This window comes from Glycine max, chromosome 17 (genome assembly GCF_000004515.6).
Source record: "Glycine max cultivar Williams 82 chromosome 17, Glycine_max_v4.0, whole genome shotgun sequence".
NCBI lineage: Eukaryota > Viridiplantae > Streptophyta > Magnoliopsida > Fabales > Fabaceae > Glycine > Glycine max.
The window spans coordinates 3,857,071-3,987,585 of NC_038253.2; the positions used below are offsets into that span (position 1 = coordinate 3,857,071).

The following is a 130,515-nucleotide window of genomic DNA, read 5'->3' on the forward strand; positions in this document are numbered from 1 at the left end:
TTTGGATTTCCACCATCCTCATCCACTTCGCAGGCCTTCCCCTCGTACAATTATAGTATACGGTATCCATCCAACTATTCAACACAACGTTTTTTTATGGGAATTATTACAGACAACTTAACCATTAAATATCTTATTATCACCATCACTACGCCCACCGCACCAATCAATGAAAATAGACGAATGTCAAGCCCAACTCTCTTTCAATTACTCTCTAGAATTTAATAAAAATTATGATTAATTTTATTTCTCATTTAACATAAATCACCACATAAATCATTAAACCACAAATAAAATCTACTAAAAATTATGACTTTTAATACATTTTAATCAATTATATAAATTCTTTTTTTAAAAAAAAAGTATAACAGAAAGTGTTGTGTGAACCCAAGAGCAGTTTAGGCGGGCAACCCTTTAAGTTCTCATTTTTAGAGGGACACTAAATTTTTTTATATAGTTTATACAGATATCAAAAGAATTTTTATACACAAATTTAAAATTATATAAAAACACATTTTTCAATAGATTTCTTTTAGAGAAAAAATACAAGTAATTAGTTAATTAATAGTGATGTTTTCACTTCTCAATCAAATTTACTCTCAACTTTGAGAAAAAGAATCGACAATATAAGTATAATGTTAAATGCAAGAGAGTAGAATATGAGATTCTTTTCATTGCTTTCAGTGTTAACATAATTACGTAAACAAAGTTTTTAACTAAAAATTATAATGGTTATGATTCAAACTTCAACAATGAATCAAAATCAAACTTTATGATATTGATTTATTTGAAAATATTTAATTGCTTTTCTAATTCATATACAACTTATAAAATAATATTAATTATTGTTGCTATTACTGTATATACTAAAAGAAGCTAATTTTTCAAATTTAAAATTGTTAAAATTCTATTTGAAATTATGACACAAGATAGATTAAATAAACTTGTTTTGATTTCTATTAAATATGATCATTTATGAATATTGATTATAAACAAATTATTAATGATTTTAGCACACAAAATGCATGCAAGAAGGATAAAATTCAAATGGTTATCAGGATATATTTTTTTCAGTTTGCTCAGTGCACACAAAATCTTACAATCAGTTACGTGTTTGTCAAGATTTAAATTCCGTATTATTCATTAAATAAATTAATTAATAAAAAAATACCTTTAATTGAAAACATTAAATTATTAATCAATTTATGTCTTTCTAATATAATAGGTTAACTAATTTCAAATGTCTCTACTTCCTTTCGCAATAGGTTGACAGAGTAAAAAGTAAAAAAATAAATAAATAGAAAGTATTACAAATTATTAATCAATTAATGTCTTTCTAATAAAATATTTTACTATTCTTTAATTAATCTTTAGATGTCCAAATGAATACTACTTATTTTCCTACAAGTATTATTTAAAGTATTTATTTTAAATGTAAAATATAAATTTTGTATTCAAAATATTTTTTCATGTAAAATATAATTTTTAATTATAATATAATTGATATAGTTAAAAAATTATTGATTATAGATTATAATTATATAGAAATAACTAATTATTCTATGCAATTCACGAACGGAAATACTAGTCAAACTTTGACCAAAAAGCGAAATAATGAATATTTTAAATGTGCAATCAATTAATATTTAATGCTAAAAAATTGAAACAATAAATATTTCAAACTTTGATTATTTAAATGTTTATCTTATTAAATGTTATTTTTTTATTACAGTTAAACTTTATCAAAATAGTAAGGAAAAATTTTAAACTAAATACTGCACACAAATACTCACATTGTCTTTGATTTAGTAGGTTTTTATTTTTAATTTTCAACATATTTTCCTTTATTTCACTTTGAAATATTGTGATGATCAAAATGGAAGGACAACATTTTCATTGTCACACTCTCTTTCTATTACCACATAAGATTTCTAGATTCCAATTTATGAGGTAATGTTACTTATTCTCACGTTCCTATCAAGATATATACCAATTTTATGAGATAATGTTGCAAATGCTACCAATTTATGAGGTAATGTTGTAAATGCTACCAATTTTATGATTTTTTAAAAAATCATAAAATTTTGTTACATGAGTTCATTTTATTCGGTTTTCACATTTTAGGGTGAGTTTGTGCAAGATGGCTTTGCGGACAATGTTTCAACACCCAAAGTTTTTTCTATGTTTGGTAAAATTAGTTAGAAACTTACAAGCCATAAACTGAAAACTTATAAACTAATTGATTTTATTGAAAGTATTTGATAAAAATAATTGATAAATATCAAATGACATAAAAAATATATTTAATATTTTTTATATATGAATTTTATGATAGAAATAACTTGAATGCATTAATCTCTCACTTATACAACTAAGAAACATAATACATATCAAATATTTTTTTATTGAAAACTAATCATATATATTTAAAATTTTGTTTAAATTAAGTCATATAATTTTAAAAAATTTAAAAATAATTCAATAAATAATTATAAAATTGATATGATTCAAATTATTTATAACCTTAAACAACGTCATAATAATAATGGATGAGTTTATTATTGTGTGCATATAAAAATGATAAATTAGATCAGAGAAATAGTTTTTCAAACAATAAAAGATAGGATTTTTAAATTAAATAAAATGATAAAATAAAATTTTAAATTAGATAATAATGATAAAATTGAAAAGAAAAAAATTAATAATTTTTAAGCTAACTTATTTTTCATAAATTATTTTAAATAACTTATCAAAATAAACTTTTTGAGGGAGTTTATGAAAAATAAACTCATACTAAATTTTTTTTTTAATCATGATAGTTTATAAGCCAGTAAAAAAACTTATACCTGTTCGAGAGCCGTATTAAATCTAGCCATAATTAGGGAGGAGAGAATGCTACTCGTAAGAATTAATGGTGGTTAGCATTCACATTAAAAATAAAAATAAAAACGGCCGACACAATATTTTGAACTCCTGTCATCCGCCATCATAATATGTTTGATTATCAATATTAACGAAAGAATTGGTACATGGTTTGCTGGCAAAAGTAGGGTCTTTCATCATGGAAATCTTGACATTATGAACTAGCCACGTGTCGTGAAAAAAATATCGTTTGAGTGTTTCTTCCGAAGGACAAAGACTTTTTCCCGACACTTCTCAATTAAAAAAACAAATGAAATGAATTTTTTTTAAGTGTGTTTGGATGAGAAAATTTTAAATTTTAAGATTTTCAAATATTTTTATTAAATTTTTTTTGTTTTCAAAATTTTATGTTTGGATAAAAGAAATTAAAATTGTGAGGGTAAAATAAAATGAATGCAAAGAGAAGAAAAAATATGTTTGGTGTGCTTTTAAAGAGAATGATATTGATGTGACGTGGAAAGTCGCAGGAAAACCAGGACACAACAATATACACCATCACACTCGACTACAACATTCACTGAATGGCATAAGGCATCACCCAAGTCTTCTGTGCCGGCAAACACCTCCGTCGCGTGATGAATAGCTATGGTTGTTTCTCCTAACTGACGAGTGCAGTTTTACGTGTCCCCCTATGCACACACGATCGATGTTCCATGAGCTCAAACGATATTTCTTGAAGAAGAGGATCATCGACGTGAGAGAAGAGTCGCAAGTTCGAGAATAAGGATTTCGAAAACTTTCAGGTGAAATAGAGAATGAATGTTATAAAGTAAATACGCAAATTTTTAAGAAAATTCTTCAAGAAAATTTCAATTTCTCACATTTTAAAGGAAACTAAAATTTCACATTTTTAATTGCTTAAAATTTTATTTTAAAATTTCAAAAATTTAAATTATTCGTAAAAGAAATTCAAACAATAAATTTTAGATTACAGAAAAAATTTAAATTTTCTGATAAATTATTTTTCTCAGTTAAAATTCTTTATCTAAATGCACTATTATTTTGTAATCTGAAAAGAGTTTAATTTTGATTTTGATATATGTAAAAACTTTTACATAATAAATTAATTACTATTGATAGTATTTTTTAAATCATATATTTTTTAGTTGAGATAATTTTATGTAAATCAAATAAAATTACTGTATGATTAATGGTATTAGTATGATTTATAATATAATTATTACAAAAAGTAAATCAACTTTTGATACGTTAAAGTTATGATTGGATAATAATTTTTTTATATTATAACCGTAGATATTATTTTCTCTTCCGGTTATCATTTTTTACTCATATAAATTCAACTCATTAAAAAAATTTATAATAACTTGTATACATTATTCAACTAAATAAGTTTTTTTTAAAAAAAATTCAACTAAATAAGTTAAACCTTCCTATTAAAGCAACTCTCTTTCTGATTGTCCAAAATATTCCCCAATTTTTATAGATTATTTTTTTAAAACGATAAACAGAGTAATTTGTTTTTCGTTGCTCAGGGTATCTTTTTTATCAAACAGCAACAACTAATTTTCCGAAGGACACAAATTTATTTAAGAAGTTGTATTTTTTCAATAGATACTCCTTCATATATACGGACATGTAAATAAAATATCTTTAAGTGTTAGTTTATTTCACTAAAATTAAATACAAGGAGAACTTAAACTAATTTAAAATATTAAAAAATGAAACTTAAGAACCCAACTATTGGTCAAAAAAGAATCCTGGCTATTAAATGTAATATCATATGATACATGATGTGATTATATATAAAAATTTACATATTTTTATAATATTATATGTTATTAACTAAAATTAATGATTATTGAGAATCATAAATTCTGAAAAATCATAATTTTAGAAATTACTAAAATCTATTTGATTGATCATGAATATTTATATAAGATTTTTGAAAATCAAATATTAACATGTTATTTTATTAAAACTTATGTGTGTTTACTAAATTAAATAATATAATGACTAACATGAAATTTTTTATTTGTTTTTATCACAATAAAACTACTTTTTAACACAAAAATGTTATGTTTTCACCCTTTTCATGAGAATGTTAGTGGAAAACTCAATAAAGATAAATAAAAAACAATGATAGAAATGTTTGATTTTTGAGAATAATATTTTAAAATATGTATACTGAACATGGGAGTTTAAGATTTTTAACCTAAAAGGATCCCCTACCAAACACCCCTTAGCATATCATAATTATTGTTTGCAATATACTTTATAACAAATTATTCTTAATACACACTTTTTATTAGTTAATATTAATTAGAAACTAAAAAATCATAAAAAAAAGGCAATCAAATAAATTGTTAGATTCTAAAAAAAATATAGACTAGACAAGTAGTGAATCTTCCTCTTGATTTGATTGGGCTCTGCGACAAGGCGGGAGAGCTCGACCCTGGGGAGGTTGAGATCCAAATGCACTCGACGCTGCGAAGACCCGCATTCACATTATTCACCAAAAAATAGTGAGGCTTACATTTTTTTAAAAATCTTTAAGAAATTTCCATCAATAAAAAATAGTATATTAAAAAAATATGTCAGATATTTTGTCATTAACGTTTTTCTTGATTATAAATTATATATGTGGATTAATAAAATAAAATTTAAAATATTTAATGAAGGGTCCTTAGTAAACTGCGTATCGAAATTAATACTCCTATAGCTTATAAAAAAAAAAGAGAGAGTGAGAAAAGAGGTGGATATTCATCATAGAATAGTGCTAAATATTAAGACACAAAGGGGTCCGAGCGTGACTGTCAAATCTACATATTCTCTGTTCTCTCTTTTCTCTCTCTCTCTCTCTCTCTCTGAATTCACAGGACAGCCCCTTTGCTCCGCAGATTCGATTCAATCGCCGATCTTTATCACTCACTGCTCCTCGGGAATCCCTCGTCTCCCCCCTTTCAATCTCTGTCTCTTCTCCCTCAATATAATGTTCCAGATTTTCAAGGTACGATTTTCCATTCATTCCAATTATTATATTATTAATTATCAACAACAACACCTTTTGAATCATTTATTTTATTTTAACTTTTTATATGAATTTGGCAAAGCAAATAAATAAATAACTAACATCCATGCTTTCATAAAATGTGAATTTTGTTCTCTAGTCTTTGTTTCTATCTGACAACGTTTCCTCCACTGTTTCATGATGAGTTTCTTGATCTCCGTTTCACCGAGACATTGGTTTTATCAGCTCTTTTTCTCTCTTTCTTTCTTCTTCTTCTTAGCGGTTTACTAATATATTCACAGGGGATCTCAGATATTGTAATTTAGTTGGTTTTGAGATGCCTTGGGCTTCAAATGGATTCTTTTGTTTTTATTCGACCAATTTCTGTTTCCTACTCAAAGGAATTTATGCTATGCTGCTGCAAGTTTTCCGAGTTCGGTTGTAACATTTTAATTCCTGAGATATTAACACGTTAATTCGGATTTTGCTGAGTTTTAACTAATGCCAATCTGAGATTATTAAATGGGATTTTGTTTTTCTTCAACATTTGGACGGTTACTTCTTTAATTTTTTTTTGTTTTTTTTTCGTAATTTTGCTTGAAAAGGGTTAATGATACTGTCTCTGCTATAGTACTTCATAATATAACCTCCTCTGCATCATTGACTGTTTTTTCTTTTGGGTGGGGGTGGCTTTTAGATTCTTCTTTGGAACTCTGTGCTAAGTAGGTATTTTCTGAGTACATTAAAAAAAAGGTTCCTTTTATGGAAATGGGATCTGCTTTTTCCCATCTCATCATTTTTTTTAAAATTACCCTCATCAATATAAATAATAATAACAGCAACAGTACAAATAATAATAATAATAATAATAATAATAATAATTGATGTTTATAATCTGATTCCTCTGGAAAATGAACTCATGGTGGTCATGATTTCTACTACAGAGCTTGTCTCATCTGCCCAATGCCTTAAACAATTCCAAAACTGCTTATGTTTTGTCTCTCTGTTTAGGTTAGTGCAGGCAGGTACACATAGGAGGGATATGATTATGGATAAATTAAAAAATATCTCCAAATGCTTTCAATATATTCCACATCTGTTTTTGTTCTTTCTTTCTTTCTTTCTTCTCATCATCTTCTTTTCGACCATGATGCAGGGCTGGTTCTGACTCGATCAAGCTTTTGACTCCTTAAAAAAGAAAAAAAAAATATGGAGGGTGACACATTCTCTGGTCTTGGCAACGGTACCCAGATTGATAGCAAGATCTTGCAGACATTTAAGAAAAGCTTTGTTCAAGTCCAGAACATCTTGGATCAGAACCGGGTACTCATCAATGAGATAAACCAGAATCATGAGTCCAAGGTCCCTGACAACCTCAGCAGAAACGTTGGACTTATTAGGGAGCTCAACAACAACATCAGAAGAGTGGTTGACCTTTATGCGGATCTTTCAAGTTCTTTCACCAAATCCATGGAAGTTTCTTCCGAAGGGGATTCAAGTGGTGCTGTAAAATCTGATGGCAAAGCTGGCCACAAGCGACACAGGCCTCTTTAGGGAGCTCTTTTTTTTTTTATTTCTTCTTTTTTCTTTTTTGTTTGGTGGAGATGCACGACATAACAATTGTGTTGAGGGGTAGAACAAGATTAAGTTCTGTAGCAAAAGCCCTCTTGTATTACAGAACTTTCTTTAGCTCGTCACTTACTGCTTACTACATCTCAAATAAAAAGAAATGATTTTCCGGAATTAATTGCTCTCAATATTATTATTATTATAACCTTGTGACTGTGGATCTAATAGTAATGTAACATGTTTGTGTGCTAACTTAATCATGCTGCTGTCTTTCTAAAGGTAAATGAGAACCACCCTTTTCTTTCCTATTCAACATGATTGCTTTTCCCTTTGGATTTGAACATGTGATGGATTATAATGAGATGGACCTTTTATTGTTTATATGTTTTTTTTTCCCATGATATGATGAGGTTTTGCAAGAGAATAAGAGCTTTTAGTTTTGTTAAACTTTTCTTGAGTTTCTGCTTGTCAAAAAGGAGCTAAAGGCCAAAGGGTCTTCATAATTTTTTGTCCCTCGTTCTTTTTTCATGAGGACCATCTCTTATCTAGTTTTGATGGAAACTCGTGATATAATACCTTTATTCTCTTTATATCTTGAAACAAAATGTTGCTCCCAGCTCTTACTTTAGCCAAGAACTGAAAGTTAGAAGGGGTTGCAGATACTGTTTTTAGCCTATGCGCATGTAGCCAGAGTTTCCTTAGCAAAAAAACTACACCTGGTGGTTTTCCTGTTCATGTGTTTCCCTGTGGGAGTGACAACTGAGAACTGAAAACTGCATACATATGTGTTAAGATGCTCTGAAGCAGATGGAAGAAAGCAGCTTTAGAATATAAGATAAAATCTTTTTTAGTTCCCTATCACACACCACCACAAGAACAGAATCTCAGATAAGCGATGAGAGGAGCTTTTGACTAATTTTTTAATTTTATTTTCTTATGCCCAGTGGCTGATATTGGCTGGCAAATTAAAAGTGTTCTACTATTCTATATCTCAGCTTAAAACAAAACACTACAGTCCTTAGAAGCAGATATGTGTAAATAGTGACCCCCAACAACATGACAAGGGACCCAAAGGTTCTCTTTTTGGGATGGAACTGAACTTCTCCATGCTTATCCCTTCCTACTCAGGTTCGTTCCTTTTTACTTTCCAATTTCCCCTCCCTACTTTTTATTCTCTTATTATAGATAGATGTCCTATATGACATACTTCTAATTGATACTTGATAATTCCATGGTTGTTTTTCTCTTTCACTCTCTCTGATTGTGCAGATGTCTTTATTGGTGGACCCATTTTGTTTGTGGCAGCCTAATTTCCTGATCTTAGAAGAGGAGGCCCACATGAGTGATTGCTGACGATGGCCTGTTTCTTTCTGGTTTAGATTTTGCATTTTGAAGGAGTGGACCTTTTCCTCCTCCTGGCTGGTTAGATTCATGCCTTTGTCAATACTCTCTCTATTCATAATTAACTCACTCAGACCTAGCTATAACTGTTAGACCATCATTTCTTGGGTGATAATTGTTAGACTATCATTTGTCCATGACCTCATGGCCTTTTTTGGACCGTCACATATAAACTCTTTTACTATTAGATATACAATTATAAAGCTTTCGTGTACAAGACAAGATGCTGTAGTTACTCTCAACTCCCAAGAGTGTAAAATACAATGTGACATTTTTAGCTTAATTTTTATTTAGAAACAACATCTTAGTAGAAAATATGTCTGCTAGAGTTACTTTATTACATAGTCCATCAAAATGTCCACTTATATACCGAAGATGCTAATGGGTTTTCATGAAGTCATGAACTAATGGGTTTTTATGTAATTCATTACTTATATACCAAAGATGCTATAGTAACGTTATTTTATATATATATATATATATATATATATATATATATATATATATATATAATGCTAGAAGATTCTTGACCCAATGAGAGAGAGATTACTATAATAATATATTGGGATATTCAAATTTGTTAGGCATTATCAACCGGATTAATTCAGCAGAAGAAAAACAATCCCTATGTAGTACTTATAGTGAGCAAGTATAGAATAACACAAATATACTATGTTTGAGGAAATGATCAAGGGCTAGAATATCTCATATAAAAATGGAATTGGTCCCTAACCAAGCCAAGACAAATTAGACATTGTGTAGTACATAACATGTGCGGGGGGAATCTACTTTTGCTTTTCTTTCCCTTTGTTCCTTGCATTTCCAGCAAATAGGTTGGAAAGGAGCTCAACTCTAGTTTGCCCAATGAAAGTTAATTTTTTTTATATATATAATAATGGAACTTGTAGATATCTCCATCATTGGTTGGACCCAATTACAGCAATCCAACTATAATAATCCACGCCCCATGCCGGAAATGCTTAATTATGGTCTAATGACACTTTTTAATAATTTGACGATAATTTTTAATATGTGATCATCCTTTTATTCCCTCTCTCTCATGCCTTTTATAAAACTAAACTACATTGGGTCGTGGCTTCAGAAAGACACTCACACTTTTGAAAATTGCATGCTTTAAGAAAATCAACTTTACAATGTTGACATCACTTCTGTTAGGTGACCCGTTAACGTTGCAAAGTTGCGTTTCAGTGATTCTATATTGGATTGTTTGGTACAAAGATCCTGTCTTATTGAAGTTTCACCTGCCAACAGGTAACGAAACTTATCCGTAATTTTACTTTCCCATCAGAAAAGTACATCACTATCTCTTTATGTGTCTAATTGCTAGTGAATGCTTGCTTAAGTATTCAAAACCTAAGCCACTAATTATTATTAATATAAAATTGTGCCGAGTTAACTTGCTATGAGTTTCTGTAATTCGTAACGACTAATAAAGTAACAATTTCACTGGGTCGGCGATACCTTAGTTATAAGGAGAATTAACAGCCCCAATTCCTATTCTATTCGCTAGGTTGTGGGTGAGATTAATTATAACGAGAGATAACAGTCCAAACTCCTATGCTACTTCTATCCAGAAGAGCTTCATCAGTATCAATAAATGGTTTTGGACAGTTTGATCACACTTTTGAGAGCTTTTTGCCATCAATAATGACGGACGGTCTACCAAACGTTCAAGTCAGTGTACATGCATTCTCAAAATCCAAAGTTCATAAATAAAAGAGAAAATCCCCATCTGGGCCAAAGCTTTGAGTGGTTGATTATTTTGAGTCATTTTATAAACAAATTATTCATATGAGTGGTTTTTAAAATAATTTATTCGTAAATCTCTTTTGATATCAGAATTAATAATATGTTCTCTTTAAACCTATTGCTCAAATATGTTATTTTAATTTCTCAACGATCAAAGAGACTGATACTGATAAATTATTTAAAAAGAAATCATTATTAATATTTTGTTTATAAAAATGATCCAAAGTATCAATTACTCTCAAAACTCTAGGTCCAAATGAAACATACATCCAAAATCCTAATTATTCAAATATTAAATGTTCTTCATTTATTTGAACCATTGTATCAATGGAACGGCTGGAATTATAATTTTTGGTAAAATATCTCAATTAATCAAATATGTTTAACATAGATTCATAATTATTTCTTTCGATTTTCTGTAGATTGTGTTGTGTTTGATCCTTTCGTGTTGTTTGACATATATTAAATTAGTTAATTTATTTAGTAACATTAAATTTATTAATAATATGTATTGTTTTTTAAAATTGCTTTATAAGTTATTGAGACATGGTATCTCACTTTTTTCACTTAATTATTTACATCTAATTAATTAATGTGTATTATTCATCTTCTTCGATCTTCATAAGAGAGTAAATTAACTTATTTTATTAGTTTATAATATTCACTGAAAAAATAATTAAGGATATTTTGATAGAAAAAAAAAATATAAGAGACCACTTCAAAAGACTCTTAAAAAAGAGATAAATAAATTTTGGTTAACAGTCACTTTTGTTTTTAAATGTGTAAGTCGTTAATAAATGCGTCCATGAAATATGAAAATACAAAATTTAGTTCCCAAAGTGTAAAAAGTGTGACAAATATATTTAGCCGTTAAGTTTCGTCCGTCCATCGCCATTAATAAAAATAGTCTAAGTGGCACAGAGGGATGAATTTGTCACTGAAATGATTATCAACGTGACCATTTCTAATTGCTAACATAGGAACATATTTGTCATATAATATTTTATTGACTTTTCGTCTTTTCACCCTGCTAACAAATGTGTCCCTGAAAATATAAAATTTAGTTTCCAAGACTGTAAAAAAGTGCAACACATATTTTCGTCTGTTAATAAAATAGTTAAGATTAGAAAAAGTGAAATATGAAATATATTTATCTTTTATTTATAATAGACTCTGACAATTATTATAATTTGAGAAAATTTGTAATCATTGATACATTGTTATAATGTTTATTTTGGTAAATTGGTACAATATTTATTTTGGATAATTTATATTATGATAGATAAATTATGGTTGATAATCAATATTATCTTCATTATTATATTTGTTTTAAATTATGTTTGTCAATATATTTTTTAAGTGATTATTGTAATGTTATGTTTGTAACAATAAAAAATGACAAAAATTTATCCTAAAATTATGTTTTACCCTTAAATGAAATGAAATTTCGGGTCTAACAAATTAGTCCAATAAAAATATACTGATATTTAGGTCCAATAAAATATTACTGATATTTTCGTTCAATAATAGTATCTTGATAACATTTTGGTCCAATGAAATGTACTGATATTTACGTTCAAAAAAAATTATTGACATTTTTCTCTAATAAAAAATATTGATATTTTAGTCCAACAAAAAATTACTGACATTTACATTCAAAAACGGTATCTTACTGATAGGCTATCTAATTAACGTGACAGATGAAAATTAACGGTCGAATATATTTATGAAACTAGAAAGAATGAGGTGTAATAAGAGGAAAAATAATTCTGCCTGGAAGTTATTATGAAACTAGAAAGAACTTTCAAGTATTGGTTTTATAAAAGAAAATGGCTAAATGGATGATTTACCGTGGGGAAGGTGGAGCATTTCGGAATTAAAATTCTAAAACATTTTTGTTCAATCTTTCTTTCTGGAAAAGCCGAAAAGGTAATCCAGAGTCTTATAAAACTGTTCCAAAATGAGTATTATGGAAGATCAAGTGGTCTCCGGATTACAGCAAGTTTTCAGAATTATTCCAGAAATTGCCAATCAATCCAGAATATGAATAGCAATTTTCAGAATAACTATTCCAAAAGCTTGCAACACAATTTCAAACAGACCAATCTAAAAACCTATTTAGTCTTCCGTAATACTCATTTTGGAACAACTTTGTAAGGCTTTCGGATTACCTATTCCAAAATACCTCTTCTGGAATGTGCAATCCAAAAAAATAAACGTAATTAAAAATTAAAAATGGTGCACGTTAAAAGTTTCTACGTCGAGCCGTCGCAGAGACGAAATTGGAAGTACTCGAACATGAATGAAGCTGAAGCTGCTGGGAGGGGTGTGAGGTGAGTTAGGAGAAATAGGTCGAGGAAAAAACGAAGTTATAATCTGAGAAGGGTTGTTTAGGGATATTTTTAAAATTTGGGGTGTAGTGTTTCCACTCTTTTTGGGCTTAAACTTAGGTATTTAGCCCAAATTTGTTTGCATTTCTGGGCTATATCTTCAGCCCCATTTTCAGCTGTGGGTTCGGGCTCTCCAGAATCCGTCGTAGCCAGAAGAATTTATTGCACCAGCAATTTTCCCACCTAAAAAAATTGGCATAATAACCAAAATAGTAGGCATGTTGAAAATGTTTTCAACTCAATCACGAGACAAGTGAATTTAACCCATAATGTACTTACTGATTTTGATAAATCAAACCTACATTTAATTATTGAAGGGAAAATGTCGTGTTACATGTATATTAATTGTTAAATTAATGTTACTTTCTTGTGATATTGGAGATATAAGGTGAGCCGAGTGAGTAAAGAAGAAAAGATAAGAAAAGTCTTCGGTTCGATCCTCTCTACTAATACAATTTACCATTTTACACAACTAACGTTGATATATATTTTTTCTTGTGCTGCTCCATAAAATTTGTCCGACGAAAATGCCATGCTCCGCGGTTCCCGGTGAAGGGATTGGGCTTCTAATTAAAAAATGTAGAACATTTGCTTCGACTTTGGAGCCGATCCATTGAATAAGATTAAAAAAAATGGAAAAAAAAGGAGCTTGATTTATGGTTAGGGCAATACCAAATCATCTGTCATTTGATATTTAGAAAAAGAGAAACATGATTATTTTTCCAATTCTGGCAAGATATGAAAAATAAAATTCTAAGTACGTGAATTAACTATCAAGAGCTTAGTAATTATGAGTTCTAGTCTTAGGTGTCTATAGTTGTAGTAAATACTTGAAAGAGGAAATGTTATCGCACATAATAATTATACAAAACTTGAGCAGAAAAGATTTGTTGACAAAAAAATGATGTGGAAAATAAAGTGCACGCCCACTTCTTTTATCTGGATCCCCTTTTCACAACACAATGCACTGACTTCTAACTTTTCATTGAAAACGAAAAGATAAAAAAGGAAAGGAAAGGAAAGAAAGAACAGGAAATTCTCTTGCATATATTTTGTCAAAACGTCCCTACTGGAAATAGACAATACAAGGAGGAAACTAGTAGAAGGGTAGCCCAGTTCACTGGTGAATAAATACAATTCTGCTTTCTCAATGGATACAAAACCGAATTTATATAGTATTAATTACAGAGTATTACTATTACCATACCCGAAGGCAACGGGGAAAAAGGTTCAAGAGGGACAACAGACTTATCTTGACTTCTGGTCGTTCTCGCCCATCTCTGTATTTGCTACATTTCTCATCTCTCAGAACAATAGAATAAATATTGTTCCATGACAACATAACCACCACGGCATTTAGATAAACCACTTTACATTAATTTAATTTGATAAAAAAGGTAATGTCTATAATTGTATCAACCAGAGGCCCTAGCTAATAGATGAGATTTACTTTGATTGATGTCTAGTTGTCAACAACATATTCTGATTATTCCCCAACCCAACTTGTTCTTGTCTTAATTTCCTCTCCCCCTCACCCAAAAATCCAGAAATGGGTGATTTCCAAGGCCCCTTCATAGTGTCACCCCCTCCTTCACTCTCTTCCTCGGATAAATCCAGCACAACCATGCTATACTATGGGCTAGTAGTGGTGGGGATTGCAGCCATGGCATTAGCCCTATATAACTTCATCATCATCAAACGAAGTAGAAGGCGCCATATGCAATCACAGGCTGCAGGGGCAAATGGGTTGGTGGAGGGGGCGGTGATGGAAAGTAGTGGAACTGAGAACTGCCAAAGGAACAACTTCAACATGCTCTCAAGCTTCAAGTACAAGAAAGAAGGAATTGGAAATGATGGTGATTATGATTATGAATGCCCAGTTTGCTTATCGGGTTTTGAAGAAGGTGAAGAAGTGAGGAAGCTGCCACGGTGCAAGCACTGGTTCCACGCACCGTGCATAGACATGTGGCTCTACTCTCATCTCGATTGCCCAATTTGTCGAACACCTGTTGGGCAATTCTGTCACCGTTTCCATTCTGGTCTGGGGTTACTGGAATCCAGTGGTGGTGGTGGCGGTGGCGGTGGCGTCTCGGTAGTATGAATATGATTTATGGGAGATGTGGGACCTGCGGTTGCGCTGGAATTGTGACCACTCAGTCCTTCACAACTCAACTTTCTCCACAAGGAACAGAGTGAGATAGAGAGAGAGAGAGAGAGAGAGAGAGAGAGAGAGCTAAAGCAGCCAACTTTGGATACCTTGTTTCTGATGTTACGTGACAAAAGAGGTCGAGTACTACTACTCCTCACTTTTAATTTTTGTTAGTGCTAAATTTATTCATTCATAATCATACGTTAATACGGACCTCAAACCATATTTAATAATACTATAAACACTTTGATTTTGATTCATTACCATTATTGTGAAATTATACTACTATCATCTATTATTCTTATTTTCTTCTTCTTCTTCTAAAATACACTACTATTTCTGTCTAAGATGAGTGAGTAATAAAGAATAATATATACTATCTAATTTGAATTTAATAAATTAAGATAGCCATTCCCTTTATAAATAAACTCAGTTTAAGGGAATTTTGTCCTCATTTAATTATAACTTATCACGTCTTTCTTTCAATTATTTTTTACGATGACAATTAAATTCTTTGAAAAAAAAAATATTCCACCTCTTAGTTCTTATTTTAGTCTTCTAAAAAAAGTTGCTATTTTAGTTATATTTTTCATTTTTCTCTTTACACTAAGTTGGGTTCATTTTTCTCTTTACACTAAGTTGGGTTCATTTTTCTCTTTTTTAATATTCTGCAATCCATTGGTTGAACATAGGCCATTCATTTGATTCAACACGTCTCCATACCTCTCTCTCTCTGTTGTGTGGTGTTGTCTTTTTTTTTTTTTTTGTTATATTTATTATTTGGTTGGCTTTGTCCATCGATTCTGATTGGTACGATACCATTCTTGTTTGTTGGATTGTAGCTTTTGATGTGTATTTAAATTTTAAATCATCGCGTTTATCCGTAGAAAAAAAGAAAAAAAAAAACAAGAGACAATTTGAGATGTAGTAAAATCTGAAGGGCACAAGCCTCAGGTACTAAAATTATCTAGTCAGAACTCAGAAAGAAAGCCAAATTATGTAAAATTTAAAACGGACACGTTGCAATTATTATTATTATTATTATTATTATATGTAAAATAAGATTTGGGCATGCTTACCTGAAGCATTGCAAGGTTTATACATTTATTCTATGAATAGCACACGCCAAATGTCAATTTTGACGTGTATCGTTAAAATTTTGTTTGGCTGAATAAAGATAAGACATTCTTAGGGCAATGGGAGTTCCCCTGATTAAAACCATAAATAGCAACTAAAGAAGGTAGGACTTTTGTGTTATTGAAGGGTAATTCATGGGACTCACTTATACTTTGGATTGTTTTATGAAACAACCGATCCTCTTGGGGTCATGTGGTATATTTTTTAGGATAAAATAATAATATACTATTATTTTTAATTAATTGTTGATATGTGCACACAGTATACGTAATGTTGCTGATACAACTATTTGCATCTGTCACCGTTTGCATCTTTCAATGGTGCATGGCCACATCTCACACAGTGCCTGTGGCGGTGCATCTCTTTTCATATTAAAATTATTATATCATTATAACTCACTGTATGACCATTGCATTATATTTTTATGTATTTCAAATTTTAAAGTAAATCTCCTATTTAATTAAAATGATAGTATATATTTATTTATTATTTAACAATTGACATTCAAACAGTATATTAAATTAAAATAAAGATGAATAATGAAATATAACAGATTGAAATATATTGTGAGATTCAATGATAAATTTTAGTGAATTTTTTAGTTGAAAAAAATGACAAAAAGTATGAAATGCTATTGAAAAATGAAAACTGTAATATGTCAAATATCAAGTCTTATAAATTCCTTTTGTTAGAGATGTCCTAGGACGAGTAACTGAACATAAATAGCAAGTTACTGGTACAGAAAGAAAGCCTTGAAGCGCGAAAGACAATCATGATAAAACATCTGCTCGTAGACAGTATGACACACCTTCAATTTTTTACTATAAAATTGACCTACATTACGAAAATGCTTTTGACACACCATTTCTCCAGCACTAAATTTAGTTAATAAAGTAACAAATTAAGAACTCAATTATTGCTTGACAATTTATATAAATAGATTAATGGACTGATAACATTTTTAACTTTCATTTGCAAAATTATTTAGCTACAAAATGTGAAAGTAGAACAAAATAATCAAGCGTCATGTTTGAATATTAGTTAATTAAAAGGCAAGAAAATTATGTAACACGTGGAGAGCACAAGTATCATGATATGCTGAACTTTATTTCGCACACACATACACAAAACCAAAACACATTTCTACATATCTACGCAAATGTACTAGTTTATTACACAAATTGTTCCGACAAAGCATCAGTTTAGAACACGATCTGCTGGACTAGATTAAACTCGCACAAACAAAAATAAAAAACACATTACTCCATATCGACGCAAATGTACTAGTTTATTACATACAAATTGTTTCGACAAAGCATTATTCAAGCATTAGTTTAGATTTTAGAACATCATAAGAGTTTGTACAACTTGCAAAAAGTCTTAAGAAAAATTTTCTGCCCCATAAAATGTAACCAAAAAAGGACTCACAGCTTAGGGAATCAACAGTGACACAGAACAGGCAAATTAAAATAAATAAAATCCAATTTGTTCATAATCATGAATTCTACAGCTCATTACTAACACAGTTACACTGCATATATGTCACAAATGAGCTCCAGTTTTCCCAGTATAACTGGAATCCCTATATCAGAATGAAGATTACATTTTTCTTAAATTGTCTAACCTTGCCTGCAAATTGCTATCTATCGTGGCATCATCATTCCCAACAGTTTCAACTTGAGGCACCTTAGTCTTTGCAGCTGAGGCAGCAACTGCAGTTGATGGTGCACTCAAAAGCTGAATATCAAATCAGAACATGTTAGGTAACATTATGGTGACTAGTTCATATACTTACAGTTACAACTGTCAGCTGAAAAAAGAAGTGCAACGGGAAAGGGATTAATATATATATATATATATACCTCTTGGTTTATGTCAATTCCAATCTCATCAAGAACCTGGTTCACTAGGTCTTCTGTTTCTTCTTCTTCCTCATCCCCTTCCAAAGCATCATCTATTGCATCTCCCATCACCTCTGTAATCAATTCCATCCTCTCATTCTGTGTCTCAAATTCTTGTAAGATTTTCTGCAATGATGGCAAGTTCATCTGCCTATTCATATGTCCCATTGCCTTAGTCACACCTTTCATTGCCTCCCCCATTGCTTGTGTTGATTTCAAAGTCTGGACAATTGTGATAAATTAGAAACCAGCTTTTAGCATGCATATATTCAGTAAAGGCAATTGTTTTGATCAAGTTTTTGTAGCAATTCAATGACAGCTGCCAATCAGTTCCCAAGGAAAATGATAACTAGAATCATATAATTGATCATATGCTACTACAAACCAACAGATCAGTTACATCATCATGCACATACTTGAATTCTGAGGGATACACCCTGGAGCTGTGATTTGAGCTTATAAAACTTTTCAATCTGATGCTTTGTTCTAACAAGATCTTTTGCCATCACTTTAACAGCTCCCTGGAAAACATTAAATGAAACAAAATTTGGCATCAGAAAAAGCGTATATCAAGAATTATAAGCATAAACGTGAATTACAGACAAAATCAGGTTTGTCATAGAAATCAGTTCATTGGTCAAAACATTTACCAAACTACATTGCTAGAATAAAACAGCGTGCATATATCCAAAAACGGAAAGAGTTTATCATGTGTAAACCAGTTTCAATCACCCGCAAGAATCACACGTGGTTAAATTTCACATTTTAACATTATGGTAATTTCCAATACATCCCAAAGACAAAGAGACAAGTGGAGAGCCGCTGTTATAAAATGACAAATTTATTCGCTTGTAAGTCGTTTAAAAATGTGAAAATTAAACAGCACACTTTTTGAAAGAAGAGAATAAAACTCAAGTATCAAACACATTAAAGACACCCTAAATTTAACAAAAGAAGGATATCAACTACACAGCAATGTCAACTAGAACACTTCTCAATTCTCATCCATTGCTTTTCTAAAGGAATTGAGGCTCACTCTTCAACTTTTTAATTCACAGATGTCATTTTGGAAGCTAAGTGTGGATAGTTTTGAGCCTGCAACAGCATTGGGAAAGCAGTTGTTTGAAGAATAAGCAACAACCAAAGAAGTTTAATCCCCGTCATTAATGTGAATACTAGTGTTCATGTTTGTTATTGTAAGTTATAACACATGGAGAACGAATTTTCCAACCACATATATTGTTGGTAACATACACAGCAAAGTGAGTACACGAAAATAGAAAGTATATGAACAGAAGTGAGCAGCCAACATCAGGATACCCTTTGTGACTAATGAAAAAACAGATGAGCAGAAAACTCAAACTCCACCCTCAAACTTAGGGGGCAGAGAAGAGTATTATAGATTATAGATATGCAATAAAGAACAGCTAAGGTAGCATAGACAATGCTCTAACAAAAAAACTAAAGCAAACAAGGTAACAAATACTAGCAAAAGTTCAGAACACGATCACCATACCATCTGGCCTTGTTTGGCACTTTTCTTTATCTCCAATATCAGTTTCTTCTCCTGTGACTGCAAACCTTGTCTCTCTCGATCTATTTCTCTAATTGATTTGTCCAGCATTCTCTTATTTTCCCGCAAAAGTTCTGAAAATCACAGCTTATTTACAATCACGTACAATGATATCAACTGAGAGTGCATCAGCTTATAAACATTAAATTGAATATCATCATGTCAACCTAAAAGTGTACACACTGAAGGCTATGTAAAGGTGTTCATCATTTGCATAAAATGCCATATATAATAAATTTTGGATTGTGATAGCTACAAAAATTACAACACAAACTCCTCAATGTGTTATTTTCATGATGTCAAAAATAGTTTGCACTTACACGTGATTAAAATTGATGGGTAACTAGAGCAAACTTGATATTATGCCGAAGGAAATATTAAAAAATTAGATGCAAACTTTAATGACATCAGTAAAACAAGCAAAAGGCGGAAAATTTAAGAGGTGTTTGTTTTCTGTTTTTATTTTCCTGAAAATAGAAAATGGTGATGAAAATGTGTTTGATTGGATTGAATAGAAAATAAAAACAGAAAATGAAAATGAAAATAGAAATTTTAATTTTTTTCTGAAGAATGTAATGAAATAATTGAATTATAGGAGGGAACAAAAGAACCTGCAGGAGTTTTCCTCTTTCCAAAGATGAAACTCATGATGCCCGTAATCAACAGAATCGAATAAAAAGAATAAACGTTAATTGCATCGAAACGAATTAGATGAGATTGAGAAGCTTCTCCTGCGTTTGGGATTATTTGATATATATGCTTTCCAATTTCATCGTCCAGCTTTCTTGCGCTGTAAGCGTTAGTTAAGCCATGGAATCATCCACAAGTATCCCTCCATGGGCCTTGAACTGGGCCCCTTTTCTACCATATATACAATTTTGGGCCTAGAAAATCCATTGGACCTCTGTCTTTGACTACTATGAAGTAAAAAATTATTCTAACGTTGTCATTAATTAATTCCTTCTTATAAGAGGCTTTCTTTAAACGTAGACAATTTTCTATGATTGTTTCATTCACAATGAAAATAGATAAATTTTAAAGTTGTTAATTAAGCATGTTAAAGTTTATCTTTCTTGCTTTGTTTTTTCTCATAAATATGATGCAATTTTCATGGCTACTTCATGCAATGTTCTGAGAATTTTCATGTTAGATAGCAAAGGAATTTTTTTTATCATTAAGTTGCTAATCATTCTGTTAATCACTGTTACTTTATAGTAAAAATTCATTTTCTCAGGACTGTAAATATATAGCTTCTAAATTTTGTATTAAATACATCTTTTTAGAACATCAGTTTTCTTTGTAATTTTCATACTAATTGTTTCTACAAATGACAGTGCAAATAGAAAAAAGTGAATCCTATTTTTTCTTCTCTTTTTCTTGAAAGTTGATAAAACAGATGAGTGACAAGTGTATTTGTATCTTTTTATATGTTAGGATATAGAGATAAAAATAGTAAGAAAGATTTTTCTGAAATTTATCTTTTTTCTAATCTATTTGAGTGGAAAATATAAAAAGTTGAAAAGATATCTTTGAAAACATTAAATAATAATAGTAATTTTCTTTTTAACTCGACGTGGGACAAAGTTGTCTTAAGAAAGGAGCTGCTTCTAGGTGTTCAGATTTGTATATTGCAATTGTAACTTTGCATTACTCTGGTATGAGCCATAGAAAGCAGGAATAAGAAATAAGAATCACACGCACGTGAACACGTGGCTTATGGCAACGTGAACCATGGGATGTACGGATATTCATAAAAAAGGTTAGGAAAAGTTTACTTTATTCTTTGTTGAACTTAAATTTTTTACTAGAAATAAATGAAAAGTGGTTAACTTTTTTTATAAGTTGCTTTAACTAGCTTAAGAAAATAAGCTAATTTTTTTATTCTCATTAATTTATTTAAAAATTGATTTTATTCCAAGTAATTAAATATCTTTCTATGTTATTTTATTTATCAATTAACTCATTAATTAGTCTTACCAAGTAATTATTTAGTTTATAATCTTTTGGGCTTATATATGTTCAGAATTGTTGCTAATTATAAACCCAATTTTTTTATCCTAAAAATTGAAGACAGTGTGAAGGAAGTATTTATGTTCAGAATTTTTGTTATACTAGTATAGATAACAAGAAAGTAATGCAGAACACGTAACCATTTCTTTTTTCGATTATATATAAGATACAAATTCTATTGCAAAATTAATATTTTTTAAATAGAATGTGATTTTTTTTACACATTAAATAGTATCCACACCGATAAATTTTCGTTTGACGTAAAAAGTCTAACAACCTATTTTTTATATTATATATATCCCCCTCTTTTATATGATTGCGTTCAATTTATCTCCTACACCACAGAATTGAAGTGCAAACTCGGCCTTTCTTCTATGCAACCAGGACTAAGCGTGCCCAACTCCAAGGTACCTTCCTGTACCAACTAATTATTATTTTGTTTTTTATGTCTGAATTCCTTTAACTTAATATTGAATTGTTCTAGCAAACTTGATCTGATACTATTCCAATTATTTTCACATGTCAAATCATATAAATGTCAGCCTCAATAATTGTACGCCAAACAGAAATTAAGAACTTGCTAATAGTGCATGATTGATATTTCTTTAAAATAATTCTTGAAAGTGAAGATACAATATCTTAATTACCCTAAAAATTTTGATTTTTTGGGTTGCAAAATAAGGTAAAATTAAAGTGCGAAACAATAGTAAAAAATATTATGTTTATGTAATTAGTAGTATACAATTGTCGGTTAAGATTTGACTAAAAAAATGTGTATTTAATTAAAACATTCACTAAAAACAATAAAATATGAATTATCGTTCATCTTAATGAGATAAATTTAAGCATTACGGTTATGAGTTTAAGGTTTTTCTTGCTTTAGAGCACAGTGTCATCTCCTTCTTCTAATTATTTTTAATAAAAACTTTAGAATTAATTTTGACAGACGTGCCCAAATTATTGGCCAAAAGAAACAAAACATTACTCACGACACGGTTACTTTTTTCTTACAAGAAATACTAGATAGTAAGAAACAATTTTAATCCATTAAGGTTGATATAATAGTTTGTCTTAAGTTTTGATTTCATTGTTATTATCGTACCCATTGAAAAAAAACAGAACATTTTTTGTAAAAAAAAAAAATGAACCTTTTTATTTTCTTTTAAAATTTATCAAAATTATGTGACACAAATAGTTATTTAACCTTACATTTTAGACCCGAAAAATGACATAAGTTACTTCGTGGCATGCATTGACGTCCCAGCATATCATATTGTGGTGAACTGGTGATTATTATAATATAAAATAACAATAATAAAGAGAATATTTATTTTGGTGTACATATTTATTGTACTTATTTTATTAATTCTTTAACTGTTATTGTATAATTGCATATTTTTTAATTTTTTATTTTCTATTTAACTTTTTTTTCCCAAGCTATTTGAGATCAACTATCTTACAAAATAGTGAATGGATATGGATTACGTACCATCGACATCGAGTGAGATGCTACAATTGCTTAATTGTTGAACTTTAACTAATAATTTTATAATTTAATAAGATAGAAGAATAAAAAAAAAACTGATATATTGTATATTTGAATATGATTCAAATATAAAATTTGGTTAAGATCTCAAAATTTCTAGACACAATGCTTCTTCCTCTCTTCCTCTTTTATTTTATCCCATATTTCAAAAAATAAAAATAAAATACTATAATTACAAGAAATAAAGATTACAGACTCACAATGCTTAATTGTTGTAGGAGGAGTACTGTAGTACTAATAGTAATAATAACATAAAAAAATGATCAAGAAAAGGAGTCATAGACAAGTTGCTCATGTATGCACCCGATTTTGGCAACAAAATGCCAAAGGAATCATATATGTGTACTCAGGGATATATATGGCTGATATATACGTGGTTCTTGGCTTAAGCGATAATGCGATGGAGCTTTCACATGCACTTGCAATGCTTTTATAATCTTCATATAGTAGGTGGCATAGGTTGTGCTTGGTAGGTGAGTAACATCCCAATTCTGCTTACTGGCACTTCGTGTTCTGTAATTGGTTGGTTGCACCGTTTGAACAACTGATTACTCACCCTCAATTGCTCATGTCTTTAATGAACCTTTCATAATGCAAGATTTACAAGGACCTTGGCAATGATGGCATGTACAAGGACTCAAATGACATCCTATGATCGATCGATCCCCTTCAATATATTATATTAATCACTTCTCTCATGTTTTGGCACTTGGCAGTAAATAAAATCATGAGTTTTCTTAATTAGTTTGCTTTTTCATTTTTAATCTTTTTACATCAAAAGGGTCATTGGAGGATGGTGTTTTGGCCAACCAAGGTGGCCATGGTGTCTCATGTTATTCATCTGTGGAGATTAGGTTTATCACTTCCTTTTATTAATTTTTCTCCTACGGTGTGAAAAGTAGGTTTGGATTCATGCTATCATGCTTGATTATATATCCCTCCTACCATATATGTTGACTTCCCCAGTTTCTAATCAGAGGCCCTACCTTGTCTGCTATGTATATATACAAATGTTTCCTTTCTTGCTATGTATGTTTGAAAGTTTGTTCTGATCAGATTAGCTTCAATTTTGGCTTTACAACCAAGAATATTAGTTCAAAATCACCCTGTAAATCGCGAATTTCAAACGCGCAAAAAGTTGAGTTGTAATCATTTATTTAAATCTTCTATGACGTTAAAGTGGTGGGGATTTTTTACCATGTCTCACTGAGGCCATGTGCTAAGCCAGTGGAAAAAGGTTAAGCTTTTTTAACTTTTCTTTTTCTCATCGGGTAGGAGGAAAAAAAATGAATCTGCTTTTACTTTTTCTCTTTTCAGTTTGTCTTAGTTTGCTTTGACAAGTTGTGCTAGTGAACATGAGGTTACTACTGCACTCTGCTTCCAGCTACCTATCTTTCTCTCAAAATCATATACATAGCTATCAATTACCCAACTCAATCCAAAAACTGTTAGCATTAACTCCTACCATGCATAAAGCCTATATACCATAATCTCAACTAGGAATCAAAGATGAAATTAATGCTAGCTAGCTTACAATGAATTGTTTTTAAATTCATGAGTTCCACAAACTATGGAAATAATTACAATTAATGGTTGCTTTTTTTGAAGAACTAAACTACAAACATAGACCACTAGCAATGGCTTTATTTGTTTCCAAATTGGTAGTTTCATAGACAGGAAGCTCTTCTTGGTACCTTGCAGCTCCAATAAGATGATCCAGCTCAAACAAATCTGAACTTGAACAACTCACATCATCATCATCATCATTTTCATCATTCTCATTCTCACCATTACCATAAAAACCTATAAAATCAAATTCACCCTTACCAGAATTTCGGTAACCTTTTACAAAACCCCTAGCTGCTGCTTCTTCGGTTGCATTTTCTTTTCCCCGAACAGTGTTCTTCTTCAGCTCCTTTATGGAAGAACTTCTAGTAATCTTTCTCACAGTGAGATTAGATTCACTCTCATAAATGTTGTTACATTTCTTATTATGACTATGACTATTAGATTGCGGTTCAGAATCCTCACCTAGGATTACGCTAACGGGGTAAAACCTCACGGATCTTTTGACTCCATTGTTGTTGGGTTTTTTAGCCGAAGAGGGTGTTTTGCTCATGCAAGACCTTCTAGAAAACGAAGAAGGCGTGGAAGAGAAACAAGGGGACTTTGATTTGTGCTCGAAGCTAACATCTTCAACGGCTCCAACGTAACACATTTTGGCTTTCTTCACGTTCTGTGAGTTGAAGATGGAGCTAAGGAAGCTAGCTATTCTACTCCCTGGTGAAATGGGTTGCTTCACTCTCTGGTTCAATTCACCGTAAATTTTCAACGCCCTCAACTTGGTCCTTGCAAAACCACCTTCTTTGTTCTTTTTTTCTGAACTCATTATATGGTCCTGCTTCTTCTTCTTCTTCTTCTTCTTCTCCGATGTGGGCCTTGCTGGTCTTTGTTTCTTCAAGGTTGTTGTTGTCGTGTCTGTTTCTGAAGAGGAGAATATTCCCCCTGCAGAGCTGCATTCTGAGGAGCTTGAACTCGAGTTTAGCAACTGAGCATTGAGGGAACGGGAAGAACCATACTTCTCCATCCAATCTTCCAACATCACTGCTCGGCGAAGATTCATTCTCTCCTTTTTGCCACCTTTTTCTTCAGAGGTGAAACTGTGTGTGGCTAAGGTTTGATCGTGGTGGTGGTGGTGACCCAGTTGTTGATCGTCGTGAAGGTTGGATTTTGATTCGTCAATGGAGCGGTAAATGGCGTCGAGAAGAGAAGAGGAGAAGGAAGGGGTTCTTCTCCTTTGTGGGCACGTGCCAGCAGCTTCTTTCATCGATCTCTCGTGCATTTTTGGTGTGTTTAATTTGTTGGCTACTACAGGGGAAGAGGAATGGGAAGTTGTTGTTATTATTATAGTGAAATGAGAAGAGAGGGAATGATGGTGGTGGTGTGAGTGTGAGGTGAGAAGGGAAGACAATGGAGTTTAGTTTAAGAGGGTAAAGTGAAAAAAGGCTGTGGCAATGTCCGCGCAGAGAATGTCAAAAGGGTTGAAGGGGGAATAGAAAATAGTGCAAGTTGAAACAGAGAAATGAAGGAGGGGAGAGAGAAGGGAGAATTTTAATGACAAATGACAGGGTTGGTTGGGATTGTGTTTGTATGTGTTTGTACAAGAGCATGTGTAGGCGTTGGCACTACAAGTGTACGTACAGATTTCGGTGAACATACATATATATAAATAATAAAAGAAAACAGAGAAAGAAAGAGTTGTGGGAAATACGAGACGGTGACAGCGGTGAGCTATTCAAAATAACTCAGAGAGAGTAATTATTAGGTTACATTTACATTTTGAAGTGAAGTGGTTAAGGATTGAGCATCAGCTAACTTCTGTCTTCTCTGTATATGTGGCCTTTCAAGTCTTGAACTCGTGAGCGTTTATAATTAGTTTAACTGATTGAAATTTTGGCATTTAGAATAATCAACTTTTAAATGTTATAATTATATTCTCTTTTATCTCTTTTTTTTATAACCTATAAAAGGTAGAGTATACATTGATAATTATCCTTGAGTTAAAAGGGGTTTGATTTTGATGGGAATGAATGAGTAGGAAGGTTGGATTTGGAGAGGCAGTAGAGTAGTGTAGGACGTAGCAGAAGGGAACAGAGCATAGTGTAAAAAGTTGGAACGGGACTCCCGCGCGTGCGGGTGATCATTTCAGACTTCAGATCACACTCCAACAGACTTTTTGCTTTCTAAGTATTTTAAAACAAAACACAATTCTCATTTACTTTACCAAATTTTTTTATGTTCTCAATTTTTCTTATTAGCATAGCAATTAAAAAATATGATTAGCATTTTTTATTTTATTTCTACAACGTGACATTTCAAATAGAAATTTTATTTTTAATTAAATTATACTTTTAAAAAGTCGAGATTCTTAACAATAATTTCTTATAGGAACTAATTAATTATTTAATTATTCTTAAAATAACATTTTTGTAACTATTATTAAAAAATCTAGTAATTTTACCCCATATTATCTTTATAAAAAAATATTCTCACCTAATGACAAAATATATATATATATATATATATATATTCTCACTTATTCACAAATTAGTATTTTAAAAACCTTTTGTGTTTAATAATTGTATTTATAATTGTCTATCTACACCATAAAAAATGTTAATAATGCATTTTTTTAACATATTATTTATTTATTATTGATTTAAATTTATAAAAAAATTATACAATTATAAAAGAAACTTGTTAAATCAGAATTGCATCATACAAAATTATGTGATTTTTTCCAATATATTTCACTTAATATAATAAAGTGTATTATATCATAATTTGTCAGTCATGTAATTATTCAAGATTTTTTTTTATATTTAAATCTAGGAGTATTTGTAATTTTATTTTAGCACGTAAAATCATTCGAACCAAACATAAAAATAATATTATTATTTTTATTTGATTTGAATGTAATACTAAATACAAATAATTCAGTTTATATATATAATAAGTGATATAATATAAAAATAAAAATAAACAAAAAAGTGTGAACTAAGTACAAAAATTAATGTACCAAAGAAATTATATACTCGAAAATGTTTAATACTCATTTATATTGAATCAATTAACATGATTGGAGTGCGAATGTGTACAAAATGATTTTTGTTTGCTTCTGAGTACAAAATGAATTAATTATAATTAGATAATATAGATTATTCAAATATAAAATGCTTCACATAAGTTTGTGTAGCATTATTTTTAAGTTTTCATAGTTCCAAGTATTTTACTATTTTAAATTATTCATCATTTTCACCTTATTTTTTGTTTACTACTTAATATTTATATTATATATTCCACTCATCTTTTTTTAATATGAAAACATATTTCGCTCGTATCAATTGATCTATGTAAGATAAATAAATATGAACATTATCAAGTTAGGAATTTCTTTGTGATAATAATATGACTTTAATTTATTTTCACATCTATATTTTCTACATCATATCCATTATTGATTTTATTTTTCAAATTTCCCTTCTTTTGCTTCTCTCTTCTTTCCGTATATCTTTTAAAGTACGAAATGATTATTTTTCAAATAATAGTTTGATTATCTCTTAGCAACATTTAATACAGCATTTATGAATGCCAGCAGAAACCAAAACAGCGCGGAAATCTAATTAAAATAATAATTCTAAATTGGGTAATTTTTTTCCCCATCAAATCGGACGTCTCACTATAAAACAGGGACTGTGGAGGGAAAAGTTTCAAATAGACGAAATAAGTTTTGCCTTCCACGGGCCCAAAGTATATTTTGACCAATTAATTTAAAATTAATATCTCAAGTAATTTTAGGTTATTAATATAACATTCTAATCAATCAATCAATTGAGTTAATGAGTTAATTACATTATAAAATAAATAATTTTATTATATATAACATTAAATTTTTTAATATATATTTAATGCGTATGTAAATTTAAATAATAGATGTTGTAAAAATTAATTTTGATATAAATCATACGAATTATTTAATCCATATATTTTTTATAAATAAAAAATATTTACTATTACAAAATTTAATATATATTAAATTTTGTAATAATTAATATTTTTTATTTATAAAAAATATACATATTAAATAATTCGTATGATTTATAACAAAATTAATTATCACAAAATTTATTATTTAAATTACATGCCCATTAAATATATATTAAAAATTTTAGTATTATATATAACATCATTATTTATTTTATAACATAATTGACTCATTAACTCAGTTGATTAAAGTGTTGTGTTAATAACTTGAAAGTCATAGAAATCTTATGTAAGAAAATTAAAAAAAAAAATTACAAATGAAGTTTATTTGTAAGAGTCATATTACATCCATACGATCCGTATGACTCATAGGATGAAAGGGCAAAATTGAAAAAAATGCGAAAATGCTGGGTGCACCCCCTAAGTAGAAGGGCTATGAAGCATTGAAGCCCATGGAAGTTTTGGGTCAAAGGTTTTATTGCATATGGCCATTTATGACCCCAAAGGGAAAATTTTGGCAGTTCATTATATCACTTGCGGCTTTTTATTGTCGATTTTGTTAACTATAATATTATTTTTTAGAGCGTTTATAATCATTAAATATTAATAAAATTTTATTGATTAATGCTTGCAAGTTACATACACAAGATCATTTTGGGTAGTTTGTTTAAATTTATTTATTAAAAAAACATTTATTTTAATAAAATAAACAATTTTTTATTTTCTTAGTATGTTTGTGTAAAGTGTTTTTCTTAAAAAAAATTGTTTATTTTGAGAAAAAAATCTTATCTATTTATTAAAGAAATATTTTTTAAAAAATATTTATTTTAAAAATTTAAACAAACCAGCCCTTTCTCCGATGTCCCCCAAGGGAATGTGTACGTGAAACGTGGTAGAATGAAAATATTCTATGTTATTTTAATAAAGGATAATAATTATTTTTTTCATTTTCCTGTGAAGGTTTTGCTAGACATTTAGCTATCTTAATTTTTAATTGTATCAACATTTTTTTATTTATAATTTTGAACGCATTTTTCACCAACTCAGTTACACACTTACAAAAACAGTCATATAACCAAGGACTTGGCTTGGAAATTAGAGACCAAGTAACGAGCTCATTATCGTGCCTTTTACCAGATAAAAAATCAGTACCACTGGAAACGTGGAGCTTATGTTTATATTTCCTAAAAAATATTTCGTTCTACAAGACGCAAAACAATACTACAATGATATTTATTCTGAGTACAGAAGAATCAGGAACGGAAAGAGCAGAGATATTAAGACACGTATGCAAAAAGAATAAAGAAAAAAAAAACAAATAAAGAGTAACTCAGGAACAAATAAACCTGGTGACATGCATTTTCATATGTTTGTGCATCATAACTGATGCGTGATGGACCTAGAAGTGTAGGAACAAAATGATGAAAGTGGATTCATCTTCTTTATCCAATTTGAATAGTAATAGAATTTACACCCACCAGACTTCTCAAACTTTTTAAGTAAATCATTGCTGCTCTTGATCCGCTAGTATCTTTACTAGAAACTATATTTACCACCCACATTCAAGAGAATATAACCTGAACCGATCACATGTAAATAGCCCAAAAAAAGGCAGAGATGCAAGTAGCACCTCATCTGACATCTTCACCTATAAAGAGATTTAATAGTAGTATAACAAAACAAATATGGAACAATTTAATAAGCAACACCAGCTCCACACTTTGTAAAGCATCAGCAGCCACCTCCTTTGTAAAATCTCACAACTCACAAGTATTGTTCATGTATTCTGGCACGGTTCTCTTCCCACCATAATCTAGCATGCATCTCCCCAAACTTTTCTCGGCTATGTAACACATGAGAACACCAAGAAATAAATTCCATAGACTTCTACATCAAAATTCAACCATGAAAAACAAGCACAATGTATATGTTTATGTATGTATGTATATATCTTCTGCTGCCTAGATTTACACCATCCATACACAATGGAGGCAATGGTCTGTGGGAACAAAATGGGAGGCAGTAATAGACAAATCAGCACGAAAATTTGAGCATTGCCTGTTTCCTAATTCTTATACTATAGGCCAATTAAGTGGTATTGTATTAAATGGTTAGATATTTGACATAGTAATGAACTGCTAAAGGGCATTTTCCAGTCATGAAATTGGCAGCAAGTGTACCTGAACCTGACTCGTTTGAGCTCTCTTGCACCACCTGGCAATGCTCTGATCGTAATGTAAACCCCAGGTTCATCCTGTTCAACCCATTCAGTCTCCAATTCACTAGCATTACTGATTGAAAAATCACCCGAGCGATCAGCCTCTCTGGATGAGCTACTTCTGATAGAAGCCTCCATTGATGATATCTCTGTCTTGGCCGCACTAATGGTGGACACTTTTGGTGTTGAGTTCATACCATTTGAGTCATAGAAATGCCGAGATTGCATAGACTGATGATCAAAGGAATCTGAGGATGAGTAACCCATTCCCATCCCTGTTGGACGGTACATATTACGAGGTAACCGCTCACTGTTCAGTGGAGGTGTTACAGGGCTTTCTTCTACTGATTCAAGCTTTGAGCTCTGTTATGAATCCAGGTAAAATTAACAAATTAAAAGCAGTAAAGCAATAACTTTGAATTCAGTAATTAAGACAAAAGTGAGAAAAGAATTATTGCTGGAAATGATTATTTGTTTTTAAAGAAAAGGCAAAGCTAGTAAGAAGGCATTGAACAAAAGGGAGGGTTATTAGTTTGTCACAATGAAGCACCTGAACTTTTTAAAGTACATTCACTGTATTTAAGGAGAAATTATTAGGTAATTTTGGATTACACGGGTTTATGTGACACCGATATAAGTTTTTAAATTTATGAAAAAATAATTAATGATAATTGATTTATTTTATGCTTCACTCCTTAGACGATTTATTTTATTTTGCGTAATCGGACTAAAAATCACTGCCCTAAATAAACAGGGTTGAATCAATGAACTCCCAATTAATTAGAATTCTGTAATTTGACCCATACTTCTATATGCCTGCATATAGGAATTGAACGGCCTATGCATTGCCCCAAGTAACATGCAGCAGCCAATTAGTAAATTGTATATGTTTTTACATGTGTATAAGCTACCCAAATTACCTCATCTTCAGATCTTAGAGGCGTTGGAAGAGGAAATGCTTGGCGGTTAAACCTTTGAACATTGTAAAGTTCCATAACCTTGTCGTAGTTCTCTGCCCACCACCTTTGAGCTTGCCATTTATTGAACATCTCTCGACTATACATAATAGAAAATAAACCAAAATTCAATTCACTTCTCTCTAGTCCTGATGTCATCATATGAACTATGTGCATTAGAACAAAGCACCATTGGCATTTAGCATCTGAATTTTGGAAAAGAGCAATGCAACAGTATTACAAAACAGTTAAAACTAAATTGCCCCTTTTGTCCTTCCCATCCCACCCTGTTTTCCTTTAACTTATTTTTCTTTTTTCATATATGTGATGTTGGGTAGATTGGTGGAATAATGATTCTTTCAAACGAAATGATAATCAAGTTTTTTATTTTAAACATATTCTGTATGAGTGGTGTCCGCGTGACTATACAGCTTAAAACATCAACTAGTTTCGGTTTGTTGCTGCTATTATGATGTTATTTTGTTGACCAAATAGCTTTCTTAGATGAATTGCAAGTTATTTTAGTGGTTTATGACACTGTAATCCATCATGCTAAGTTACTCAACTGATTACTTTTTGACAAAGAATTCTCATATAAATAATAAAAAGCAAAACCGATCATTCGGTGTGTGGAATAAGTTGTTCTACAGCCAAAATTTGACCTTACATTTGGGTTTTGTCTAGACAATCAAAAGCAGGTGGGTCCAAACGTAATTAGTGACAAATGCATAACTAAAATCCACCAAAACATGAATTGACTTAGATTTTTTTGGGGGTCAAATGAATTGATTTAGATGGTTGAATAGGTTTTAAATTTGATTTAGCTTGAGATAAATAAATGTCTTAAATTTCTGCGTTGAGGTTGTGGAAAAGACAAAATAAGAGACAGAAAATTATGCGTACATAGACCCACCCACTAATTCCACATTGGTTGGGACTGCATCACAAGTCACCAAGTAGGACCAACATACCCAAGTGTCATTCATGTTTCTATCCTACAACAATTTAAGAAAAAAATGTGATAAAAGAATATCTATAAGAACTATACTGTCTATCTTTAACATTATTTCGTGCCCACGAGTAGAGGTTCATATTTTTGTCTTGTATATATTTCCGGAGTGGATGATGATGGGAGCATTCCCTAGCATATTGCAGATTAAAAGACAAAAAACTGGTGTTAGACGAAGACAAAGTGACGAAGAATCGCTGAATCAGGCATGACACAACAAAATTTGAAAAGTAAAAAAGGAAGCAGAAGAGTTTCCTCCGACCACTCGACAAAACTCGGTTTAAAGGTACCAACACAATCAACAACGACCCACCAGGGCCACCACCACTTAGAGGCCACAATAAGTTCTCTTTTGGACACCTTTTTTGATTGCTTTTGGCAAGAGCGTGAAATTTTACCGAGGAATGTGGGGCCCAAACCTACTCTCACATGGTATTCACGGAGGAGGAGTAATCATGCTTTCATTTATAGCATTGGGGGATTTGGACTTTGGATACTTGGATTGGCAGCGACAAGTGAGCATAAATGCATAATTGTGATCAAGCCCCGTTCCCACTTAATAACGAAAGACGATAACGTGTCAATGGCATTAAGTTCCAAAAATTGGATGATTTTCTGGAAACGGCAATTACCATTACTCACTGCTCTCCTCAAAACTCATGAAAATCATCCATAGGATTAAATTAAAATTTCACTAATACGACTTAATGGCATTTCACTGTATTGTCAAGATCAAGATGGAAAGAAATAAAGTTTTAATATCTCTATGCATATTATAATAATTATTTTACTATTATAATACATCACATTTTAGGCAATGCGATGCGACACATAAAATCAGAGGAATAAAACTTTATACTGACATCTATCATTGAAGGAATTTATTCCTACAGTTTAACATTACACAAAAAAAATGCATAAATAAATCCACCGACAATTTAATAATATAAACTATGACAATTAAAAATATTCAATTGTATTTCTATTTTAAAAAATTATCTCCAATAATACTCTCCGAATCGTATATTAAACGTGGATAAGAAGTTTTAACAATGTATCTCACATAACTTTTAAAAAACACTTTTTTTTTAAAAGAACTTTTAATAAACACTTAAACTATTTTAATTACAACCAAAGGGGTCTAACACTATTTTAATTACACCGTTGTTATATTAGTGTTTAAGATAACAATAAATCCGATTGTTAATCATTTTATATTTTAAGAGAATTAATATTATAAAAAGATTGTTCAAATTTGTATGGTATATAATTAAAGAAAGCTTGAGATATTTACATTTATCACATCTTAAGAAAAAATGTGTAAATGAGAGACCCTATCATTATACTGGCCGAATTCGAATCCCGTCGTCCTCATGAGAATTGTCTTAGGTTAATTAGCATATGAACCAAGAATATTAGTGTTCCACATGACTGATTCTTTGGGATTCTTAGAAAATGCATATAACAATTCATTCTATATTTTTCACTAAAAAGTGGGGAATATCTTGGAAAAAATCAGTTAAGAAGCCGCAAGTCCAAGTGAGAAGCCGTTTCATTCCAGACATAGCTAAGAAGCGTATGCAGAGGCGAAAGCGACCCTACTAGTGAGGTGTAGCAAAAGGCACTCATTGTCATCATCACTGTCTAGACGATCCAAACAGCGACCAATCATCACCCAACACTCACACTCACCGTCCGATCCAAACCCCCAACGCCAACGAAAACAACCACACCACTGCTACTGTCGCCCCCATTACAAACACAGCACGAGACCAGACCCGTAACGTAACCAAACATAACAATAACATATCATAACGCAGTAATAGTATAGTACGTACCTGAACCGTATACGCTTGAGATCGTTCCCGCCACGTGGCAACGACACGAACGTAATCAAAACGCCAGGCTCCACCTGCGCAACCCACTCCTTCGGCTCGTTCTCTTCAACGAACAGCACCACCGGCTCCGCCCTCCGTCCGCTGGCGGAGTTCGGCGTTCCCTCCCCGCTCGAAATCCCCTTCAGCCGCGCCTCCATCTCCTTCCCCCACGTCCTTGTCGTCGTCGAGCTCGAGCTCCCCGTTCTCCGGTACGACCACCGGAACCGGTCCGAATCCGCGTCCAACTCGGTGGCGTTGCTCCGAACTCGCCCCTGCGTCGCTGGCCCCGTGCACGGTGCGCAATGCTTGTACGCTCCCGAAGCCTTCAACGCCATATCCCTTATCTAAACACCGAAATTAACTATTAACAATCGTTTTCACTTTTCAATATTCAATTTCGTGGCTGCTACTTGTACACTACCTGAGAAGTAAGGGATTTGATGGCTTGCGATTTAGCGGCGCTTGTCGCGTTGTCCGGATCCGATTCATCAGGTTTCTTTGGACGAGCTATGCACGTAAGCATTTTCGCTTCTTAATAATTAATCAAATTAAATCTCTGCAAAAAAAAAAAAACACGGATTCCACTACACTTCACTCGCATTACAGAATCTGAAAGAGAAAGATGAGAATTACAGTGCACCTGAGCGTGAAGCCGCGAGTGACGAAAAAAAAAGGAGGCTTAAAATAGAGCGCGAAAACCGAGGTGGTGCTGCGAGTAGGAACCATGCGCAGCAAATTGAATTAATAAATGTGCGAGTTCAATCACGAGATCAGAGAATCTCTGGTGGAGACAGGAATGGAATGTTATTATAATAATAATAATGGATTGCGGAAAATGAAATTCAGAAAGTGGGAAGAGGGGGCACGGTGTCGGAGTCAATGGTGGGTTCTCCGGTGGCGGCAGGGTAGGGGTGTGATTCTATTGGTTTTTTTTTATTTGGTTTGCTTTGCTTGGTTCGGTAGAAGCTATAATGGTGTAAGAGTGCTGCTGTCTGCTACTGTGGATTTCACTTTTTTTTGTCTTCCGGGCTTACCGGTTACCGGATGTTAACTGCATGTGGCGCCTCTCGCGCTTACTGTGTTTTCTAGTTTTTTATACTTGTTTGCTCAGTGTTCAAGGAACTTAGTGCTCACTTTCTTGGGTTTGTGCTTGGCCCATACGCGTCTATGTACTGAAGGCTCAATTACAACCCAACAAGTAAAACTGTAGAAGGCCACGTTCTTGATGTTACTACATGAATATTACTACTAGTTCTTTATGCCAAAGTCGTATATAAGTTTTTAACAGACGAGGAGTCCTCACCGTATTAAAGCAAAATAGATTCACAATGCTGTTTTGGGAAGGGCAATGGTTCGAAATTGTGTGCCTATGCTTGTCGTAAATAGTGATAATCATAAAAATTTTAATTAAGTGGACCATAGTCAGCATATGTAATCAATGGCACGTTTCAGAAGGTTTTATGGTATGGAATGGATTTTCATGAAGTATAGTAGTATATCTTAATTACGATGCCACTTTTGATGAAAATATTACTATTAAGACGTTTCCACAAACTACATTACAATTAAGACACTTTTAATAACAAATACAGTAAAACTATAAAAGAGTAGATTTATACTTGAGACAGTGGTATATCTTAACATTATTGGGTTACACCAAAATTAGTTTAAATGCATAAGATGGATGGATTTGGAACTTTCCTTGCATGAGCACCTCTTCAACTCTTATATCTCTTTCTTTTAAATGGCTTTTAATTAAATAGGTGCAATCTTTTAAGCTAAATATGACTCTGAGAATCTTGCTATAACTTTTTTTCTAATGGTAAAATACTTGATCCAACAAGACATTGTCAATTAATTAAAAAATTACTATAAATATTTCATCACCACTAATTTATCTATTAAAAAATAGTAAATAAATGCATCAGATTCAAATTTTGCAAGAAGTTTTCACTGTGGTGAAAAAAATGTAAACTATACATGAACATCGTATTTTATCTTGATTTATTTTAAAATTCTAAAAAAAAAAAAGAAACAAAGTTAAAAAAACCTAAATAATGATTTATTTAGGTCCAAACATTAAAGAGGGTTATGAAAATGACAACTACTAGACAAATAAAAAATAAAAATTTTTTTTGTACTGAAAAAACATTTAAGGAACTGTTATTCTCACCTTCGAAACTGTTATTCTCACTACCTATATGTGTTTTTTTACTAATTTTTTAAAATATCTTTTTCATGAAAGTATGTTTCAATTGTACAAACCTACAATGAAATTACACTTTTGTTGCAATGTATGGGGAGAGAAACAAATATATGCAACAAAAATATAATTTTGTTGTATATTGTGCAACAAAAACATACTTTCATAGCATATATGTATTTTTTCACCCCAATCATTGTAATAAAAATATGATTTCATTGCTTATATTTGTGCCTTGCCCTCTAAATCACAATGAGAACATAATTTCATTGTACACTTTGTAACATAATTAAGTTTTTGTTGATTTGTGTTGATAGACAACCTATAATTTTGGTCAAAACCAACACCTCAATCATAGTACAACAACCATGGTCAAAATGTGCAACAATTAACAAGCTTTGAAATCAACATTAGAGGACTAAAGTCAATAGTAATTGATATCACTAAAATCAATACACATAACATGAAGAGATGATAATAATAAAGTAACTAATATGAGAGTAATCAATTGAAATGATATACTAGTATCGTCTATTATATATTGAAATCCTCTTGTTAGAATAAAAAATAATAAGTTAAATTCTTGTATATATTATAGATATGGTCTTTATCATGAATGAGTTTCAAGAGTGTAATATTTTTTTCATTGTGATGTAATAAAAAACATGGGACAATCATTCTATAAAAAAAGAAGATAGAATTTAGTTAATGAACAAATTTACATACTTACAATTTAAAAATGGGTACTTTTAAAAATGATTTTGCAAATGTAAATTATATGAACATGTAATGTAGACTCTACCTCTATGTATGCCATGTATCTAGCTTAACATATCTCGTTATGTGAAAATTAATAATAAAAAAATGAGTTAGCTGCAGCTTGACTAATATAGTGAATAGAATATATATTAATTGTTTTTTTCGTTGTTAAATTGAAGAGCTATGGTGACAACCAGTTAATTTTTTTTTTATAGGAAGGATGTTAACTCATTTCATTAATAATTTGTTGATAAATACAAGTAGGAATTTGATCAAAGATTTGGACACAAACATAAGATATTGATGCCCTAGCTAAGGTGTGAGCAATAATATTGGTTGATCTCCTAATGAAACTTACCATGGAGTTTTTGAGAATTCAGAAGTTAAGTTCAACATCTAGATATTCTTGCTATCTAGTTCAAAATGAATATTTGCAAGACCAAGTTGTTGGCCACATTGGATACCATGCAAAAGGCCAAGTGCTTATGCCAAGTTCAGGAGAACTATCAAAAGTCATAGATTTTGCTGCAACGAAGCTTTCGTTCTCCCCTCTAATACATATGGCCACACCATATTTACTTGACTCATTAAAGAGGGTTGCGTCTGTATTGATTTTGTAGAAGGCATGCGTTGGTTTCGTCCACATGTGAGGAACCTGAAGGTGTTGACGTTGCAATTGTGTATTATTAGTTGCAGCGTACGTGTTCATTGGTCCACTCGTTGTGCAGCTGGAGTGCTAAGTGAACGGATGTTTCTGGTTGGACATCGGTCTGGTTCCACAACCCCTGATTTCTTCGAAGCCAAATGCATCAGAGTGTCATGCAAAAATTAGTGTTGTTTGTTGGGGGCAAAGGATTCCAGCAAGCTGAAAACTAGTTGGTTAACGTTCTCAACTTGAAGAATATGATCTGAAATGATGTCCCATAAACCTACAGATTCCCACACTCTCACCACATGATTACAACCAAACATAACATGCCATGAGTTCTCAAAATTTGTTTGGTAGTATGTACAAAGATTAGTGCAAGGGACTCCCTTTGATTGAAGGCAATCTCTTAGAAGGCGCCACATAAAATGCTTAACCTTGGGTGGAATGTGTAGTCATTTTGCACCATGTTATCCATGAGGTGGTGGTGGTATGTCGTGCGGACAGAGTAGTGGCCATTCCTGCTAAATTGCCAACATAATTCATCATTAGAAACAACATTTAATAAAAGAGTGGATTGGATAGCAAGAATGTCATGTTCATTGAAAATTTGGTACCTGACCTGTTCCAAGCCTTACCAGAATTCTCATGAATGATCTCCAAGGGTTGTTACTGTTCTTGTCGTCATATTCCAAGTATTCTCCTAATGATTTTCCGGTATTTGCTCCTGCGTTTTGCGACATGAATCCAATGGGGACATTATGAATCTAAATCCAAAAAGGAACAAAGAAGAGAGGGTCGTCAAACTGCCATGGGCCTCTTTACAATACTCTCTGGAAGTCAACAACATGAAAGAATTGAAACAAGAACAAATTATCATTGATCTGTGAAATCGAAATGCCATTCAGTGGTCGCCATACTAGCGACATACGTTCCTGCATGAGTTGAAATCGAGTAGGCTTGTCAGACATGAAACGTCCAACAAAGCATAGTGAGAGATCAATTTCAGATGTTTCAGTATGTTCCTCGGGAATTTCCACCTCAAATTAAGATACTATCTGGAATCGGGGCTCAGTGCTGTAGCAAGGGTTCTCACTTCTCACGGGAGAAAAATCATCAGATAGATCATTTAAGACTAGTATCAAACCAAACAGTTTCTGTAATAAGACTGGAAAAGTCGAAATACTGAGCCTTGCGGGTTGGTAAGCAAGTCGAGGAAAGCAAGAAAACCTTCCCCACAAAAACCAAGGTACCGTTCAATCTTTTGAATACAATGGTTGAGTACCGTACTTATTCATGTTCATGTTCATTCCCGCTTAATTGCCTATGCCGCTCATTGTTCTGTCAACAACAACAATTCGCACCGCATCCAGAAACCTTACGATCCCGCCACGTGTCCCAATCTGAATACCCTTTCTCCTCACTCTGAGACCGAGACCCACGCACACTTAAACAAAATTACACGCCCCCAGCAGGACGACAGCCAATCAAATCCTTCCACGGCGAATCTCACTCTCCGTTCATCGGCCGCTAGGGTTCCGTCCTAGCCTCTAAGCTCAAACGTCACTGTCACAGAATCCGCCAGCTCAGAGCCTCGTCTCCTCCATTAATGCACTTTCGGTCTTTTCAAAGCATTTAAACTTTAAAGCTTCTTTTGACACCTTTATACGATGTCGTTTTTACGACGGAGAAAGGCCCCTGCGAATCCCTCGCCAAACGAGGAGAAAGAGAAGGATAAGAAAAAGGTTATTAAGGAGAAGAAGATTATCAAAGGCGAAAATATAATAATAAAGAGATGGTCGTGCGTGGATAGCTGTTGTTGGTTCGTTGGACTCATTTGTTCAATTTGGTGGTTTTTGCTCTTTCTATACAATGCAATGCCGGCGTCGTTTCCTCAGTACGTGACGGAGGCGATAACCGGGCCGTTGCCGGATCCTCCCGGCGTGAAGCTCAGGAAGGAGGGCTTGACGGTGAAGCACCCGGTGGTTTTCGTTCCCGGAATTGTTACCGGCGGGTTGGAACTCTGGGAGGGTCGCCAGTGTGCGGATGGGTTGTTCAGGAAGAGGTTGTGGGGTGGCACCTTTGGGGAATTGTACAAAAGGTACCTTTTTCTTTTTCTGCTATATAGGGATTTGAATGTGTTTCAGTGGCGTATTTGTTTGAATTAGTTATATGAGAAAAAGTGCTTGCATGTTGTATTACTTGATTGGGAAGTAAGCAAGTGGCGTTTTACAACAATGGCTAAGTTTGTGTTTGGGAAATGACTGGGAGTAACTTCTAGTGAGTTGGAATGAAACTGACATGCTACTATTTATCAACTGCCATGTTTTCTTATGTTGAAAAATGAAAAAGTACTATTTTTTTCTTTGCTGGATCCTGAAAACTGCCAATGCTTTTGTTGTAATTCAGAAAGATATAGCGGAAAGTATTTAGGCAATATTCTCTCCGAAGTACCTTTCTTGTATTCTTCTGCCATAGTGTACTGATTTTTGTTAGGAAGCATGATGGTGTAAATAACAACATTACAATCTACCATTATCTATTTGTCGTGTTAGGATGACATTTTTAGGCATTTCCTCTAGGTTTGTAATCTGTACTTTTCCTATATATATATATATATATATATATATATATATATATATATATATATATATATTTGTGTGTGTAATAATACGATCATCATTTGGTAGAGGGAATGAATCTAATGTCCTTAGTATCATTAATTGTAAGGCAGAATTTTTACACACACACAAGTTGATTTTGGGCTGAACCTTTTTCACTGGCACTTATTGAAGTCCATCAGTCTGACAGAGTTTGGGGAGTTTGATTCAAATGTTCAATGATTGTAGCCATTCCAACATTTGTCTTGCAGCACATTTATCTGTCCTTTTTTATTGGCAAATATATTTGCATCAAGTTCTTGTTTTGTGGATGTTTAATAACTCCTATAGAATTTAGCTATAATGGTATATGATTTTTATTTTACCTTCTGCAGACCATTATGCTGGGTTGAGCACATGTCACTAGATAATGAAACAGGACTAGACCATCCAGGCATTAGAGTTAGGCCTGTGTCTGGACTTGTAGCAGCTGATTATTTTGCACCTGGTTATTTTGTCTGGGCAGTTCTAATTGCTAATTTAGCTCGCATTGGGTATGAGGAGAAAAACATGTATATGGCTGCTTATGATTGGAGAATTTCATTTCAGAATACAGAGGTAGTTCTCTGTCCTATCCTGTATTTTATTTTTGTATTCATTTTTGGTAAACCCTCAGATGGGCTTTTCTCCCCCTTCTTCATTTGACCAGGTCAGGGATCAAACTTTGAGCAGGATGAAAAGTAATATAGAACTCATGGTGGCTACTAATGGTGGTAATAAGGTGGTTGTTATTCCACATTCAATGGGTGTTTTGTACTTTTTGCATTTTATGAAATGGGTTGAGGCACCAGCACCAATGGGTGGAGGGGGTGGGTCAGATTGGTGTGCCAAACATATTAAAGCAGTGATGAACATTGGGGGACCTTTTCTTGGTGTTCCAAAATCAGTCGCAGGACTTTTCTCTATAGAAGCCAGGGATATTGCTGTTGCCAGGTTCTTTTTTCACCACTATAATTTAAATGCTTGGTTCTGTGTATGCTTTTTTTTTAAACCCAAAGTTTCTTCTATGTCTCTTGACAAGTAGATTTTTTAATGTGTTTTACAGATTATATATCTGTAGGAAGTGGTTGTCTAATTTTTATCCCTTTTGATTGGACAATAAGTTTCTATTCTAGTGTCTGTATTCTGTTACCCCTCGAAAGCTCAAGTTTTGATCAATATTCTTAATAAGTCAATCATCGGTTAATTTTGTACAAACTTCTTTCATTCCTCCAAAAACTATTTTATAATGCTGTTGATCTGTTTATAAGATCTTCAAAATTGTGTTTCCTTGACATATATAAGAATTTTCTCAAGTTTTGTTAGGGTGAATTTTTCTGTAATTTCCATTGATGATATTGTTATAAAATGAATCATGTTAGCTGCGAATACATATATAATCTAATGAATCTCTAAACCTCATACAGGACTTTCGCACCAGGTTTTTGGGATAAGGATGTTTTTGGTCTTAAAACTTTACAGCATCTAATGCGGATGACCCGAACGTGGGATTCAACCATGTCAATGATACCCAAAGGTGGGGATACTATATGGGGTGGCCTTGATTGGTCAGCTGATGTATCCTATAACTGCAGTGTAAAGAAGAACAAGAACAATGATACTTACGGTGCATTTCAAAATGGCAAAGAGAATCTTGGGTTTATGAAAAATATAAATTATGGGAGACTCATATCGTTTGGGAAAGATATAGCTGATTTGCACTCCTCCAAGCTTGAGAGGTTGGATTTTAGGGTAATGTTCCTAATATATACATTGAGCATTTTGTTTATAATCTCCATCCTTCTTTTTAATGTTGGAACAATAGCATTTGTAGACATACCTGATTTGTCCTTTTGAATATCAAGAATTCAGATATTTAACTTGAGTATTTATATTTAGTTGAATAGCTGAGCTTTCAGTTTGTATATGAATATTCATGGTTACATAACTTTCTATCGATTATCAAATTCTAATTTAAAAATTGCTCTCTATCAGGCCTTTCATGCCCTCACATTGAAGTGAAATTTTCTCCTTTTATCAGTCAATTGCACTTACTGATGGAAGTTCCTCTGTATCTGTCTCCCAATATTCTCAAACTGTGGATACCTGTTAACCATGTGCAGTTAGCATCAAGTGTTTTTCTGGATGGCGTTGTTAATATTTCATGTATTGTTTTTTGTTAAAATTGACAGGGTGCTCTTAAGGGTAGGAACCTTGCAAACACATCTAACTGTGATGTGTGGACAGAGTACCATGACATGGGTGTTGATGGAATCAAAGCTGTTACAGATTACAAAGCTTACACAGCTGATTCAATTTTGGATCTACTTCATTTTGTTGCCCCCAAGATGATGAAGCGCGGGGATGCTCATTTTTCTTATGGGATTGCTGATAATTTGGATGATCAGAAATACAAACATTACAAATATTGGTCTAACCCCTTGGAAACAAGGTGAGGTTCTTTACTTTGATTTTGTTCTTGTAGTTCACTCCTTATAAAAGATGAAGTTGAACTGGGTGCTATTTATTTTTCCTTCATCAAAAGCCTTTCTGACCATTTTTAATGTTATACAAAGCAAAGCACATCAATCTAGTTCAATTGGGTCACTGGGGCGGGGGGTAACGAATTCTACTATTGCATAGCACTTTGCTACTGTGTAATTATTTTGTTACCTGGATTGGTGGAACTAATGGATTGTTGATTTAACTATTATCAACAATTTCATATCATGCTGTTTGAAAATATGTTGTTTCTACCTGCCTGTGGTTTGTGTTGTTTTTAATATTCTGTCCTGCTGCTACAGATTACCAAATGCTCCAGATATGGAGATTTACTCTATGTATGGGGTTGGGATCCCTACAGAAAGAGCCTATGTCTACAAGTTAACTCCTCAATCTGAATGCCACATTCCATTTCAGATTGACACCTCAGCAGATGGTGGAAATGAGTACACATGTCTAAGGGATGGAGTTTACAGTTCTGATGGTGATGAAACTGTTCCTGTTTTAAGTGCTGGTTTCATGTGCGCAAAAGGTTGGCGGGGAAGAACCCGCTTTAATCCTTCAGGAATCCAGACATTCATAAGGGAGTATGATCATGCCCCTCCAGCTAATCTTCTAGAAGGTAGGGGAACTCAGAGTGGCGCTCATGTTGATATATTGGGTAACTTTGCCTTACTTGAAGATATTATACGAGTAGCAGCTGGAGCCTCTGGCAAGGACTTGGGTGGAGATAGAGTGCACTCCGATATTTTCAAATGGTCTGAAAAGATCAATTTGAAGCTCTAGATTCACATGGTAACCGGTAAGTTTATTCCTTGGCCTTTTGGCATTAATTGTGAGCCTTGGCCCAAGTATAGTCTAACGCTGCCAACTTCCTTGTCCTATCTTAAGTGAAAAAATAGATTATAAATGTTTGAATCAGGGTAAATATTTTGATGCTTCTGATATTCACACAGGATGTTTGTATACCGGAGATTGAATTGGTTGTGGTTCAATTTGTTGAATTTGTAGTTGAACCATGATTGAACTGGAGATATAGTCTGTTCATGATCTGGCAGTTCAACTGTTGTTTTTTTTTTCTGTTTTTTTTCATGCTCTCAGCATTTTAAGTTTTTATACACTGATGGATACCAGTTTATAGATATCATAAAATCTTTGGCTTTGGAATCACATAAAAACGGAGTCAATGTATTAGCTTTAACTATCAATGTCTGTTGGTCTAAAGTGCTGTTTGAATAAACTTCTCCATAAACTCTTGTAGGAAAAAAAAAGGTAAAATGAATTGAGCTTCTCTCATGAGTTAAAATCAACTTATTTACTTCTCATCTTACTTTTACAAAAATTGAGGTGTATGGGAGAATTAAGAAAGTTGATTTTAGTTTATGAGATAAGTTTTTACCTTTTTATTTTCGTCTAGAAGTTTATCTAAATAAAAACACTAACTACTCGGAGAGCTTTTTCCTCTGAAACAGGTTCACTTGGCTTGATTTGAATTAGTTGCAAGTCCAATGTGACTTTCAGATAACAAGGGTCTAAGATAAAAAAATATATTTTAGCTTTAATTTATGGTGTTGGCCAGTTGGCTTATTGACTCGTTTTCACTGTTAACATTTCTCTAAGAAACTTACCGTTGCTATTTTTCTGACCAGATTACTATCTTCACATCATTACTTTAGTACTTGATAGAATCCTATCTGCTTCAACTGTTGACTGTTGTGCTTTAAGATAGAGCTGAAGGTATGAGATCTGGAGCTGATAGACCAGTCGCAGTGACAGCTTGCTTCTTACTCGGATTTTATCTATAGAATTTCATTGTTTCGGGAAAGTGTTGAATCTGTTTACAACCCCCATCCCCAAGAAAAAAAATTATACCAAGCTCTTAGTTTAGGTGCATGATTCATGCTTGACGAGAATTTTGTTGATTGCATTCATTGATTTGATTATTGTCAAGTGTATTGGTGTTAGTCTGCTCCCGTTTTCACTCTACTAATTTTTTATGCGCTGCACGGACTACATTCTCTTGTCGGTCAGAAGTTTTGAAAAGATTGAATCCAAGCCTCAAGTATAGGAATAACAGTGTCGTAGTGTAGTAGTTGTTATTATTATTATTATTATATCCTAACACTGGAGTTAGTTAGGAATATTGTTTGTTATATCACGTTGTACCTTCCAATTTCCATTATGATGGGTTTATAAATGCATGGTTTTAATTTGAAACCAAGATTTACTGTAAATTGGTGTAAACAATAGATTATTATTGATGAAGTTGGTGGCAAGAATTTCAGATGTAGTTTCTTCATCGTAAACTTTTTCTTTGTTGATAATATAAGCTAGTGTGATGTAGCTGTTCGACACAGCACACCAGGAAGTGAAAACAAAAATATGGTGTAAAGAAAAATTGAATGTTGAATGTTAAAGCCAAGAAAGAACAGTTGAGTTGCATTTTGCCAATTGTGCAAACAGTGGATTTGAGTTTGCCCGGTGGGTGATGCTTCCATATAAAAAAAACCCACTTTAAATTTTGAGATCAAGGGTATAAGCACTTTACGATCTCGTGTAATAGTTCTTGCCATTTAATAGAGGAGATGCAAGAATCAAAGAAGGGGTTTCATTTAGGTAAAGGTAAAAGAGAATTTAGAAGATTTGTGGCAAAGTCAGCCTAAGTCTCAATGTCTGTTTTGTCATAGCTGATGTGTAGAACCTCAGGAAACAAAATGGTACACTGATACCATGTAGGGTATGAAAACATAGAAGAATGCAAAAGAGGTAGCAATCTTTTGGGTTTTTTGGCTCCCTTCTGATGTTGAATAAAGACCCAAATGAGAAGGTCTATTTTGTCTTACTTATTTAAGTGGAGAAGGGTGAGATTAGAGAGAGAATCATTTGAGAGGGAAAAACAGTTACAAAATATTTAGAAAAAAGAAGAGGAAAAATCATTGTGATTTTTGCACATCCCACCATAGAGTGTTTTTCAGATTGTAATTGCGAATTTGTTCACCGTTGGATCGGACTGATTTTTAGACAACAGGTTCTACACACGTGATACTTTAAATTGTCTGGTTGGATCGTCAAAAAAATATTCAGAGAGAGATAAATATTTTGCATTCTATTATCTATATTTTGGGGTTTCATCTTCTTGTTCCTATTATATCAAATGGATGTCTGTTTTGATTTTTATCTTTGCATTAAGGGATTGTCCAGGTTAAACAAATTGTGTTAAATATTAGTGTTAGATTCTTGCAAGTTTTGGGAAATTTTATTTCTACTACCTGTTACTCTATTATTAAATTTGTTATTGTGTTTGACATATTTTTTCATCACAATCAATCTTCTGTAATGATCCGTAGAATACAAAATATATACCGTCATATATGGGCTAGCATAAGGCAAAAAGCTTCATAAGTTCATAACCAACTAACAAAATGTTTCCAGTGAAAAAACTAACAAAATATTATAATATAAAGAAACTAACTAAAACTAATAGCTAGCCATTAATTTATTGCCATCTATCGATAAATAGATATAAAAAAAATTGAAATTAAATATAAACAATAGAAGGATAACCAGAGCATTTATGATCATCCACAATAAGACGCACGTGACAACTAACTTGAGTCCTTTAAATATATGTCAGGATTCGATTTTGATTTCTAACTATATGAATAGAGTAAATATGTGGAGAAAGAAGAATTTTCCCCAAACTAATGTTCTATTTAAAGAAATTAGTCTCATGATTGTTGATTATTGGATCCCTTACAGTCAAAAAAATAAATTATGATCTTATATCTCATGTAATTTTTTTTAATGACTTCCTTTGGTCATATATATAATTCCATAAGTCAGAAACTCTATAGTTTGTTCACCCACATACTACAACTTATTGTGTTTGATGCCAATAATATGAAAAATATTTTTTTAAGGACCCGAAACTAATTTTTCATCTTCCTTAATATCATCGACATATTCATTATTGTATGACAATTATTCTTATAAATATGTTTAGTTGTTTACTGATTATTCTTATATTCTTATAACCGGTATGACTTGTTTGACACCATGTACTGCAACTATTTATTGGTTCTCGTAGGAACAAAATAAATTATCTTTGTTGTTGGAAACCATTGGTACTGTGATAAACAAAATGTGTAAGAATTTGGTCTCAAGTCTAATTTAATAATTTATACCTTCCAAATACATCTTGTTCGCCTTCATTCTAGCTAGAAACATTGGATTTTACTTATCCATTCATGTGCACGACATGAATAATCCTTTCATCCTTTTTTTAACATATTTGATTACTGATTAAGAACTTGAAACATCAATCTTTGAACTAGAGACTATTTGTGATGTAAATAAAAAATGATTTTCCTCCACGTCAAATTACATAATAATAAATACTTGGAATCACAATACTATTCGACCTCATCTACAACAGACATCTTTTTACTAATTTCTAATTGTAAAGTCATTTTAACCGTTATTGAATATGTTTCTTATCAACATATTTAAACAAGTACTTCATAAAATTTAATTTATTACAAAACTCTATATTGATATAAGTTTGATATTTTATCCTCAACTTTGAATTGCAAGGATTGATAAAACTATTATTCAACTCGATTCATTTTTCTTGTTGTCATTATTCGTGTGTCTAGCCTTCTTCCATAATTTGGATATTCTTCTTTATCAAATGATTTTTTTTTTAGCAAAGACTCATCAATTTGGTTGACATTAATACAGATAATGGTAATTTTTATATTGATTTATTGTTGCAGAAAAATATTGCTATGCTTAATGAATTTTATTTTAGCTTAATTTAAGACAAATAATTTATTTAGCTATTAAAATCTTTTCATAAAAATGATAAAGAAATATGCCTTTTATCTTTCTTCAAAATAGATTAGTCTAGCAACGCAATTAATTTATTTTTTGATAAAAAGCACGCAAATTAATTTAGTAGATAATGTGATAAAAATTAAAAGATAGAACTTTAGAACTCATAAGTAATAAATTAAGAAAAGATATCATATTCCCCAAAAAGAATCACAATTCATCTAAAATCTCTTCCTCCTTTTCTGTTAGCTGGCCATCCCATCACAACGATATCACTCTCTGTCCAGCTATGGCTAACCAAGAATCAACTTCCCCTGCCGGATCAAGTAAGGAAAAGGATCACATCACTTATCCCCACCCTGTTTTACCTTTTTATTACCTCATTTTTTCTTTATACGTGTGGTTTATATCTTTGGATTCTCTTGTATTTATCCTTGGATTATAAAAAAAAGAACTTTAACTTTACTTTTGCAATAACAATTTTTTTGCTCATTTAAAAAGGAAAATGAAAATGATTGGCAACCTTGCATGGTATTTTGCTCGTACGTTGTTGGTCTAAATTATTTAATTCCATTCTACCGACATTTCTGCACTTAATCTTTCTTTCCCATTTTATTAAAGAAAAAATAGAAACTTTAGTATAGATTCTCTTTTACACAGTGAAACCTTATCCACAACCAATTCAAATTGATTTATTTTACAAAAAAATCAACGAGAAGTGAAAGCGTGGAATAGGCGACGTTAACAAACGTTAATGTTAACTTAATAAAATAATAAATATCATTAGAATCGTATGAGGATAGACTTGATCGGACTAATATAACATTTCTTTGTCCTTTTTAAGATAAGCTTGATCCACCATATATTAATAAATTACCATGCCTTTCAAGTTTCAACAAGAAATATATATAAAAAATTAATTAAATATCAAAACATACATATCTGTCTATTATTTATCAAAATATACATATGTACTGTTCATAAAATAAATTCAGGTTAAAAGGATATTTTTACCTGTTTAAGAAAACCCATTGAGAATTCGGATGCTCAACCTGATTTTTTTTAAAGAAAAATTAATTTTTTAATAGATTTAAAAATAATATAAATAAAGAAAATTAATAAAATTAGAGAATATTATGATACAATTTTTTAGTTATCATGTAGGTATTTAAATAAATTACAAACTTAAGACATTTGAACATGTTGTAAATTTATCTTAAGTTTAATTTTTGTTTCGTTGAAATTTTTTTTCTTCTTATGTATATTAATTAAAAAATGAGAAAATTAATTAATAATCTTAAAAATAAATTAGAAAAGGGGAAATAATTTTAAAAAATTAAATTGATAAAAAAAACAGAGTAAATAAATAATTATTATATCTTAATTATATAATACTGGAGAATTAAAACACTTTAACAATTAAAATGAAAAACATACATAATAAAACAAGAATGTAAGAACGTACTAACAAATACAATTAAAACACGAAAATAACAAAATTAATTATAATTTAAAAGATGTAGTGTAGCAAATATGTCTTTATATTACTTTAAAATCTATTAAAAATTTAATTTTCTTAAAAATAAAAATTAAAAAATTTAAAGTTGAAAATTCAGATGGAGGGGACTTGAATTCTCAATTGGGTTTTCACAAAATTTTTGAAAAAAAAGTGTAAATTTGAATTCCCTCAACTCGAACTCAAATTTACGATAAACATTTATATTTTGGTAAATAATGAAAAAATATATATGTTTTGATATTTAATTAATATTTTATGTATGCTGGGGGAAAAATTCTCGGTAAACTAATGATTCTCGGTAAAGTGAAATAAATAAAAAGAAAATATTAAATAAAAGTTTTGAATTAAAATATGAATTACACGTTATTTTATTGTTTATTTTTCAGCATTTTTGTTTTCAAACAAACGGGGTCTGAGAACAATAAGAAGGTGGTGGGACATTTTCGGAATTAAAATCAGTAATATTAATTTGCTAGTATATGGTTATATTTATGTGGAAGGTGGCGTGTATTGAATTGTTGTTGGTATGAGTGGGTTTGATATTAGGGTGTTACTAGCGCGTGGAGGGAGTTGGAAATAGCACGTGGAATATGGGGCGCGTGAGGAAAGTATGAACAGTGAAGGGCGGCGGGGAGGTGAGTGCTGAAGAAGAAGGCCCAAGGGTTGAGGAAGGGTGTAAGTGGGGCCCTCAGAAAACATAAGCAAAGGTAGGAGCGGGTGTTGTGTTGTGAGAGACTATTTAATGGACTTTCTGTGTGCTTCTTCAACAAAGCCATAGAAATGAAAAATTAGAGAGTGAGAAGAGGAAGAAGAACATTCTAGAGGGAGAAACATTACACAACTGAACCCACAATTCTATTACTGTTTGCTTCAAAGGTATTCATTCTCTTTCTCTTATTTTTTCTCCACTCTCCAGTAGCCAGTAGCCACCTTTTCCCTTGCATCCTCCTAACCTTACTGTCGGATTCTATTGGTGAGTTTTAAGATTGCTGTTTTACCTTTTGCATGTGGACTTTGAGCCCACCCTATGTTGTTAAGGTTACTAATTCACTATATTTGGAAACTAGTTCTGTTTTTTTATCATTGGTATTCTCTGGATTATAATGTGATCCAACTATTTTGGACTTTCTTCATAAACATGCAACCACTTCGGGTTTGTTTGTCTCTCTCAGATTGTTTGAGTTTTGAGGTGCTACCTACCATGATAGCAAAATATTCTATTTTCTTGTGAATGGCATTTGCGTGATTTTGGTTCTGATATGGTATTCTATAACAAAAGGCCCCTTGCCCAATGTATGTCGTTTGCTTCTCTCTTCTCCGTTAGAGTGTACACTGAGGTTGGGTCATGTTTTATTAGACCCTTTATCCAAACTGATCAAAATACATTACTTCGTTTTGGTTTGGGGTGAGTCGGGTTTGTATTTTTTTTTTTTCTGTTAAATTCTCGATCAATGACAAGTTGGGTTGGATTGGATTGGGCGGGTATACAATCATTTTAGTCTCTGAAAGTGGTGGGTGCTGTGACATCATTCACTGAAACTAAGAAAATGTCAAATAATTCCTTGAAATAAGTTCTTAAACTTAATTTAGTCTTAGTCCCTAAACATAAGTTAATATTATCACTGAAGTCATTCGATTTTTTGAATTTTGAACTGATATAATTGTCAATTTTCACTTTTTGAGAATTATTTTAAAAGAAATCTTTCGATTTAAGGAATAATGTGACAACATCTTTTAATTTCGCTTACTCAAAGAAATTTAATATTTAAAACTTAAATGTTTTTGGATTTTCTAAAAAACTGTAGATACTAATAATATGATCTGGTTCATGGGTTTAAAAAATAAAAAACCCATTACCTGATCAAAAAGTCATCGGATTTGAACAGTTCAGGTTGGGTTCGACCCTAAACAACTCTTGAATCCAAACCAATTTGTTTGGATTTAGTTGGTTCAGGTTCACATGTTACCTGAGTCCTGAACCGATAACACCCCTACTCTTTTAAGTTTCAATAACTATATTTTGTAAATTGTACATTGTCTGCGAGTTGACTTCTTTTTGTCGTATTGTATTCCTCATTGCATTCTAAAATATTTAAGACATGTGAAAATTCACCAAAAATTTAAAGACATGTGAAAGGGAGATCACAAACTTGTTGTCATAACAAACTTCTATATTTTCTTGAAGACTTATTTTTTTTCCTACCGTTTTTTTCCGAGATCCAGACAGAATATATTAAATTCGATTTAAGAGGTGGAGATTGAAAGTGTGGAAAATTGTCTATGCTTTATATATCCGAGTCATTGTGTAGCTCCTTATATATGATTCACTAAAGAAGAATGTCCTTTGAGCACTTCTTAATTGTTTGCTTAATAAGATGCTCATTTTGTAGGATATAATTGAAGGTTTTGAGAACTAAGGCTGCAATACTGTATACATTCTACTCAAGGAATGGTATGCTATATTTCATCCTAAAATACTTTTTTGTTTAGAATTATCCATTTTTGATAGTTTGTTATACATTCTAAATTACCTACCATATCTGTAATAGTATTATTGATAACTGTGATTTAAGTAGATTTAGGAACAATGTAGTTATGGCAATGGTATATAGTGTAATAATTTATTAGGGAGACGGCCACTGTGGATTTTAGGTGTTTGTAGTGGCCGTGATGATAAAAATGAGGGGATTATTGATGTATTGTTAAAGATACGTAGAATGGGCTGGTAATCCCTACTCCCACATGTCTTGAAGTTGTGAGTTTTCCATTCAAATGAGTGGAAGTACTCTTTGGTAACTGGAATTTATTAAACATAAATATGTGGTAAACTGGTTACTCTATTCTTCTGTTCTCATTCCAGGTAACTAGCTGATTTGACATTATGTTCTTTTCTTTTTTTGGCGGCTATCTTTGATCCATCCTATAGATATCTTATTTCAGGAACATTTCATCCCTCTCTCCCAACCTTTGGAAATAAATGTCGTGTTGCTATCCTTAGGATTGTAAATATGTTCTTTCCCGTGCTGTTGTTCCTCTTTTGTATATCATGCATTACATTTGCACATTCTTTTATAGGAATTTGATGTTCTTTGCCTTACATCACCTTGAAACCAGTCAAACTTGAAACTATTCCTTTGTCAGGTCAATATCTGGAAATTTGCTATGTGGAAAGGTTAAATGAAGCCATTCTTGTCGAATCATACTGATTCTATGTACAATTGTTCCCAAGTTGGTTGTAGTCATCCAATGGTACGTAAAGCTTCTATTTATGGATTTGTTGCTTGCAGTTTTAGTTATTTACTAGATATCGTCATCCCATTTCAGGCTCATACTTCTTATCCCTGTGGTGATCCTTATTTTGGTAGTTCAATAGTTGCTTATGGACCACAGGCTATTGTAAGTTTTGTCAAGTACATTTTTGTAGTGCATGGTCTTCGTATTTGAATGAGATTTTAGTACTCTTTCATTTAATAGAATAATAATTTAATATGTCACTGTCTTTTTAAATTTATTAGAATCAACAAATGGTGCCCCAGATGCTGGGATTAGCATCCACCAGAATTGCATTACCAGTTGATCTTGCAGAAGATGGGCCCATTTATGTCAATGCCAAACAATACCATGGTATACTGAGAAGGCGACAGTCACGAGCAAAGCTTGAAGCTCAAAACAAACTCATCAAAAGTCGTAAGGTATGCTTCCCAAAGTATAGTTATACATTATTTTGATTCACCCTGTTTATCCCACTGGATTACCTTATTCATGTATGGTCATGCGTTATTTTTTGTGGTTTTTTGGGGATAGGGAGGCAGGGCTGTGTTTAGAGATTATAAGACCTAAGGTCAAATTTTAATTTAATACACTTTTTTTAAAAATAAATTGTGATTTCATATTTTAAATATTATTCAAATTTCAAATTGATTATCAATTAAAGATTTAAATTAATCTATGCATACAAAATTTCAACATGAAATGAAATTTTAACTAAATATGTGATCTTATAATCAACATTTTTCGTTAAAATATCTTTTATATATATATATATATATATATATATATATATATATATATATATATATATATATATATCAACCATAGACTCACTCATTAAATTTTGTACTAATTTCAATAGATTTTTTTTAGGTAAAGGAGATAAAATAGATATAAAATATTTTTCTTTCTCTTTTTGAAATAAAATTAAAATTTTTCTTAAATGATTTGTGATAACCATTACATTATAACTTAAGATTATGTAGTCTTATTAATTAAAAAGTAATTACAAATAATAAATCATATCTTAACAAAATTTACCCGTTAATAATTTAAATTGACAAAAAAAATATTAAAAATGAAACCCTTGGGGACTTAAGGCAAAGGCCTTATTGTCCTTATGGTCTCAATGGCCCTGTGGGGAGGTGGGGGTTGTCTTTGGAAAGAATATTGGTGAGGAGGAAGAGACGGGCTTGGTTGTAAATGTATGTTTCACCTGCTTACCTGCTATGGTGCATAAATATAAAATATAGTTTCCTTTTCTATATAATTTTTTGTTTTTATTTTATAAACTATATAATTTTAAGTTATTTGAGCTATGTTATGGGAGAAAAAAATGCACCCAATAGATATGGAGGCATTATAGAGTATTTCTTTTTCTTCCTCGTTTGGATAGATAATTAAATTTAGAATATAGCCTATACAGCTAAATTATATGTACAGTCTAGAAGCATTACTTATAATTGCAAGGGAGTATTGGAGGAATCACTCTGAATATTGAAGTTGGAAATGAACCGTGATACAGTAGAATTACAACTACATGTTGCATTATTCTGTGAAATGTTATTATTACATTTAGTCATATGGCAAAGCTGTAGAGCCTGCTTTCTTGAATCTGATTTGCCTCCTTTTGTAATTGATTGCAGCCATATCTTCACGAGTCTCGGCACCGCCACGCATTGAACAGGGTTAGGGGATCTGGGGGACGCTTTCTTAGCGCCAAACAGCTGCCACAGTCTAATGCAGAACTAGTCACTGATGCCTATCAAAAGAAAGATGCATCAGAGGCAGAAAATCATCCCTCAAGCACCGGTGAAAATGCATCTATCACATTCACAGCCATCTCTGCCTTAACTAGTATGTCCAGTAACAGTGTCAATTTCCCCAACATGGCTGGATCATCGCAATGCAGTGGGGGACTCACCTTTGGTGCTGGAGCTCTCCAATGTACTTCAGTTGGCCGATGAGAGGTGGAACCAATCAAAATCAACTTCACTGCTCTGGCAAATCATCCTTGGCTTAGTCACTTTACTTTCTGTCTTTCATGTGCTACAGAAATGTTGTCTTTTGGAACTGCTTTCCCATGGTTTTTGAAGTTGCTCTTGTTTCTATTGTTGAACTGGACCAGAAAGTTTGTGCTTGAAAATTTAACTTTTTTTATCTGTCCGTGCATGGTCCTTGCTTTGCCCAACCCCATCTCCAACGCCTATAGAACAAAAATGGAGTGAAGAAAATGAAAGTTTGCACATCACTGACATCAACAGGTATCTGGATGAAGTAAACACAACGTTTAATTTGGTATTACCGTACAAAAACACTATGCTAGTGTTTGGTATAGATGAATAAAAAAGAAAGAAAGTATAAGAAATGAAAATAGACGAAAGAGAAATGAAACAGAGAAAAATGGAGTAATTCTTCGATTTGACACACATTTGATGTGTCTTATCGTTTGCTCTCATGTTTCTTTAATTTCATGGGGATAACCTATGAAAGTGGGTGACGATTAGCATGGGAAAGACTAATTTGTCTCCGTTATGGGAGATGTTTGTGGTTTATAAAACATATTGATATCATATTGGACGACTTAGATGTGTATAGGATACCAGACGAGAAAATTGTATTGACACTTATTTAAATTAGTATTCTAAGTACATCAATAAAATAAAATAATATTCTAAGTGGGTTGGAAACGAAAATTGGTCACCATTACACGATTCATCTCTCACGGTGAAAGATATTTTAGAATTTTTCATGTCCGTCTGCCCGCCATCATCATGAAATTGAGATTGATTTTCAACATGTCTTAAAAAGAGATATTAACATAAAGCAAACACACTTTTTTTTTTATAGTGAAAATCGAAAATAATATTAAAAAATTTACAATAATTTATGGATCTTATTTAGCCAACTAAATTAAATTGTTTGAGTTAAATTCCTTGATAAAATAAATGATTTTATAGTTGTAGTAACGTTTTTTGAAAGTATTAGTTGGATCCATTAAATGCAAGTTCAATTAATTAAATGTTAGTATATATAATAAATAATTGTTTAATTTACCATAGCAAGTACAGTGTAGTTTAGCGTCATAAAATGTACCCGTATAATTTAATATTAATTTAATTTATACTTAACAAAAAATTCAACGTGAAAAAAAAAACTAACGCTGATTTTAACTTTTAAGTGTTAAAAAAAAAAAAGAAGAAAAAACGAGACATTATATTATGCTAGAAGGAAAAGGTCAAAGAGAGAGAGAGAGAGGAACCATCCCATAAAATACACAGCCACATGATGATGACATATTGACATGGTCTGGGGTAAAAGTAAAAGTAATGGCATTGTATGGATGTATGGTGATGGTATGATATAAATACAAAATCCATGGGCATGCGATTGGGTCTGTGTTTCCCGAGAAAGCGGCCCCAATATTTTGAAAGCAAATCCCAATCAATCCGGGCAGGGCAGTGTCAGTGACTTATTAAAATCGGGAAGGCCAAGAGAAGAAAGATCAAAGAGAGAGAATGGTTTCGTATGTGAACATCTTGCTGTACGGCGTGGGAGGGTTGGTGGTGGCGGGGATGGCATTGCTGGTGGCGTTTCAGGAGAAGCTGGTCTACGTTCCTGTCTTGCCTGGTCTCACCAAGTCCTACGCCATCAACCCCTCCCGCCTCAGACTCACCTACGAGGACGTCTGGCTCCAATCCGACGATGGTGTTCGCCTTCACGCTTGGTTCATCAAGCTCTTCCCTAATTGCCGAGGTCCTCTTCCTTCTCTTCTCCTAGATTTCCTTTTATTCCTTTCATCTTGTACCATGAACTTTTCTGTTACTGTTACTTGAGGTGAATTTGAACTGATTAAAAAGTAGCTGGCATGGCAGGGGAGAAATATAGATCGTCAAGAAAATTAGGGTATTATTTCCTATGATTTGTGTGAGACACGATGCTTTATGCTGCTTGTGAATTGAATTAAATCGTTTTTAGTTCGATGCTGATCCAATTGATGTCTTGATACCTACCAGCATTGTTTTAGTGAAAGAGAGGACAGATTATGAGGATGATAAGCGGAACACAGTGGTTTAAACTTTAAACGCTAGGATTTGGCTCCTCTCAAGTGAATTAGTGCACTTTAGAGGAATAAGTATGGATACAACTATTGATTTAAAAACACAACAGATGATATTTTAATAAAAAGGACCAAACTTAGATACTGTTCTATAGATACTTTTGGTGTTCTTGTATATGTTGACCTTTAATGTGAACCTTTATTGTGTGGGTTAAACTCCAATTCTGATTAGAGGACTATACCAAAAGCACCTAAAGAACTACATCTAAGTTATGTCCCAAATAAAAATCAAGTACATGCATAGCAATTCTGAAGTAAAGTTGTTACAAATTTACAATCTCTACTGCTGATTTTCTACTCTGTGTGTAAGTGTAAGTGCACTTTTTTTTTTTAATGCAACCCTCATTTTAGAATAGCCAATGTTGCTATGGATGAACCTGCACTTTGACATATGCTCTTTGTATTCAGTGTTTTTCTGTGCTCTGATGTCGTACTAATGCAGTTCTTCTTTCTCATGTTCCATTTCCAGGTCCAACCATTTTGTTTTTTCAAGAAAATGCTGGAAGTATCCTGATTGTAGATATTACGCATAAGTTGTGATCATTATTAGTTCACATATTTTTGCTTGAGTAGGTTCAATCTGCTTTTAAAGGCCTTGACTGCTGACTTTTAGATATTGCTCATCGTCTTGAAATGGTTCGAATAATGTTGCAGCAGTTACATTGCAATGTTTTCATGCTTTCTTACCGAGGGTATGTATCAGCCTTGGCTCCTTAATCATGATTTTTCCTTGTAGCTCTGTCTGCAGATTCACGCCTTTAAAATGCACATGTCACCTGACTGAGTTAGTACTAATGTATAATTCAACTACATAGTTATGGAGCAAGTGACGGCTATCCTTCTCAACATGGAATAACTAAGGATGCTCAGGTATGCTTTTTGATTAATAGTAATTCCCTTATTTTGGTCGTCAAACTTTTTGCTAAAAAATTGCAATTTTATTACCTCCTTGTGCCCAGGCTGCATTGGATCATCTTTCCCAAAGGTCTGATATTGACACATCTAGAATAGTTGTGTTTGGACGATCACTTGGGGGTGCAGTTGGAGCTGTACTAACAAAAAATAACCCCGACAAGGTATCCCCCTTGGAAACTATATATTTTAATGTTCATGTTTTTTCTTGGCAAACATTTAATGAGTTTTTGATTCAGTTGTTACTGTGGATTATAGCTTGCTAGATTTCAGTTTTTGCCGATAAATGTTTCTTTAGACTGCTAATACTATATGTATTACTATGTATTATACTCCCTTTGGAGTCATATATAAGCAAAAATAACTATTTTCACATTGTTTCAGAAAGTTAGTTAAAATCATTTAATTTTACTAATTTCAAGTAAAAAGTAAGATTATTCCTAAAATGACCTTCATTGCAACTTGATATCATAAATAAAATAGAATCCTTGAAAATAGAGTTACAATTAAGTGAAGGGAGTTTTAGGAATGATGTCATTAAATAGGGGTGAAATTAGTTAGATTTGCTTATATTTGAGTCCAAGACAAAACAATTTTTTTGCTTATATATGAGTCCAGAGTGAGTAGCTCGCTAGATTCACAAGGTAAAATACACACTAAGTTACTTATTCAAGGAAATTACTTAGATTTGCTTACTATATAGGACCACTTGCAACCTATTCAAGGAAATTACTTATAGGACCACTTGAAAAGGATAGCCGTCACTTGCTCCATAACTATGTAGTCAAAGTAGATAGATTCATTGCTCATTTAATGATTATCATTTATCAAACATTATGTGAGAAAAGAATATTGAATTTGTTGACTCAAACTTGTTTTAGATGATTGAGTCAATTTCATTGCTCTTCCCCTGGTACACACACACCAAGAAAAAAAAAATGCATGTTACAAATAGGATGGCTAATTCATGTTATAGTATTGCTTTTCAAGTGGTCCTATAAGTAATTTCCTTGAATAGGTTTATAGGAGCAGGAATATTTTAGTTTACATATATAGTAAGGTAATGTTTATTGCTATTTGTTGTGAAATAATTTAGGAACCCTATCCTTTAGTTGTTATGGAATATTTATCAAGACACATTTTACTTCCTTTAAGCATGAATAAGATTCCTTAAAACTGTCTTTGTAGCCAGTTTTTGACAGTGTTTGGAGAAATATCTTTTTCAATTTTGTTTTTTCAATAAACATTTAGCTTCAGTTGTTTTTGTTATGCACTCAAAAAGTTGTTGAATGAAATTGAAGAGCTGTGAAAATGGTCACTAAACCTTTTTTTTTCCTTTCAAAATAACTTAAGATTTTTTATGTTCATGTATGAAGATTTTCACTTTTATTGCTTTGGTGTGTATTTAATAATTAATTTAAGTGAGATTTCAGGCAGAGGCTTTGCCCTGCAACATGTTAATAGCTTTCTTCTTCAGACATTTTTTTATGAAAAAATAATTTTGCAACTAATTTTAAGTTACTGGCCTAAAGAAAGACTGTTGCAATCTTCTATTTAGAAATTTAGCCAGGCATCTCCATCTTGTTATTCTCAGCAAATTTTGTTTGTGCACCTTTAATCTACATTCCTCATTGGCTTGCTTTCTGTTTTAGGTTGCTGCACTGATACTTGAAAATACATTCACGTCTATATTGGATATGGCTGGAGTTTTGTTACCTTTTTTGAAGTGGTTTATTGGAGGAAGCTCTACAAATGGTCCTAAAGTACTCAATTTTCTTGTACGTTCTCCATGGAGTACTATTGATGTTGTTGGCCAGGTGAGGGATGCTGAAAATTTAAGTTTTGCCTTCTATTTTTCCACCTATTACAATTATGTCACTTGGGCATAATGATTTGTTTTTTCACAGTTAATACTTGGATAGTTGACGATGGGGCTTAATCATTTGTCTTTAAGAAGGGTGTTAATTTTAAAGTTTTAAGATCTCTCTGTCTCTGGGTATTGCTTGTGTATGTCTGGCGGGATTCATGTGGTTGTGCATCACCTTCTATGAACATTTAATTGCAGATCAAACAACCTATCCTTTTTCTATCTGGATTGCAAGATGAGATGGTCCCCCCATCACATATGCAAATGCTATATGCTAAGGCAGCTGCTCGTAATAATCAGTGTCTCTTTGTGGATTTTCCTACTGGCATGCATATGGATACTTGGCTGGCTGGTGGTGATCAGTACTGGAGAACAATTCAGCAGTTTCTTGAACAGCATGCCCCAGAGCAAAAGGAAGACAGATCATCCCAAAATGCAAATGGTAATTTTTTTTTCTTCATGCTGTGTTTTAAAACTAGGATGGATGGTTTAAGATTTTGCTTACTCAATTGTATGAATAATATTAAGTTAAGGATTTTCAGACGTGAAAGTTTTCTTCTTGTTCTTTCTTTAATATTAGTTTTTTGTCTTTTTCTTTTTCACTGTGCTCTGCATTTACGATGTCTTTCTTATGTTATTCTCAAACGTCATCCATCTATTGTTGCGATTGATTATTGTCATCCCCTTTAGCACTACTGCTAGCGATGTCCTCTGTTGCTCTTTGCTTACTTGTTGTTTTAATACTGCTGCCAGATATTGGGGCGAGGTGATTGGCTGGCATTAAATTATTTCGATGTTACTAATTGGCTAACTAAGGATTCAAACAGTTTCTGCCCTTTGAAGTAGCAGTCCGCAAAAGCACACTGTGAGAAGATGCTTCCTACTGAAACATGCTGCACCACGTCAAGGTATATCATTGAACAATTTTGGTTGGGTTGTGGTTTCCAGAACTTGGAAGATGCGCAGACAATTTGTGCTTACCCTTTTCCTATACTGTAGGGCACCTACATTTTGGGGGCCTGATCGAATTTGACAAAATGATATGTAGAATAATTATTATTTACATAAGCTATATTTATATATATGTACATGTAGTGTGCGCGCTATACTTTACGTATGTTCTTAGTGAGTGGGTTGGGTTCATGTTTTCATACTAATGCACGCTGAGACAGTGTGTGATATCGGAATCTCAGTTGATTCCTATTTTCTTTAATGTTATCTTTTATTGATTCTTTATATAGAAAGCTTGAATGTCTAATTTAATGCGTGATCTTTTTGCACGAGGAGCTACCTGGTGTAATGGTGTTTGACATATTTGAGTTAGGATCATGATTAGTTGAATACTCGTGTAATAGTTTCCATGCAAGTTTAAAATTTGCTTATAATTTTTCGCCATTTTTTTCTCCCGCGGATAACTAAGGGTTGCACTGAAGAGACGAGTTTTAGTTAGAACCATAGATTGATGATTACTCGATATTTAGAGAAATGCACCGTGCTTTTGATGCATGAGTCTAGGAAATGGGAAGAGAAACAAGTGTTACACGCTTGAGTTACGTTTCCTATACACGGGTAAGTGATTCTAAGAAGCCATTCGACATATACCCATTGTTTATTTCAGGGGAAATCAGTGGAAAGAAATAGAAAGGAGAAATAAAATAGAAATACTAAATTTTTATTATTTGTTTGAGAAAAGAAATTAGAAAGAAGGAAGGTTTTTCTTTTGAGACTTGTAAGAGACCCCCCCCCCCCCCAAAAAAAAAAAAAAATTCGTGCGGAATGATAGGAAAATGAAGAGTTTTCAATATTTCTTAGCTTATAAAAAAATGAGTAAGTTTTTATAATGAAAAAAAAAATAATATAATGAAGCAAAAATTTATTGTTTTGAACTAATTAATGTAGAAATATTTTTTTAATTTCATTTTTCTCACTATCCAATTAAGTTAAAAACTTCATTTATTTCCCTCTTATTTTATTTATCCTTATAATATACTTTTCTATTCTATTTTTCCTCTTTATTTTATTTTTAATTCAAAACAAATATTATTTTAATAATTTTTCAAAACAAGAGTGACAGAAAAAAAAGAGAAACAAATGAAATAAGAATTAAGAAGGATGATGTTATTCTGTAAAAAAGAAGAAGGATGATGTTATTCTGTAAAAAAGAAGAAGGATGATGTTATTTAAAAATGATAATTTTTTTATAGCAATCAAGAGTACAGGTACCCTTATTCTAAAAAAAATTGTTAAAATATATGAGTCCCGCTTAAAAATTAAAACCCATGTTTCAACGCTTCACTCAGATATCAGCCAGCCAACTTGGCATATATGGCACAACAAAAGTCTGTTATAACTATTTCCTGTTCAGCATCAATTTTCTTTGATATCTCTTGCTTTAATTTTCTTTGACATCTCTTTCTCTAATCCTCACTTATGCTAGTTTTAAACTCTTTTTTTCTGGAAGAAAGAATTGTTCAAAAATGGCAGAGGATAAAAAAGTTCGGGTTGTTCAAGTGCCATACCCTAGGATCTGGACGTTGATTGTAAAGAATGACATTGATAGATTATCGTGTTGAGAAGTGTTAACAGTACAATCTCTGTCATATTCTTTCTATTTATTATTAAAAATTTCATGATTAAGAAAAAGGATTGATTAAATGAGAAGTATGATATCAAAACTTATATTTTCAATAAAGAGTGTTAAAAAAATGTTGTTAAAATTGTGACAAACTACTACTGGTGAAGAAATATTGCTAATACTTTTTTTAAAAAAAAATAAAATTGTCCTGCTTTACTTTTCATGCTGTATATATAATAGTATTATGGGTGTAGTTGGATAAGTTTTTTTAAAAACTCTTTTAGAAAAATAAAATAATAAAATAATTTTTTTCATTAGCCGATTATTAATTGATTTTTAAAATATCATCTTATTTTGTAGAGAAACTATCGAGAGTATTTTTATAAATTAATTAATGATTAAATAATTGAGAGTTTATTTTAACTTATAGAAAAATTCAACTTATTTTTTTTGTTAGAAGTGATTTAAAAAAAATTATCAAACAGATCCTATATATGTATATATGTTTTTAATAGAAAGATCCTATATCTGTTATGGTGCTGCTCACCCATGTTGAATCATAAATAAAAGGAAGGAAGCACAGCAGATAGTACTTATATTAGTACTGTACGTACTGGTGAATTCAAGGTAACAACACGTCAAGACACACCATACACGGCCTCTAAATTCCGGATTTGAAAGCGAGAACCATATAATTAATTGACCTATGGGTATACTCTGTCACCCTTTCCCTTTCTCTTTCTCTTCCATTGCATCACACATCAGTTAATTTAGTTCTCCTTACGCCACAGCAGCACCAAAGTGCAAAAACCTGCTATTGTTCTTTTATTTTCTATGATTTCTCAGAGTACCATACTTGTTGGTATTTTAACCATGTTTCTTATTTTTTTTTATATTAATTAAATAAAGGAGAAAACACAAACAAACAAGGGATGTTAATCTTATCTTGTATTAGTGTGTATTTGAATTTAATAATGAAGGGGTCAATTGATTATCATGTCCACACACTATTAGGCTATTAGCTTTTCTCCGTCTTCCTTTGTTCCTTCTTTCCCTCTCTTTTTCCGCTCCTTATTACTGGAAATGCTGCTTTCTTCTTCTCGCGCTCATCTTCACTGACTACTTCTCTCTCTGCAATTTCCATTGTTGAAGAAGGAGAGAGGTTTTGAGGTGTGGGGTCGGTGATGGACGGTGGTGGAGTGAACTACAACCCTCGCACCGTGGAACAGGTTTTCCGGGACTTCAAGGGCCGTAGAGCTGGCATGATCAAGGCTCTCACCACTGGTCTCTCTCTCTCTCTCTCTCACTCGCTTTTGTTCTTACCAATTAATTTCAGTGTTTCCTCTGCAAAATTACCTGTTCCTGTTTTTAATACATTCTAATACTCAACTTTCCTTTTCCTTTCTTCTCAGATGTTGAAGAATTTTTCCAGCAGTGCGATCCTGGTTAGGGTTTATTTTGTTTGCCTTTGCCATCTCCTTTACCTTGTTCTCTGTGTTTCCTTGTGTTGTAGTCTGTAACTAATATTTATCGCCTTCTATGTCTAGGATATTCTACTCCTGAAAATTTTTGGTTTATTTTCCTTGCATTGTGTAATAGGGTAATTAACAATTATTTTGTGCATGCGAGTTGAAACTTAATTTGATTTTTTGTTTATTTCTTTTCCATGCTTGCTATGCTCAAATTCTTGTTCTATGTCGTTAATTGATGAGAGTAGAGCACGTTAACAATGCAAGTGAGGTACACTGATAATATACTGATGCTTCATTTGTTTAACTGTTGTGTTTATTTTGCACCAGAAAAGGATAATCTTTGTCTGTACGGATTCCCTAATGAGCAATGGGAAGTTAATTTACCTGCGGAAGAAGTTCCTCCGGAGCTTCCTGAGCCTGCATTGGGCATAAACTTTGCTAGGGATGGGATGCAAGACAAGGACTGGCTGTCTTTGGTTGCCGTTCACAGCGATGCATGGTTACTTGCAGTGGCTTTCTACTTTGGGGCACGATTTGGTTTTGATAATGCTGACAGGTATAATTATGTTTTCTAACCCTTTATTGTGTGTTTTTTCACGCAATTGATCTCTAGGTTGGACAAGGAAATTTTTTGGATGCCTATCATTTTTCATTTACTAATGAATTTTTGGTCTTAATTTGTGGCTATGCTGTTTTGATTTAGTTAATGGAAAAACATTATTTTATCTTGGTACACGGACAATTTTGTTTTGAGGGAAGATTAAGCAATTGTTTTGTTTTAACAGCTATTTAGATTTCTCTGCAGTATTTCATTTCTTGGTGGTGGTAGGCTAGAATATCTAGATTGTTTGTTATGCAAAAAGGTAAATCGCACAAGAAAAACATAAAGGCAATATTCTTATGCCAAAGTATTTCTTATTCTTCCTTTTTTTATGCTGGATCAACTTGTATTCCACTAACGGTCAGTTTAATAAATAGTTCATGATGACCATACTTGGTCATGTAGTTATTAAGGGTGTAAGTGGGTCCAGGAACTCCTGAAGTTGTCTGTGCTCATTGGTTTGAACTGACGGTCCGGTTTGGTTTCAAGTTAGTCATCCCAATCTTGTTTGGTTCGGGTATTGTGTTCTGAAATTTTCAGTCCAATGAACCTGAGCCAAACCAATCTTCAGAAGAGGTTGACGATTTATCCGATTCTTATTCCCATGGCTTCTCCAGATCTGCATCCGCATCCACATCACTGCACCACATTGGTGTCATGAGCATTGTGTGTTGGATTTTTGGTTTGGGTGGGTGGAGGCTTCACCTGTCTCTATTGTTTGATGGATCAGGAGCCAAGCGGCGGTTTCAGCAAATGAGATCAGAATCCCTCAACCACCTGGGAAGCCAAGTGATGGTTTCAGCAACTCCTGTGTACAATGCGGGGCTCTATGTTTCCTTTGGAGGAAGAAGAACAAGAGTTTTGTGATTTCATAAGAGTTTGGACTGATGGATACCCGAAAAGAATAAAATCTGTGAATCATTCCATAGTGCCTTCTCAGTTTTCTGATTTTTATTTTTTTTTCTTCAGATTTTCATTATTCTAGTATAAGACCCAAGTACCCAGCTTGAGCCAACCCAGAGACCCACTTGGTTTGGTTTAGGTTGTCTGCCCAAAAAATGCATAACCCGAACCAGCCCAACCTGATACTATTTAATTGGTTTGGACTTCTAAATACCCTAAAACCGACCCAACGTCCCAACCCAACCTGATTACAGCTCTAGTAATTTTAAAAAAGGAACAACATCGTCTTATACAGAATTTGCATTTTGGATTCTAAGTTTTTCTCTTTATGGGTTAATAAGGGAGTTAAAGCCTTTACAGTGTATACGATGAGCTATTAGGCATAAAATTTCTATTTATGGGTTAATAAGGGAGTTAAAGCCTTTACAGTGTATACGATGAGCTATTAGGCATAAAATTTCTATTTATACCAACCCCCAATATTTTTTTGGATTTGGCTAACAAGTATAACTGTATAAATGTTTTTTGTCTTTGTTTGGTATGGGTTTTTTGGTTTCCAGATGGTGTTGGTGAACAAGTTAGCAGAATACAAAATTTGTGATATAATAAATGTAAACCAAATTGATTCATTCAGAGAATAAAAGGTTCACTGTGGCCTCAGTTTTATCATAGCCTATGATAATGTGCAATTGTCTTTGCAGGAAACGCCTGTTCTCTATGATTAATGATTTACCAACAATATTTGAGATTGTGACTGGAAGCGCAAAAAAACAGACGAAGGAAAAATCATCCATTTCAAACCACAGCAGTAACAAATCAAAATCTGGTTCAAAAGGGGTAAAAATATCTTAGTACCTTCACTCTTCCCTGTATGATATTTTTCTCTTTATATATATTTTTTACCGTCATAATTGCTTTATTAGAAAATATTTGGACTCTAGTAGTGCATCATATACTCTAGCTTTTCCACTTTTTTGAATTTATAAATATTTTCTTGCTTCTTACGAAGAGTTGTGGTGCCACATACTTATAATTGTATTTCTTCTTTGACATGTCATTTCTGCATTATTGTTTCCTTATTGGAACAAAACAGCGAGGATCTGAATCAGGGAAGTATTCAAAGGAAACAAAGGACGAGGAGGAAGAGGTACTGGATGAAGAAGATGACGAGGAGCATGAGGAGACCTTGTGTGGGGCATGTGGGGAGCACTATGCATCCGATGAGTTCTGGATTTGTTGCGACATATGTGAGAAGTGGTTCCATGGCAAGTGTGTGAAGATCACTCCAGCCAGGGCCGAACACATCAAGCAGTATAAGTGCCCCTCATGCAGCAATAAGAGAGCACGGCCTTGATATAGTTGAGAAGTGGGTCAGTCCTCACCCCTTGTAACTAAATCATGTTGGACGTCTAACTTGTTAGTGGCTTAGGCTTCCTTTGTCATGCCATGATGGTGTGGAATATGTATTCAGTACTTTGGGTCTTGTGAACCTTTCAGTGGATATATTTATTAATATTGATAGTTTGCAGGTTCTGAACATGTCTCCAACTACATCCTTTACTGTACTTATATTTTTAGTACAGTATATGTTAGCGCACATGTCATATTTGCTAGCATGACACATTAGATGGATCAGATCTATGGTTTACCCAATGATAGCAGTGTGGCATCTGCGCAAGCTTTGGAAGAATGACAGAGTTGGCTTTAGGTGCAAATTACAGTCAAAAGTTTTGTTCAGCATTTTATGTAACTAAAATAGTTCTGGGTTCTTCCCTTAAAGCTCCGCCGGGCCATTGGAAATATTATAGGTTGGGCTGAACAGATCTGTTGGAAATATTGACGATACATTGTCTGATGCTTCATACCGTGGCCTGCTGGAATGTGCTTTATTGATCTGGCTTCTGAAACTCGGTAGTATTTACCATTACGGATCATGGGCAAAGAAACTCATCCGAGTTGCTAATTCATCAGTGTGTGAATATGGTCGTGTGTCGGTGTTCTTTTGGAAGGAACCAAAGCCAAATTGTCACAAAGTGGATTGTGAATCTAACTCAGACTTACAAAATCGGTTTATAAGATGAAGATTGTTTCCTATTTATATAATTTATCTCGACAGTAATATCTTTAGTCAATGTGAGACTTTTAACATGTCCCTTTTTGTTTCAGTTACCTGTCATGTGAGACTTTAAACACACATCCTCTATTTAGGGATGATCACAATTAAGATGATTTTTCCAACACAAATATTTTTCATTTAGTGACATCGCAAGGATTATATATATTTATATTCTTTGCTAGACTAAATATGTTTCGTCCCCTAACTTATTTTTCGGTTCAGGCAAACTATTGTCAAACTATTGCCAATGATTATATTTGAAATATACACTTGTTCATGCAAATGACTGTAATATAATTTACATGATGTTATATACAATAGATGAAGCATGGAGAAGTATATTATAAATGGTATAAAAAATACAGTAAAAGCAATGGCATTTATTAGAAAAATCCATGAAGTTTTCTCCACATCTCATACAACATTATTCAACAGGTCTTGTTTGATCGATGCTCAAAGAAAGCAAAAGTATCTCCTCTCCCAGGTAGAGTCAATGCGATATAAGAATCGGGTGGCCAAATCAAGTAACAACTTCAAACATTGCCTCTAATAAGGATAAGCCCCCTTATAGCAAAAAATTGAATCGTGCACTCCACGTACTAGTTTTATTTGGTATTTTGATATTGGGATTTCTTATATGTGGATTTAGCTCTTTCAATTCCTTCCATCTTGTTCCAGTACCATAAATACGAGGTGATATGCTCCACAATGTGTCACCGGGTTGCACGTTTGCGGTGGTGATTGGAGCACTTGATTTAGATACAACCTTTGACTTCACCAATGAATTCTTATTGTTCTTCCCCATTCCATTAGCAATCAACCAGCGAGAACCAGACTGTTGCTGTTGTTGTCGTCTTGAAGTGCCCCAAAACTTCTTTTTGAGAGGCTCAGTCTTCAGACCTGCAACATGTACTTCTGTAATTCTGAACTGATGAATGGCTTCCTCTTCAGAATTTTTCTCTTCTTTGTTGGCCTTCATCTCCACCTTGGCTACTATTTCACACTCATGATTATTTTTTCCCGCTTCAGAGACATGCCTGTAAATCTTTTGCTTTGGTGGGACAAACACTCTCTCAACTTGTAAGAGAAAGCATTGGTATTCCAAGTGGCTCATAGTTTCTTAGAGGATCGCGAAGTTGTACCATCAGAGCTACTCTGAAATTGTTTCCCAACAAACCACGTTTCCTACCTTAGCTTTTGCCTTGTTTCCTCTCTCCCTTTGAACTCCTGCGAATCATGTCCATAGAGTTAGCATGATGTGCAGCAAGAAGTTTTGAAGTATGCTCACTGATATTATCTATATCATCATCATCAATCTCACCAGAATCTAGTCTCATCCATTCATCAAGAGTTATTGATAAGCCTATTATCCCATCAACACCCTCATTGCTGCTGTCTTTTGTATCCAACAATTGCAAGGCAGCAGCTCCATCCAGGCCAAGGAATCCAGCACTAATACTAACCCCCTTTCGTTGGAGAGCACAAACGTCCCCAAAGGATTGCACAATGATGTTTGATGGTTCGCCCTCATTCGACATCCCGGATTGTATTCTCAAACCCTCCAGTGAAAGTGCTTCAATTTTATCCATAGCTAATGGAGCTGCTGACGATACACTGGCAGCAGATCAAATATGAGACACGAAAACCGGCAGGTCTTCTCCAACCTCTTCCCGTGACATCTTCACCGTGGGAAGATATATCTTTGGACTTCATCATGAGTCTCCCTCCATCTCATGGCTACACCACTATCCTTGTTGTGGTTGACCGCTTCACAAAGGGAGCACACTTTGGTGCTTTGCCTTCCCAGTATATGGCTCATAAAGTAGCTTCCCTATTCCTCGACATGGTCTGCAAACTTCACGGTTTTCTGCCAAGTTTAGTTTTCGATCGCGACCCTATTTTTGTTGGCAATTCTGGCGTGCACTGTTCACCATTTGCGGCAGTAGGCTCCGTATGAGCACTGCATATCATCCAAAAACAGATGGCCAAACTGAGGTTCTGAATCGAACCTTGGAGCAGTATCTTCAATGCTTTGTTCATGATACTCCAACAAGATGGTTTGCATATCTTTCCCTCGCGAAATGGTGTCATAATACTTCCATTCATTTGGCGACCGGAATCACACCATTTGAAGCCACTTACGGCAAGGTACCTCCTTCCATTCCTCATTATGTATTGGGGTCATCCAACGTTGAAGCTGTTGATCATCTTCTATCCACTAGACAAGACCTTTGGACCTCTCTAAAAGCTCGTCTTTTAAAGACACAACATGCCATGAAGAACCAAGCCGACATCAAATGCAGGGATGTTTCTTATATTGTGGGTGACTGGGTACGTGAAGCTGAGACCCTACCGTCAGACTTCAATTTCTCGCACCAGCTTCAACAAGTTATCAAAACGATATTATGGGCCTTTTCAAACCTCTGAACGAATAGGTGCCGTAGCTTATCGTCTCGCCCTTCCCGCTGACTCCAGAATTCACTATGTGTTTCATTGTTCTATACTTAAACCACATCATGGGTCGTGACCCCATCTTACAAATCCTCTCCCACCTCAAGCTACCGACAATCACCCACTCATAGAACCATTACAAATTCTGAATCGCAAATGGGACTCTGGTGTTTCGCCTCCATCACTGTTAGTTTTGGTGCAATGGAATGGCCTCGCTCCTGAAGAAACTTCGTGGGAAAAGTGGGAGGATTTACGCGAGACATTCCACCTTGAGGACAAGGTGGTTTTGCCGGCAGCGGGTGTTGATAGAGCACGACAAACCCGGCCCAAGAGAGCAACTCACAAACCTGTATTCCTGCAGGAATACGCGCAAGGATAGGCCGAAAGCCGTTAGTAGTGCGTGTGCAGTAAGAAAGTTAGTGCGTGTTGATTAGAAAGTTAGCACTAGTGCACGGTTAGAAAGGTTAGTGATTTCGGATAAGCACGAGCTGCAGTAGAACAGTCTAGAACAGCTTTTGGTTGTTATAAATATCACTTAAAGCAATGAATAAAGCAGAAAAGTTATCTTCAACCTTTCCTTTTCCTTCTTGTTGCTGGAGATTACCCTTGATCTCGAAACCAAGGGAGAAGCACTATCAGGTATTCAAGTTGAGGCTTAAAAAAAAAAAGGCGTGTGCATGTAAATGATTAACCAGATAGTTCCATTTGAGAGTTAAAGCTTCCATTTCATTGCAAGGCTTGATTTGCTTGTCGTGAATTGGATAACTCCAATCAAAACACCGCCACCTCTGTCTTCGCGTTCACCACTGTGCAGTAAATATGTCTGACACCGAAGACCATGCAGCAGAGTATTCCAATGGTGACGAATCCCCTCCAAAGCCCAGACAGAGGTTCAGGGACAGATCTAAGGTCAAACTAAAACCCAAACCATGTTATGTTTTTCATTTGATTTTCGACGCCACACATGATTCTTTCTTGATTTTTACGATGTGGGTCTTGTTTGGTTTTACTTTTGGCTCAACGCAGGAGATGCTGTCCAAACAAGCTGTGCAGACCAAGCAAATGCTTTCCAAACAGGCCGTTAAGATTGCCAAACAAGCTGAGGAACACGAAAGGTTCATCAACAAGGTCACTTTTTTCGTTTTTCTATTTCAAAATGTTTGCTTTTTTTAAAAATTATTATCTGGGTGTTGAACAATTCAATGAGTTTATCATGGATAGTCAAAATATTGAGCATGCTTTAATTGTTAATCACTCTTTCATAAATGTTCAGGTGACCCATCTCGCGGGAGTCCTCGGTTTTGGTGGATTTTGCTTCCTTTTAGGGGCACGTAAGTTGACAAGTCTCGCTGATGCATTTGCAGTGTTGTGGAATGTTTTTCAATAAATGTGGATTCTTAGTTTCGTTCTTTTCTTTTTTGCCATTTTGTTTTTCTTGGCAGGACCCCAAGATATTCCCTATGTATATTGTTTGTTTTACGTCATCTTTGTTCCTCTTCGTTGGATATACTATAGGTCCAAGAAATGGCATTACTATCTACTGGTAAGCTGACATATCACAAATTCTGTTCCTGAAGTGCACTGTACTTGTATGGTGTATTGTGGTTTAACAATAGAAAAGTTAGCAAAAAGAATGGTTAAGTGAATTACCAACTACCAACATAGTTATGATGTGTGATTAATTTGATTGGATTAATTTTTAAGACATTAATCTGATTGGTTAGATCTTTTAGACCTGGAAGCTCTAATAGTAATGACAAGGGCATTGTCATATTAAACTGTGTTTCCATGTGTTAATAATTAAAATAGTTAGAATAGTGTCTATTTTCCCATTAATCACTAATTCATTATCACGCAGATACAGTACTGATATTATTGTTTTATGAGTTTCCTGCAATGAAAGTTTAGTTACACGATTGCCCATGTTTCAGGATTTTTGCTATTATGCCAATACAATATTTTTGATTGATCTTCTTTTTTACTCATCAAATGAGAAGCTTTTCATGGTTTGCTTTTCTTTTGCGGAGGTAAGAGCATTATCCATGGTAATTTGACTCCTTGGCCAAAGAATGATTCATCAGTCAATTGTGTCTTATTCAAGAGCTTTTGCAGGGGCCATTAGCATGGGCTTTGATTGTTTGGCGCTGCAGCTTGGTTTTCAGTTCTCTTGACAAAATTGTCAGTGTTCTTATCCATCTATTACCTGGTAAATTATAATTTCATCTTATAGTTTCTCTTATTTTTTTCAGCAAGAAAAAGAAATTCTGGGAAATTGTAGGCTTCTGCTACAATAATTACTGACTTCTACCTTCAATAGTCAAATATTGGGTGTAAGGTTCTGCTTTTTATCTAGACAACAATGTTCAGTGTATGTGCTATTAAGAATATTGTGAGAATATATGAAAAATATGACATCATATCACATAACATCATTCACACCAAATTTTATATCCAACTTTTTACTGCTATGAAGCTTCCAAAATCCAAATGCTGTTTTTGACGAATTTGGGGAAGTTTTAGTTCTTGATGTTTATAACTGTTAGCTAAGAAATTAATGTTAATGACCCTTCCAATGAAGCCTATTTTTCCTTGGTCATGCAACAGTCCAACCTACTCTTTGGGCTGATGATTATTCCAGCTGTCTTGCTGAGTTATATATATATATATATATATATATATATATATATATATATATATATATATATATATATATATATATATATATATATTTCTTTTTTTATTACTGCTGAGTTATATTTCTAACAGTGCTTATCTATCTGATTTCTGCAGCATCCTTGAGTTGCCTTTCTAGCCCCAAGGATTCATTTGTAACAAGCTTAAAACCAATTAAGCTTTAGCTTGAGGAAGAGACAATATATGAAAAATATGATATCTCATAATATCTCATCCTTCACATCAAAGCAATATCCATTTCAGATTGTTTAGATTCTATCCTCTCTTCTTCCTGTCAGACATAATTTGCTATTTTTGTCCAACTGTCCTCATTGAGGCATTTAGACACTTATCCCATTTTCTTGCTAGATATCATATTGTTAAATATAAGCAAGCAGTGGGTTGAACTTGTGATAGATTTGCTAAATCTATGTTTTCTATTGTATCATTTTTAGTATTTAGTATAGTCACGCTTTCTACAAAGTAGTTTTGTTGAACATCATAGACATCTCACGTTGTTTAAAATATGAAACTAGCAGAACAGACTTTTGATAGATATGCCCAACTTTATGTTTCTTTTTGTATCCATTTTGTTTTTACTATGCCTTTAACTCAGTAGTTCTTTCCAGGATTGGTTTTCTTTACTATTCGATGGTGGAATCCTGCAACCTTTGAAGCCATGCATCCAGAGGGAACTGCTAGAAGACCTACGTGGCCATACATCGAAGATAAATCCTATCTCTGGACATGGCTGTTTCTGGTACCCTTGGTTGCTTACACTTTGTGGCAGGTTCTATACTTCCTCATTGTCAATGTATTACGCAGACAAAGGCTTTTAAGAGATCCCGAAGTCATGACTTCCTACAGGTACCCAATGAATATGCATATACTTCCCTACCCTTCTATGTTCATAAGAAACAACCTTCTACTGTTCAAATAGAAGTTCTGGTATGGGTTAAAACTTCAAAGTTTAAGATGCTTTTATGTGTTTTGGATTGGTTGAATAGATCCTCCCTTCACTTCTCTCATTATATTGACTTTCATTGTTTCATAGGGAACTCTCAAAAAAGGCTCAGAAAGCAAACAACATATGGTGGCGCTTAAGTGGGTTGCTTGGGGATCAAAATCGCATGCTGATGTACATTTTTCTTCAAGGCATATTTACGGTGGCAACCATGGCACTTACTGTCCCCATATTCTTGTCATATGAATTGCATGTAGTTTTTCAAATACTAAAGGTTTCTGCCTCAATATGGAACGGAGGAAGTTTTCTGTTAGAGGTAATGCCTAGACAGGCAATTCTTAAGGAGAAAAAGAAATCAGAGATGCAACCTGTTGAAGCTCAACCCAATCATGATCATCAATAGAGATGGAAAATGACAGGAACTAGGAAGTTAAAACAATGTTGTTGTGACATCTCACTCCTTGCTCAACTAATATCCACGTATTTTGAAGTTGTAATTGTATTTGTTGATTTCTTTTTACTGAAAAATACGGATATGGGTGGGTGGGCTGTGGCTTTGGTTGTCTTAAATCAAAATTGTCTTTTTTTACTTTACTTTTTATTTGGATTGAAAATTCCATCACTACTATCTCTTCATTAAGTCAATTAACCATAAGGATAAACTTGACATTATAGGGGTGAATATTTTAAAAGATTATTTTGATATAAAAATTATTTTTATTTTAAAAAATTTCGTAAGAATATAATAATTTTATGTCAAAAGAATGTAATAAGTTATAAGACTTTATAAATTGTAAAAATTATCAATTAAAAATATAGCACATTTTGATAATCTTTTAAAAAAATATAATAGTCTTGATTAAATATTACAAAACTCTTCTACACAAAAATTTTAATCCATCACACCTTTATTTATAACCTAAAACCTTAAGCAGTAAATATATGGGTCTGGCCACTTGCTATATATTATTCAACATGTTGGTTTTTATTCGTTGTGAAATTTCTTATTTATAGTTGTATTCAAACAATTTCAATTTTGTAGCTTGCCTGTTTTTCTAAATTAGGTGATAGATATGTTTGCCTGTTCCAAACACCTTGCATGGTGGTGGGTGTTGGTTGTTGGTGGGGTTGGAGTTGGAGTTGTGATTGGGGAATATTGGTGGGCTTTGGAGATAAGGTTAGTAGGAAGGCCTATCGATCATAGAGAGATAGAAAGATAGCGGTGTCAATATATATATAATTTCTATTACTGACTTGCATTATAAAATCATAAATGTTATAACTTTATAAATTATTTGTTGATGAATATTTATATTTTCAAATAATTTAAATATTAATTATTTATTTTTTATATTAATAGTTATTATAAATTTTATACCATTTATAAAATAATATGCTTAATTTAGAGATATAATATTTATATTTCATCATATAATGATAAGGACATCTTTCGTCCAAAAAAAAGAAAATAAGGACATCCGTGTATTATTTCGTACTATATATTTTATTTTCTTAAATTTTTACTCTACCCTTTTTCACCTAAATATACTATGATAATCTACTTTTAAAAAATTTCTTTTTTATTTATTTTATAAACATGATTTTATATTATTCACCGTCCAAATAACATTAAAAATATCTTCATTTTCCAACTCTAAAAATAAATCTATTTGTTAATTTTGAGGAGCTTTATGCTAATTTTTTGTTACAATTTTTTTCTTTGATAATCATCTTATGCAAGTAGTGGTAAACAATTTCTTATCTCATTATTAATTCATTATCTTTAATAACTTAAAAGAATTTAAATTGAAATAATAATATCATAAACTTAATTTTTATTCCAAGAATATCCGTTGAATTAAATGGTTTGAGTGGTTATATTTAATGATATTACTCACTTTTTAATGGACAAGTATTTCCATCAATGAGTATGATTTATCTAAATAATTTTTAAAATAAGAATATAGAAGAAAATTAACAATACATTGAAAGTGGTGATGTATTTCTCTTATTTTACATAGTTTTACACTCTTATGTATATTAAAAGATAGTTCCAGGACAACCTAATGCAGAGATCAACTAACACAAGTTTTTTTTTTATCGGCTAAACTAGCATAAGAAATTGGTACGTAGTAATTGACATGAATATATACTTTAAAATAAATTGACATGAATGTAAGCTTGACAAATTTCTGCATCTTTTTCCGTCTTTTAATCAACTTGCTTTATGAAGTATATATTTCCAAGGAGAAGAAACATGGGTAATTGAAGTATATGCATATTTCCAAGGAGAAGATGCAGAAAGTGATTGCGTTCTGAGATTAAGAAACTGGCAACTTCTAGATGTAAATTTCAAGTTGAAATTTCAACTTCTGATTCACATAACGCTAGTCCTCCAAGTAGTTTTCAACATGATATTTCAAGATACAGTTTAACTCTTAAAAAGAAATGAAACTCAAATAAATGATCTCATGTCTGTACAGGTGCACTGAGTCATCTTCCATTATAACTCAGTCGTTCAAAAAAAAAAACTATCTTAAGTTTAACTTTGAAAAAAGAAAGAAAGAATATTGCACAAGTAAATACAAAAAAGTAATCGCATGAAACAAATATGCTCACCTATAAAATACATGGAGTCACTAATTGCATCCACATTTAACACTTGAAAACCAACCCATATGGAAAAAGAACCCTGGCAGGTGTGACAGAATGCCTGGACACCAGCTCTTACCTATGACCGCCATTTGTCACATGACATGCATCAATAGTGACATGGCTTCTGAACAAAACCCCTAGCGTTGATGAAACTTGAGGGGTAAAAATGAATTAACCCAGGCAACAAACCAATGTTAGAAGCCTGAGTTGGCTAAAATACACTATACACGTGAATACAACGAAATTATATGCACAGCTTGGCACCTGCACCTTGGTGCAATACCCTGAGGATAGCCACGAGATGGAGCATCAGATACAATAATCACCGGGTACTCGTATCACTCCAACCGTGCTAGTAAGAACCCAAATCCTGAGTTCTCACGTATCAACGGAGGAGGATCCACGTCTGCTACTTCTACTTGTTGCATTGATTTGGAAATGTCATCCACCGAAAACGGAATGCTGCAGCAAAGACCAAGACATGTAATGAAACATTTCAAGGTTTAAGAAGAAATGCTACAGCAAAGACCAAGACATGTAATGAAACATTAAATTGTTTGCTGAAGTTGATAGCATACCTCGAGTCATCATCTAACAGGAAAGAAGTGCTGACAGCATTATTAGAGTCCTCAGACATCATAGCTCTCATGTTTGTTATAACCTGCATATAATCAGAGATGTCGAGATTTATCACATTGCAGGTGGTCCATCTTGGGAAATGTTCACAAGATATACATACCCAACCAATACAAATATTGCTAACAGATTAGTAACACAAATTAGCAAGGATAACTTACGTCCGTAGACACACTGTGAGTGCCGTATTTGTCATCCCAGTACATTGTACTTATCCTGTATAACTGTTGTATACTGAGAACCTATAGCAGAAGAATACTATACTTAGTAAGAGAATCAGTGTGAAGTGTGAGGTCATAAATAGTAGGCAGAAAGGAAGAAGGAACCCACTGGGCAAAGCTCCTTTGTAATTTCATTCAGGGACTTTTTGGGTTTTTGATGTATCACCTGAGATTGAAGAATGAGTCAGAAGTTTCAGAGATAATCAACAACAAAATGAATTTGTATAGAAGTAACTCTTACCAAGAATCCAACAGCCTGCCTGATATGTTTCAGTTCCTCCCAAGCAGAGCCAGTATACTGTACAGAAAGATCGGGGGTTTAGATTTTAAAAATGGAAAAAGTAAGATCTGAAATGGTTGCTTGTTGCTCACCTCCTCCGTTGCCTCGATGCACCACTGCTCTAATTCAGCCAGACCTGTTTTTACATACTCTCCATTGCTAAACGAACAACACTCCCGACGCAACAGAAGACTGCAGTAATTATCAGATTAAGCCCATGAAAGAGTCTGAATTCTGCAATATGGCATGCAATGCAAGGAGGGAGAGAGATTACCTATTGAATAATTGAACATTGATGAATGAGAATATTTGAGTGAACACTTTTCGGACCAAGAAAGGGGGTGCCTGTTAAACCAGACATGATTGGTTAAGATCATATATCCATATTCAGACTATGGAAATACAGACATTGAAAGTGAAACTCACATAGTTGGCTTTCATTATCTTTAGATAATTGTTTAAGCTTTTCACAATACTTTGCCAGTGAGCAATTAAAGCTTGCTGAGCAACTGCATTTGCCTGTGCACGTCCTTTTACTAGACTTTGACGCGAGTTTCTTGGAGCCTGCAATTGTTTTTATCACAAAAACAAGATAAATAAACAAATAAAAACACAAGAGTTAACCTTGTTAATTACTAGGTAGCTTGACCGAAGGACGTGCACAAAATCAACTAGTGATTTAGGGATTGCTTGTAAACAATTTATTTTAGTTGCAATTAGCAGATGAAAACTGTTCTTTTCTATGGATTTATTTCTAATCAATCGCGTAAAGGAGAAAATGTTTTCTTTACTAGTTATCAATCTTCAGCAGTTACTACAGGTCACACTGCCGCCTTCAAATGTGTCCTGCATGTCTGATATTCAATAAAAAAAAAAAAACATTTTTTGTTGAATTAAAATAAACATTAGTTGTGACTCTTGTGACTTGTACAACTAGTATAAATATCAGATGACATTCACTTAAAAATTAAATTATAACCCACATGATTTGGTAATTGCTCAAGCTCCTTAAGCAACGATAATTTCACAAAATTTTAATTTCCACCCACCCCCACTCCTCCAAAAATGTAACATCTATTTACCTGTATACACAGTCCAAGTAATGGAGATATCTCCTTTTTTAGGTTGTCTCTTATCATTCCATATATTTTTTCAAGGAAGGCAGTAAGCTGCTGCTTAAACAGCAGTGCTGGATATTTTGCTTCTACTTGTCGTAAATCATCCAGTCTATTAAGACCTCGACCATTTAGAAATGACAATCCAGCACTTTGGGGAGACGCCCTTAGCCCCTGGAATCACAGAAAGCAACCAAAATTGTAAGATGAATAAAATCCACATAAACGGATAAAGTATTTTTCAGAAAGGATATGAAGTTGCTTCATACTTGAGACATTCTTCCAAACAGAGAAGATGACGCTGTTCTCCGCCGCTGTGGTGTTAAGCTAGCAGCTCCACTAGCTTTAAGAGTGCGTTGGAGTAGCAACAACAAAGTAGATGTATTAGACAACCAATAGGCTAATACATCAGTATTATCCTGGGCCTTCAATGGTGCAGAATTCACTGTTAGTAACATATTTTTGGTATTTCAGAAATTGGCACAAGAACTTTTAAATGCAAAAGCACCACGTCATGACCAATATACAAGTAATCCAAAAGAGTCAACTTACCTCAACAGCTGAAGCTATTGTTTGAATTATACGGTCAAATACACTTGTCCTTTCAACTTCAAATGACCTCCAGTGGAGAAGACATTTATATATGACACATGCAGCAACAGGTTTGCCCCCAGAAAATCCCAAATCTTGTGTTATGCACTTGATCAACAAGTCCTGGTTTTCCTGAACAAGAAAATGAAATTTTTAAGAGGAATCAACCAGAAAATTGGGGGATTTAAATTGAAAATTTGGTTTTAACTATTTGTAACAGATTTAGATTACTCAATCAATCTATGTAGCCACTCACTTGCTGCTTCTCATTGAGAGATTTTTGTGGTTTTCCCTCAGATTCAGGTTCACGCACATTGGATACAGCAAGAGTCATATCCTGAAACATATAGACGAGAATTAAACAAATTAAACAAAACCATCCATTACAGCGAAGTTAATTGCTAAAACATACTTGTATAAAACAACAATGTTCTTACCGATCCAATTTTTGCTTCACCATTTAGAGCATTCCCATTTTCAGGTGTCCTCTGCATATTGTGTATGAAATAAATCTCATTGGGAATCTCTCTCCATAAATTATAATGTCAAGTAATGACCTTGTATTTTATTATCTTACCTGAATAATCACTGTCCTTGGTCTCGCAGATAGAGCTTTTCCAGTTGGTGATACAGCCAGTGCTTGCTGACGAAGAACTTGATTTTCTGACTCTGCATTGGAAATCTTTTCCTCCAATCTGCATAATAGAATTTGAAAATTTTGATTAGATTTCATATTAAGGCAGGTATAGATGCTTATTAAAGGGCAAGGGAGAAACATATAACTGTATAATGCATCCAAAGGCATAAAAAACAGTTACACACATGAAGAACAGATGTAAGAGAATGGTTGATAACAGTTGAAGACGAACTACGATAGGAATAATTAATTCCTAGATGCATTGCAGGGTTGGGGGATAGAAAAGTCAATTTGAGTTAAATATGAAATTCAATATATTTAGGCTAGGTATCATAAACCAACTTAACATGCCTCCTCAGTCCTCACACGAGCTCTTTAGACTTAAAGTGTAGATAATGCACAGACTCACCTATAGTGTGCTTTATTTCAAAATATATATATATATAAGAATGGGGGCAGCAAGCACATGAATGGTTTTATATCTAACACTCTAGTTGTTATTTTTAAAATGTGATACATTAGGGATGTCATCAGAAACTGAAAATGATTCATTCATTCTTATGAAATAATTTAAAACTATGGAACAAGTGCTGAAAACTAAATAGATCTTTTTTTCTGCTCAAACTTTACTGACCTCTGAACCAATTCTTGAAGTTGATCCACTTTGCGGTCAGAATCTTCAACCTTTTTAACCATCTCTTTATTTCTAGCTTCAGCCTCAGCCTGAGCTTTTCTGGCCTCTTCTTTAGCCTCTTTTTCCAATAGCAGTGATTCCTGTATGAGAGATTAAATAAGGGTTCTCAATAAATTTACAATTGTTCATCGTAAATACGTATAGTATCCCCACAACTACTACACAAGATAACTCCAATTTTAATTGAATTCAGATTGCAGGATGATCTGCGAGCAATTCAGCATATAATATGTACTTGTAATTACTTTCATATTTCTTTGATATCTTTTGAAATTAAAGGTTAAAAATAAAAAAAGTATAAAAAAAAATCCATTTGCCTATTTAAATATTTTTTATAAGAAACATAAAAATAATTTGTATCAGAAAATGTTATGAATTTAGAAATTACTGATGTATTGTCAATATGATCAATTCCCTACCTTCAAACTATTGACTTCAGCCAATAATGAATTAATCTTTTCAGTATCTTCAATTATAACAGGTGTCTCCTTAACAACTGGAGGTGCTTCTTCAATGGCCTTTCGTGCTGCCTCACGCTCTTTGATGACCCTGGCATTTGCTTCTTCTACTTGTATTTGCATTGCATGTAAAGCTTCCTGTAACTTAGCAGTTTCTTGTGCCTTTTCCTCTTCCAAATCAGTCTGTAACAAGTTAAAATAAGACAAGTTTATGGCATTAAAAATTGCATCATTAATATCAGCTATTAACATGGAAATTAAAATTCATGTAAATATATGATAATGATGTTACCCTCAAACGCTTCTCAATTTGCAAACGCCAAGTAAGTTCTTCAACACGCTTTTCTAGTTTGTCCTTAGCTTCTTTGAGGGCCCCTGTTTCTCTTGCAGCCTGAATGCAGTTACAAAATATTACTCCCAAGGCAACTTTTTATAAAACAAGACTAAGTACACCATATTACACAAGAAACACCATAACAGAGAAAGTATTATTCAAACCATTTTAAGCATTCTAAGTTCCCTTCTAGCAACCCTTCTCCTCCAACCACATTGAGTAACAACTGCAGCCTTTTGCAATCTTTTATAATATGAATATGCAATTAGCCGACGCAAATAAGCCTGAAGAGGTAAACACAGATAATTATAGTAAGGCAAGTAAAACGGTTACATGATTTCATTTTCTTAATTAACAGTCTAACTACGAAGAAGATCAACAACAGCACCTGGATGTAAGTTGCAGCCTTTGTTTGCTTTCTAAATCTAAATTCATCACGAGCTTTCATAGCCCTTAAACCTGTTTGCAGTATAATTGCAGATGATCGTGCCGTTACGTATGATTTTCTGGCAATGTATCCTTTGAATTTCTTTTGTATTTTTACAGCTCCTGCTTCACGTCGCAACTGCTCATAAAGCTTCCGGGACAATATTCCTATTTGTTATTGAAAAGCACCATAAGAAACAGCATCAGATTAAGATAAGTAGTTTATATAAGACCAAACCATGAGAAAGAAACCTACATTACGAGAAAATCCCAACTGATTTAAGGCAGCATGAATTTTATAATGCCATGAACACTAACACAAGTATACCAACAGGGGGATTTATAGAACAAAGGTTTAATGAGTAAAGAAACAAGACTTATATGTTGATAGCAAGACCAATTTGTCACAACTCAAAATATCCATATTTCCCTTTAGTTCCTAACTGCATTTAAGGGAAAAGATGGGTAACTTTCATATTTGGTGGATTTGGGATTTGTAGACAGATCTAAGGGTCTTTTTACTACCGTTCAGCCTCACTTCAGTTTTAGTAGTTTATGAGTTGATAATTTAAGTCCTATATCCATGAAGGAAGAATTTCAGGTAATATCATCAGACATCACCAGCTAAAGCTATGTGTACCTTTCAGTACCAATAGTAGATTGCCATCTACAATCTACTATTAGTACTAAAAGATAATGGAATCTGGCCAGCAAACACTCCTAAATAATACATATCAATATCAACAGCTTGTTCATACAAGAGATTGTCTATGTGTATGTTTGGATTGGTTTCATTTTGCATTCAAGACAGATTACTATTAAAATCTTACCTAGAGAAATTTTGAAGGATGGAAAGAAAAAACATTTTTGTTCTAGAAATTTTGTTAGTCCAAACATGCAGTTATGGTAATGAACTACCAAACAAATAAGCAATAAAAAACAAAGCAAAAATATTTGATAGAAATAAGGAATAAGGATACCTCGCAAAGTAGATTGCAAGCAAATTGCAGCTCGGCGCAATTCAATGAATTCCTTGCGTGCAATATGGGTACGTATTTGCCTCTGGATGATTCTAGCAGCATTTCCAAGAACCTCTGCTCTTCTTGCATCCAATTCAGCCATCTGGCCAGCTCTTAGGAAAACCTTTGTCTTGCCTATCTGGTAAACCATCATAGATCTCGTAAGATTACATGGCTTAGAAAATCAATTCATACAGATAGACTTCCATATAGTATAATGTTGAAAAGGTAATAATAATGAAATAAAAAATAAAGCAATTTTCTAATTAAGAAGTTCAGGAATCACTACAGGTTATACTGATGGAGAAGTTAAAGAGTGGATCAAACAAGCGGATATGCCAATAAGCTTATACTTCTATTTGGTCTTCAAATTCAAAGAAACTTTTTCCCCGGGATAGTCTACAAGAATTAGCATAAAGTTGTTTCAGAAGCTCCATAAGCCTCTTAAGATAGTTGGGTATTTTAATGCATCACCATCATAACCATGTTCTTTGTTAGTTTGATAAAGTATTTTAGCTGCAAATGTTTGGCAATGGATTGACCACCATGTTAAAAAACCAAATCAGATATCGGTTTTCAAATGCAGGGTGACAATTATTTGGGAAAATAGTAGGGCATGGCTCACTGATCCGCTTTCCTAAAACTGACCCTCCCACACACCATTGTCAACATATCAAGTTGTAAGGACCAAGGAGTATCACCTGATAGCCTTTCATACCCATTTTATCCAGGATCATTTGGCATGCAACCTTGTCATCATAGCTGAAAAGGAACAGGTAAAAACAAATAACACATAAATGGAGACAAAAAGCAAGCGAGCTAAGAGTTAAGCAATAGATAATAAGTAACTTCCCCAGAAATCACAGAAATACAAACCAAAAGCACTTTTCCAATTTTTTAAAGATAAAAACAGCCCAAAAGGGAGATGAGCTTTACTTTCCATCCAGAACTTCAGGGGCAAGAACACCAAATCGGTTAAGAAATTCATAAAAGGTCCGTCTGGTAGGATATCCAGCACAGCTGATTCTAATTGCCTCAAGAACACCCTAAAGCAAATAACAATTAGACAAACAATCATCAAGTGTAAACATGTGCCAAACATATTATTCCTTCTTTGCTCAATTATATAAAGGCAATGAAGACAAAGAAAGACCATGATATACTCACACCACAGCGCAATTGTTGGATAATATTGAGATTTTCAAAGATAGCAGGCTTGAGAACATTATTTGGCTTCACACATCTGATATAGTGAGGTTCTGTTGAATTCAGGGTCTCCATCAAAGATTGAAGTTGTAGCTACATGTTTCAGAAATGTGTCATTTACTATGTGCTTAACATAAAAAAAAAAAAACCCAGATATCTGAGACAGGAATGTCAAAGACTGATAACAAATTATAATAGAGTTAAGAATGAGTGGTAAGAATTAATAATACCTTGAAGCGAGATCCTATTGAAGAGAACTTCGATGATTTTGAAGACTCCTCTGGAGAAGGGGGGAATAGACCAGCCACAAATGAGCATTTTGAGGCTATGAGCAGATCCTGATGTTCAGCCACCACATAATCCTTGTTTTTGTCAAGAAACATATCAGCTAGATATGTCACCTGGACAAAGAAAAAATAGTCAAAAAGAAGAAAGAAAAACATTCAAGTAACAATTAAAAAATATGTAGAAAATCATAAAAGGGATGTAATGAAAAAGTCCAAATGTATTTACCTCCCCTGCATAATGGGATATTGTAAAACTAGTCCGAGAAAGTTTAGGTTTGATGAAGCGCTTGTTGTTTTTGAATGTCTGGTACAATTTCTGAGCAAAAGTTTCATGTGTAGACTTTGGAAACATACTGTGTCACAAAGGAGGCTAATATGAGTCCAACCAAATTACAAATTTTAAGCAATGCCTGATATTAAGTCTTACATTATTATATATATCCTACTTTAAACAAATTAGAAATAGCATGCAAGTATGAAAATAAGATAGTTGGAGAAAGTAGCTTCAGAATAGGTAATGCGTCTAGCTTCTATTTAGCGTAAAACTTAAAAGCAATGTTAGATTAGCAATGAAGTCACTCCCATCTGCATACCAGGCTTCATCAAGAAGTGCAATTATTCCTCCAGGCTTCTGCAAAAAGATTGAATGTGAAAATCATCATTACCTGAATTTGTTGAGTTGGAAAACAACAAAAGTATAATTGGTCATACAGCAGCAACTGTACCTTCTCAATTAGATCCAAAACATCTTGGTTATCAACAAACTCTATGTAACTCCAATTGATCTCTTCTTTGGTGTATTCTTCTTGTTCCATTTTAAAAACATGCTGCAGTCATTCAGGGGGGAAAAACAAAAAAACTCAGTTATCCAGGAATTTTTTTTATAGAATATAGACCAAAAATTTGAACCAGAAATTACCAAACCTGATTAAAATGTTGTTGCAGCTTCTCATTTGTAAAATTAATACAGAACTGCTCAAAACTAAGAAAAAGAAATTTATGAGATTCAAGGCTAAATACTAAAAAATAGGTGCTAGATGAAATCATTAGCTTACCTATTGAACTTAAAACTTTCAAACCCATAGATATCAAGAACTCCAATAATAGATTTTGAATTAGGATCTTGCCCAATCGAATTGTTAATCTTCTCCACTAGCCTGGAAGCAATAATGAGAATTTGTCAGAATATGACACCTTGAAGAAAGGAAATCAAGAACAATTTTGGTCCAATCACACATGTCATTCCTGGAGACCACTGATAACAACAAATAATTCCAGAATGTTAGCGTGTGGTTATTTCAACTATAAATGTGATTACCATAATTCTAAAGTAATTTATAACAGGCAAATAAAATTCACAATTGATAGTCAAATTAAATGTGTCAGATTAGAATGTGAATAAAATTTCCTTTGGTTAGAATAAAATTGTTTAGGTTCTTCTACATAATAAATTTTTAAGTTATAGACCTTTTTGATAGTCCTTTCTTTCCTGCAACACATTAATGCAAGAGAGGATCTATATAGAACTTGCAATATTATACATTAAAGTAGTGCTAAAGGTTCATTACCAATCAAACAAACGGGAATAAATAGTTTTAGCTAATGCATCCCTGCTACCAAGCGCTGCAACAGGATCAAGGGTTCTTGTAATAACCTCCTCTGGTGTTACCATCACACGCTTGATCAGTGCATCTTCCAAGCTCTTACAATCACACCTACAATAATTTTTATGTTAAAATGTATTTAACATTGGTGAAATGATAGTGCAGTAATGCATAAGAAATGTATAAAAGGGTTATGTTGGGCATACTTTAGAAGTTCAGCAGTTACATTAAGATGGAACCTAGACTTCTCATCCTTGATGACAGAAGAGTCAATCTCCTCTCCTTTGGCAAATTCAACATTTCCAAGGTGCAAAATTGCTGCAATAACCCTAAAAATAGCCTCCTGAAATACAGGGCTATATCATTAAAGCAACTTTAAAAAGTCCCATTTTATTAACAAATAGGATTCAGAAAGACTAACCTGCTCCTCCTCACTGATTCCAACAACATCCATTGCCCTTCGAGTAGCAAGATATTCTTCAGCATCATCCACTCCATCCAGCGCATAGCTTTTGGATTGATTTAAGTAATGAAAGGAGCTAGGACTTCCCAGCTTATACTTCTCTTTTTCCTATAAAATAGAGAGTCGCGATGATTAAATATGAATATATTAATAATTTAATATAGGAGCCAATCTTTGTGATAGAGATAAGGAAGCATCTCAATATCAAGAAAGAATACTTTACCTCAGCTGGTGCTGCACAGAGAAGGTAAAAGCAATGGTAATTTCTTTCAGGATCTGAAAGTTGACAGACACGGGATCTTTCAAGCAAATATGTCCGTATAGCTGCCCCAGAGATTCTTCCTTTGTTGTCAAATTGTATCTCAACAAATTTACCAAAACGACTGCATCTCAAAATTGGGAGGAATATGACAGGCACCGTGTTATATCATGTTTGAACAAAAAAACAATATGTATTATGTCTTTTTTTACTGCTTAGTTAAACATATAGCTGACAAACAGAACCCACAATTCTAAGAGTTAATAGAATTTAACTGATGACAAACCAAACTGGTCTGTCACAGTTTCTTCTTCCCTTCTCTCTATGAAGTAACTTAGTCACAATCACTTTGCCTAAACCAATTTATGACAATTTTCCTTTTACTTGATATGCCATGCAGCTGTCAACACTCACCTTGAGTTGTTGTTTCTAACTGTTTTGGCATTGCCAAATGCTTCAAGAACTGGATTAGACTGCAAAGTAATTAATACAGAAACAAGTATGAGGAAACAGTTCGCACACTTTTTTTAACACCCTATATATCTAACAAAATGTAGAATAAAATAAAAAAAATATAAATGAACTAAAAGTTATGGAGTAAGGCCCTATAAAAAGGGGTATCCAAAACAAGAAAATGCAACTATATCATACTTCGAGAACTTGTTGTTCAACTGTCCTCCCTTCTACTCCAGATCGGCCCCCAAGATATGCAAGATACCGCATAAGCATTTTTGTTGTCTCTGTCTTTCCAGCCCCACTCTCACCGCTAACCAGGATTGAGTTGCTTTTTCCCTCATTAATCATCGCCCTGATGAATATAAACACGGACATTAATAAACCATACAAAAAGAATAAAACAGAAAATGATATTGACATCTATCAGTCACCTGTATGCAACATCTGCAACTGCAAAAACATGGGGACTCAATTCTCCAAATGCAGCTCCTTTGTATTGTTCCATCATGTGAGTATCATATAGATGCGGTAATCTTTGAAAAGGATTTATTGCAATCAGGATATTTCCGGTATATGTCTGCAATGATGATGGAGGAGTAGCATGATTGTATCATTCATAAGTTTCAATTTTTACTTAATATAAACAATCTCGGTGCAAAATGAAATAATATATATTTAGAATCTTACATAGATTTCATTGAGTTCATATCTAGTTGCCAAATTGTGCAGAACTCCTGGTTCATGCAAGTAAGACAATTTTGTCATATCATCTACACCTCCAGGAGGGGCTTCATTATCCTTGGGAAAAACCTTTGAAATATTTTTGACAACCTGCAACCAGATTTCCAGACTTAACCAATCATGATAGTAAGCCCTAGTATAACTCGTTTTACTACTGGTTATACAAAAGGATCTAGATAATAAAGTAGGAATGAAGTTGGAATTTCTGTAAGTTAAGATATATATATAGCATATGAAAAAATTTATACATTTTGGAAAGTGATATAACACGGTTAGAATCACAGAGGAGTACTTCAAAAGCATTTGCAATAGCAAAAAATAATATACAGAACAAAGAATCTATGCAAACAATCTCACAAACACGCAGTACAGACAGTTTGACTCACTGCTTTCCCATCTGTGGTGCGAGCATGGACTTCTTCACCATTGATTTTAGAAACTTCTCCATCAATCCATGCTTGTGCTGGATCTTCAATCCAGACATGAGAACCTACAATAATATTCACTGGTGCAGACTGCAAAGACAAACATAGTGAACATTCACAGCAAAAATGTTAAATCAGGGAAACAATATTTGTATTTAACCAAGTTGTTGAAGACAAATGAGAGGAAATGAATGCAAGCAAATGTGCTCCTGGCCATAAATGGCATTGCCAACCATAAGGATTTAGTGTACCAATGTATACCACCATTTTAATGTCATTAGTTCATAATTTAACAGCAAGAATAATAAAATTATCGATTAAAAAACAAATATTTAAATAAATAAAAACAAAAGGATAAAGTAACAAATGTTAGATCCATAAATAAATAGTGGCAAATGATCATTGCAAGCAATTACATAATTTCAAGAAGATAAACAGCAAATTATTATCACATTTGTAGTCTGGCTTTGTCATTATATCTTGCTTATCAAAATGCTAATCATCATAGATACTATTGTAAGCTATAAAGCATGGACTTCGACATGTAAACTGCTCACAACATTGACACAAACATTCCGACATAGCTAAAATATATATATAAAAAATTAGCATATGCACTGACGGTGTAAAACAGTTTTTACATTGTCATCCAATCACAAACATCCATATAAGGTAAGTTTGTTACTAGCGGTGATTTTTGATTGGTTGACTATGTAAAACTTTTTACACTAACAATGCATGACAATTAAACTTGTGTGTTTAGTGAGAGAGATTTTTATGAGTGAGAAAAGCAAATCTGATGACCAAAATTAAAAGTTCTTTAAAGACAAATGGTCACTTAAAAAAGTCATGTGACTTGTTAAAAAGCCCACAAGACTTGCATGTACTAATCTTAAATTCTTAATTATTCATGATAAGATCTAATATTCAATATTTATTCCTCAGTCTCATATACAATGGCTTTCTCAGTACACACACACAAATATATACATATATATATATATATATATATATATATATATATATATATATATATAGCAGCATAACAAGATCTAAAATAAAATCGAGATTTGCATATTCTTGTAACCATCTATGATAATTAGCCTCACAAAAACATACTAAGAAACAGTATTTTATAATATTTTATATCACATTTTACACTGACATTTTCTGAATTTAAAAAAAAAACATATATACAATATTTTTTTATAATACTAATGTCCTTTTAGTGTCCATCCACATTTTTTCAAGTAAATGACAAATAAAGAGTGTTCCACACTAATCATACAGGTTTCAGTGTGGGAAATGCATCCAACATTCCCAACACCTAAACATGAGTGTGCTTCAAAAGCCAGAAGTATAGTGTGGGTTTGAAAATTAGCGAAAGTGTTTGGGTGCTAATAATGGTATTGAAGCTGGTTGCTAGTGTCTTGAAAAGGACTACCTATGAAGGGGCTGACCAGAAAGATGGAGTAAAGCATAGTAGAGTGCAGCCACCAAGACGTCAATTCTCAAGGGCAGTGCTATGATAGGGACTTGGGTATTATGGGGTGCCTGAGTCCCACATCATGGGATGCTCAGTGAAATACTTAAGTCGCTAGGGTTTTCCCCCTTGATAGCTAGCTTTTAAGGGAGGGTTCCCCAAGTGCTTGGATGCTTATCAGTTAATGTAATTTTGTATTTGTTTTTTGTCAACAAGTAGTATGTGCAAAGACAAGCAACAATGTTGGCATTCACCAAAGTTGTTGTGCATATAACTGGACCACCATGCAGCTTTGAACTAGCACAATCATTGATAGTCGAGCAATAGTCAAGTGCCAAAACAGATGCCATCTGACCTAACTCAAAGTTTCGCCAATATATTTTCAATTTCTATAGTTTGAAATACCATAACGGATGAACAATTTCTCGCAAGGACGGGTTTATTACTGTTGTCGTCCACTTGATACCAAATCATCCTAACTAAGCTAGCTAGCTATCTATATATATTCAATGGCAATTCCTGAATAATAATACTTACTTACATTTTTCTTAGTATTTTGAGGCAAAAAAGCTATCAAATGTGTACACTTCCTAACTAAAATCATCCCAATCTTATTCATCAACCATTCATATTCCCAAACTCCATTTCACAATATCTTTTTATTAGTAATGCGTGGATCGTCTGACATAACTTTCACCTCGAGAAATAAAAATTTAATCAGAAGCATCCAAAAGCCGTGAAAAAGAAATTAGTCTAGAAACGAAACAATATCCCCCAAACAAATCATAGTCACACGGAAGAATTTCTAAAAGAAAAAAAAATCGAAGTCGAACAGATTCAACGGAGCAGCAGGAGGAGTCAAAGGAGGCGATGGAGAGAGAATAGGGAGAAATTACCATGGCGATTAATGCGGCGCGATCTTCCGGTCTAACTCATCCGAGTCGAGCAGAGAAAGCAACTCAGTGAGTCAGATCGGACAGTAGAGAACGGTAGCTTTGAAGTTTGAACGACAATTCTGAGAGAGAAGAGGCTAAAAATAGAAGCTGGAGAAAACGATAAAGAAGAAGAAAACAAAACCAAAGGTATCGAGCGAGCAAGCGACTTGAGTCTGGTTTCTCTCTCTCTTCTCAAAGCCTTTTTGAAGAAATGAGGTAATAAGAGGACAGCTACTGTACACGATTATTATATTATAATTTAATATAAATAAATATACGGAAAACAAGTTTTAGCTTCTCTGTCCTTCTTTCTCTCTGTACAGTGAGAGAGTTGCTGCGTCTCTCTCTCTCATTGTCTTTTTTTAAGTATCAAATGAAATTAAAATGTTGAGGTTTCTTGTTGGCTGAATGGTCAGGTGGGGCCCGCCAGTGAGAAGGAGAGGGTATAGGCTGAGGCTGGACATTTTCGTGGTCTGCACTACGTTGCCGATTTTAGCTCTACGATCAATGAAAAATGTCTTTCGCAGTTTCTCTAGGTTATTAATGAGAAATTGGAAATAAAAAAAAATATAAAATGTAATAGTAAGTAACATTTTTTTTTGTCTTTAAGCGAGAAATATTTATTGATTTTGCTTTTTTTATAGAAAATTTATTGATTTAGCTGATAATTATTTTTATAAAAAAATTTACTAGTTTGGTATTTTTATAAGATTTTTTTTAATTACATTTTTCATCTATAAAATTCAATGTAAGATTTTTATTAACTCCAGTTTTACACTTGAATTAACAAAATATTTATAAAGTAATAATAAATAATAGGATATCATAAAAAATGAGAAGAAAAAACAAAATGAAAGAGAAACTATTGTGAAAATATATGAATATTATTGTTGAAATAAACTAATATATTATATATTTTTTGAATATTTTGTTAAAAACTAATATGAAACACAATAATGAAATTATGAAAATAATATTTAATAATGGACGTCAATATTATGGTTTAAATTTTGCCTCATCCCTTAAAGCATACATTTGATCATTTTTTACGAAACTACCATCGATTATTTTTTTCTTTTAAGTTTTAGCAGTTGCTTCTGTCAAAAAAATAAAATCTTTTAGCAGTTGCTTAGTTTGAGTTTAATGGCAATATAGGCTCGGTTAATCTTCATATTTCTTTTTCATGGGGACCGCTTCCTTTTTTTCCGTTTTTCTTTAACAATCAATGAATGGGAATATCTATGTTAACATGTACTATATTTTTATGATATTTGCACAAAATAGTTGACGATAATTGTTCGTCGTATATGTTACTCAATTCAATTCATAATAGTGGTTTGTTTCTCAGGAATTTGAAACGTAAAGTATTGCCTGGGAAGATTCTTAATCAAATAGTACATGCACATGTGTATTTTTTTTTTTTTTATCAGCATCACAGTTTATGAAATTATACACCTTATCACATGATCAAATTAAATTTATTCAGTAGTTAACAAAATCTATTCATTTTATAATTTTCAGTATTTTTTTCAAATTTGTATATTTGTGTGTTTTGCACATAGACATATCTATTGACCTTTGAATTATGGAATGGGTTTTTTTTTAAGGTGAAAAAACATGCAACTTTAAATTGTGTTTCTAACAAATAAGTTCCTTAAACTTTCATTTCACTTTAATTAATTCTTAAATTTCTATTATTGTTGCATTAAACCATTATGTCCACACCATTTAGATTAAAGATACATTGAGATAAAGTATGATAATTCAAGATATGTTCTTACTATAGACACAAAGTTTATAAGGTAAACAAGAGGTCCAATTTTATTTAGCAAATCCTTAGCTGATAAAAAAAATCTCTTGTAATAATTCTAATAATTTAGAAACTTGTTATTGAATGAAAATAAAAATTTAAGGTATTTTTTGAAAAAAAAAAACTCAAAGTTAAAAATAGCTGAACTTTTATCTTTCCTTTTTTCGTGTATACAATTATAATAATGAGCTGCAAAAATATTAACTCGTGCCATGGATAATTACCACTTACTTTTTTAAAGGATTACAACTTACTTCAACACTTATATTTCCTCAATAAAAAAAAAAAAACACTTATTTCTGTATGTTGTGAGCGAAACAAGAAAATTCTTACCGTTATTGATTTTAATAATAATAAAAAAGTAAATAAAAGACGCATCACCCTAATTCTAAGAGACATATAACTCCCTTTTATACATAATCATCCAAATTTTAACCTATGTGTGGAAATTGTAACTTCCATCACATAAATATATTTTCCTTTTGAGGAAAAATTTAGGAATCAGCGGGTTGGTTGGGATCAATTTGATTCTTCTTGTTTCATTCTCATAAAAGGCGGAGTGAATATGAATATAAAAAAAAATATGTATTTAAAATTTTAACATGCAGTATTTGTTGAATTTTATCCAATTTGGATATATCCAGGGTAATCCCACTACATTTTTTTAATAATTTTAATTTATTTATATATTTTAAATAAATTATTTATTTAGTTTTTAATTATATTTTAATTCAAATAATATATAAATATAATAAATAACAAATAAATTATAATTAAAAATTAATAATTTAATTATACTTTTAGTTAAATATATATTTTTAAGTTTTTTATTTAATTATTGAGCTAATTGATTTATATTTTAAAAAATTATAACAATAAAATCTTATATATATATATATATATATATATATATGTTATGATCAAAATTATAAAAATGTAATATGATAGATACAGTATGGATATAATAAGTATAATTTGACACTCATTTTTTATTTTTATCCATAATTAAATAGTTCAGATAATACTGTGCTCATGTTTATATATATGGACAAAACGGATAAAATGGGACGAAACCTGCTACTACGGGTTTATTTGCCATGATGAAATGTTATCTAATTACACTGTAATTGTGTATTCCTTATAATTTGTGTTCGAAATGGCCAAATTATTAATTTTCTAACAAGAAGTGAGGCATTTACAATTACAGCCATTTTTTATTTTATTTTTTGGGACAACCCAATGATATGTGTCCGCCCATAATTCGCTGGCACCTAAATATTTTATTAGCAAAATAATTGGAATGAGAAGAGAAGTTTTTAATACCGAGTTACATGCATTATGATCGGTATTGATATACCAGTAAGTACGTATGACATGACAATCACGTTCCGTTCAAACTCAACCAGTCCATAAAAATCGTAACAGTGTCTGCCACCATAACTCCAAATTCCTACTCCCTTCACCACTTTTAGCATTACACTTCATGTTAAAAAGTTTAAGGGCTATGTTGTCTTTTAGTCTTTGGAAAAAAATTTAATTTTTGTTTTTATTTTTTATTTTTCAACATCAATATATAGTTTTTATCTTTGTATTGTTAAAGACACTCAAATTTTTAGTATTCAATGTTAACTATTTTTTCTTTTTTCTTTTTTTGGAAAAGAAGGGACGAAGCCCCTAGACGTCTTTTTCCTTCTATACATATAGATATCGAAAATCGAATATTTTAACAAATGTAGGGAATAAATGGATACTTTGAAAATTAGGAAAAATATAATGTATTTCTCCAAAAATATAATGATAGACGAAATATAAAAGATATTTTCTCATGATAAAATGATTGGTGATGATTTATAAGAAAAATGCATAAAAAAATAAACAAACTTTCAATTGAACCATACATGAGACCATAAAATTAAACATTCATGTTTATGCGATATGTATTTAGATCTAACCCAATTTTAAAAATTAGTTTAAATATTGTAAAATACTACAATTTTTTAAACACCAAGAATGTATTTATTATCATATACAATTTTTCTTTTCCAAGTGAGCAAATTACATGGGGCTGTTTGTAGAAGGGGCAATGAAGATATCAGGGATCCAGGGTGAAAAACAATGTTTATAGGTATTGGATGAGTCAAAATATCAAATGAGATATCATATAATGGGATGCAGGGTGAAAAACAATGTTTATAGGTAATGGATGAGTCAAAATATCAAATGAGATATCATATAATGATACTAATAAAAAATAAGATTTTGAGGTTGATAATAATATTAAAGATTTAGATATGATTATTAGTCAGATAGAGTTTAATTCAGTTGGTTAACTAGAATGTGTGAATTATTATCATTTTTTTGATATTATTTTTTATTTTTATAGGTAAAAAATGATGATTATTATAGGTTAATAATGGAGATGGAGAAGGTTGTGAAAGTGAGAAGGTGTTGGAATAATTATAAAGGGTTTTCTTGATATAATAAACTTTAGCATGAAGAATATAAAACAGTGATGAGGTTGGTAACTGTGATTTTGGTGATCTTCAACTGGCATATTTGTTTTCCTCTTGGCGCTATAATGGCTTTTGTGTATGCAAAAACAAAGTTATTAAAAGTTGCAAGGGTGAAAAAGTATAATTGAAATTAATATGCATGATTGAAATAAAAACAAACATTATAACACATATCGTACCAATTTTATCTTAAAAAATGATATCATGCACTTTTGAGAGTGTTTGCTTAGGTCTTCACATGTTTCGATTAAATTAATATATTATTAAATTATTAATTTTTAAACTAAGATATAGTATAATTTTTGCTGACATATATATTATAATATTGTGTGCTGGCACAATAGTTACCAAACTCTTAAAACACCCCAAGGTCTTAGGTTAAGGTTTTCTCAAGCACCGTTTTAAAAAAAAATTATCGCAGGTGCAAAATATTTTACCGCGTAGATTGTTAAAAAGTCCATGATAATATTATTATTATTATTATTATTAATAGTATATATTTTTTTGTTAATAGTCGGATTTTACAACTATGATTTAGGGTTATTATTACATTTTTCAAACCCTTCACAGCTACGAAAGAAACCGTTGGCACTTGACAAAAGTGCAAATTCGTAAATCTCCCAATTAAATCACATGGTTGGGTCTCCCTCGTGGTAACATCTTTCTTTTTCCTTTTCCATGTATGCCCATGAATAAAGTGTCGAGGACAAATTAGTTTGTTGAGTTTGATTAATTGCTCTGAACTTTTCAACTCCACCTTAAGCTTTCTTAAGTTCCATTTATCATCTTTAATTAACTAATTTCCCATCCAAACAAAAAAAAAAACTTTAATAATCATTTCCTTAAAAAAAATCTAATCCTTTCGGGTAGTTATCGGACGAACCCAACACTTATGTGATCAATCATCCTCCAGCTGGTCTTCTTTCCCTTGCATAAAAAAATAATCCTCCAGCCGGTCGATAGATTCAAGCTCTATGGTCTTTTACCTTTAAAATATGTTATCAAATACACTTTTCTATTTTCTTTACATTGTGAATTTAATTTTCATATACTATGTAAGGATTTTTATATTAAATGCATAAATAATGTACAAAAATTCTATATCATCATCAAAACATTGACTTGTAATTTAACCAAAACTTGTCAATTTTGAATTAATTGTTTTTAAAGGTATATGTAAGATGGTTTTTAGTTTTTTTTTTTCCGAGGCGATGATTTTTAGTTAGTTGATGGTATATATATATATATATTTTTTATAAATTTAAAAATTTAATACAATCTTATGCGGATGACTGGTATTTTTTTTAAAAAAAAATTGGTGTTTGAAAATATTTGTGAATTTTGGTGGCAGGGGGTGGTACATTTGGTCGTGGGTTATAAGGCAGTAATTAGGCTGAATGGAATATTAATCCACAACTCATAACATGAGAAGAAAAAAAAAATACAATAGCATTACTATTATCATGAGTTGAATGCTTATGGATTATAAGAGAAGGGTCAGCGGGCTGAATGGGTGGTCATGAACAAGAGTCAGCACTCTAGTTCACTTTTGTTCTCTGTAATCATGATACACCCGAACTTGTCAATACATAGAAATGAGTCCACGAATTTCTTGAACAACCTTCCTTTTTTAGTGAAAAAGTTATTAGATAGTATTGTCATAATCTCTATTAATGCTTACATGACACATAGTTAAATATTTATTCATTTTTAAAACATGTAAATGTGATGTAGAGATTTAACGAAAATATCAACGGCCAGTGATGCCCCAATCCCACGGTCTCGTGGGCTTGATAAAATTATTATCAACTTCCCACAGCAAACGACTACACAAAATTATGATAAAATATTTATAAGAATTAAAATATTTTTTATGAGTTTTTTTTTTTAAAGATAATGTTTTAGGAGTTGCTATCTGCCTATCATTCCAAATTGTACTACATGTCTTATCCTAATTTTATACGTTGAACATTTAGTTTTATGTTTTATTCCTTTTAAATATACTTCTTCATAATTTGAATTTGAATTTTGATTTGATTTAATAATGACCAGCATTTTTTTTCTCTATCATCTCAAATCACTTTGCTTTTTATCTTTATCTATATCTGTGTAGTTGATTCTTTATTAATCACTTATCTCTTTCTCCCTCTCTTTTTTTTTTAAGAAACTTATCTCTTTCAAATAATCATGCTTTCCCATCTTTATTTATAGATTGAATTTTAATATTTTTTAAAAATTATCAATAAATAAATATAGACCTTTATCACAATATGAATTACCTATCATAAATTTAAAATAAAATTTAAATACTTAAAATATTTGTTATACATTTTAGCTATATAAAAAAATATTTATCTCACAGTTTAAAATATTAGTATAAATGTGATTGAAGAAATGTGTAATATGAAAGCACTGAGAAAATTTCCTTACAAAGCCATGCCAAAACACCGTAAGCTTCATGAAGTTTTTGTTGGGCTTTAGCTATATATATCCTGTGACTGTTGCTTAAGCTTCATGCACCTTCTTGCCACAATCCAGCGGAACCTGACTCCTGCAGGATAAATTAAACTGTAAAGGAATCCAGATTTTATTTTATTATTGATGGTGAGACACGACAATATTGTCATTTCCACCTCAGGCTCATGCATATATACCCTCCCTGAACGATTAATTATCCATTTACATTTATCTCGAGCACATCAATTTATCAAGAGCAAACGTTACTTAAAACAACAGTAATTATCACTAATTTCTCGGGAAACCAATATTTTATTATCTTTCAATTTAAGAAAATTGAAACAACCAAATTGATATGACATGATTAGTTGATTACACACAGTTTCTTTATTTTTTTTTTTTGCAACGTTTTGAGAGTTAAACTACACGTGCGCATCAACCTGAGATTCCCTTGTCCCTCCTTCGATAAATAACATCAGAACCATTCATATTTCATCAGTGTTTTTCTCTTCTCCAAATTCCAATCCTTCAATTCAATAATTTAGTAAAAATGTTGTCTTCTCTGCTGAACCCTTCCTTCACCACCACCCTTCCAATCCATTCAATTTTAATCCCTAATAACCGCCGCGCCTCCACCGTAGTATCATGCACCTCCTCACACCTCACCACCAACAACCACTCCCATGTTTCTTCGCCGCCGAACATCAAGGACGAGGCCCGCCGCCGCCCCGCGGCGGAGAACGACTTCACGGCGAAGTACGTCCCCTTCAACGCCGGCTTCGACTCGCCGGAAACCTACTCGCTCGACGAAATCGTGTACCGCAGCCGTTCCGGCGGACTCCTCGACGTGCAGCATGACATGGAGGCTTTAGGGCGCTTCGACGGCGCGTACTGGCGCGCGCTGTTCGACTCGCGCGTGGGGAAGACGACGTGGCCGTACGGGTCCGGCGTGTGGAGCAAGAAGGAGTGGGTCCTACCAGAAATAGACCCTGACGACATCGTTTCCGCCTTCGAAGGCAACTCGAATCTCTTCTGGGCGGAACGCTTCGGGAAACAGTTCGTGGGAATGAACGATTTGTGGGTGAAGCACTGCGGAATCAGCCACACCGGAAGCTTCAAGGATCTCGGCATGACCGTTCTCGTCAGCCAGGTCAACCGCCTCCGCAAAATGAACCGCCCCGTCGTCGGCGTCGGCTGCGCCTCCACCGGCGATACTTCCGCCGCGCTCTCCGCCTACTGCGCTTCCGCCGGAATCCCCTCCATCGTCTTCCTCCCCGCCAACAAGATCTCCACCGCGCAACTAATCCAACCGGTTTCAAACGGCTCTTTAGTCTTAAGCATCAACACCGATTTTGACGGCTGCATGAAGCTGATTCGTGAAATCACCGCCGAATTACCCATCTATTTGGCGAATTCGTTGAACAGTTTGCGTCTGGAGGGTCAAAAAACCGCTGCAATTGAGATTCTGCAGCAGTTCAACTGGGAGGTGCCGGATTGGGTTATTGTACCCGGGGGCAATCTGGGAAATATTTATGCTTTTTACAAGGGTTTTAAGATGTGCAAGGAATTAGGGCTTGTGGAGAGGATTCCAAGGCTAGTGTGTGCTCAGGCTGCGAATGCAAACCCTTTGTATTTGCACTACAAGAATGGGTTTAAGGATTTTAACGCTGTGAAGGCTGAGACTACTTTTGCTTCTGCTATTCAGATAGGGGATCCTGTTTCAATTGACAGGGCAGTGCATGCTCTGAGGAACACGGAGGGGATCGTGGAGGAGGCAACAGAGGAGGAGCTGATGGATGCAATGGTGCAGGCTGATTCCACTGGAATGTTCATATGTCCACACACTGGGGTGGCTCTGGCGGCGCTTATTAAGCTGAGGAATCGTGGGGTTATCGGTGCCGGTGAGAGGGTTGTGGTGGTGAGCACTGCACATGGATTGAAGTTTGCACAGAGCAAGATTGATTATCATTCTGGGCTCATTCCTGGAATGGGCCGCTATGCTAACCCGCTGGTTTCGGTTAAGGCGGATTTTGGATCGGTCATGGATGTTCTCAAGGATTTCTTGCACAACAAGTCCCCCGACTTTAACAAGTCTTGACGGTTGCCAAGTAAGTTTTAGTTCGGGGTTTTTTCTGATTAAGATGTTTTTAACATGTTTGTGTTCACTTTCGGTCGTTATTATTGGATTTGTAAGATTTGGTCCAAGTATTCGAGGGTTTTGATTTCAACAACATGCTTCTGGTGACGCAATGCATATTTTCGTGCATAACATCATTGTCGAAGATGGATCTCGATCGATGAATACTTGTGTGGCAAGTAAATGAGAAGAAAAATAGTGCTACTTGTACAAGAGATTTTTAAATGTTTTATTTTCAAGTGTAATCACATCGAATAAATCTTGAATTGGAGCTATTAATGTAGCTTAGCGTTGCATGAAATGAACAATTGAGATTGAAGTTTAAGATTTTATGCAACGGATTTTTTGTTCATGTTTCTCACTATCCCATCTCATGCTCTGGCTAGTTCTTTCTTTTTGTGTTTTACCAGAAACGATCTTCTGCTGAAAAACCGGGGACATTGATATGTGATCATCTCCATATTAGAAATATCTACTTTTTCTCTTCTTGTCATATCATATCCAAGGTGTCTATCTATCTTTTTCCTTTTTAGTTTCTTATACAGCTCATACACCATCACGCAGCAATGCTATTATTGACAATTTTTAATTTGCAAAAAATCTTGATTATGTTGAAGTCAAACATAATTATTTCTTTGACAATACAATGAGGTGGAAGATTTCATAGTTTTGTTTTTCTTTTTGCTACGAACTTTTGAATATAAAATTTTCCATCGTATACTGTTTGATTTGCTTCAATTTAAACTAAGTTTAAAAAACAAAAATTATTCGTAACCATTTTTGTAATGATCACACAAACGTACAACGTTCTCATTGTGACAGTTAGCAGGAGATTTGATGCTTTTTCCATACGGCTTTACAACCACTAGCAAACCAAATACAATATAGTTAAGTAATACGCTGTCGGATGCCAATTTTGCTGTGCACGGTAGCCCGAAAGCATCGTCTTCCATGTCAACGATTAACTGTATATTTTTTGCAAAACCAACCTTGCTTCTATGGAAACTAAGTTTCAAGGAGGTAATGTTATGATTGTTCATGCTTATAGAGAAGACAATAGATGTGCTGATGCCTTAGCCAATTTTACTTGGGATATGGAATTGAAGTTTATAAATTTTGAGCATCCACTTGCGTTTGTAAACCATTTGCTAAATTTTGATGTAATGGGAATTATCATCCCAAGATTTAGTTTTGGACATTTTACTCCCGGATAATACCCAAAGAAAGAACCAAGTTTCAAGGCAATTTTCATGCGCAAACATATTTTTGAAAATAAGTAAACATGTAACGAAAATAAGTTTACTTTTTCAAACTGAGTTTGGACGCTCCCAAACTAAAAACCAAACATAGCCTAAAAATGCAAGTTTTTGTTTTTGTTAGAAGATAGTACTTTTATCTCGAGAAATTAATCTCTAATTTTTGAAGGAACTTAAAACCAAGGAATTAATCTGTTTTTCAGCTTAAAATATCAACCCCCCACAAAAAAAAAAAAAAATTGCCTAATATATGATACTACCTTACGGATTTTGCCGGCTGTTTTTGTGTCAAGATAAACTTGGTTGGGCCATGCATCCAGGATCACATCTATTTTTGCTCGTTATCTAACATGGTAATTGGCTATAAATTATGACGGGGAACAAATCATGCATAAATGTTACAGAATCAAAACACGGATACAGCATGTACAACCATGCATTTTCTTCAATTCAAAATCAATTTGTAGACAAAAGAGTAAATAACATTCCACAAAGAGTACAAATACAGCACACAATATCTAAATCAGGAATAATCATACAGTGATATGCTCTTGTCATCTGATACACTAGCAAGTCGACCACCTCGCACATCACTCCCTCCAGGTGGTCTAAATGCAACTCCCCATACCTGGTCTGAATGATTGCTCATTGTCTGCACAGATGCCCTCATGTTAAGATCCCATAGCCTTACAGATCTATCACTTGAACCTGTAGCAATGGCTGCCCCATCTGGGCTGACGTCCACACACAGTACCCAACTAGCATGACCTGACATGGTCCCAATTAAAGCTTTTCCCTCAGCATCATACATGTGGACGTTTCCATCATCCGAAGCTGTAAACAGCAGCCTTGGATCATAAGGAGAATAAACAAGAGATCGCACAGGCATGAAGTGACCTTCAAGGTGATGCAGAAATTTGGCGCGGGGCACATCAAAAACTGAAATGGTGCCATCCATTGAACCACAAGCAAGTCGTTTCCCATCAGGACTCCATGCAACTGATAGCACAAATTTTTTGCTGCCACTTTTGTCTGTGGGCTTCTGTCCTTCTGGACGAGGAATTGACAGAGTGGCAACAAGTTCCCATGAGGAAGTGTCCCAAAGCTTGACAGATGCACTACCTCCGCCAGCAACTGCTAGAATGGCACCCTGAAGGGAGCGAACTTTGGTTGATTAAATACTTTAAGTATGATAAAAAAAGGATAAAATTAAAGACTAAGGATGAAATACTCATTTGCCCCAGAATCACAAGGCATCAAGGCAATGGGTGATTTCTACCGCACTGCAAAATCATAGTGGAACAAGTACAGTTTCCATAGAAGGGCACATACTAACAGTGAGTCAACAGAACAAGCAAATAAATAGTTTTAGTAGTTTGATGAGTACGAGTTTAGTAAGTCCCTTTATACAATAATGAGCTATATGGGGATTGAGATTTCATGCTTATAGTTTAATTTCATACATCCTTTAAGAATGTTGATGAAAAATATGTGGATGAGTTTTCTAATAATTTTTTCACATAAAACTCATCCCTGAATTTTTCACCCCACTTTTAATGCTTGTAAAAACAGACCCTTGGTAAACATCGAAGAATATTTTACATGACCATAGACTCAAACATTTGCAAGCATCAAAGCAATTGCGATCATCCATATTACACAAACTTTGCACCATAGAATATGATAGTAGTCAACAGAAAAAAGGGCAAGAGAACTGAAGATATAATTATATAACCACAGAAGAGAAACACAGAACAAACCTTTAGTTAGTACAATTATAAGTTAACCAATCAAATTCATGAGATGTTGAAGTTAAGCACACAAAATTGCCAATGCACGAGTACCGACAAAAACAATGAAAGAGTCAATTTCAACACTTGTTGCTATCTCAAGAAAAAGAGAAAAGATAATTAGCACAAAACATCAGTTACGAAATAAAACGAATATGAAAACCTACAGAGATTTCATTGTAAGTGAATTTTTCCTACTTCAGCCGGCATGTACCGTTGTGCTTGGTTGGACAAAAAACCGTTTTGTTGTCGTTTTTCATATAAATTTCTTTGTACTAAATAGCTCTTATCATTATGCAAGAAAAATTAATAAAACTTCAGCCAGCATGTATGGTTGTGCTTGGTAAGTCAAAAAACCGTTTTGTCGTTTTTCATATAAATTTCTTTGTACTAAATAGCTCTTATCATTATGCAAGAAAAATTAATAAAACTTCAGCCAGCATGTATGGTTGTGGTTGGTAAGTCAAAAAACCGTTTTGTCGTTTTTCATATAAATTTCTTTGTACTAAATAGCTCTTATGCAAGAAAAATTAATAAAACAGGCTTTCACACAAGGGCAATTTCTACTTGTTTTGAACTTTAATAAGCCCATTCCCACAAAATATCTTAAAAAGTGGCAGTGTAGGAAGCAAAACCTCTCGAGAAAACTGGATGCATTTGCAGAAGAATGAAATATTATTGATCATAAGTTTCAGCTTTCAACAATCATTGGTAACAAACATGTTACAAATCGCAACAAGCATTTAGAATGTAAATAATAAAATTTGAGCCCTGATCTAGCACACAGGTTTTTTACCTAGCCTGACCTAGGGTTCACGAAACATGTATTTTCAAGAACCATGTATCTTCAATCTTAAAAAAACACAAAATTTTGCAGTTGTCCACCATCTTTAACATCAGAATTATCACCACATGTAGCACAGCATTTACATACAAAACAGGTTTCCTAAGAATGGTTGATGAATTTTCAGTTTTTCACTGTTTTAGGTTTTCGCATTAGCACAATCGTTAAGTGTTACGAATAAGGCACGTGGTTGTTTGAAACAATTGCATGAGGTAAAGAGAGGAAAAACCCCAATCCTAATTATACCTTGGGATCGAAGCGCATTTGCCAAACTTCAGAGGGAGGAGCCTCGAGGGTGGCGATGGTGGCGTTGGAATCGACATCGAAGACGCGGACGAAGCTGTCGAGGGAGGAGGAGGCGGCGACAGAGCCGAGGGGGTGGGCGGCGACGGAGGCGACGCCGAGGCAGTGGCCGGTGTTGGTGCGGTCCAAAACGAGGTCGTCGGAGCGCCAGAGCCTGACGGTCTCGTCGAGGGAACCGGTTAGGAGGAGCGGTGGTCGGTTGGCGGTTGCGGGTACCCAGGTGACCGCCCACACCGAATCATCGTGCGCGTTCTCCACCGATTTCAGTCCACCCAGCTTCATTCTTAATTGTCTTGTACTCAACTCTGCTCTTTCCTTTTACTTCAACTTTGCTTGACTCTGATGGGCCTTACTCTTGTAGCTGCCAGGCCCATTCACATTACCTTTTATAAATTGAATATTTCCTTTTTCTGTCTGTGTCGGAGATTAAAAGATGTCTCCCAATCCAGTAAGTTTCTTATAGATTAAACGATGTTGGCCCAATTCTTTGGGTTCTTTGTTTCGATATTAGGAAATAGGAAATAGGAATTAAGACTACAACCTAAATTTCTAAATAACATACTCTGTTTTGAGTAAAATATTATGCCTTAATTGGGTTTTGTTTGCATGTATATTTGGATATTGACAGTTCATATTCACAATTTACCCGACTAAGAGAATACAAAGGTTCTTCTTGGTCCATTCTAGCTGATCTGATACAATGGTCCCAACTCCCATGGAACTAAACAAATCCGACAAGTCCACCTAAAAATTATTTGAACACTTGAATTATCGAATATAAAATATTAATAATTAAATAGAATATATGGACATTGTAAAAAAAATAACTATATTTTTAATTATTAATTTTTATAACAACAATTTTAATATTCATATTTAAATTGATTTTTAATTAGTTTATAGTACACATATTTTTCTAGTACTAAGTTATTTAATCACAAATTATCTTATTTAGTAAATTTATTGATTTTTATAATAATTATTTTAAAATTTATCCTAAACTGATTTCTAATATTTTTCGTACAATGACGAAAATAAACACAAGAAAGACTAAATATCAAAGGCCAGATTACGTGAACAAAATATAATTATATTGATTTCTAATTGGTTGTTAATACAAAAACTTTTACATTTTATCGTGCATAAAAAATAAACTCAAAATATTGATAGAATTTAATTTTTATATATTATTTGTAGAAAAAAAATTTACACTTTCAATCAATTAAAAGTCACTCTGTATAGGTAAAAAATTAGGAATTTACAGAGTATGGTAAACTTTTTTTTTTTTTTTTTTATAATTTCTGGTCCTCAAGATGTTAAAATAATAAACGCAAATTGATTGGAGGTAGGGCACAGAGGAAGGGTACGTTTATAATTGGAGCGAAACAAAAAACCCTAGCCTGCTCTGGCTTAAACCCAAAAGTTGCAGAGTCCTCACTCTTTCTGGGTAGCAAGTAGCAACGCAAACTCAGATATGGTTTGGTTTCAATGCGAAGATTGCGGAGACAACCTCAAAAAGCCCAAGTTGTCTAGTCACTTCCGAACTTGCTCTGCCTACAAAGTTCTCATTCAATCCCACTTTTTCATTAATTTTCCTTCACAACATGTTGCGAATTGCTTGCGATGCTCATTTTTTTCTGTCGATTTATTTATGTTATGCAGTTGTCGTGCATTGACTGTGGGGAAATATTTGGGCGTGATACCGTTCAGGATCACACGCAGTGTATCACAGAAGCGGTGGGTCTTTCATTCTCACTTTCTTCTTCTTATTGTTGTTGTCACGCAGTTGAGACTTTTAATCTATCCATTTCTACTAATGGCCAGAAATGTTTTTCTGATACCTCAGTTTTATTAATCAAATTTATCTAAAGTGAGGACAATGTGCACTTATGCACTCTCCTTATTGGCTTATTACTTTAGAGGAGCCAAATTTGTATTCCTATTGTTTACATTTTTTGGCAGCATGTTGGATTTGCATACATGTCTTAAAAATACATATATCTCATTTGCTCCACCTCCTACTTTTTCTTGGATTTTCAGGAGAAATATGGACCAAAAGGCCAAGGAAAAACTTTTAACGTTGCAACTGCCAAGCCTAATAAGGATAGCAAGCAAAGGCCTGAAGTTGATATTAATGTGGGGTTATCTGATCGGCCTCCTTGGTTCTGTAGGTATATAACCTATATCTATATTGGATACAATTTCTATTTTCTATTACCATGGTAGTCACTAGTTGTTAGTCAGTGTATTTATAGTACAGAGTAAATGTTGATCAAGATCCTGCATTATATGTTTTAAATAAAAGGCCACAAGAGAGAAAGATAATTATCAATTTATTATGGTGTTAGAATCCAATTGCAGGGTATGGGACTTGAGTCCCACATTGTAAAAGTATGGGATTCTAGTCTGTGGTTTATAAGGTCTTGGGCTCTCCAACTACAATAGCTAGCTGCCTAGCTTTTGTAGTGTGGTTTTTCCAAGGTTCTTGTTCTTATCACATGGCTTACATATACTGTTTGGATGGGATTTAGACTTCTAAGTTCTTACTCCTTGCATTTGAATTGCCTTATTATGTCTTATGGGTTCGTTGTATCATCGAGGCCATAAGTTTAAACCGTTTTTCTTATTATTATTTTATCTTTATGTAATGTAAATAACGGATGTAAGGGCACTAAATTTTAATGTGCCTTTTGTTACTGAAGTATGCAAAGGTAAGGATGACAATGGGTAAAATACTACAAACCTGGCCTTATACCCGTGTAGATGCAGCAATTTCAATACCTGTACCCCTATTTGTTGGGTACTGATATACGTTAGATTGTGATTAATAGAAGTAGTCTCAACAGACAAAAATGACTATCCAAGAGTCTGAGACACACTTTAGAAAGTATGTTATATTGTAGTTGAAGTTTGAATTTGTGAGGAAAATGTCACTCACTGACAACTTGCTTTATTGCTTTCAAATAACATATATATAGAGTACAAAAGAGTAGGAGAGGGACAGCTATTCACAATGACACAATACTGTTGTCCTTTGAATAAAGCTGAATTACAATAGCAACCACACACAAAACTACACACACATTTAACACTCCCCCTCAAGCTGGAGCATACAAATCATATGCACCAAGCTTGGAACATATAGACTGAATCCTAGTTCCTCTTAAGGACTTAGTTAAAATATCTGCTGGCTGATCATTAGAATTAATGAACTCAATGAACTCATTGATAATCTCCTTGGACAATAGTTTTTCCCGAATGAAATGACAATCAATCTCTATGTGCTTAGTCCTCTCATGGAAGACCGGATTTGAGGCAATGTGAAGAGCAGCTTGATTATCACAGTATAACTTCATTTGCACCACTTCACAAAATCTCAACTCTTGGAGAAATTGTTTAATCCACATAAGTTCACATGTAACCATAGTCATAGATCGATATTCAGCCTCTACATTGGATCGAGTAACAACAGTTTGTTTCTTGCTTTTCCAAGAAATAATATTCCCTCCAATGAAGACACAATATCTTGATGTAGATCTCCTATCCATGGGACAACCAACCCAATCTGCATCACAATATCCAGATACTTGTGTGTTACCCTTGTCTTCATACAACAATCCTTGTCCAGGAGCTCTCTTTACGTATCTAAGAATACGCATAACGACATTCCAATGATCAACATGAGGATTTTGCATAAATTGGCTAACCATTCCAACAACAAAGGAAATATCAGGTCTTGTAATGGTGAAATAAATGAGTTTTCACACAAGTCTCCTATATCTCTCGGGGTCAGGATAAACTTCACTTTGATCTGCCATGAGCTTCAGATTTGGATCCATAGGGCTATCAATAGGTCTACAATTTTGCATGCCTGTTTCCTCCAGAATATCAAGAGCATACTTCCTCTGAGAGATCACAACACCATCTCCTGATTGAGCCACCTCAACACCAAGGAAATACTTCAGATATCCCAGGTCTTTGGTTTGGGAATGATTGAATAAGTGCTCTTTTAGCTGGACAATCTTAGTAGCATCATTTTCTGTAATCACTATATCATCAACATAGACCATTAGATAAACACACTTTCCAGGGGATGTATGACAGTAAAAAACAGAGTGATCAGCTTCACTTCGTTTCAGCCCAAAAAGTTGTACAATATGACTAAATTTACCAAACCAAGCTCGAGGAGATTGCTTCAACCCATAGAGAGATCGGTGTAGCTTACACACAAGACCAAGATCATACTTCCCCTGAGCAACAAACCCAGGAGATTGCTCCATATAAATTTCCTCCTTAAGATCACCATGAAGGAAGACATTTTTAATGCCAAGTTGATGGAGGGGCCAATGACGCATGGCAGGCATAACAAGAAACAAACGAACTGAGGTGATTTTAGCTACAAGAGAAAAAGTATCACAATAATCAAGGCTATATACCTGAGTGTAGCCTTTAGCTACTAACCGAGCCTTAAGCCGATCAACCTCACCATTGGGCCCGACCTTAACAGTATAGACCCATCTACAACCCACAATTTTCTTGCCAGGAGGAAGAGGAACAAGTTCCCAAGTACCATTATTTTCAAGAGCCTGCATCTCACCAATCATAGCTTATCGCTGGCCAGGATGATCAAGTGCCTCATGAATATTAGAAGGAACAGTAAGCGAAGACAATGAGGAAACAAAGGAAAAATATGAAAGAGACAAATGGTGATAACTCAAGAAGTTATAAATAGGATGAGGATTATGAGTAGATCGAGTATCTTTCTTGATGGGAATGGGCCAATCTGAATCAGAGTGATGAGAAGAAGTTGAAGAAGAAGGATCCATGGTTTGAGGATCGGTTGGAGGAAGATGAGAATCACGAGGAGAAGATTCAAGCACTGTAGAACCAACTTGCTGTATCTTGTGTTGATATGTAATAAGAGGTGGAGGAGCAACTTCAGTTGAATTTGGTGGAGAAGATGAGACTCCACTAACATTTTGGTCGGAGTTACCTAGTGGACAAGGAGAAGGAACTGGAAGGACTTGCTGGAGAGAAGGAGAGTAGTCCATGGAGGGTGAGAAGAAGGGTGTATCTTCAAAAAAGGTTACATCTGCAGACATATAATATCGTCTTAGGTTGGAGAGTAGCACTTGTAACCCTTTTGAAGACGAGAATAACCCAAAAAGACACATTTGATGGCCTTAGCAAAAAGTTTGTCCAAACCAGGAAAGAGATCATGGACAAAACAAGTACAACCAAACACTCTAGGAGAAACATGAAATAATGGAGTGAGGAATTTGGTTTTCAAGAGAAGAAGAAGACATCTTGTTTATTAAGAAACAAGCAGTAAGCATTGCATCTCCCCAATGGTGTGTAGGAACATTGGAGTTTAACATTAGGGAACGTGCAGTTTCAAGAAGATGACGATTCTTTCTTTCTGCTATGCCATTTTGTTGTGGTGTATGAGGACATGTGAACTGATGTAGAATACCTTTTGAAGATAAGAAAGAGGATAGATCATGAGAGAAATACTCGTTAGCATTATCACTTTTGAAAATCTTAATAGTTTTTTCAAATTGGTTCTCAATCTCATTAAAGAAAGACATGAATATAGGCAAAAGTTCAGATTTGTCTTTCATTAAATAATCGTTTCACCCCTTCCACTGCGGCCTCCTCTATTGTTACGACCTCTTCCTCTTCCACGAGGTGCAACCATGGCTGATGTCTCCACAACATCAGCTAGATTTTCATCTTTCAACACATGAGGCACACGAAGAAGTCTAGTGATGAGAGAGTCCATTGACGGAACTTGGTCTCCAGCAAGAACTTGATCATGCACATGATCAAAATCTGAGTGTAGGCTCCTCAAGATAAGAACCATGTAAAACTTGTCCAGCTTCTTATTCACTTCCTCCAACGAATCAGCCACAAGAAACCTCTTCAGCTTTTCCACTGCTGCTCAAGCTTTACCTATATGTGCAATCATGTCATGGCTGGTTTGCTTGAGAGTCGTAACTTTCATGGTTGCATCAAACAGGCTTTGAATATCATTGGCAAAAATCTCTTGGTCCTTCTTCCATAAAGAGCAACATGTTTTGAATGATCTAAGGATTTCCAAAACATCTGGCTCAACCGATTGCCATAACACAACACAGAGTTGAAAATCAAGCTTTTCCCACTCAAGTCTCTTGTCGTTTGGAACAGCATTAGCACCTTTCTCCAAGTGGTCATGATATCCTTGACCGAGAAACCACAACTCCACTGAAGCAAACCAAGACAAATAATTCTTCCAGTTGAGTTTTGCAGTTGTGATGGTTAGAGTTCTAGAGAAAGAAAATACAGGACTAGCAGAAGCCATTTTTGATAAAAAAAAAAAGGAAACCCTAACGAAGAAGAAAAGGGAAACGCAAGGGCTGGAACAAACAACTTGCCAAAACCAAAAGACAAGGCGTGAAACGTGTTCAGGAGAAGACGACAAAGCTGTTGGAATAGGTCCGGTGAACTTCCGGTGACATGAGGGCGACGCGTGGCCTTCACGCGCCAAATCTGGCGCGAGACTGTGTGCTGCACGTGACGGCGCGTGGAAGGGAGTTTGGCCACGCGACTTCCAGAGAACCCGCTCTGATACCAAGTTGAAGTTTGAATTTGTGAGGAAAATGTCACTCACTGACAACTTGCTTTATTGCTTTCAAAAAACATATATATATAGAGTACAAAAGATTAGGAGAGGGACAGCTGTTCACAATGACACAATACTGCTGTCCTCTGAATAAAGCTGAATTACAATAGCAACCACACACAAAACTACACACACATTTAACAATTGTAAAAGGTGGGGACCAATTGTGCTTGGCGATTGTGCCTGGAATCTTCACCAAGAAAGATATTTTCTTATATTTTGTGTCACCCTTATGGTTTTTTCTGATTTATTATGCTCTATTTATTTGTGGCTTTGCAGTCTCTGCAATACGAAAGCTACAAGTAAGCAAACACTTCTTCTCCATGCGGATGGAAAGAAACACAGGGCAAAGGCTAGAGCATTCCATGCTTCAAAGCAACCACCAGTCGAGGCAGACAAATCTGCCACTGATGCAAAGGTTGCTGTGGAGATTGCTCCTAATGATGAGGTGAGAGATGACAAAATTGGAGAGCTGCCAAAACTGCAAGAATCTTCTAAACAAAATAACTCAAAACCAGGGAATGAAATTTCATCAGCAAAGAAAAAGAGGAAACTTGAAGCATTGGAGGATGACCTTATTAAGAAAACCAAGAATGACACTTCAGTTGACATGGGAAATGGAGAAGTAATTCAGGGTGAAGAGAGCAATTTCAAGAAAGAAGGGAGTGCTGTCAAAAATAAAATTAAATGGAAGAAGTTCATTAAATCAGCCTTGAAATCTGTATGTGTTTTGAATTTCAGAATGACATCCTTTCTTGTTTTGTGCTTGATTTATGTGATGTTATATTGATCTTATCTGTATACTATGAGCATAGGATGGATAGAATCAATGGATTTTAAGGTGGACTTAACTAGAGCTACAATAGCATCTATGATGAGCTTGGTCAAAATTTGTATTTTTGAATGTTGGTCTGTACATCTAATTTCCTTATGTGCTTATTTTTATGTTTGTGGCAGCATCCTGATGGAATTTTGAAGATGAAGAAACTGAGAAAAGTTGTCCTCAAAGCACTGCAGGAATCTGGCATTGCAGTGGATGATGAAGCTGAATTGAGTGAGGCGCTTGAGCAGAAGGTAAACCAATCTAATGGATTATGTTTTTGTTAATTTGTCCTTTAAAAATAAATAAATATTGGTTTCCTTATGAAAAAATTGTGTGGACAGATCAATTCCAGCTCCAGATTTGCAGTTGAGAACAAGTATGTGCGACTGCTGGCCAAAGATTGAACACTCTAGTTAGAGTTCTTTTGACTTGAAATCCATGCAATTTTTCATAATTCTCTTGTTGCTTGGTAGACAATTCATTCATACAAAAAATTCCCCATATAGAAAGTTTGTGAACGAATACTTCATTGTTGCTTTGCGCAAAAACATTCAATTATTATCTTGTAGAAAAACCAAAGAAAATATCATCAGGGAGATCCGTTTGGTTATTATGTTGAATTACAAGCAATGAGTTGTAGAATCTGCAGTACGTGGTTCTGAAATCTTATGTGACCTTATTCTCCTATGTGACCTCTTTTAGACGAGTTTAATAATCAAGTTTTACTTTTCAATATGTACTTTTTAACCGAGGGAAGTAAGTTTCATTTAAATCAAGGATGTTTATACTAACTTCCCTGGAGGTTAGTAGTATTTTACACCTAGATCCTGCTTGATTTGAGAATTATGTTTACACATTTTACCTATTATTCTTACGTTTTAACATATTTATTTCGTTAAAATAAGTTATAGACCAAAAAGTTTCATGTTTTGCGGCTTCACATGACCGGTCCTTATATGTACAGTATGAAATTATTAGCAGTGTATTATTTACCTGAGGCTAGTTTTCTACATTTGAGCCTCGCACCTTTCATATCTAGGAGAAATAATCGCACTTCAGCATACCAAGGGTAAAAATAAAATAAAATTAATAGTGATTTTGGGAAATTCATAAACACTCATCAAAAGGTTTCTTTTTGAGTATACATCAGTTCAGAAAATAAACAAATAAGGGATATGACGCATTATCTTCTCTCAACTTATGGTATAGACGACAGATTTCATGCTGTGAATTACTTCACCAGCAATATATGCAAGCCTTTTCCCATCTATTTGAAGTTCTTATATACATATGTCCAATTGTTTCTAATATCCCGCCAGAATTGATTCCAAATGCTTTTGCTTCTCAATTTTCACCTTTGCACGTGAATTAGAAATAGAGGTACCGCAACACAAGAATTACTCCAATTATCAGCGACGTTACAGAACACACTAATGCCTGCAAGTTGATCACCATATCCAATTTAAACATCACTCAAGCTAAGTGATATACAATTATTCATAATGTCTGCAATGCAGAAAACGAACTTGCACAGCATCATGCTCGATCAAGTTATAGGTTGTTTGGTTTACATTTTTCTTAGCACGGCCTATGTCAGAAGTTGAAATGATATGTTGTGGCATGAATCCCAACTTGTGCACTTGAATTTTTATAAAAGTTCTATTCCATCTAACTTTTTCAAAAGTTGAGGTGATAAATTGATTTTAACTTACAAAAGAAACTCAATACATTTTAACTTGATCCAAGCTGAGCTAGGTATTAAGTACTGGCCTCTGCTCAAACGAATCCTATTTGACAGCAGATTTTATTTCATGCACAACCTTGTTTACATATGAAAGTGTATGCATGAGCAAACAGACACACACAGATAGACCAAACGAGCAAAGAGAAAGAGGAGGGAGATTACAGCAATTGCAGAGGCTCCCAGCCCTGCTCGCTCCCTAGGATCCTTCCGATAGTGATTTCCAAAATAGAGAATTGTAGCATAGAACCACATAGGAGGGCATAGAAATCCAAAAAGAAATCTGCAATTTAATGAACAGCTGAGACAAGATGAAAAAATTGGGGAAGATAGTTGATTAAAATTACTTACGAGAACCATCCGATTCCACATCCAAAACATGGAAGGGGCTTATCATAAACTCCCATTTGGAAGTCCTCTGGGTCTCTAATTAAGGCATACTTTCCCTTTCCACGGCCAGTTGTATCTGTTGATTGTCCTGCCACAGCCATACAATTTGTTAACATTTTGACGTTGAGATCAAGAGACAACTGTGAAAAAAAGAAACTTTGATTTGTGCCTGTTATCCCCAACCCTGTTCTTGACCTTGTTTTTCAAGGAGGAGCTGCTTGGACAAAATTTATGCATATTTGTCATGGTACATAGAATAGTACATTCTTTAAACTCTTGTAAAGGGACAACTAGACCTTGAGATCAAACTCAAGGACAAAGGGTAAGGTTCTGAAAGAAATCATCTATGATTCTATATAAATATAATGGAAATAGAAATCAAGTGTCATTGAAAACGTGATGCAGAAAAAAACAGTTGCATCCATCAATTATGCAAAGAGGAGCTCGTTCTTTATGATGTAACAGTTGTGAAGGGAAAGGGAGAAAGCAACACAAACAAAAAAATAGCCTCCAAATTTGTTAAATTTTGAACAATAGATGTACTAAAGTAAGATATACTATTCAGCAACATATATCCCTGGCAGCATCCCCTCCCTCCCTATATAAAAAACAAATGGAGGGTGATACAAGTCCATTGGTGCCATCATCATACTAATCCTTGTGTACCAACAGATCCAATTTGGCAATAAGTTTTGACAATAGTAAAATCATGAAAAATTAAATTATAATATAATACTTGGAAACAAATAGTCAAATTATATATTTTGAATTCCAGTATATGGACATATCATTAAATTTGTTACCTCTTGAATAGTTCCGAGCAGATGGCCTTAAAAGATCATGATGCTTATCAGAGACTGATCTCACCAACTCCACATTGGTTCGCAAATCAACAGTCTCTTCCACCCTAGCATCTGCAACAACAGAGGAAATCTCATTTCATGGCAAGCAAGTGCATTCAATTGCATTGTTCCTTGTTGAGTTTCAAATTCACCTACTTATATCATGAATGCAGTTATATTCTACAAGCATATTAACATGCTAAACAGAGGTGGCAAAGCTTGTTCCTATGAAAAACCATGTTTTCCTTGATAATTTTATTTAGGTTTAAACAAGATTTTGATCCCCACAGTTTTCATTCATTTAGGTCTTAGTCCTTGTATATATACATCTATATATTCTTTATTGGGATATAGTTCCTATTTCCAACCGTGAACGTTTTGGTCCCTTAGGGGCTGGTATGTTAATAAGTTAAAACTGAAAAGGATCAATCTATCACTGAAAATAGGGATCGGGACCTTAATGAGTAGAAAATTACAAGGTCTAAAATCCAAATGAGTGGAAAATATAGGGAACAATATGTTAACGACATGGACTAAAATCCCACATGAGTGAACACATAGGAACTAAAACCTAAAAGAGATACTCAAATTGGTGAAAGCTCGGGGACTACAATCAACCTTAAACCTCTAATTTATGTTGGTGCATGCATATTATAATCTGATGACAGAATGCATGTCCTCTCTCCATGAAAAATTATTAGATGGAGGTTAATTCTCACAATTTGGTCATAAGAAACAAAATATATTATGAAACTCTTCCATTCTTTTGGTAGTTTATTCATAGCTTGTTAAATGTCAATCGTAATGATATTGTAATTCTAACTGTGACATTTAGAACCAAAAAACATAATAGCTCAATTATCCAAACAATTATAAACTATGTGATAAGGCTGGGAATCAAGTAGACTGGAGCCAACTAACATATTATTCAATAAAACTGTTTGGACTTTGGATAAATTCTTGTACCGACTTATGTGATAACTTAGAAGGATAAGTATCTGTGTAATAGACAAGTCATGAAGGATGTTGTGCATATAGGAAAAAAGAGATAGATAATGAAGTAACACTTACAATCAAGTAAGCATATGCAATTGTACTTATGTCCAAGGGATTTTGTTGGTTAATAATAAGAAAAATGTTATAGTACCTTTATCCATGGATTGTGGAGTTAGTTTTCACTCTCAGGTCTCCAGCAATTCAAACAATACTCAAAATCCCTGTTTGGAGAAATCCATCATGTTAGATAAAAAAAATGACTTGTGAGACTAGCCTCTTTCCACTTACAAACAGATAAATCAAAAGAATATTTCAACAAACTTGCCACTCACAAATCAGAACAGGGAAACAAGGCCTCCCATATTCTGAGAAATATTTGATGTTTTCCACACAAAAAAAAAAAGATACATAATCTCTTCAGTTTTCAGTAATTCTGCGAAATTGGGAAATTCTACTTTGTTCTTGGTTCCCAGTAGAAGCATGTATGAGACCTAAGCATTCGAATCAACACATTGGAATTTTAATTCATGCAGACAATTCATGTATAGAACATGCCAAAAAGGGTGATGGGCAACAATCAAAGAAAGGGAAATATCTGAATCTACCCAAATCATCATCAAGAAAAAGAAAAACTTGGATCAAGGAAATGAAAACCAAAAAATAGAGAAACTTTATCTGCATCCGAAGGAAAACTGGAATACCCATTTAGAAAAAAGAAACGGAGAATTAAAGAATCGACAGAGAAATTGAGAAAATTAAAGAGAAACTGGCCTTTGAAGGAGTCCTACTGGTTGGTCAGATTCAGAAGGAAGAAAGGAACATAAAACAGTAGTAATTAAAAAAGAGAGTGTCTTTGTATTTGCATTTGATGGGTATTGAACAAGAAAAGTTGCTGCAGCTGCTTCTTTTCTAATTCATGTGTTCGTGGCGCAACACCCTCCTTCTCCTTCTCCTCCTTCCACATTCAACAATTCGAAGCTTGACTATGCTGTGTACTTGTGTGTCTTTTCCTCTATGGGTCTTAAGTTAATAACTTAATATGAACAGGATAATAACAAATTAGAGAAATAAATAAATAAATAAATAAATGATGCTTTGTAAATTGTAATAATTGGAATTGTAGTTGCGGGTTAAGGCAACTTTAAAAAAACATATCAATTATTGGAAAATATTTTAGACATCTTTTTAATTAATAGTTACTCTTATTATGTACCTAAATTTCTACAAAATGATGATGATGAGGTTTCGGTTATTTATGCAGATTCTTTGGCTGCTTTCGCGTGTTTTCCTCTGGCCTTTGTCTTGTGTACGCATTCTTTAATTTTGTATGGTTTTATTATTTAAAAATTTAAATATTACTACTATCAATAATAATATATATAATTATTTTTATTTTTCATTTTACCTTCTTTATATTTTATATATGTCTCAAAAATACTTTTTAAAATAAGAGGTTTATTATTATTATTATTATTATTATTATTATTTACATAATTTTTTTTAAAATCGCATGCAAAGAAGACAAATTATTGAACAAAATTAGTGTTGACCATTAAGCCCTGCGTTCACTCGTTTTTCTGCATAAAAATAGTGTCTTTTGGTTGGTCTGTGTCTGGGGCTGGCTTAGTGGTTATGACTTATGAAATTATATTTGTTTGCTCTCGCATCATGTATTACAAATCTAAATATATAAAAAAATGATATTAAATATTCTTTCGAGGAAAACAAAATTGAATGGCCTGAAATGTTTCTTCCTAAAGTAAACTGCGAATATGTCACCTAACAGTTATGAACTTTAAACAAAATATATTACACTCAGCTTTACTTATTACACAAGTGTATCATTCATTTATTGAAATAATAAATTGTGTAAAAGTCACCACATCAATGGGCTACCAAACAAGATTCGTATGACAAAAACAATAGTCATTCTGTATGTTTTCTTTTGAAAAAAAAAATTGTAATTAACTGTATATAAGTTGTTTTTTTACAACTATTTTAATTAGACACTATGATATGCAAGTAGAACTAATGATGGATATATCATACAATTAACAAACAAACAAATGCAATGACGGAGGGTTTGGCTATTCCATATCAATTACGTATTACTTTGGAAATCTCTCAGTTTTTCCTCCCCCTGCGGTTAAAATACTTCAGAAATGAGACCTGGGCTAGGGCTAGCTATTACAAGCTCATCATCTATCAGTGGTGGTGGTTACTGGTTACTAATGGCTTACACATTCCAGTGGTGGTGGTTACTAGTTACTCTTGCATTAATTTTTCAGACACATGTACCAATTAATCATGTTAGAGGTAATGCAGATCGATGCTTATTAGAGGTTATAGAAAATCGATAAGTCTGATAGAAAATCATGTGAGAAACTGTTGCTATTCCAAATGAATTATAAAATATCGGAGAACAGTTGTTAAAAGTATTTATTAAAAATAATCATATAAAAATAAAAAATAATTATTAACGTTTGTTTTAAGTAATTAAAATAATAAATAAAATATATTTATATTGAAATATGAGTAAAGAGTTGACTTTTACACTAACAAATGTAAAAGATGTTTTCATTATCAACCAATTAAAAGTTTCATAATTGTTATATACGACAATTTTGTAAATTTTTACTCTAACATTTTAAAAACCGTTTCTAATTTTCACAACATTAGAAATGGTTTTTATGACACCAATAATCAAAATTATAAATCTATGGTACAATAATATATGGCTAATGATTTTGATTATTGTATTTGGGCTTAGCAATAGCAATTATTCTCTTTTTCAATTTTGATATCATATTAGTTTAATTTTCATAAGATCGAGTATATTGCTGAATCATATGTTACCTGAAACAATTTAACAAACGCAACATTAATCACTGTTAAACATGATATCTGGGTATTAGCAGAGTCGCAAAAAAACGATGGAGAAATGAGAAAAATCAATATTGCCAACTTACTCTTCTTGTTAATGTCAATAGGCTTCCTTTTCTTTGTTAATAGAAAAACTAGCTGAAAGAATCTTAAGAGACGGCAAATAAACTTTTGCAAAATTTAAAAAGGAAGAGAATGACAGTGCACATTAGATAAGGGATTGAGGAGCTAGTCTCTGCTTAAAAAAAAAAATGGCAGCAAAACACATAATCTCCATCATCTTATGAACCGTCCAATCCTCCACAATTTTATAGACACCATCATACAGTTGCACACTCACATACAATTTCACGAATATCAATTAATTTAGCCATTATATAAATAATGAGTTTGTGTTTTTTATGCAATGTATCATTTGGCATTTTGTCATATATTAATGTTGGTATATGTGAGAAAGAATATTGAAATGCTTTTATTAAAATAGTGTGCGTTGATAATTTTTTTATTTTAAGTATATGATTAAGCATTCAATTTTTTATATATGTATATAAAAATAATAACAAAAGAGTAACGGTTGAGAAAAGTCGTCTCCTTGAATAACTTTGATATGTGGAGAAATTAGAATTTGACTCATGACTAAAAGATAATCCAAATGTTTTATTGATACGTGGTTGAAGATTCAATTTTTAGGTATATATAAGAGTAAGTATCGAAAAAATCATCTCCTTAAATAAATTTTTATACACAAAGAAATTAGTATTTTACTCTTGACAATAAAATAATCCAGATTTAGAAGGATTTTTTTTTTTTTAGAAAAGAAGAATGTGGAGCCGGGATAAATTGGCTACAAAGTCTGAAAAGTCAACAACAGTTCCATCTTCAAAGCTGCTTCTTTCTTCAATCTTCAGTTCGTCAATAGTGACTGCTCTCTTTGTCAACCAATCACAATTTAGAATTTTCAGTCTATCATTTTTAACTTAAATACTGGTTCTTATAGTGATATATAGAGAGAGACAAAGAGTCTAACTTGAAAGTTTTTCTCTTTCAAAACCTAGTGACACTTCTTCTGTGTCAGAGTTTGTGAAGTGAACCCCATCAACAGAGTCCCATAATAATCATGAAGAAAGGAAACTTGGGTCTTGGTCTCAAACTCTCAGTTCCTGTGTCTGATCAATCTAATTTTGCCAAGTTCCTGTGAGTCTCTCTCTTTCTTTGTGATGTGTGTGAATGTGATTGATTAATTATGTTTGGCTTTTGACCAAATTGAATTGTTGGTATTTAGGACTGAAAGTGGGACTTTTAAGGATGGGGATCTGCTTGTCAACAGGGATGGAGTTCGAATTGTCTCTCAGAATGATGTCGAAGCTGTAACATATTTCTCTCACTTTTCTATGCCTTCTTGCCTTTCTAATTGTTTGTGTGTTTATTTCAATATATATCCACTCCGATTGCTCAATTGTTTGTTTTGTTGCATTTGATCTTTTGGATCTGATGAAATGCCTGATAGATGGATAATAAGGGATTCCTGATTTTTATGTAGTATGTTTTAAATTGAATAAAAACATTATGAGATGGATTATTTGCCGTTTCCCCTTGGCCCTTATTTTCTTGTGTGTGTAATTTTGGGGGTGGGGGTTGAGCCTACTTTTTTCACTTTTCCTAACCTTTGCTTATTACACTCACAAAAAAGAGTAGGGTTGCCAAGTGTAATAAGTGATAAACACAGGGGAGATGAGTGTAATTTGCTCTGGTTTTTTAATTGAACCAGATATTGATAATGAGGTTATACATTTCTCATCTTATTTGCATTGTCTTTAATCAATGGAGAACAAGTTGCAAGTTTATGAAGTGAAATTGTGCTCAGTATATGTCATTCACTTCATGAGCCACTAAACAAATCGAGTCTTTCATTTCTACTCTTAAACAAAGTTTGTTGCATAAAATTGTTTGCATTCTGGGTTAATGTTGGATTCTCTTTTTCCTCCCTACATCTTATTTTTTATTTTTTGGTGGAACTCGGGGTGGCTTTCAACACTTTCATAAATATCTGATGCATTACACTGTCAATCATGAAGAAATAAAAAACAATCTGACTAATTATATTGGAAAACTTCCTATGCATACTCTTATACGGTCAATACATTTTAGAAGACAAAATGAGTTGATAGTAGATACATAGCCATGTTAAATGAGGATCCAGATTTATAAGTGACTAAGTTTAAATTTATTCCTGTTAAACTCCACACATCTATAGTTGTGCATTCCAACCAGTGGTTCATGGTATAAAAAGAGCAGGACAAGGGAGGATTGAACGTTAGAATTCCCACATTTTTTTTATCTTGTCATAATACACAATACACATGCTGTTTGAATTCTGACAATATGCTGTATATGGTTCTAACATTCATGTTATGTTTTCAGCCACCTCCAATCAAGCCTACAGACAACCAGTTAGCTTTAGCAGACATAGATGTAATCAAAGTTGTTGGAAAGGGAAATGGAGGGGTAGTCCAATTGGTACAACACAAATGGACTAGTCAGTTTTTTGCGTTGAAGGTACACTTGCTGCATGTTTCATACCATGCTTTGAATTTGTATAGTCTGTTCTCTCATTTTTAGTTAATTTATCCTTTTGTATTGGCATTGTCTACCCATATTACATACCTTTCGATAATGTCACTCCCCTCTCCATTACATCCATTTCATTGAGCAAGGATGATTGAAAACTTGTTTTCTCTTTCAGTGTCACTCAAAGTCACATTATCAGTAAGTCTCAAAAAATGTTATTTCTTTGAATTAATATTTAATGATTGAATTTCATTAGGAGTGGTTCATTTTCACTCAAATAGTAATTTAGTTCATTGTTATTTTGCTGCTGGTGCTTTCTTACTTTGTTATGTCAGAACATGATATGAACCAAGAATTAGGAATGGGAAAGAAAAGACAGATTCTATTGAATAGGATGAAAAGAACCAGGAATAGGAAAGAAATCTCTCCTCCAAGGGTCTCCCCTCCAAGGATTTTCCCTTCAAAAAGAGCTAATGCTCTATTTACAAATGACTACTTATTCCCTGAACCCTGCTATCCTACCTCCCCTATTTATATCTAATTACCCCCTCTAACTAACTAACTAATTAATATTCTAAACTCCCCATCTCCTTATACCCTAACAGAACATCATTTTGTTCACCCAACTTCGGACATTTGAATTGTGTTTAACATACTGATTGAAAGTGGTACTCTTCCCTAGGAACTTGTATATATTAATCAATCATTGAATAAGACAAATTTAAACTTGTGTTTGACATCTAAGGTCTTCAATCCCCCCTCCCCTTCATTATTGAAATGTTCAGTGTCATTCCTTTTTTATTAATTTTCCTACTAGTTTTTGAAAATAGAGCAGCAATGATTGGGTAACATGTCCCATATTGGTTTCCCTCCTGCTTGGTTAACAATCTAGTCTTTGTAGTTGAACTAATAAACTAATTACTTTCCTTTTGTTCTGATATATTCACAACCTTATTGTTATCATTTAAATCTATTTCTCTTTTTTCATTTGTCACTATGTATGCATTCTTCACAATTCAGGTAATTCAGATGAATATTGAGGAGTCTATGCGCAAGCAGATTACACAAGAGCTGAAAATTAATCAACAAGCACAATGCCCTTATGTTGTTGTCTGTTACCAATCATTCTATGAAAACGGTGTCATATCAATCATCTTAGAGTACATGGATGGAGGTTCCTTAGCTGATCTGCTGAAGAAAGTTAAAACAATTCCAGAGTCTTATCTTGCTGCCATCTGTAAGCAGGTATGGAGTAAGCAATTTCCCTTCAGTCTAGTACCCATAATTATTTTCACTGAATCGCTAACAAGATCTGATCTCTTTCTTTTTTCTTTTTTAACGATATAGGTGCTGAAGGGTCTAGTTTATCTCCACCACGAAAGGCATATTATCCACAGAGACTTAAAACCTTCTAATTTGTTAATAAATCATATTGGTGAAGTAAAGATCACTGACTTTGGTGTGAGTGCAATTATGGAAAGTACATCTGGTCAAGCAAATACTTTCATTGGAACCTGCAACTATATGTCTGTGAGTAATATCTGCAAGTATATTTATCATTTTACCACCAAAATTTACCAGTGTTGCCTAGAATATACAGTAACATTCACTCTGCCAATTTTACAGCCAGAGAGAATCAATGGAAGCCAGGAAGGCTACAACTTCAAAAGTGATATATGGAGTTTGGGACTAATATTACTTGAGTGTGCTTTGGGTCGGTTTCCATATGCACCGCCTGATCAAAGCGAAACATGGGAAAGCATTTATGAGCTTATTGAAGCCATTGTTGAGAAACCTCCTCCTAGTCCTCCATCTGAACAATTTTCTACAGAATTTTGCTCATTTATCTCTGCATGGTAATTGTTATATGTGATACTAGTTGTGTTCAGTGAAGAGTCTTAATCCACCATAAGAAAATGAAAACACAACCACACACACACACACGGAGAACACTAACGTAACGATAGCAGTTTCTTAAAGGCCATCCTGAAATTAGTGCATGGATGCTTGAGGAGCTTTGATTTTGCTGAGTGTTTATGTTGACAAAACAATAATAGAAATGTAATGCACTTGTCCTTCCTACATGCGCAAACCATTTTTTTTTTCATTTTTATTCTTATTTTTAAGGATTTCATTGAACAAACCATTTGAACATAAATAAAAATTAGCACCTTCCATCACTATTCTGCTGGCTGTTTTACCAAAAAATTCTATTTTACTGTATGCTTTTTATGTGTCTACTGATCTTCCTTTTTCAATCTTCTTGTTGTTTAGTCTTCAGAAAGACCCAAAGGATCGGCTGTCAGCTCAGGAATTAATGGTATGTGTAAATCTTGCTTATGTACACATACAATGTAGAATATTGTCCTTCTGATGACTTGTCAGCTCAGGAATTATATTTGATTGAAACTCCAGGCACATCCTTTTGTCAACATGTATGATGACTTGGAAGTGGATCTTTCAGCTTACTTCTCGAATGCAGGATCTCCTCTTGCAACCTTATAAAAATTTGTACGTTTCAATCTTGGACTCTAATATTAATTTAAGTAAAAGGTTATTCTTTTGTTCATTATTTACGAATCTATCAAGTGTCCTTGAATGTAGATCCATATATAATGTATTGATTTATCATAAGTAGAAGTATTTTTTGTTCTATATTGAGAATTTGTTTTTTGTTCTGTAGACAATACTAATGATGATGTTTTGAAGCTCATTTTTTTTTTTAAAAAAATTGACTTTATCCTTTGTGATGAAAGCTTGTCCTAGGTTGCTTATGACACTTTAAGTTCAGATATTGTTTCCTAAATTATGATGATAGGATGTGCTCTCATGCAACCATCCAGTTTCATATATTAATATTTCTGGATAATCTGAGTACCTATTTTCTAAACAGTTGGAGTTATTTGTAACTGTAGTTTTCCTTTTCTGTTGTACAGTCCTGCTTGCAAATGAGGAGCGTTTGCAGATGTGTTGAAGAACCAGCTCCTAGGGTCACGTCAAAGATTCTGTATTTAGTTGTTGAGTGATTGAGTTCAATTTGTTGAGAAACTCAGATGCAAGGGTCAAGAAATTGCAATAGTTGACATTTGAAGAATTTTAATGCTGAGGTTGAGTATCAGGGGCTACTTGCAACAAAATGTTTAAAATTTATGATTGCAACAAAATGTATCACTAGGATTTGCTTGAGTCGCTGATAATATGATCTGATGTACAAATTTTCATGGGATAAAAGTTTTGTCAGGCTGTCCCGAATGAACGTTTTATGAGTCACGCTAGCTGAACAGTTCCTCAAGTTATATTTGAGACTTCTTATTTGGTTAAAACTTGTCAAATTTCCTGATTGATGATGGGGTTTTCATTGCTTGCAAATTTAAGACTTGGAGTTGGAACCATTTTGTTACGTGATGCCCTAGGGATGTCATATCCACGTTTGTAGTCTTCAGTTGCTGCTTTTGTTTTGTTTTCTGTTTTTTCTCTTTATGTAACCAAAATAAAATGAAATTTAAGAGTGGCTCCAAGGTGCGTATGTAAAGAGACAATGTGCAGATCAATTGATTAGCTAACACAAAATATTGGCTCTTAATTAAAAAAAAAAAAAGTTTGTTATGCTTGGAAAGCTCTCAGAGACAGAGTGATAACACATCCAAGCTGAAGGTATCCTTGTACAGTACGAATATTAGCATATATAACTTATAGCTTAGCCCTGGTGAAAAACTGACGGGCTAAAAAGTACCAATGACTCTAAAATACAATAAAATCAATAGCTTAAAATGAAAATATGGCAGATGTAAATCACTTCACTTTATGGCTTTCTCTTAATTTTTCTTTGAGCCTTTAAGTCTATCACAATTACAGAGATGTTATCTTGGCTTCCCCTGTGGATGGCAAGCTTAGTTAGATACTCTGCGGCGGACTGAGCTGCAGGATCAGCTCCTTCACTGCGTCCTGTTGGGCCATTGTCACCAAACTTCTTGTGCCAAAGAAGGATTCGCTTATTTGCAACCTCACATGCTTCTTCATTTGTCATTACATCCCATAAACCATCACTTGCTAGAATGAGACACTCATCGTTTTTCTCTCGACGCACAATATTGACTTCGGGTTCTGGAATTACCCATGGTTTCAGGTATCTATCACCTGTTGGGCAAGAAGAAAAATTAGACAACAAAGATTATTTGAATAAGAAATTTATGTAGGAAAAAAGTTGTAGACTGAAATCACATTGAAGGAAGTGTACTAAAGTCACATTGAAGGAAGCATACTAAAGTCACTTACTACAATGTACCAATAAAAGAAGAATTTATGCTCTATGCACTAACAGTGTAAAATATTTTACTAAGATGGTTATTGTTAAGGTTAATAAACTTATCATACATGTCATTTTGTGATTGGATGACAATGTAAAAGTTCTTTACACTATCAGTGCATAATGTTTTACTTGTAAAAGAACACTTGCATAGAACAATGTTTGTCCTCACATTCAACTTCAGGACTGAACAAATAACGGCTAAACCATTTGAAACAGTTTCATATAACAGCATAATATTGCAAGAAAACCAATCATATTCTAGAGATCAAGCAACAAGCACACATACCTATGGACCTTGACATTGCCAAGACACCAAGAACTCGATATCCTTTCCAATGTATGACTCTTCCTCCCGCAGCTTCTATCCTAGCCCACTCGTCCTCTCTATTTGGCTGCAAAACAGGAAGTCAAGTTTCCTCTATCAGACATCTTTGGCTTCTAATATAAATTCACCAAAAGTACTAAAAAATTGGAATGAAATGCCTTACTTTGTGGTCAGAAGACAATGGCATGGCTTCTTTTCCACGGTATAAGACAGTTCTTGAATCTCCACAGTTTGCAACTATGATGTGGGTTTGGCTTAAAATGGCAACCACTGCAGTGGAGCCAGCAGTCTCAGGAGCAACAGTTTTAATATTAGACTCAGACCCACCACTGTTGTTTCCCCTGTTACTTGCACCAATTCCTCCCACATCATCATCCATTTTCTGAAAACAATTGATAAATGCTTTCTTCCATTGGTCCTGCCAATCACCTCTCCCATTTGTTTCAGCCGAAGTTGATTGTGCAGTCTCTATCTCCTCAATCAATTTTGAATGAAGACGTTCCTGGCAGTAATTGGCAACCTGTGAAAACAAAACACCTCATCAGTGAAACACTAATTTCAACAATACAATTTGTATAATTTGGTAAGAGTAATTTTAAGCCATACCTGAAGGCCCCCATGTCCATCATAGACAGCAAAAAAGTGGGCTAGTGACTGTTTTTCGTTCTCATTCACATGGTCATTCACTAGCATCTGTGAAGAAACTTGAAAAAGTCGAGGCTTAACAGAAATAGCATCTTCCATCTCCTGCCTCATTCCACAAATTGATGAACAACCCCAGAGAGGTCCACTATTCAATTCCAAAGCATTTGGGTTGCCTGTTCTCCATGTTTTACTCTCCCCTGGCAACTGATCAAGAAGCACAGCAGATGGTTTAGGATCAGACTCATCTGATCCACTTTGATCCTCACTAGTAATATCCATAGCAACAGAAACTGTTTCCTCCACTGGCGGCTTCATTGATGGACACAGCTCGCTTATTCCGGACTTACCATCAACATCATCATCAACCTTGATCATGATTGGTGAATCTATTTCAGAAAAACTACTCTTCAATGCTGCAGCTTCCTCCCTACAAGGATCACTTTTGCCATTAGCCACAGATTGAGAGCTTGAACTATGCAGAGACTGAAAATCCACTGCTAACATCAATTCATCTTCCTTTATTGCCTGGTTATGGCTTTCATTCAAGACCCAATTACTCTCACATTCAATAACCATTTCTGAGACAAGAGCAGCAGCTCCAACTTGATTCTCCTTTAAACACTCCACTGCAGGATTTAACATTAAAGCAGCCGCTGCTGTATTTGCCATGAGCTTCAGCCCAGTTATCTCCATGTGAGTCGTCACCGCGGACTCCTTTTGAATCAAATTTCCAACACCAAGTGTAAAAGGTACTGCAACACTAGAAGATATTTCCTCCATTGGTTTACTTTGCCTTGTAGCAATAGTCTTCTTATCCTCCAGTATCCAATAAGTTGCTGTCCCTTTAACCACTTTTTTCTCCACCCTTTTCCCCCAAGCCTCCTCCTTTCTAAAACACCAAGAAGGCTCCTACGGCAAGAAAATTAAGGAGTTTAGAACCAACCTCCAAAGGAAACAGTCAAATACAGTGTAATAACAAAGTTCAATTCTGAGGTTATTTATTTTCCTCAAAGATTAGAACAAACAAACAAACAAAACAACCCACAAGATCCTTTCTGAATTCACCTGTTTTGGACTTTTTATAAGCCAAGAGAAGAGGTCCCAAAACCTTGTATTTCTTCCTCCTTATGATCGATCCCTGGAAAAACAGACAAAAGATTATTCAAGAAACTAACCAGCACCAAATAATTGACAAGGTAAATGCCTTGTCTCTCTCTAGAAAACGGAGATAAGGAAAAAATGGGGTCATTGAAAATGAAAAAAATAGCAAAGAAAATAAAAGAGGTTTCCTAGATCTGAGGCAAGTCACACCGGCCACTGAAATTTCCTTTCCCTGGTTTGTGTTTCCTTTCATGTGTCAACTACAAGAAGCCTTCACCACCCACCCCTCAAAATGAATAATCATCATCATAGCAAACCAAAGGCAAATAATTTTGGTCATGTCAACTCATACCCACTCCGTGCCTTCACCATCTATGCTGAAAACTATGCCTAGATTCCTTCTCTAAAGTGCACTCAGTTTAATTAATAATTTCTACAAATAATGAAAAAAAAAAACTTTAATTCAGTAATCTGAGTTATGAGTTATATTTACCTTAGCAAAATGAAAATAGTGCATGAAGAGTGAAGGAAGGGAATGAAGGAGGAACAGAAACCTCAACAAACTATATGCAGTACGAACACAGTACTTCTCGTTCATGAATTTGTTATTTTTGAGTTTTGACAATTAAAAAAGAATAAAGAGAGGAGTTTCAGCTTTTTTGAAAATAGTAAATTATTACGCAACAGATGACTATGTTTTCTTTCTCTTTATTTAATTTCCATTTTCTTTACAAACATAAAGAACAAAAAGTAAATGTATTATTAGCAGGCTTTCCATTTCTTCCCCTGCATGATCGACACATAGCCTTTTTAAAAAAAAAATTATAATAATAGTAATAATTAAATATTGGCTAAAATATACTTTTTATTTCCTATTTTTCAAACTCCTTATTTTTTAATTGAAACATTTTATCCTTCACTTTTTAAAAATTTATAATTTAAATTCTTCTATTTTTTAAATGAGATATTTTGCTTCTCACTTTTTAAAAAATTTATGATTTTAATTTTTTTTTAATTTGAGACTTGAAAATATATTTTTTAAATTTTTTTATAAACTAAGCTTGTTAACAATTAAATAATTAAAAAACATTTGTTATATAAATAATAAATAGACAATGTTAATCAATGTTTACAAAATATATAGATTAATATTTAAAATTAACTACGAAGATTAAAATTATAAATTTTTTAAAAATCAAAATCAAAATATCTCAATGAGACTAACATTGAAAACTTTTAAAAATAAGAAATAAAATATGTCAATTAAAAAATTAAAGAATTAAAATCATAAATTTTTAAAAATAGATAAAGAAAATGCCTTTTAGCCTTGTTTAATCGTTGGATGGAGTTTTGTTACATCGCTTCCCAAGGAGAGTAACTCTTTCTTTAATCTACCAATACAAGATTAAGACGTGGAAGTCATTCTAATCTCAGTCTCTCTCATCCATTATAGACTTTAGCATCTTTTCCAAATGTGCTCTTTATATATATATATATATATATATATATATATATATATATTATGTTGTGTTATTAATTGTTCATTGTTGATCAAACATCAAAGGTTGAACACCCACAACATTATTTTTTGTTTTTTAATCAGAAAAACCACGCACAGAAATACAGAGAGCCAGTACGAGGAAGCCACGTGGGCGTGAGAATCGATAAAGGAGGGGTCCAATCACCCAAGTTCGAATGGAGATGTACCAAACAACTACTACTGCCAACATAATAATACTAAATTGTCTCTTTTATAAATAAAAGTAGAACAATTTTTGTTATTCATCTTAATTTTATTAAATGTTTTTTAGATGTTTGTACTATTTGTTTAGAGATCGCATATTTTCTCCACAAAAAGAAATCATTTTTAAGTTAATTAAAATTATTATAGGATCATAAAACTCCTTTTTACTTTAATTTAAAGTCAAGATTTAAATTTGACTCATTTAATAAAAATAAAACAATTTTGTGTCAGGATTCCTTAAGCTTTAAACATATTTTTTATCATACAAATGAAAAATACTTTGTCTACAAAGACAATCTATTTTTATAATTTTTATGCTTCAAAAGAAATTAATCTTTCATTATTAATTAAAGGATATTTTGATAATAAAAAAATTATGTTAACTAATTCAAGGGTATTTAATATGTATGCATCTAAAAAGATTCAAAATGAATAAGAGATAAAAGTATTATATATCATGACATTAAAAAAAAAGAATAATAATTTGATAGTAGTAGTATTTTATTAAGAATGCAAATGGGGGATGGAAGAGAAAGATTTAGAAATGGGGGATAGGGAGATGCATGAACTGAAGTGACAGAGACAGAGACAAGAAAGAAATAGTAAAGGGCTCCAAAAAAGAGATTCTTTTGCAATGCATATAGTTTTGTGCCGAAAGACAACACCTTCAACCTCAACCCCTTTCCTTTGTCTCCACGTGTTCTCCATCTTGGCTGCTTGACCAACCGACCATATTATATTCCTTTCCCTCTCTACCCGTATGCCTATGTCTCTTTCCATTACCAAAATAACTAAACATTTTATCATTTCACCGTTGCGTTCATATCTAAATAAATACAAATCATTTTTATTTAAATAGAGTTGATCATTTCCGTCTCTCTCTCTCTCTCTAAACCCGTATATTTTTTAAAATTCCCTAGAATTGTCTTTTAATTGTACTTCGAATTTGTGACTTCAAATAAAAAATATATATACTGACTGTCCATATTATTTAAATTCTTTCCAATATTTACATATTGTAAATATTATCAAATTTATTTTTTCCATATTACATGTTTTCATATCACAATTTATAAATTATATTATTTATTATTCTTATATTGTATTATAATAGAAAAAATATAAAAAATAAAACATTATTATTTTTTCAATGAACAACATAATGTTTTAATAAACTGGTAGTTAAAATAAATATTTTACTTTTATTCATTAATATTTTATCATAAGAAAACAAACAATTTTCATACACGTTATTTTTTTTACCATAAAACTCATTCAAATTTTTTATCTTGAAAACTATTTTTTGTTGTACTTTCTCAAGTCCGTTAAACATATTTCTTTTACTATAGTATTGTTAGAGTGTTAATATTATTATCATATTGATATGGATAAATATATACATAAATATACAGTGTCAATTTTCTATAATTTTGTAAAAAAATATGTCTGAATTATTTGCTTTCTTCAACCATATCTACTTTTTTATG

General features: G+C 33.3%; 17 protein-coding genes and 1 pseudogene across 31 annotated transcripts; 10 read left to right on the forward strand and 8 right to left on the reverse strand.

Moving 5' to 3' along the window:
- The first annotated feature begins 5,585 nt into the window (after window positions 1-5,585).
- LOC100817992 (protein ELF4-LIKE 3) lies at window positions 5,586-7,633 on the forward strand. 3 transcript variants are annotated; one of them, XM_003551092.5, is made up of 2 exons: window positions 5,586-5,890; window positions 7,047-7,633. In XM_003551092.5, the coding sequence occupies exon 2, from the start codon at window positions 7,100-7,102 to the stop codon at window positions 7,442-7,444; it is 345 nt and encodes a 114-aa protein (XP_003551140.1). In that variant the 5' UTR covers window positions 5,586-5,890; window positions 7,047-7,099; the 3' UTR covers window positions 7,445-7,633. The 3 variants fall into 3 exon arrangements, with proteins under 3 accessions (XP_003551140.1, XP_003551141.1, XP_006600445.1); XM_003551093.5 differs by lacking the exon at window positions 5,586-5,890 and adding an exon at window positions 5,956-6,915; XM_006600382.4 differs by lacking the exon at window positions 5,586-5,890 and adding an exon at window positions 5,957-6,901.
- Window positions 7,634-14,569: 6,936 nt separating this feature from the next.
- LOC102668514 (RING-H2 finger protein ATL52) lies at window positions 14,570-15,121 on the forward strand. Its single transcript, XM_014769432.2, has one exon. It carries the CDS (start codon window positions 14,570-14,572, stop codon window positions 15,119-15,121), a length of 552 nt encoding a protein of 183 aa, XP_014624918.1.
- Window positions 15,122-17,770: 2,649 nt separating this feature from the next.
- On the reverse strand, window positions 17,771-20,549 carry LOC100819241 (vacuolar protein sorting-associated protein 2 homolog 1). The gene is made up of 5 exons (XM_003551095.5): window positions 20,392-20,549; window positions 19,724-19,854; window positions 18,624-18,728; window positions 18,169-18,429; window positions 17,771-18,043 (listed from the first exon to the last, which is right to left on the reverse strand). Exons 1-5 carry the CDS (start codon window positions 20,426-20,428, stop codon window positions 17,906-17,908), a joined length of 672 nt encoding a protein of 223 aa, XP_003551143.1. The 5' UTR covers window positions 20,429-20,549; the 3' UTR covers window positions 17,771-17,905.
- A 4,392-nt stretch (window positions 20,550-24,941) lies between these two features.
- Window positions 24,942-26,699, reverse strand: LOC100803228 (protein BIG GRAIN 1-like B). Of its 2 annotated transcripts, XM_041011348.1 has the most exons (2): window positions 25,164-26,695; window positions 24,942-25,067 (listed from the first exon to the last, which is right to left on the reverse strand). In XM_041011348.1, exons 1-2 carry the CDS (start codon window positions 26,176-26,178, stop codon window positions 24,952-24,954), a joined length of 1,131 nt encoding a protein of 376 aa, XP_040867282.1. In that variant the 5' UTR covers window positions 26,179-26,695; the 3' UTR covers window positions 24,942-24,951. The 2 variants fall into 2 exon arrangements, with proteins under 2 accessions (XP_040867282.1, XP_003550621.1); XM_003550573.5 differs by having other exon boundaries at window positions 24,942-26,699.
- A 3,330-nt stretch (window positions 26,700-30,029) lies between these two features.
- On the reverse strand, window positions 30,030-36,156 carry LOC100777018 (protein Brevis radix-like 4). 4 transcript variants are annotated; one of them, XM_041011349.1, is made up of 7 exons: window positions 35,690-36,156; window positions 35,581-35,611; window positions 35,362-35,496; window positions 34,902-35,284; window positions 32,019-32,154; window positions 31,061-31,461; window positions 30,033-30,767 (listed from the first exon to the last, which is right to left on the reverse strand). In XM_041011349.1, exons 3-7 carry the CDS (start codon window positions 35,461-35,463, stop codon window positions 30,638-30,640), a joined length of 1,152 nt encoding a protein of 383 aa, XP_040867283.1. In that variant the 5' UTR covers window positions 35,464-35,496; window positions 35,581-35,611; window positions 35,690-36,156; the 3' UTR covers window positions 30,033-30,637. The 4 variants fall into 4 exon arrangements, with proteins under 4 accessions (XP_014625625.1, XP_014625626.1, XP_040867283.1 ...); XM_014770140.3 differs by having other exon boundaries at window positions 30,032-30,767; window positions 35,362-35,447; window positions 35,581-36,155; XM_006600383.4 differs by having other exon boundaries at window positions 30,098-30,723; window positions 35,581-36,146.
- Window positions 36,157-39,900: 3,744 nt separating this feature from the next.
- Window positions 39,901-45,947, forward strand: LOC100803760 (phospholipid:diacylglycerol acyltransferase 1). Its single transcript, XM_003550574.5, has 7 exons — window positions 39,901-40,649; window positions 41,544-41,766; window positions 41,858-42,141; window positions 42,615-42,939; window positions 43,380-43,639; window positions 43,992-44,491; window positions 45,339-45,947. Exons 1-6 carry the CDS (start codon window positions 40,219-40,221, stop codon window positions 44,473-44,475), a joined length of 2,007 nt encoding a protein of 668 aa, XP_003550622.1. The 5' UTR covers window positions 39,901-40,218; the 3' UTR covers window positions 44,476-44,491; window positions 45,339-45,947.
- A 4,606-nt stretch (window positions 45,948-50,553) lies between these two features.
- NF-YA19 (nuclear transcription factor Y subunit A-19) lies at window positions 50,554-55,471 on the forward strand. Of its 2 annotated transcripts, none has more exons than XM_006600097.4 (6): window positions 50,554-51,014; window positions 52,432-52,493; window positions 53,183-53,290; window positions 53,366-53,437; window positions 53,557-53,733; window positions 54,958-55,471. In XM_006600097.4, exons 3-6 carry the CDS (start codon window positions 53,219-53,221, stop codon window positions 55,276-55,278), a joined length of 642 nt encoding a protein of 213 aa, XP_006600160.1. In that variant the 5' UTR covers window positions 50,554-51,014; window positions 52,432-52,493; window positions 53,183-53,218; the 3' UTR covers window positions 55,279-55,471. The 2 variants fall into 2 exon arrangements, with proteins under 2 accessions (XP_006600160.1, NP_001240022.1); NM_001253093.3 differs by having other exon boundaries at window positions 50,810-50,917; window positions 54,958-55,469.
- A 1,014-nt stretch (window positions 55,472-56,485) lies between these two features.
- Window positions 56,486-61,446, forward strand: LOC100780215 (alpha/beta hydrolase domain-containing protein WAV2). Its single transcript, XM_003551101.5, has 8 exons — window positions 56,486-57,067; window positions 57,901-57,936; window positions 58,045-58,123; window positions 58,247-58,301; window positions 58,391-58,507; window positions 59,996-60,160; window positions 60,409-60,652; window positions 60,964-61,446. The coding sequence occupies exons 1-8, from the start codon at window positions 56,830-56,832 to the stop codon at window positions 60,978-60,980; spliced, it is 951 nt and encodes a 316-aa protein (XP_003551149.1). The 5' UTR covers window positions 56,486-56,829; the 3' UTR covers window positions 60,981-61,446.
- A 1,903-nt stretch (window positions 61,447-63,349) lies between these two features.
- On the forward strand, window positions 63,350-67,300 carry LOC100170695 (PHD2). 4 transcript variants are annotated; one of them, XM_006600049.4, is made up of 6 exons: window positions 63,350-63,495; window positions 63,938-64,069; window positions 64,198-64,230; window positions 64,585-64,813; window positions 66,463-66,598; window positions 66,855-67,300. In XM_006600049.4, the coding sequence occupies exons 2-6, from the start codon at window positions 63,970-63,972 to the stop codon at window positions 67,113-67,115; spliced, it is 759 nt and encodes a 252-aa protein (XP_006600112.1). In that variant the 5' UTR covers window positions 63,350-63,495; window positions 63,938-63,969; the 3' UTR covers window positions 67,116-67,300. The 4 variants fall into 4 exon arrangements, with proteins under 4 accessions (XP_006600112.1, XP_006600111.1, XP_006600113.1 ...); XM_006600048.4 differs by lacking the exon at window positions 63,350-63,495 and adding an exon at window positions 63,517-63,647; XM_006600050.4 differs by lacking the exon at window positions 63,350-63,495 and adding an exon at window positions 63,529-63,643.
- Window positions 67,301-68,201: 901 nt separating this feature from the next.
- Window positions 68,202-74,554, forward strand: LOC100784515 (glycerophosphocholine acyltransferase 1). Of its 3 annotated transcripts, XM_041011351.1 has the most exons (8): window positions 68,202-71,237; window positions 71,355-71,456; window positions 71,602-71,659; window positions 71,771-71,871; window positions 72,260-72,355; window positions 72,441-72,534; window positions 73,631-73,868; window positions 74,056-74,554. In XM_041011351.1, exons 1-8 carry the CDS (start codon window positions 71,148-71,150, stop codon window positions 74,366-74,368), a joined length of 1,092 nt encoding a protein of 363 aa, XP_040867285.1. In that variant the 5' UTR covers window positions 68,202-71,147; the 3' UTR covers window positions 74,369-74,554. The 3 variants fall into 3 exon arrangements, with proteins under 3 accessions (XP_040867285.1, XP_040867284.1, XP_003551153.1); XM_041011350.1 differs by having other exon boundaries at window positions 71,355-71,659; XM_003551105.4 differs by lacking the exon at window positions 72,260-72,355.
- Window positions 68,443-69,335, reverse strand: LOC102667888 (protein PLASTID MOVEMENT IMPAIRED 1-RELATED 1-like; annotated as a pseudogene).
- A 1,841-nt stretch (window positions 74,555-76,395) lies between the features above and the next one.
- LOC100804820 (myosin-19) lies at window positions 76,396-91,096 on the reverse strand. Its single transcript, XM_006600386.4, has 39 exons — window positions 90,852-91,096; window positions 88,434-88,562; window positions 87,994-88,137; window positions 87,738-87,883; window positions 87,502-87,658; window positions 87,265-87,323; window positions 86,815-86,974; window positions 86,550-86,699; window positions 86,335-86,471; window positions 86,093-86,239; window positions 85,580-85,681; window positions 85,449-85,506; window positions 85,250-85,351; window positions 85,118-85,155; window positions 84,751-84,877; window positions 84,468-84,638; window positions 84,199-84,330; window positions 83,968-84,077; window positions 83,733-83,793; window positions 82,993-83,170; window positions 81,975-82,180; window positions 81,751-81,870; window positions 81,545-81,643; window positions 81,214-81,435; window positions 80,735-80,874; window positions 80,041-80,158; window positions 79,901-79,951; window positions 79,720-79,800; window positions 79,425-79,595; window positions 79,142-79,297; window positions 78,840-79,046; window positions 78,184-78,321; window positions 78,032-78,102; window positions 77,850-77,949; window positions 77,719-77,775; window positions 77,587-77,643; window positions 77,418-77,498; window positions 77,199-77,281; window positions 76,396-77,082 (listed from the first exon to the last, which is right to left on the reverse strand). The coding sequence occupies exons 1-39, from the start codon at window positions 90,852-90,854 to the stop codon at window positions 76,959-76,961; spliced, it is 4,593 nt and encodes a 1,530-aa protein (XP_006600449.1). The 5' UTR covers window positions 90,855-91,096; the 3' UTR covers window positions 76,396-76,958.
- Window positions 91,097-98,151: 7,055 nt separating this feature from the next.
- On the forward strand, window positions 98,152-100,132 carry LOC100788585 (threonine synthase 1, chloroplastic). The gene is made up of 2 exons (XM_006600387.4): window positions 98,152-99,778; window positions 99,865-100,132. Exon 1 carries the CDS (start codon window positions 98,221-98,223, stop codon window positions 99,766-99,768), a length of 1,548 nt encoding a protein of 515 aa, XP_006600450.1. The 5' UTR covers window positions 98,152-98,220; the 3' UTR covers window positions 99,769-99,778; window positions 99,865-100,132.
- A 1,349-nt stretch (window positions 100,133-101,481) lies between these two features.
- LOC100791764 (WD repeat-containing protein VIP3) lies at window positions 101,482-104,533 on the reverse strand. Its single transcript, XM_003551115.5, has 2 exons — window positions 103,944-104,533; window positions 101,482-102,213 (listed from the first exon to the last, which is right to left on the reverse strand). The coding sequence occupies exons 1-2, from the start codon at window positions 104,280-104,282 to the stop codon at window positions 101,587-101,589; spliced, it is 966 nt and encodes a 321-aa protein (XP_003551163.1). The 5' UTR covers window positions 104,283-104,533; the 3' UTR covers window positions 101,482-101,586.
- Window positions 104,534-105,347: 814 nt separating this feature from the next.
- On the forward strand, window positions 105,348-112,145 carry LOC100790703 (LYAR-type C2HC zinc finger protein). Its single transcript, NM_001255660.3, has 6 exons — window positions 105,348-105,561; window positions 105,663-105,737; window positions 106,041-106,171; window positions 110,941-111,382; window positions 111,619-111,735; window positions 111,826-112,145. Exons 1-6 carry the CDS (start codon window positions 105,475-105,477, stop codon window positions 111,886-111,888), a joined length of 915 nt encoding a protein of 304 aa, NP_001242589.2. The 5' UTR covers window positions 105,348-105,474; the 3' UTR covers window positions 111,889-112,145.
- A 435-nt stretch (window positions 112,146-112,580) lies between these two features.
- LOC100795083 (uncharacterized) lies at window positions 112,581-116,600 on the reverse strand. Its single transcript, XM_003551120.4, has 6 exons — window positions 116,225-116,600; window positions 115,605-115,674; window positions 114,419-114,529; window positions 113,577-113,703; window positions 113,391-113,508; window positions 112,581-112,921 (listed from the first exon to the last, which is right to left on the reverse strand). Exons 2-6 carry the CDS (start codon window positions 115,612-115,614, stop codon window positions 112,853-112,855), a joined length of 435 nt encoding a protein of 144 aa, XP_003551168.1. The 5' UTR covers window positions 115,615-115,674; window positions 116,225-116,600; the 3' UTR covers window positions 112,581-112,852.
- Window positions 116,601-119,213: 2,613 nt separating this feature from the next.
- MAPKK2 (mitogen-activated protein kinase kinase MAPKK2) lies at window positions 119,214-124,227 on the forward strand. The gene is made up of 9 exons (NM_001249648.2): window positions 119,214-119,530; window positions 119,619-119,703; window positions 120,758-120,892; window positions 121,925-122,149; window positions 122,252-122,434; window positions 122,531-122,760; window positions 123,179-123,224; window positions 123,320-123,415; window positions 123,841-124,227. The coding sequence occupies exons 1-8, from the start codon at window positions 119,454-119,456 to the stop codon at window positions 123,407-123,409; spliced, it is 1,071 nt and encodes a 356-aa protein (NP_001236577.1). The 5' UTR covers window positions 119,214-119,453; the 3' UTR covers window positions 123,410-123,415; window positions 123,841-124,227.
- A 232-nt stretch (window positions 124,228-124,459) lies between these two features.
- LOC100802159 (protein phosphatase 2C 56) lies at window positions 124,460-127,964 on the reverse strand. Of its 3 annotated transcripts, none has more exons than XM_003549153.5 (6): window positions 127,778-127,964; window positions 127,249-127,321; window positions 126,145-127,092; window positions 125,702-126,058; window positions 125,500-125,605; window positions 124,460-125,041 (listed from the first exon to the last, which is right to left on the reverse strand). In XM_003549153.5, exons 3-6 carry the CDS (start codon window positions 126,961-126,963, stop codon window positions 124,707-124,709), a joined length of 1,617 nt encoding a protein of 538 aa, XP_003549201.1. In that variant the 5' UTR covers window positions 126,964-127,092; window positions 127,249-127,321; window positions 127,778-127,964; the 3' UTR covers window positions 124,460-124,706. The 3 variants fall into 3 exon arrangements, with proteins under 3 accessions (XP_003549201.1, XP_014625297.1, XP_040867288.1); XM_014769811.3 differs by lacking the exon at window positions 127,778-127,964 and adding an exon at window positions 127,495-127,730; XM_041011354.1 differs by having other exon boundaries at window positions 127,249-127,957.
- Window positions 127,965-130,515: the final 2,551 nt, after the last annotated feature.

What these genes read in the sequence shown, in the direction of transcription:
- LOC100817992 (XM_003551092.5), top strand. Translation starts at nt 7,100, where the DNA reads ATGGAGGGTGACACATTCTCTGGTCTTGGCAACGGTACCCAGATTGAT.
- LOC102668514 (XM_014769432.2), top strand. Translation starts at nt 14,570, where the DNA reads ATGGGTGATTTCCAAGGCCCCTTCATAGTGTCACCCCCTCCTTCACTC.
- LOC100819241 (XM_003551095.5), bottom strand. Translation starts at nt 20,428, where the DNA reads ATGAGTTTCATCTTTGGAAAGAGGAAAACTCCTGCAG. An exon ending in GTGTATCCCTCAGAATTCAA is followed by an intron (nt 18,430 to 18,623) that starts GTATGTGCATGA and finishes ACAATTGTCCAG; the next exon opens with ACTTTGAAATCAACACAAGC. An exon ending in GAATTGACATAAACCAAGAG is followed by an intron (nt 18,044 to 18,168) that starts GTATATATATAT and finishes TTTGATATTCAG; the next exon opens with CTTTTGAGTGCACCATCAAC.
- LOC100803228 (XM_003550573.5), bottom strand. Translation starts at nt 26,178, where the DNA reads ATGCACGAGAGATCGATGAAAGAAGCTGCTGGCACGTGCCCACAAAGG.
- LOC100777018 (XM_041011349.1), bottom strand. Translation starts at nt 35,463, where the DNA reads ATGCTTACGTGCATAGCTCGTCCAAAGAAACCTGATGAATCGGATCCG. An exon ending in TCAAATCCCTTACTTCTCAG is followed by an intron (nt 35,285 to 35,361) that starts GTAGTGTACAAG and finishes TTCGGTGTTTAG; the next exon opens with ATAAGGGATATGGCGTTGAA. An exon ending in CTCAAGCGTATACGGTTCAG is followed by an intron (nt 32,155 to 34,901) that starts GTACGTACTATA and finishes TATTATGTATAG; the next exon opens with TCGAGAGATGTTCAATAAAT.
- LOC100803760 (XM_003550574.5), top strand. Translation starts at nt 40,219, where the DNA reads ATGTCGTTTTTACGACGGAGAAAGGCCCCTGCGAATCCCTCGCCAAAC. An exon ending in TTGAGAGGTTGGATTTTAGG is followed by an intron (nt 42,940 to 43,379) that starts GTAATGTTCCTA and finishes TAAAATTGACAG; the next exon opens with GGTGCTCTTAAGGGTAGGAA. An exon ending in TCTAACCCCTTGGAAACAAG is followed by an intron (nt 43,640 to 43,991) that starts GTGAGGTTCTTT and finishes CTGCTGCTACAG; the next exon opens with ATTACCAAATGCTCCAGATA.
- NF-YA19 (XM_006600097.4), top strand. Translation starts at nt 53,219, where the DNA reads ATGAAGCCATTCTTGTCGAATCATACTGATTCTATGTACAATTGTTCC. An exon ending in CTTATGGACCACAGGCTATT is followed by an intron (nt 53,438 to 53,556) that starts GTAAGTTTTGTC and finishes TAAATTTATTAG; the next exon opens with AATCAACAAATGGTGCCCCA. An exon ending in AACTCATCAAAAGTCGTAAG is followed by an intron (nt 53,734 to 54,957) that starts GTATGCTTCCCA and finishes AATTGATTGCAG; the next exon opens with CCATATCTTCACGAGTCTCG.
- LOC100780215 (XM_003551101.5), top strand. Translation starts at nt 56,830, where the DNA reads ATGGTTTCGTATGTGAACATCTTGCTGTACGGCGTGGGAGGGTTGGTG. An exon ending in TTTTCAAGAAAATGCTGGAA is followed by an intron (nt 57,937 to 58,044) that starts GTATCCTGATTG and finishes GCTGACTTTTAG; the next exon opens with ATATTGCTCATCGTCTTGAA. An exon ending in CTATTGATGTTGTTGGCCAG is followed by an intron (nt 60,161 to 60,408) that starts GTGAGGGATGCT and finishes ATTTAATTGCAG; the next exon opens with ATCAAACAACCTATCCTTTT.
- LOC100170695 (XM_006600049.4), top strand. Translation starts at nt 63,970, where the DNA reads ATGGACGGTGGTGGAGTGAACTACAACCCTCGCACCGTGGAACAGGTT. An exon ending in TTTCCAGCAGTGCGATCCTG is followed by an intron (nt 64,231 to 64,584) that starts GTTAGGGTTTAT and finishes ATTTTGCACCAG; the next exon opens with AAAAGGATAATCTTTGTCTG. An exon ending in GGTTTTGATAATGCTGACAG is followed by an intron (nt 64,814 to 66,462) that starts GTATAATTATGT and finishes TTGTCTTTGCAG; the next exon opens with GAAACGCCTGTTCTCTATGA.
- LOC100784515 (XM_041011350.1), top strand. Translation starts at nt 71,167, where the DNA reads ATGCAGCAGAGTATTCCAATGGTGACGAATCCCCTCCAAAGCCCAGAC. An exon ending in TTGCTTCCTTTTAGGGGCAC is followed by an intron (nt 71,660 to 71,770) that starts GTAAGTTGACAA and finishes TTTTCTTGGCAG; the next exon opens with GACCCCAAGATATTCCCTAT. An exon ending in AATGGCATTACTATCTACTG is followed by an intron (nt 71,872 to 72,259) that starts GTAAGCTGACAT and finishes CCCATGTTTCAG; the next exon opens with GATTTTTGCTATTATGCCAA.
- LOC100804820 (XM_006600386.4), bottom strand. An exon ending in GTTAGAAACAACAACTCAAG is followed by an intron (nt 86,975 to 87,264) that starts GTGAGTGTTGAC and finishes TTTGAGATGCAG; the next exon opens with TCGTTTTGGTAAATTTGTTG. An exon ending in TGGGTATGAAAGGCTATCAG is followed by an intron (nt 83,171 to 83,732) that starts GTGATACTCCTT and finishes ATGGTTTACCAG; the next exon opens with ATAGGCAAGACAAAGGTTTT.
- LOC100788585 (XM_006600387.4), top strand. Translation starts at nt 98,221, where the DNA reads ATGTTGTCTTCTCTGCTGAACCCTTCCTTCACCACCACCCTTCCAATC.
- LOC100791764 (XM_003551115.5), bottom strand. Translation starts at nt 104,282, where the DNA reads ATGAAGCTGGGTGGACTGAAATCGGTGGAGAACGCGCACGATGATTCG. An exon ending in AAATGCGCTTCGATCCCAAG is followed by an intron (nt 102,214 to 103,943) that starts GTATAATTAGGA and finishes CGCTCCCTTCAG; the next exon opens with GGTGCCATTCTAGCAGTTGC.
- LOC100790703 (NM_001255660.3), top strand. Translation starts at nt 105,475, where the DNA reads ATGGTTTGGTTTCAATGCGAAGATTGCGGAGACAACCTCAAAAAGCCC. An exon ending in GAACTTGCTCTGCCTACAAA is followed by an intron (nt 105,562 to 105,662) that starts GTTCTCATTCAA and finishes TATGTTATGCAG; the next exon opens with TTGTCGTGCATTGACTGTGG. An exon ending in CGGCCTCCTTGGTTCTGTAG is followed by an intron (nt 106,172 to 110,940) that starts GTATATAACCTA and finishes GTGGCTTTGCAG; the next exon opens with TCTCTGCAATACGAAAGCTA.
- LOC100795083 (XM_003551120.4), bottom strand. An exon ending in TGCTCGGAACTATTCAAGAG is followed by an intron (nt 113,704 to 114,418) that starts GTAACAAATTTA and finishes TGGCTGTGGCAG; the next exon opens with GACAATCAACAGATACAACT. An exon ending in TGTGGAATCGGATGGTTCTC is followed by an intron (nt 113,509 to 113,576) that starts GTAAGTAATTTT and finishes ATTAAATTGCAG; the next exon opens with ATTTCTTTTTGGATTTCTAT.
- MAPKK2 (NM_001249648.2), top strand. Translation starts at nt 119,454, where the DNA reads ATGAAGAAAGGAAACTTGGGTCTTGGTCTCAAACTCTCAGTTCCTGTG. An exon ending in TCTAATTTTGCCAAGTTCCT is followed by an intron (nt 119,531 to 119,618) that starts GTGAGTCTCTCT and finishes GTTGGTATTTAG; the next exon opens with GACTGAAAGTGGGACTTTTA. An exon ending in GAACCTGCAACTATATGTCT is followed by an intron (nt 122,435 to 122,530) that starts GTGAGTAATATC and finishes CCAATTTTACAG; the next exon opens with CCAGAGAGAATCAATGGAAG.
- LOC100802159 (XM_003549153.5), bottom strand. Translation starts at nt 126,963, where the DNA reads ATGGAGGAAATATCTTCTAGTGTTGCAGTACCTTTTACACTTGGTGTT. An exon ending in ATGGACATGGGGGCCTTCAG is followed by an intron (nt 126,059 to 126,144) that starts GTATGGCTTAAA and finishes TTGTTTTCACAG; the next exon opens with GTTGCCAATTACTGCCAGGA. An exon ending in CATTGTCTTCTGACCACAAA is followed by an intron (nt 125,606 to 125,701) that starts GTAAGGCATTTC and finishes CCTGTTTTGCAG; the next exon opens with CCAAATAGAGAGGACGAGTG.